We start from the raw sequence: 121,896 nt of genomic DNA on the forward strand, positions 1-121,896 counted from the left end.
TGTGTTACTGCATGAGGCAATTCCACAGCTTTCGGCAGTTGTGGTATTGGACTACTTTTGTTGGTTATTTTTGTCCACGGGTTGGGAATTTTGCACACATTGGATTAATTCTATTTATATATTAAACCTGTAATTGACAACATTATACTGTGATTTGCAGCTGCACTACAGAGAAAATTAATCAACACCTCCTGACCAATCAGAATCAAGATTTCAGCAGTGCTGTGCTATAAGATCCTGTAACCAACCAATTTATCTGTGTCTAATATAGCTAGAAAGAGAATGGGTGACTATAGTGAACATCACTGGATGGAATGCCAGTCCTGGATCCTCTCAAGGTTTCTGTCATCTCAGGGATTTTTTTCCTTGCCACTGTTGCCTCTGGCCATTTGCATTCAAAATAGTTTAGCGACAGAGCTGGTGAATCCAGCAACTGGTTTCGTAACTTGTCTCTCTCTATAGTCAGGGTGTTGTACCTGGTCCATAGCTGGTTGTTTTCTGTACTCAGGATGTTGAATTTGATCCACAGCACTGTGATGGCAGTCAGCAGGAGAACACACAGCAGCAGCACACACACTGCTGTCAGTCTGTAACATCTGCTCCATGCAGTGTTAGCTCATATGGGAGAACAGATACAAACGGTCTGTTAGATGTGTGTTCATTTTTATTAGAACATTCATCACCAGTATGAATCCAAATAATTTAATACCTAGAAAACCTCATAAAGCAATCACAAAAATACAGAGTTTTTTAGGCAAATGTGTATGAAATTGCTGTGTGTGTTGAGTTTGTGGGTTGCACACAGACAAAGCAGGTAATTGCTAAGTGCCCTGAGTTGTGAGGGAGACCCCTAATGGCTGACATTAATGTCAAACTACAGAACTTTAGAACTCCCCAAAACCTCAGAAGGGTACTGTACAACTGTATACCTCCCCTATAGTAGGACTGATTTCGCCACAATTTCTTTTTTTTTTGTGGATTTCTGATTCTTTATTAAGGTGTCTGGGTTATATAATGGCAATAAAGAAGGAAAGAAATACCAGGATCCCTTACATTTTCCTGCATGGGGCCTCCATAGTCCCTAGAATCGACTCCGTGTACACACACTACTGTACAGCTGCATGTCTGTGCTTGTCTGCTGTGTACTCACACAGTTTTGTTACTTTGCTGAAATGTGCAATCATAAAAAGACTATAAATATGACTATAAAAATGAAATAATAAATCAAAGATGACTTTAAAATATATGACTTATAGCTATATCTTTTAAAGTGGACACTTTGTTTTATTTTGCCTCTTACTTATTTAAATAAAGATTCAACTTTCAATATAAGGAGTCAAAGTTAAACGAGTAATTCTGATAGCCTCTTTCTCTCCACTGTCCTTTATGGAAAAAAAAAAAAAAGCTGAGATCACCTAAGTATAGACTCTGCCCATGTGTAATCACCATTCTTGATGGTAGAACCACCACCTAGGCTACTTCCTCACTTATTAGGGTCAATAAACTTACATTCTCCTTCTGTCTCATTTTCCTTTCTGCAGTTGATCCCTGTTATGACCCCGTGACAAGTCCAGGGAAGACTCAGGGTCAGTAACTTGTAACTAACCCTGTTGTGACCGGGCAGATGGACCAGCTAGGCTGATTAGTTCCAACAGAGGGAAAACATAAGTCTACAAACACCTTGTTAGTGTACAGAGTTTACTGTGCTTTCTTGTTCAACAGCGCTTAATATTTAAACACACATTAGCATGCCAATGCCAGACATAAGAGAAATATTTACAAAGTATTTACAAGGAGTATAAATAAGAAGGAAAAGAAAAAGGAAGTAAAATAGTCTCGTTTGGGTTAATCGTGAGCCTAAAAAAAAAAAAGAAATGGAGATAGTTGAGAGAGAGAATATCAAAATCACAAGCTCAGTTATTGTTAGTGGCCTTACTAACACAGAGTTAGATGAAGACTTATCAGACTTTCTAAATAGTCATGGTCGTCTATCCAGAGTTCTCCATATAGATGACCCACAATCTCCACACCATAAAGATGCAATTGTGGAGTATGAAAGTTGTTATGCCTTCACAACCCTTGAACCTTTGATGCCTACTTGCCTACTTGATGCCATGACTTCAAGAGCTCACACAATATCACCTACCAAATAAGGCCCTTGTCAAGCGTGTACCTGCCTATACTCGCTGAACACGCCACCTTGAGTTATTTCAGTGAACTGCAGAAGATTGCCAAGCTTAGCGGTAAATCATTTGACGACATCTTGAAGGAGCAGCTATCCAGATGCACAGAGTCAGCCACTGGTCACCTGAAAGAGACAAGTCAACTTTTTACCAGTGAGCCACACGTACATTACCCCCTCTCCCCTGATAGGAGCACTGACCTGACCCAACAATTGCAGAGCCCAGTTACAGCCAGAACAATGATGACAGAGAAGGAATCACCTACTGTCAGGGTAACTGAGATAAACCCACCAGAAGTTCAACGCATGGTGGTGGAGCACATTGTAAAGAGTGATGCAGCATCCTCACAGGCGCACACACCTTTCAGGCTCAGAGTGCTCTCTGGAAAAATCTCCCAGCCAAGTACTGAAGTTGACTACGAAACTTGGAGAAACAATGTGGAGCTCATTCTGCAAGATTCTTCCTTTTCTGACTTACATCGTTCGAGAAAGATTCTAGATAGCCTTCTGCCACCAGCAGCAGATGTAGTCAAACACTTAGGTTCACAAGCCCTTCCTTCAGCTTACTTAGACTTACTGGACTCTGCATTTGACATTGTAGAAGATGGCGATGAACTTTTTGCCAAATTCTTAAACACGCTACAAGATGCTGGTGAGAAGCCATCATTATACTTACAGCGGTTGCAGACAGTTACACTTACCAAGGCAATAAAGCGTGGGGGTGTTTCTTTTAAAGAAGCTGAAAAGCAGCTGCTTAAACAGCGAGGATGCTGGGATAATGTGTTGATAGCAAGGAAGTGCTGATGGAATGAGGAAAGCATCTTCTCACAAACCCTCTTCAAAGGGTCCACCTCCCACAGCAACTAAGAGGGCACTGGGCAGACCGAAGCCTGGCTATTGTTTCCATTGTGGTGAGGACGGTCACATTGCTTCTGCATGTAATGATGAGGCAAACCCCTCACTCGTAGCAAGCAAGAGGAGGCAGTTAAGGGAAAGACAACAATTATGGGACAGCCAGTATAGTTCTGACTCTTTAAACGAGATGTAGCTCTTGTGGAGGGACGCACAAGGGCAGGTGCATGTAGGCTTAGTCCCATTGACCCTGGTGAGATCCAGAACCACCCAAATATTTGTCATACAAAGTCCTGCTCTGTTCATATACCAAAAGGGCTGGTCGGTGCCAAGTGCACAGCACAAGTGTGTATTGAAGGCAAAGATTGCCACTGTCTTCTTGATACTGGGTCTCAAGTGACCACAATTTCTCAGTCTTTTCACAAACAGAACTTGTCAGACTTGAGCATAAATCCTCTGAACAATCTTCTGGAAGTGGAGGCTGCAAATGCCCAAAACGTTCCTTACTTGGGATATGTGGAGGTGAACATATCTTATCCCAAAGACTTTCTGGGATCAGAAGTTGAGGTGACAACTCTTGCATTAGTCATTTCAGACACATGCGCCACTACTCAGCCCAATGTATTAATAGGCACAGGTACTCTGGATTTGGCCTATGAGAAATACTTTGACACCAACTCTTCAAATTCTGAACCACTGCATTATGGGTATAGAGCAGTTTTAAAGACAATAGAGCACCGACACAAGCAGAAGGAAAATAGCAACATAGGATGTGTGAGGCTGCTGGGGGAAATGCCAGCTGTCATTCCTGAGGGAGAGAGCATTGTCATTGAAGGGGCAGTAAATGTCAAAGGCCATCTTACAGAGAAATGGGTTGTGATGGAACCTCCTGCGTCATCTATCCCTGAAAGTTTGTTGGTCACCAGTTGTGTACTTGCCTTACCTCAAATACCATCATGAAAAGTGCCAGTGGTCATGAGAAATGAGACGGCGCATGACATCATTATACCAAGGAAGAGTATTGTTGCAGAAGTTCATGCTCTTAAGCAAGTTGTGTCAAATGATCATAATCAAGCAAAAACTGTACCACCAGACCAGAGTTCAAACATGGAAGATTTGCATTTTGATTTTGGTAATTCTCCGGTACCCAAAGAATGGAAGAGGAGAATTGTTCAGAAGCTTTCTGTAATGCCTGAAGTATTCGCATTACACGACCTTGATTTTGGCCAAACAAAGTAAAGCATAGCATAAAACTCCACAATGAAACTCCTTTCAAGCAAAAAGCAAGGCGTATACACCCAAATGACTTGGAGGCTGTTTGAAGATATTTGGAGGAATTACTTGAAGCTGGGGTAATCTGTGAATCTGAATCTTCCTTTTCCTCACCCATTGTGGTAGTTAGGAAGAGGAATGGAGATGTCAGGCTCTGTATTAACTACAGAAAGCTATATTTCCAGACAATAAAAGATGCATATGCCTTACCAAATTTAGAAGAAAGTTTCTCAGTGCTCAGAGGTTCCAAGTGGTTTTCTGTTTTAGACCTCAAGTCTGGCTATTATCAAATAGAGATGGAGGAATCAGACAAACATAAAACAGCTTTTGTGTGCCCACTAAGATTTTGGGAGTTCAATCGGATGCCGCAGGGGATCACCAACGCTCCGAGTACATTCCAGAGGGTGATGGAAAAATGTATGGGCGGGATAAACCTCAAGGAGGTCCTTGTCTTCCTGGATGATCTGATTGTATTCTCAAAATCCCTGGAAGAGCATGAAGAATGTCTTCTCCATGTGTTAAATCGTTTAAAGGATTATGGGTTGAAACTCTCCCCAAAGAAGTGCAAGTTCTTTCAGACATCCGTGAAGTACTTGGGTCATGTTGTGTCCCAGCAAGGTGTTGAAACGGATCCTCAGAAAATTGAAGCCATAAAGACCTGGCCAAATCCAAAGACTCTGAAAGAATTGCGCTCATTTCTTGGATTTTCCGGTTATTACCATAGATTTATCCAGGATTATGCCAAGATTGTAAAGCCCCTAAATTCACTTACAGCTGGGTATCCACCTTTAAGGAAGAGTTTCAAAAGCAAGAATCAGGACAATCACTACTTGAATCCAAAAGAGCCTTTTTGTGGTCGATGGACTGCAAACTGTCAAAATGCCTTCGACATGCTTATCAACAAGCTGACTACTGCCCCAGTGTTGGGTTTTGCTGACCCAGGCCTACCGTATGTATTGCATACAGATGCAAGCACCACTGGATTGGGAGCGGCACTCTATCAAGAGCAGGAGGGTAACATGCGTGTGATAGCCTTTGCAAGTCATGGCTTAACAAAGAGTGAAGCTCGTTATCCTGCCCACAAGCTTGAATTTTTAGCCCTCAAGTGGGCTGTCACAGAAATATTTTGTGACTACCTCTATGGCAATACTTTCACTGTTGTCACGGACAGCAATCCTCTAACATACCTGTTAACATCAGCCAAACTTGACGCAACAGGCTATCGATGGCTTTCTGCCCTTGCAACCTTTTCCTTTAAGCTCCAGTATCGACCAGGAAAGTGTAACCTGGATGCTGATGGTCTTTCAAGGCGTCCCCATGATGGCCTGACGAATGACTATGTATCTTTGAAGGAGCAGGAACGTATTCATCAGTTTGCTTTGCATCACCTGCCTGAGGTTGAGAACTCTGATCTTGTTTGCCAAGAAGTCATTCAAGCCATTTGTGACAAACATCTGGTATGTCAAACTTTGGGTGGTGACAGTGTTCCTCTGGTTGGGTTTCTGTCCATGTTTCCAGAAGCTGTACCAGAGAGTTTTGAATATTTTGATGGGTTTCCTGTTGTTCCTAGTGTGTCTGAAGATGAGCTGAAGGAAAAACAGAGAGCAGACCCTGCAATACGAGAAGTTATACATCAGTTAGAATCTGGAGACACTTCACCACCAACAGTGAGAAAAGAGTTACCAGAGTTTCCGCTTTTGTTGCGTGAGTGGAAAAGTTAGAGCTGAAGAATGGGATTCTTTATAGGAAGAGAACAATTGGTGAAGAAATTCAGTATCAGCTGGTTCTTCCAGATGAGTTCCGAAATGTGGTTCTGAAAAGTCTACACGATGATATGGGACATTTAGGACTAGAACGAACCCTGGATCTTGCCAGAACTTGTTTCTATTGGCCCAGGATGGCAAATGATATTGGACATAAGATAAAGACTTGCAGTCGATGTGTGTGTCACAAAGCCTTACCAGAAAGAGCAGCTCCATTGGTTAACATCAAAGTTTCCAGACCTCTCGAATTAGTCTGTATGGACTTCCTTTCATTGGAGCCAGATTCCAATAACACAAAGGACATCTTGGTGATTACTGATTTCTTCACAAAATATGCGGTAGCCATCCCTACTCAAAACCAGAAAGCCAGGAATGTAGCAAACTGTCTCTGGGAAAATTTCATTGTTCACTATGGCATCCCTGAAAGATTGCACAGTGATCAAGGCCCGGATTTTGAATGCAAAACTATTAAAGAGCTGTGTGAAATTTCTGGGATTCATAAGGTTCGAACTACACCATATCACCCAAGGGGAAACCCTGTTGAACGGTTTAACCGTACACTCTTAAGCATGCTTGGCACCCTCAAGGACCATGAAAAGAGACATTGGCGTGATTTTGTCAGGCCGGTTGTACATGCCTACAATTGTACAAAGCATGAAGCAACTGGATTTACACCATATGAACTGATGTTTGGGTGTCAGCCTAGATTGCCAGTAGACCTTGCCTTCAATGTACCTGTAAGTCAGAGTCATCGAAAATCGCATTCTGAGTATGTTCAAACTCTCAAAACACATCTTCAGGAGAGTTACCAACTAGCTACAGGGAATGCTGCCAAAACTGCTTACAGAAACAAGCAGAGATATAACAAAAGAGTATTAGAATCTGTTTTGGAAATTGGTGATGGTGTACTGGTCAGGAATGTGAAGTTGAGAGGTAAACACAAACTGCCTGGTAGGTGGGAGTCTGTGGTTTATATTGTTGTAAGCCATGCAGGTGGTTTCCCTGTCTATTCTGTAAAACCTGAAAACAAGGACGGCCCCCTTCGAACTTTGCACAGAGACCTTCTGTTGCCCTGTGGGTTTTTTGTCACCTGTCGAAGAGAGTCATGCTGAGTCTAAAATGCGTAAATGGCCAGCGACACGACAAAACCCAGAGGTAAACAATCATGATCAAGAGAGTTATCTTAACAATGATGACGATGAGGAATGGGTGGCAGACATTCCTGGACAACCTCAAATCTCAGACACCACAAAACTCATACAGGAGTATGATATGGTGAGATATCCAAAAGACCCACCTCTTGAATCTACTGACCCTGCAGAATCAATTCCTATCCACCTAGGAGATAATTCTAAAGACACCTCTTGTAACATACATTCTGAGAACCTACCTGAGGTAGCAAATGTACAACCAAGAGAATACTTACCTGACCATTAATACTTACCTGAAACTGGGCAACCTGGAAATGTCAGAGAAATCAGTCACTTACCTGGACTGAGTCCAGAACAGCAACACAAATCTGAAACCTGTATGGAGATACAGTCTGAAACAGATACAACTAATGTCAATGCAAACATACCTGATCCTCTGGTTGACACCACTGCAATTTAGCCCAATGAGTCAGATGTACCTGAGGAAGAAATAACTCTGAGTGAGTGTGAACAAGATGAAAATCAGATAAATGTTCCAAGAAGATCTCAAAGAGTTAGAGAGCAAGCAAAAAGGTTCACATACCCTGAGTTGGGAAATCCTTTAGTTACAATCATTCAGTCCTTATTCCAAGGTTTGAATTTGGCCTTCACAAACTCACTCACAGAGCAGATTAGTGACCCTGAGTTCCCTCAACCTATAACTGTACAGCCAGTGGGTATCATGCAAAGGGACTTGCATGGGTTTAATGGGGGAGGGTGTAACCCAGGTTAAAATGTTAATAGTTGACAGAAATATAAATACACAACATCAAGTACCTAAAATAAAAAAAAAAAAAAAAAAAAAAAAAGAAGAAATCTTAAAATACCTTCCTGGGTTACTAAACTATTCAATTGAAATGTTTAAAACACTGTTTTAGCCATTGAGGAGAACAGAGACTGTTTGTTACATATCAGCCACCTGCAAAGGAAAGCAACTTTACCTGAGTAACCTCTATCCTGATAGGACTGTAAAGACTGTTAAATTTTTTTCCTGCAGACAAGAGTTGGACTGAGTTGATTATAGATGACTGACGGTAACCAAAATTACTGTACATAATTGTGAAACCAGCTTTGAGAATATTGCATTCATTTTCTTATTTTTTTTCCCTTGAATGTTGAGTTTTAGTGATGTATTCTTTTGTGTCAAACAAAAAATGTTACTTTGAAGCAGTCTGAGTAATACTGTGTAGTGGAAACCACCGAATATATATGAGGAAAAACCAAACTCAAATTGATTAGGCCTAAAAGCGAACATAATAAACTGGTATTAGATCTAAACTATATAGGATAAAACAACTATGTGAACAAAGCTAGTTAAATTAGTGCAAATAGAAGAAAACTTATAGGAAAAAGAAGGGGGTAATCAAACATTTTATATATTTCTTTCATTCTTTATTTTTTCCCCATTCTTTCATATTATGATTGTAATTTCTTTTCTTTTCTTTTTTCTTTTTTTGTGCAAAGTGACATCTTACAATTGCTCACTTTTTGTCAATATAAGCCGGCAGTTCAAACACATTTGGTGGTCTGTGTGAGTTTCATTACTGCTCCTCAGAACCTAAATACTGGTCCAGCATACCTCAACCTGAGAGTGACACGAGTGTTACACATGGTAGCTGAGTCGAACATGACATGTTGTTCCAGGTCTTACTAACGTCAAAACTCAAACTCTCAGCACAGTCCTCATCACCTAGATTATTTGGTTCTCCAAAACGCCAGGGCCTGAAACCCAGAGAATCACAATCAGACTCAGCTCAGTAGCATGTAGTTTAACACAGTCTATAATCTATAATCTGTTAAAAGCTGGGTTGTCAAAAACAAGACAAGTTAAATAATGACTTTGAATATTTAGTTGGGCTGGTCCTTCCTGCAAAATGAGATATTTGGAAATAAATACAGAATTAATTTCTGTTCTTACGCAGTGGTCAGTGGTGTACCATCCACCCATTTCCACACCCCCTCTGTGTCTCTGTCACTCAGACCAATCCAAGCCTCATTGTTTCCCAGCTGTTTAATGATGAACTCCTGTGATTGAGAACACAATATGAATATATAGTGATTTGCTCTCTCTCTCTCTCTCTCTCTCTCTCTCTCTCTTATCTGTTTATGATCACCAGGTCTCCTTCTCTACTTCTACAGTTTTGTCTGCTCTCACTCCAGGTTTTCTGCTCAGTAGAGATGTAGTAAAACCTGGAGCCCAAATATCTCCATCCCACTTTGCTTTCTGAATCTGATCAGGCAGTAGGACTGATCAGTTCAGTGTATTTCCATAAAACATAATTACAAATAATCAGGTGGTGGTGTCATAGGACCTCCCCACCTGTGATCTCATATTACAGCAATTTGCCAATAATTTTTTCTTTTTTTAAGAATGACATACGTTTATCCATTTATTGTTACATTTAATGTAATGGAACACCTGCTGAAAATGTACTGATTGGCACAAAGATAAATGTTAAATACACTTCTCACAGATAAGATCAACTATGAAGCATTTTTCTTTGTTAAATAAACAATTATTTTATCCATTTATTATTATTCCATAGAAACTATAACATTAGAAATTTAGGAAATGAACCAATACCTTCTGACCAATCAGAATCGAGAATTCAGCAGTGAAAATTTCAAACAAAAGTTTACCATTTACAGTTGTTTTGATTGATTTGCTCACCTATAGCAGTTAGGTTCTTCTGAAGGGCGTCTTTTTTCTTCTGTAACTTCTCACTCTTGTCTTTCGTGTCATTATAACTGGCTTGTAAATTGATCGTTTTATTTGTCAGTTCCTTCATTTTGGCTTCTTGTTGATCTTTCTCCCTATTCAGGTCATAATTAGCAGACTGCAACTGGTCTCTCTTTAGTCAGGTTGTTGTAACTTGTTTGTAGCTGGCTGTTTGCTGTATTCAGGTTGTTGTATTTGATCCACATCACTTTCACGGCAGTCAGCAGGAGAACACACAGCAGCACACACACTGCTGTCAGTGTGTAACATCTGCTCCATGCAATGTTGAGTCCTAGGTCACATTATATCTACATTATGTCTAATCATTCATGACTTGTCTTTTGTGTTGCAGTGTTTAAAATAGAATGGAAAAGGACAAGAAATAGCTAAAACTCTGAAAAAAGGGGAAAAACAACAATAGCAAAAGAATGATTCATGCCATTTACAGTATACTTATCCATATCACATAATTACGCTACATCTCGAGCCATGTTTATTTGCGCTGTAATCTAGTTTTTTACATTAATTTCCTTATTTCTGTCAAACAGAAAGAAGGCGTTATTATAAACTCTAAATTGCCATGAAAAAAAGTCATGAGAATTTTAAGGATTTTTTTCTATGAAATATTCAACATTAATTACAGCCATTTATCCCTCACACAGTCAAGTAGACATATGAAGCAAAAGAGAGTAATTCAGGACAAAATCTCACCTTGCTCTTTCAAATATGAACCTTGTTTTTTAAATGCAGTAGCCTGTGTGTGTGTTTGTGTGTGTGTGTGTGTGTGTGTACCCAAGTTTTTTATGGTGCGGTCAGTGCCCCGGTCATCTTTGTCCAATCCATTCATCTTGCCTTCATACAAATTATTGCTGAAAACTGATAGATCCTTACTGTCCTGACAATCAAATTTATTTTCAGTAATCAAATTTAGAATTGGCATATATGTCCTGTCCAGTTTCCATTCTGCCCTTTTTCAGTAACTCGTTTTGTGTTATCATTCCTTTTGGCTTTGATCCATGTATCAGGATTATCCTAACTGCGACACACTTTTAAGTCAGCATGTGTATATGCTTATCCAAGATTTTTTTCTATGAATGAGGAAGTCATGAAGTTTTTCTACTTTCAGAAATGAAGAAAGAAGCAAATTGACCTGAGGACATGAACTCTGTATGAACATCCAAACAATCTCCTTAAATAAGTCATTTAAAAGAAGCAGTGTTCAGATAAAATGACCTACTATAACTTCATGAGCATGTTGATATTGCTGATCCTCCCTTTATCCAGAAGATATTAATTATTACCCACATATGGGGTTATAGAGTCACAGTATCATGCACTTACAGTACAATAATATACAGTATGTATCTAAAATGCAGTACATTAGAACACAATATTAAATATTAATGCTGATATGTTGCAATGCTTTACATTAAGATTCCATAAGATTCCATAATAACTAACCTTATTTACTGCTTTAATTAACACTAACAAAACATGAAAAAGTCATTTAAAAGTATGAAATAGAACACTTGGGGTAGAGCTGTTACAAGAAAATAATCAATGATACGATGGTGTGGTGCAGCCTGACATGACACGTACTTACTGGTACCATCCCATGTTTGATTATTTTCCAGTTTTATTGTTTTATTTTCATGATTACATTTTAACAATTACACTTAGTGTATAACTCCTTCACATTGTTTTTATCATGGAGAGAAGCTGTGTCTAATATAATATGTAATATCAAATAGGTCTAATAATTTAAAACTAGTGTAAAAAAGGTCATCAGCAGAGATAACTGAAGTGTAAAAAGAGTTTCTCTGAATGCACACTTCATCATCCTGTGAGGCTTCGTCTAATCTGCATGGATAAGCATATGTTCTGTGGAATGGATACGTTCAGATACTTTCAAAGTAATTATTGTCCACAAACGTAGCTTGAAAATGACATCGTGGTTGACGTTTTCTAGTAACGGGAATCACTGAGTTCAGTAACCTCTAACGCAGAAGTGATTACTATTCAGTGACTTCTTAATCAGTGAAAATCTCTGTTCAGTTCTGCACTGTTCTCTCACTTCCAGTTCTCTTTTACACCAAATCATCTATAGTAAAGACAAAACACAATAAACACTCTCATTTGTGCCAAACATGATCAAATTAATTCCTAAAATGTGGTTCATATGGTCATGTGATCTTCTGTACACTTTGTGCCATTGGCTAAAAATAATAACACACAGTTACGGCAATGTAGAAGTGGCCAGTATATATATATTTAAGAAATCATTTAGTCATTTATACAACTAAAAAACACTTTTCTCACAGACTACTCTTCTTTATCAGAGCGTGGCCTGTCGCTCCAGCTCTTTGTAAGTCCAAAAACAGATTGTATTTAAGTACAGAATTAAGTTTTGTCTTCATTTTAAATCTATGAAAGCTGTAACACTGCTAGACAGAATCATTCAAGCAACTTGAGAGCTGCTATTGTGAGAATAAATGGAAAAGAAGCACAAAGTCAACAAGTCAACAAAGATTCACATAGTTATCAATTCTAACTTTTTTCAATTTCAGTGACTGACTCCCATGTGCTCAGTTAAATATTTTCATCTCACAAATCCCGACTACAGGGAAGTTACAGGGATAATCAGCCCATGATGATATGTTAAATTTAGCATTTTTATAGCTTGTTATAACACAGTCCTCATTATGTCCATAATCATTGGGTTCCCCATCCCACCAGAACCTGAAAGCACAGAGAGAGTCAGAATGTCTGTTATGAAGCATCAGACTGAGAGAAAAACTGCATCATGAGTAAATTTGAGTTCAGTGATGTCTTACGCAGTGGTCAGTGGTTTACCGTCCACCCATTTAAATTCCCCCTCTGTCTCTCTGTCAGTCAGACCAATCCAAGCTTCAGTACCGCCAGTATAATTACTGATGAACTCCTGTAATTGTAATAGCATGATATGAATATAGATACTCACTTATTCTCTCTCTCTCTCTCTCTCTCTCTCTCTCTCTCACCTGTTCCTCTGTGCTGTTTATGATCACCAGGTCTGCTCCTCTGTCTGTGCAGTACTTTCTGCTCTCACCCCAGGTCTTCTTTTCAGTAGAAATATTGTAAACGCTCGAGCTGAAGACTCTCCATCCTTGTAAATAGTGTAAATATTAATGCACTGACATAAATGCCATTTGATAACATAATGATTTATTAATAATAATTCAGAGATGATTTCATTTCCATATTAACACTTGGTTTCATGACAGCACAGTCATTAAGTCATGTTACTTAATTTATTTTAAGGAATTAATTCAAACAACAAAAATAATGTCGATTTTTAGTTTTTATTATGCTAACCTATGCATGTTTAGTTAAATGAAGCTTCATTTGTATAAAACTCCTTTTAGTGAATGAAATTTTATATTTTGTACACACACACACACACACACACACACACACACACATATATATATATATATATATATATATATATATATATATATATATATATATATATATATATATATATATATACACACACAAAATATTAACTTTCATTCATTAAGAAGAGTTTTTAGCATTTTACATAAAAACTATTATTAAGTAATATACACCTACCAAATTTTAAAAGCGCGTTCTTCAGTCCTGATGCCTCCTGCTGTAACTGATCTCTATGAAACAGTAACTGGTCTCTCTGAAAAAGTAACTGGTCTCTCTGAAATTTTAACTGGTTTCTCTCATTTCTCATATCGTTGTAACTGGTCTGTAACTGGTCTCTCTCTATATTCAGGTTGCTGTATCTGGTCTGTAGCTGGTTGTTTTCTGTATTCAGGTTGGTAAATTTGATCCATAGCACTGTGACAGCAGTCAGCAGGAGAACACACAGCAGCAGCACACACACTGCAGTCAGTGTGTGACATCTTCCCCCTGCAGTGCATCCTGCTAGAGATGAATGGGCACAGATTCACATTTATTTTAGTCTTATTTTCTCTGAACAATCAAAACAGAGGTGTCTCTTAAGTCAATTTAAAATGTACATTAACAGCATTTGGCAGATGCCATTATCCAGAGTGACTTACAGGTCAGACCTAATAGGCTATAGGTGAAACTACACACAGGTCATTTTAATAATTTGAATGAAAGTCAACTGAAGCCAATTTTAGACAGTGAGATTTCAGCAACCTTTTCACACTATACAAGTTGAATCCTAATAAAATTCTACAACAGACTGTGCTACAACATCTTCTTCTATAAGAACAGGCCTACCATTAAAGGTTCACATAAACAGAAACAAGCCCTTGGTGTAATTCCTGCCATGAGAGATCTCTGGTGAGAGGAAAAAGACATTGTTTCTGCCACAATTTAACAATCCACTCTTCTTTTAAATCCTAAATGTTTCATTTATGTTTATGCCAATACTGCACTGTGCAATTGTTGGTGGATTTTAATCAAGCATTGTAGCAGAGGCCAAACTCTAAGAATACCAGGACTTTGCCATTGACTATCTTTGGTTTCAGTGGCACTAAATCGAATTGAAGCTGTTCTGTGAGCAAAGCAAAGCAAAACAGTGTTAGTATCATGTTCCTAATACAGTGGCTGGTGAGTGTATGACGTTGCTGACTCGAAATAAAGTCGATTGTTCATATTTAACCTTAGATTGTGTGATCATGATGAAACTATGATACTAAAGTATTGTCTTTTTCTTCCTCATTCCCCTCTCCTTCCTTTTTTTTAATGGCAGATTAGAACCTTTAAGCGATTCAAAACTTCTACATAGTACTTCTTTTTCTTATTTCTTTAAATTTGTGGAATGGCAGTTCATACCATCTCATAGTACGTGTTCGTTGTGATCTGATTTATTTTCACCTATGAACCATTGTAAAGATGTACTCTTTAATCTAGATGCTATATCAATATAGCATCAATATTATTTTTATCAATTTTAAAAATAAACAAACATTATTTTCAGGTTTTTTTTAAAAAATTCTATTACATTTTGCATATTTTACTTTACAGTTTAAATAGCTTACTTTAATAGTTTAAATTTTGTTGTTTTATTTGCTCTCATAAAGATATGAGAAAATTCTCACAAACAAATAATATGATAACATTGAAAGAAAGAACACGAACCCATTTAAAAAAAAATCTGTTTACAGCTGGTTGTGGAACAAGTTAGTTCCTGTTATTGCTCAAGTTATAACAGCTATAAACAGTCATTTCCTCACGTTCTCTTGAAGGTAATAGGAAAGAAATTTACAGTTTTTCATGTTACCAAGAAACCTTAAAGTTAAAGTTACTTAAAGTTACAGCTTTACCCATGACACCGGAGACTCTAAAACATCTGACACCACAGACTTTAAAACCTACTAACCTGTGTGTTCAGTCCGTAGGCTTTTCTTTACACACGTGGCTTCTGTGTCTTCTTTACGGTCATGACTTCTACCAGCATCGGCAAGGTCACAGATTTCCACCACCTTCTCTATGCGTTCTCCTCTCCTTTCAGCGTAGTTCACATAATCAGAAACTAGCTCAGACATCTTTGATCACTGATGTACAGTGCCTCTGTTTGTATCTATTAACTTCCAATTGGTGTGTAGGCTGTAATGACATGGATCACCTATTGTGGCGGGTAAAATAGGGCAACCACTAATGTGTGATAAGGAAATGAGGAAGTCACCAAGCACCAGTGGAACTGAATGCGATTTTTGTGAATAAACTTGCATGGAACTTAGTGTAGATATTAAAAAATGTTTGCTAAACTTCAGTGTTATAATAAAATCCAGCAAAGTTTGAATGAAAATAAGATGGACATCCCTAACACTTTTAGAACATTATATTTTTCCCCACTGTATAATTAATATTCATACTCATTTGGTAATGACATCCTAAAATAAACAAATGTGTTACTGCATGAGGCAATTCCACAGCTTTCGGCAGTTGTGGTGTTGGACTACTTTTGTTGGTTATTTTTGTCCACGGGTTGGGAATTTTGCACACATTGGATTAATTCTATTTATATATTAAACCTGTAATTGACAACATTATACTGTGATTTGCAGCTGCACTACAGAGAAAATTAATCAACACCTCCTGACCAATCAGAATCAAGATTTCAGCAGTGCTGTGCTATAAGATCCTGTAACCAACCAATTTATCTGTGTCTAATATAGCTAGAAAGAGAATGGGTGACTATAGTGAACATCACTGGATGAAATGCCAGTCCTGGATCCTCTCAAGGTTTCTGTCATCTCAGGGATTTTTTTCCTTGCCACTGTTGCCTCTGGCCATTTGCATTCAAAATAGTTTAGCGACAGAGCTGGTGAATCCAGCAACTGGTTTCGTAACTGGTCTCTCTCTATAGTCAGGGTGTTGTACCTGGTCCATAGCTGGTTGTTTTCTGTACTCAGGATGTTGAATTTGATCCACAGCACTGTCATGGCAGTCAGCGAGAGAACACACAGCAGCAGCAGACACACTGCTGTCAGTCTGTAACATCTGCTCCCTGCAGTGTTAGCTCATATGGGAGAACAGATACAAACGGTCTGTTAGATGTGTGTTCATTTTTATTAGAACATTCATAACCAGTCTGAATCCAAATAATTTAATACCTAGAAAACCTCATAAAGCAATCACAAAAATACAGAGTTTTTTAGGCAAATGTGTATGAAATTGCTGTGTGTGTTGAGTATGTGGGTTGCACACACAGAGGTAAAGCTACAGGACAGACAAGGCAGGTAATTGCTAAGTGCCCTGAGTTGTGAGGGAGACCCCTAATGGCTGACACTAAGTTCATTAAAATATGTCAAACTACAGAACTACAGAACTCCCCAAAACCTCAGATGGGACTGATTTTTATGTGGATTTCTGATTCTTTATAAAGGTGTCTGGGTTATATAATGGTAATAAAGAGGGAAAGAAATACCAGGATCCCTTACATTTTCCTGCGTGGGGCCTCCACAGTCCCTAGAATCTACTCTGTGTACACACACTACTGTACAGCTGCATGTCTGTGCTAGTCTGCTGTGTACTCACACAGTTTCGTTACTTTGCTGGAATGTGCAACAATAAAAAGACTATAAAATGACTATAAAAATGAAATAAATCACAGCTGACTTTAAAATATATGATTTATAGCTATATTTTTTAAAGTGGACACTTTATTTTATTTTGCGTCTTACTTGTTTAAATAAAGATTCAACTTTGAATATAAGGAGTCAAAGTTAAATGAGTAATTCTGATATCCTCTTTCTCTCCACTGTCCTTTATGAAGAAAAAGCTGAGATCACCTAAGTATAGACTCTGCCCATGCGTAATCTCCATTCTTGATGGTAGAATCACCACCTAGGCTACTTCCTCACTTATTAGGGTCAATAAACTTACATTCTCCTTCTGTCTCATTTTCCTTTCTGCAGTTGATCCCTGTTATGACCCCGCGACAAGTCCAGGGAAGACTCAGGGTCAGTAACTTGTAACTAACCTTGCTGTGACCGGGCAGATAGACCAGCTAGGCTGATTAGTTCCAACAGAGGGAACACATAAGTCCACAAACACCTTGTTAGTGTATGGAGTTTACTGTGCTTTCTTGTTCAACAGCTCTTAATATTTTAACACACATTAGCATGCCAATGACAGACATGACAGAGAAATATTTACAAAGTATTTACAAGGAGTATAAATAAGAAGGAAAAGAAAAAGGAGCTGGACCATGGTGGTGCTAAAGGAAAGACCATAATACAACCAAAACCAAACTTCCCTATTCTCAAATTTACACTCACTCCCCTAGAAACAAACCAAACCAAACCAAAGATGTCTACCTACACTAGGCTTCTCTCACTAAATATAAATACATGAGATGGCAGTCGCCTCTTTCCTAATGTGTTTAGGCATCTTGTTACCTACGCAACTCAGTAAACCAATTACAGACAACACAAACATTCACAACTTCTTCTTCATTTGTCACACTCTCAGCTCTTTCGTCTCTCTGTATTCTCCTCTTTTGGTTCCGCTTCCAGAGCGGCTTTTATGGATTGAACTTCCTCCTCTTGGCAGCCTGGATTGGTTGAGGCAGTGAATGAAGGCAACATGCTCCAATGAGCAACCTGTAATGTCTAAGAGACTTACAACACACAATTACTGATTAAAACGATCTTCAGGCCAGTCTGAGAAAGTCCCAGGTCAGAATTTAGTATTTTTTTCAAGACTTTTCTGTCTTGACGTATAACAGTGGCCATGATATAAGAAGCCGAGCAGCTTTAAAAGTAGCCTAATTTCATATAACAGATATTAGCACACCACTACGGATCAATCCTTCAAACATGATGCTCTAAAAACTCTTGACTTGCAGGGGTTCCCAAATTTGTTATTTTATGAATATTATCCAACTATTCAAACATTAGGCACATTATTGAAATGTTTTCAGCAACATTTTGTCTGTTTCTGAAAGCCATAGAGCTTTTTATTTCTTGATTAGAACATTTTTTTGTTTACACTTTCATAAGAATGAAATTGATACATGATTCGAGGCTAACAAATGCTTCCTCTCAGACACGTGAAGCCAGCTGATGGCATCTTTTTGAAATGCTGCTCATGGGGCAGGCATCAGGGGGCAGCATAACACATTCGCAGTAAAGCACTATCCGCCCAATTCCACATACCTGAGCTCACAGATGCCCATGATTGGATAGTGTCATTGTGATTGACAGGAGCGAGAAAGAGCATATGCCATCCCAAGAGCATGGCCAATTTTGCTCTCTTGGACTCCCAGCCACAGATGGCTGTAGCATCATGGGGATTTTAATGCACAATCATGATAGCTTTTTTTTTTTTTTTTTTTTACCATTAATGAACTCTAAACATTCCCCATTTACCGTGCCAGAAAACATGGGAGCCACATCAACTCATCTTTAAAGCTGATGGTTCAAAACCCCTGCACAACTGTCAGTCATACTGTTACATATTCACATGTCGCTTGGCTCATCTGCCAGTTTTATTATGGAATAAAAAAGACTGCTCTTTTGGCACATTTTTGTGTTCTGTTGTGAAAATGTGAAGCTCCTATGCAAAATGTGCAAAGGTTGACAGCTCTTAAATGATGATTTGCATATTTATTTTTTGGTAGGCATATTTTCTATCTCACTCCACTACCTACAACCCCTGTAGCTGTACCTGTGTGTTGAATTTGTTGGTACTCTTTGTGTTGGCGTTGTCTGTCTCTGTGTCATAGTCTTCCAAATGTATAAATGTGTTTTTATAGGCAGTTTATTATTAGGGTCAGATTATTGTCAAGTATCGCAAATTACTTGCGTTTTATGTTTTTTTTTCCGGAAAGGTAAAGTTCTAGACTCAAAGTACACTGGACACACCGCAAAAAAGTCTTCTGTTCATGAGGCCTTTCTGCTGATAGTGTCATTATAGTTTGTCATGATAGTTTGTCAGGTCAACGCCCTGAGATCACACATTTTGCTTATAAAACACAAAAGCCAAATGCATAAAACAGGAAATAACAACAGCAACACCAGCTGTCAAGTAGGCAATGTTCGTTCAGATAGCCACTTTGAGTGTTGTGTAGTTTTAGACAATTTCATACTGGTACAACTGCATTCAGGATTACTGCAAAAAGAAGAATGGAGATGAGTGAGGATATTTATGCAAATGCAGAAGTTGTTGAAGAAAACAGAGCTGATTCCAGTGACTCTGACAAATCCTATGAAGATATTTGTATGAATGAGGACAATTTAGCGACTCGGAAGGCCAGAAGCCTCACGCTATCTAAGATCTCAGGTGAAATACACTCACACTCAGAAATATGTGTATATGTACTGATCTACTCAATTTAATTTGTGTGTTAAATGTAACCCCCTTTAAAAATAAGCATTTTACACGATGCAGTAGACATCATTAGAAATGATACTATATAAATTCTCTGTATTACCTTATTTCTCTATAGTACATTAAATCTCCCCTCAAGTCTTCTTTTTCGTACAGTGTGGGTATGCATGTTTCATTAAAATGCTGTCGACAAGGGCTCAAGCATAGCTATCGTGTCTGATTCCAACATTTTCTGCACTGATATAGAGGCATGTGTCTTTACAAATAATGTAACTGTTTGCTTCGGTTATTGTCTTTGACTAGCTAGACATGAGGGGTTGTGAGCTCTGGAAGAAGCTAATGCTAGTGAAAGAGCTAAACATATGAAAAGATTTTATTGTTTGTGCTGAGTAAGTATTACTGGATTTGTTAAGTAAAGGATTCATCCTATATTTGGGTGATGGAATATATTGTAGTTCTTTATTTTGATGGGGGGTACTGGTTTGAAAAAAAGAGAATTGAGTGTGAAGAGGCCACAGGGAAGAAATAGAAAAGAAGAAATAAAGACAGAGGAAAGTATTAAAGAAGAGCATCTCATAGTGTCTTTGGATTTTATTTGGGAAATGAGCCCCATAACACCCACATGTGACTATTACACTAGCATTATCTGTTGCATCTTTAGCTAACTCTCTCTCTCACACATGCACACAGGCATGTGAGAACTGTGGAGCTCTTACTGAGATTACAGCCCAGCCAACTGAATTTAACATCTTTAAAACCTTGTAGGTTTACAGTGTTGACAGCTTTGCCAGTTCTGTAGCAAAGCCATGTCTTATTCTTTGGTTAGCTGGTAGCTGTAACAGACCCTCAGTGGGTGGCTCCTTGCAGTTTTTTTGTATGTTGCTCAATTTGGTGTCTAAACAAGGTCATTTACTGATATTATAACTAGCAAATCAACATGAGTGAACAAGTGGAGTGACAGATTCAATTTTGTTGAAATGAAATTTTCAGCGTGCAGAGGGAACTTGAGCCAATTAATAATAAATGTTACAAATACATTTATTAACATTATACAGTTTAGGTTTTTTTGTTGTTGTTGTTGATTGTTTTTGCCCATTTTCATGAAGATCTATAGCTCACACCAAGGTGCTGGTATAATTTCCCTGCTGTAAGTCTCACTACTCTTCTCAGTTTGGCTTCTGAACAATTGATGTACAAATGTTAAGTTGTTACGTTGCCTAATTTCTTTCTAGATACAGGAAACAGCCATGCAGGGAATAAATGTTACAGATTGACTGCAGTGTGTCTGCTGCTGCTGTGTGTTCTCCTGCTGACTGCCATCACAGTGCTGTGGATCAAATTCACCAATGTGAATATAGAAAACAACCAGCTACAAACCAGTTACAACAACCTCACTATAGAGAGAGACCAGTTACAGATCAGTTACAGCAACCTGACTATAGAGAGAGACCAGCTGCAGTCCGCTAATTATGACCTGAATAGGGAGAAGGATCAACAAGAAGCCAAACTGAAGGAACTGACAAATAAAACGATCATTTTACAAGCCAGTTACAATGACACGAAAGACAAGAGTGAGAAGTTACAGAAGGAAAAAGACGCCCTTCAGAAGAAGCTAACTGCTATAGGTGAGCAAATCAATCAAAACAACTGTAAATGGTAAACTTTTGTTTGAAACTTTTGACTGCTGAATTCTCGATTCTGATTGGTCAGAAGGTATTGATTCATTTCCTAAATTTCTAATGTTATAGTTTCTATGTAATAATAATAAATGGATAAAATAATTGTTTATTTAACAAAGAAAAATGCTTTATAGTTGATCTTATCTGTGAGAAGTGTATTTAACATTTATCTTTGTGACAGTCAAGAAATTTTCAGCAGGTGTTCCATTACATTAGAGGTAACAATAAATGGATAAAAGTATGTCATTCTTAAAAAAAAAAAGAAAAAAATTTTTGGCAAATTGCTGTAATATGAGATCACAGGTGGGGAGGTCCTATGACACCACCACCTGATTATTTGTAATTGTGTTTTATGGAAATACACTGAACATGATGTGTCCTACTGCCTGATCAGATTCACATGCCAAAGTGGGATGGAGATATTTCAGCTCCAGCATTTACGTCATCTCTACTGAGCAGAAAACCTGGAGTGAGAGCAGACAAGACTGTAGAAGTAGAGGAGGAGACCTGGTGATCATAAACAGCAGAGAGGAACAGGTGAGAGAGAGAGAGAGAGAGAGAGAGAGAGAACAAATCACTATATATTCATATTGTGTTCTCAATCACAGGAGTTCATCATTAAACACTTGGGAAGGAATGAGGCTTGGATTGGTCTGAGTGACAGAGACACAGAGGGGGTGTGGAAATGGGTGGATGGTACACGACTTACCACTGCGTAAGGAACAGAAATTAATTCTGTATTTATTTCCAAATATCTCACTTTACAGGATGCACCAACCCAACTAACCGATGGAAGATTGTAAACTGTGTTAAACTACATGCTAATGATATAAGTCTGATTGTTATTCTGTGGGTTTCAGGTACTGGGGTTATGGGGAACCAAATAATGTAGGTGATGAGGACTGTGCTGAGATTCTGGGTTTTCCCGATAGGAAGAGCTGGAACGACGCGCCATGTTCGGCTCAGCTACCATGGATCTGTGAGAAAAGTGCTTTTCAGTAATTAGAGAACAGTACTGTAAAATGATCAAATATTCCCAATTCAAACTGCATGTATTGAGCAGTTGTAATTGTATTAGTCACTGTTCTTGTATTCTCAAGTCCTATCATGTAAAACTATCTAGTGTTCAGATCTGTGGAAAGGGAAATCCATTTCTACTTTCAAATGTCTCTTTTCAGTGTGTGATCAGTGGCTGGCCTGAATCTCAGAAGTCTTGTACAGAATTTTTAATCATTTTTAAGGAAATCATTTTTTAATCATTTTTTAGGAAATGCTTGTTTAAAAATTAAATTTTCACCTTTTCCCGCTTGGCCCAAATGTGATCGAGGATCCAAAGAATGATGATAGATGATATAACAGGTTAAACTGAACCCTGTCACTGATTATTTTTGCTATAGCAGCCACAGCGCCAAGTGTTTTATTCCTTACTTAATTCACCATCTATAATGATTTTTATTGAATATATTTCAGTGTGATTACTGTTTAATGCATTTTTTTTCTCTAATGAACTTTATGTTTTAATTTGTAAAAAAAATATGTACTGTTTGTGTGTTGGACTTTGATTAGATTACATGTATCAGATCAGAAGATTGCAGGTTCGAGTCCTGCTGGGGTTGTGACTTTAGGAGCCACAAATCATCAGGTCTGAAATGACATGCTTCTCAAAGCAGTCACGTGTTTCAATCTCTGCCTGAACTGATAGTGTGGTTACAATATACCAGGATTCTTGATGTGATAAATCTGCTGTTTGGGGAAATGAAATAATGGCTTCTGTTCTAAAATGAGGCAATAAAGTTATTTACTGCTTGAAGAACGTTTGAGTGGCTCACTAATTAGGACAGCTGTATAATCACTGTGTATGTAATATTTAACCTGCAGCTCTAATAGCCTCTGATATCTGACTCATTACTCTTTTACAATTTACAAAAAATGTTCTCTAATGATTTCACATGAGCGAAATATACAATATTTCAATCTTTACCCTTATTCTGGAGACAGAGGATCATACGCTTGAAGCCACTAAGCACACCTTAATTAAATCACAGCATATAGCATATAGTTCATTTTTATACTTATTATGGATTTAACATAATGCTTGAATTATGCTACTTTATTAGGAGACATAATATAATAAAACTACCGAGTGTTTGGAGAGGAGCACCTCTAGTGGCAAGACGATGACATGAATGTGTGAGGATGTGTGTCTGTGGATGTGACAGTAGAGCTGCTGATTGAAGGAGATTTAGCTGTGCTGAGGAGCTCTTACTGTTAAGGGTTGAGGTTTTTTAGATATAAAATACAGTGTGAACAGCGAATCATGCAAGAAATTCATACAAAATTATATCAATTAATATCAATTGAATCCCCTGTGAATTGTCTTTCTTCATTTGTCCATATTGTCACGGTTCATGGGTTCACCGGCCCCTTCTGGCCGTTTCATGTACTACGGTTGATTAGTTCATTGCTTTCAGCTGCCACCCATTACCGGCTCTATTTATACCTCAGCGTTTGTCCTGTCTTTTGTCAGTTCGTTGTTTTCATGTTTGTGCTTTTCACAGTTCCGCGGTTGCGCTGTGTGCCTTGAACTCTGGAGGATTACTGTTTCCAGCTGGCTTCCTTGGACTGTCCGCTCAGCCTGTTCTTTATCTGCAACCTCATTAAAACCTCAGTTTACTCGCTATTGAATCCGCCTACTTTTTTCGCCGTGACAGAACGAACTGACCAATATAATGGATTCAGAGAGTGCTGCCGGCGTCAACAGCTTTCTCTCGGACACGGCTGCGCGTCTCGACAGGCAAGAGGAACAGATGGTCGCGTGGTACAGACTTTGGTGGCGCAGGTGACCGAGCTCACTGCCCAAGTGCAACTACTGAGAACCGGACCGGTGACATCACCCACTGCGCCAGCTCCTCAAAGTTTAACCCCTCAATCGCCGCTTACTACTCAACCCGAGCCACGCCTACCACCTCCTGCCTCATACTCTGGTGAGCCGCGGCTTTGCCGTGCCTTCCTCACCAAATGCTCGCTTTTTTTTTTTTTCTCTCCAGCCCCAGACCTTCTCTACCAAGTGATCCAAGGTGGCGCTGGTGCTGACGTTACTGTCGGGGAAGGCGGCGTTGTGGGGGACAGCGGTATGGGAAAACCAACACCCGTGCTGTGCCTCATTCCAGACACTCGCCGAAGAGATGAGGAGGGTTTTTGATTGGGCCGTGAAGGGATGCGAGGCAGCTCAGAAGCTGGCCGACTTACGTCAGGGTGATCTTCCTGTTTCGGATTACTAATTCGAGTTCCGCACCCTGGCGACGGAGTGTAAGTGGAACGAGGAGGCGCAGTGGGATATGTTCCTGCATGGGCTGGCAGAACGCATCCAGAGGGAGATATTCATGCTGGAGCTCCCAACGTCCCTGGACAGGCTTATCGCTCTGGCCATTAAGGTGGACGCACGCCAACAGCAGCAGGAACAGCGGGGGCTATGACGCGCAGTTCCGGTTGCCATGGATCTCCCGGTTTCCCTCTCCAGCGATGCGGTCATCCCTGCGCACGATCTGGAGCCCATGCAAGTGGGCAGAGCCCGACTGTCCCGGGAGGAGAGGGATCGCCGTCGGACAAGAGGATTGTGCCTCGGGCTGTCTGGTAAAAGCACCTGAGCTGTCTGGTAAAAGCCCCCGATCAGAGGTTACTGTCGGGTGGAATAGCGGCGGGTAAAGCCTCTTCTACAACGCTCCTTCTGGTATGGCTGCAGCAGGGAAGCACATTTCCCCCCGGTCAAGCCCTTTTGGACTCTGGAGCGGAAGGTAATTTTATGGACATTCAGTTTGCTCTCCAACTTCATCTGCCTGTGTCTATGCTTAACCAGCCCATCTCCGTCAGTGCTCTCAATGGCCAAACTCTCTCCACTATCACACACACCACCGGTCCGGTAACACTCATCACGTCGGGGAATCACTCGGAGGAGATATGCTTCCTTCTTGCCGACTCCCCGCTCGCTCCTGTTGTCTTAGGTCACCCCTGGCTCTCGCTCCATAACCCTCACATTAACTGGCGTTCCAGTACGGTCTTATCATGGAGCGAATATTGTCATGCTAATTGTCTTGTGTCTGCCTGTTCGTCTGTGTCTACTTCTGTTTTCCAGAAGGAGTCAGTGGATCTGTCTAACGTGCCCAAGGAGTACATGGACCTGAAGGGAGTGTTCAGTAAGTCTCGGGCCGCTTCTCTCATGCTGCACCATCCCTATGACTGTGCCATATATTTATTGCCAGGTAAGTCTCCGCCTAAAGGCAAGTTATACCGCTGTCTGTCCCTTCTAGACCCTGGTCCCACATAGCGTTAGATTTCGTTTCCGCCCTCCTTCTGTCCCAGGGTAACATGGTGGTTTTGACCGTGGTGGACCGGTTCTCGAAGGCGGCTCATTTTATTCCCCTGCCCAAATTGCCTTCTGCCAGGGAGATGACGGTTATTGTCGTTGATCACGTCTTTCACATTCATGGCCTACCAAGATCTGGAGCGGGTGTTACGATGTTTGGTTTCACAACCCGTCCTCTTGGAGCCAACAGCTCTCTTGGGTGGAGTACGCACACAATTCATTGCCAGTGTCATCCACGGGCCTTACTCCGTTTGAGTGTAGCTTAGGGTACCAGCCACCTATTTTTCCCAGCCTGGAATCCGAAGTCGCGGTCCCCTCTGCCCACGCCTTCGTCCAGAAGTGCCGTTGCACCTCGAGAACTGTTCGTCAGACACTTCTCCGGGTGGGTGCGCGCACCAAGGCTCAGGCTGATCGCCACCGGTCGAAGCCTCCCGTCTACGTCGTCGGTCAAAAGTGGCCCCCCGGCCGCGTCTCGTAGATGGGGAACCCGCTTATTCGGTTAACCGCATTCTGGACTCGAGACGGAGGGGACGCGGATTCCAGTATCTGGTCTACTGGGAACTACTTTCATGTACTACGGTTGATTAGTTCATTGCTTTCAGCTGCCACTCATTACCGGCTCTATTTATACCTCAGCGTTTGTCCTGTCTTTTGTCAGTTCGTTGTTTTCATGTTTGTGCTTTTCACAGTTCCGCGGTTCTTGAACTCTGGCTTCCTTGGACTGTCCGCTTAGCCTGTTCTTTATCTGCAACCTCATTAAAACCTCAGTTTACTCGCTATTGAATCCGCCTCCTTTTTTCGCCGTGACACATATAGGATAAATTAATGCAGTCAAGTATTCAAGTACTGGTTCCAGTATTACCACAAATATACAACATGAAAAAAAGAGTAACCTTTTTACTTGTGCTTTATGGGGTTTTTCCTGAAAGGTAAAGTTCTAGACTCAAAGTGCACAGGACACACCCCAAAAAAGTCTCCTGTTTCATGAGGCCTTTCTGCTGATAATGTGGTTACGGCTTGTCAGGTCCACACCCTGAAATCACACATTTCGTTGCTTGCTGTAAAACACATAAGCAAAATGCATAAAACAGGAAATAGCAGCAGCAACACAAGCAGTCAAGTAGGCAGTGTTCGTTCAGACAGCCACTTTGAGTGTTGTGTAGTTTTAGACAATTTCATACTGGTACAACTGCATTCAGGATTACTGCAAAAAGAAGAATGGAGATGAGTGAGGATATTTATGCAAATACAGAAGTTGCTGAAGAAAACAGAGCTGATTCCAGTGACTCTGACAAATCCTATGAAGATGTTTATATGAATGAGGACAATTTAGCGACTCGGAAGGCCAGAAGCTTCGAGCAATCTAAGAGCTCAGGTGAAATATACTCACACTCAGAAATATGTGTATATGTACTGATCTACTCAATTTAATTTGTGTGTAAAATGTAACCCCCTTTAAAAATAAGTGTTTTACACGATGCAGTAGACGTCATTAGAAATGATACTATATTAATTCTCTGTGATACCTTATTTCTCTATAGTACATTAAATCTCCCCTCAAGTCTTCTTTTTTCGTACAGTGTGGGTACGCACGTTTCACTAAAATGCTGTCGACAAGGGCTCAAGCATAGCTGTCGTGTCTGAATCCAACATTTTCTGCACTGCTATAGAGACATGTATCTTTACAAATAATGTAACTGTTTGCTTCGGTTATTGTCTTTGCCTGGCTAGACATGAGGGATTGTGAGCTCTGGAAGAAGCTAATGCTAGTGAAAGAGCTAAACATATGAAAAGATTTTATTGTTTGTGCTGAGTAAGTATTACTGGATTTGTTAAGTAAAGGATTCATCCTATATTTGGGTGATGGAATATATTGTAGTTCTTTATTTTGATGGGAAGGTACTGGTTTGAAAAAAAGAGGCCACAGGGAAGAAATAGAAAAGAAGAAATAAAGACAGAGGAAAGTATTAAAGAAGAGCATCTCATAGTGTCTTTGGATTTTATTTGGGAAATAAGCCCCATAACACCCACATGTGACTATTACTATTACTAGCATTATCTGTTGCATCTTTAGCTGATTCTCTCTCTCACACATGCACACAGGCATGTGAGAACTGCGGAGTGTACATCGATTGAAGATATCTGGGTTTGAGATCAAAAGATGATCATGAGACGATAGATCAGAATTTCACCTTTCATTTACCGACATTTACATCTAGATGTGTTAAACAGCATAGAACATGGCACCTTTGTGAAATGGCACCAAGTAAATAATACTTAATATTTGGTTGCATATCCCTTGCTTGCAATAACTGCATCAAGCTGACAACCAACTGACATCACCAAACTGTTGCATTCTTGTTTAGTGATGCTTTTCCAGGTTTGTACTGCAGCTTCTTACAGTTGTTTGTTTTGTGGGGTTTCTCCATTCAGTCTCCTCTTCTAAAACCTTCCTCTTTTTTCCCCTGATGAAGTACTTTGTTGTGTTGGCAGTGCATTTTGGGTCATAGTCTTGTGCTTGCTGAATCTCCTCCCAATTAGACTGGATGCATTTCTTTGTAAATTTTTCTGCAGACTTTTGAATTCATTCTGCTGCTACCATCTATGAATATTAGTGAGCCTGTTTCAGAAGCAGTAATGCAAGCCCAAGCCATGACACTACCTCCAGCATGCTTGACCGATGAGCTTGTATGTTTTGGATCGTGATTAGATCCTTTCTTTCTCCACACTTTGGCCTTTACATCAGTTTGGTAGAGGTTTATCTTGGTTCCAGAACTTTCGTTGCTCATCACTGTATTGCTTTGTGAATTCCAATCTGGCCTTCCAAATCTTACTGCTGATAAGTGCTTTGCTTCTTGTGGTATGGGCTCTATATTTCTGCTCTCGAGGTCTTCTTCGAATGGTGGATTGTGATACCTTCACCCCTGCCCTGTGGAGGTTCGTAGTGATGTCATTGTCTGTTGTTTTTTGGTTTTTCTTCACATCTCTCACAATGTTTCTGTCATCAGCTGCTGTTGCTTTCCTTGGTCGACCAGTTTGATGTCTGGTTGTTAGTACACAAGTGGATTCTTTCTTTTTCGGGACATTTTTCATCGATTTTTCCTCTTTTCTCAGCTTCAAAATCCTGCTTTTCTCCCATAGACAGCTCTCTCGTGTTCATGCTGGTTTATCCTTTTTAATGACAAATGCAGTCTTCACAGGCAAAGCCCAAGGCTCAATCCAAGAGTAGACATTCAGAGCTGGGGTGTCAGGGTGTTGTAACTGGTCCGTAACTGGTCTCTCTCTCTATAGTCAGGTTGTTGTATCTGGTCTGTAGCTGGTTGTTTTCTGTACTCAGGATGTTGAATTTGATCCACAGCACTGTGATGGCAGTCAGCAGGAGAACACACAGCAGCAGCACACACTGCTGTCAGTCTGTAACATCTGCTCCATGCAGTGTTAACTCATATGGGAGAACAGATACAAACGTGTGTTCATTTTTATTAGAACATTCATAACCAGTATGAATCCAAATTATTTAATACCTAGAAAATCTCATAAAGCAATCACAAAAATACAGTTGTGGACACATAAGTCCACAAACTACAGAACTCCCCAAAACCTCAGATGGGTACTGTACAACTGTATACACGGAACTCCCCTACAGTGGGACTGATTTCGCCACAAATTTTTTTTTGTGGATTTCTGATTCTTTATAAAGGTGTCTGGGTTATATAATGGCAATAAAAAAGGAAAGAAATACCAGGATCCCTTACATTTTCCTGCGTGGGGCCTCCACAGTCCCTAGAATCGACTCTGTGTACATACACAGCTGTACAGCTGCTCGTCTGTGCTAATCTGCTCTGTACTCACACAGTTTCATGACTTTGCGGAAATGTGCAGCAATAAAAAGACTTTAAAATGACTATAAAAATGAAATAATACATCACAGATGACTTTAAAATATATGACTTATAGCTCTATCTTTTAAAGTGGACACTTTGTTTCATTTTTTGTTTTATCTTTGTTTTATTTGTCTCCACTGTCCTTTATGAAAAAAATAATAAAGCTGAGATCACCTAAGTATAGAATCTGCCCATCCGTAATCACCATTCTTGATGGTAGAACCACCACCTAGGCTACTTCCTCACTTATTAGGGTCCTTGAACTTACATTCTCCTTCTGTTATGACCCCCATTCTGCTCCCTGTTATGACCCCATGACAAGTTGAGGGAAGACTCAGGGTCAGTAACTTGTAACTAACCCTGTTGTGACTGGGCAAATGGACCAGCTAGACTGATTAGTTCCAACAGTGGGAAAACATATGTATTTCATACAACCTATAGCCAACAGGCTAGAGGGAAGTTCAACAATAAAATCTATAGCGCAGCACCCCAATAAAACTTCACATATGCACCTAATGGTACAGAGAACAGCAACCAACATCAAGAAAAAAAGGCTGTTTCAATCTAGAAAGGACACAAAAAGGGAGAAAACAAAACAAACTTCACAATTTACCGCATGCCACACATGCACCCACACACACACACACGGTAAAAAGTGCATATCGTCCAAACCAGCCTGGGCATAAAAGTACAAGCATAAAATAGTTATATATAGAGAGAAGAAATTTGCAGCTACGAAACTAATAGGCTAAATACCTCAGCATGACAGGTCCGTTCAACAGCTAGTACATAGCATAAAAAACCTACGCCACATACATTAAATAGCCCCTTAAGTAATTTAAACATACCCGCAGCGCTGGTCGTGCATGACAATGACTGGAAGTCAAGGTGCTAATCCCAGGATATTCACGCCAGTCAGGTCACTCGCAAAACACTTAATAAATTTAGCCACACACAAACACCTGTTCAAGCTCACTCGTACAGCTCCTTCCAACATTCGGCTAGAATCTCATTAGGTTGGGCAGCCTACAATGTGCTCCAGTGAGTATGAACCTTGGGCTGAACAGCCTTTCCCAACACACATCTCTGACACTGCTGGCACCACAGTTCTGCATCCCGGGCCATATTTGGCCAAAAGCAATGGCTCCGGAGCAGCTGCAGGGTTCTTTACATACCCTGATGGCCATCCTCTAAGCAGAACCTCTTCTTGCAAACACTGAGGGAGTAACATTTGAAAAAATGTCTCTGGCCCACCGCCTGTGGTGTACACCACCCGGTACAACACCCCTTCTCATTCAACCAGCCGATCCCACTGGTGAAACAGCACCCTGCTGGAACAGGACAAAGATTTGCACTCTTCAGCTCGAAGATACCTCCCCTCTCTATGGAACCTCCATATGGGGCCAATCACCGGGTCAGCATCCTGTAGCAGGCTCAGATCCTGAGGTGAGCTTGATGGAAACGCCACGACCTCTCCACACTGACCCTCTGTGGCAGCCAGCTGATCATGGCCAGTAGCCAATATCCCCAATGGCGGAACCTCTGTCCCAAAGGCGAAATGCTCCAGGTACTGCCGGGATAAATCATCAGCATTTTGATTGTTCTTCTCTGGGCGATACTTGATGGTAAAATTGAACGAGGCCAGCTGTGAAGCCCACTGTTGCTCAATGGCTCCCAACTTGGCGGTCTGTAAATGACTCAGAAGGTTGTTGTCTGTTAAGATGGTAAAATGGTTACCCAGCAAGTACTCTAAATTTTTCTGTTACAGCCCATTTAACGGCAAGAAGCTCAAGCTTCATGGAACTATAGTTGTCCATATTCCTTTCAGTGGGCCATAATCCCGTGCTGGCAAAAGCAATAGGGCGCAACCTCCCACCCTGCTCTTGTGAGAGGATGGTGCCCAACCCCCCATGGCTTGCATCTACTTCCAATACAAGGGGCTTTTTGAAGTCAGCGTAAGCCAAGACTGGGACAGAGGTGAGCCTCTCCTTCAATGTCTGAAAAGTCTGTTCACAGGCATCATCCCAGTCCGTCACTAAAGGGACCTGAGGAGTCTTCCCCTTCTTGCGAGTTCCGATGAGTTTTCCTACAAGGTGGTGCAGAGGGGCAGCAAGCTTAGAAAACCCCTCTACGTACCTTCGATAATAACTCGCAAAGCCAAGAAAGGATCGTAATTCAGCAAGATGGCATGGACGCTTCCATTCTTTGACCACTTCAATCTTTGCAGCATCAGTAGACACCCCCTCCGCAGAAACCACATGTCCAAGGTAACTCACTTGGTGCTGAAAGAATTTACACTTCGGCAACTTGACCTTCAAATCTTGCTCCTGCAACCTGGCGAACACTTTCTCCAGTTGCTCAAGATGTTGCTCCACAGAAGTTGAAAACACGATGATATCATCCAGGTACAGCAGAACTGACTGGTAGCGACAGTCCCCAAACATGCGCTCCATAAGACGCTGAAATGTACCTGGGGCATTACAGAGCCCAAAGGGCATACGATTGAACTCAAATAGACCAAGTGGCTTACAAAAAGCAGTCTTAAACTTGTCTTTCTAAGCCATCGGCACCTGATTGTAACCAATCAAGAGTCGAAAACCACTTTGCCCCAGACAATGCGTCTAACGACTCTTCTATTCTGGGTAAGGGATGGGCATCATGGCAGGTCTTCACATTCAGCTGTCAATAGTCAACACAGAGTCGAAGGCTACCATCTTTTTTAACCACCAAGACGATAGGAGATATATATGGTAGATATGAATAAGGACTACTGCTTTCTCTGATAATTTGGCTGTCAAGAAGCTGCTTAATGTGTGCCTTCACGGTCTCATACTGGGAGGGTGGAATCACCCAGTATGGTTGAAGAACTGGGGCATGATCGAGCAAGGGAATTTCATGAGTGATTAAATTGGTGCAATCCAAATCTACCTGGCTACACATAAGTCCACAAACACCTTGTTAGTGTACAGAGTTTACTGTGCTTTCTTGTTCAACAGCGCTTTATATTTTAACACACATTAGCCAATGCCAGACATAAGAGAAATATTTACAAAGTATTTAAAAGGAGTATAAATAAGAAGGAAAAGACAAAGGAGCTGGACCATGGTTGTGCTAAAGGAAAGACTATAATATAACCAAAACCAAACTTCCCTATTCTCAAATTTACACTCACTCCCCTAGAAACAAACCAAACCAAACCAAAGATGTCTACCTACACTAGGCTTCCCTCACGTTCTTAATGTGTTTAGGCATCTTGTTACCTACGTGTGGCGTTATGTATGAGCGTGCCCTTTCTTACCTGTCCAAGCTCCATTAAACAAAAGAAGAACAGACAGCGTACATAGTCTGGGTCTTGTTTGAGAAATCACAAAAATCAAACAAATCAGAACGCAACTCAGTAAGTCAATTACAGACAACACAAACATTCACAACTTCTTCTTCATTTGTCACACTCAGCTCTTTCGTCTCTCTGTACTCTCCTCTTCTGGTTCCGGTTCTAGAGCGGCTTTTATGGATTGAACTTCCTCCTCTTGGCAGCCTGGATTGGTTGAGGCAGTGAATGAAGGCAACATGCTCCAACGAACAACCTGTAACATCTATGAAACTTACAACACACAATTACTGATTAAAACGATGTGCAGTTGCACATAACAATCCCCATTTCATTTTCTGCTTCGTTCTTTCTCGGAATAACCACATTTAAACTCCCTCTAATCTTCAGGCCAGTCTGAGAGAGTCCCAGGTCAGAATTTAGTAATATTTTTCAAGACTTGACGTATAACAGTGGCCATGATATAAGAAGCCGAGCAGCTTTAAAAGTAGCCTAATTGCATATAACAGACATTAGCACACCACTACGGATCAGTCCTTCGAACATGATCCTCTGCGTTCACTCTAAAAACTCTTGACTTGCAGGAGTTCTCAAATTTGCTATTTTATGAATATTATCCAACTATTCAAACATTAGGCACATTTTTCAAATGTGTTCAGTAACATTTTGTCTGTTTATGAAAGCCATAGAGCTTTTTATTTCTTGATTAGAACATTTTTTTGTTTAAACTTTCCTAAGAATGAAATTGATACATGAACTACATGGTTTTGAGGCTAACACATGCTTCCTCTCAGACACGTGAAGCCAGCTGATGGCATCTTTGAAATGCTGCTCATGGGGCAGGCATCAGGGGGCAGCATAACACACTCGCAGTAAAGCGCTATCCGCCCAATTCCACATACCTGAGCTCACAGATGCCCATGATTGGATAGTGTCATTGTGATTGACAGGAGAGAGAAAGAGCATATGCCATCCCTCCCACTCTAAGAGCATGGCCAGTTTTGCTCTCTTGGACTCCCAGCCACAGATGGCTCTAGCATCACGGGGATTTTAATGCACAATCAGACATTAATAGCTTTTTTTTTTTTTTTTTTTTTAACATTAACTCTAAACCTTCCCCATTTACCGTGCCAGAAAACATGGGAGCTGCATCAGCTGATAGTTCAAAACCCCTGCACAACTGTCAGTCATACTGTTTCGTATTCACATGTCACTTGGCTCATCTGCTAAAAAAGACATTTTTGTGTTCTGTTGTGAAAATGTGAAGCTCCTACGCAAAATGTGCAAAGGCTGGCAGCTCTTAAATTTACATATTTATTTTTTGGTAGGCATATTTTCCATCTCACTCCCCTACCTACAACCCCTGTAGCTGTACCTGTGTGTTGAATTTGTTGGTACTCTTTGTGTTGGCGTCGTTTGTCTCTGTGTCATAGTCTTCCAAATGTATAAATGTGTTTTTATAGGCAGTTTATTTTTAGGGTCAGATTTTTGTCAAGTATCGCAAATTACTTGTGTTTTATGGGGTTTTTCCGGAAAGGTAAAATTCTAGATTCAAAGTGCACTGGACACACCCTAAAAAATTCTTCTGTTCGTGAGGCCTTTCTGCTTATAGTTTGTCATGATAGTTTGTCAGGTCAACGCCCTGAGATCACACATTTTGCTTGCTTGTTATAAAACACATAAGCCAAATGCATAAAACAGGAAATAACAGCAACACAAGCAGTCAAGTAGGCAATGTTCTTTCAGATAGCCACTTTGAGTGTTGTGTAGTTTTAGACAATTTCATACTGGTACAACTGCCTTCAGGATTACTGCAAAAAGAAGAATGGTGTGAGGATATTTATGCAAATGCAGAAGTTGCTGAAGACAACAGAGATGATTCCAGTGACTTTGACAACTCCTATGAAGATACACTCACACTCAGAAATATGTGTATACGTACTGATCTATTTGTTTTATTAATTTATTAATTTCCATCAATTGAAGATATCTGGGTTTGAGATCAAAAGATGATTATGAGACGATAGATCAGAATTTGAGCTTTCATTTACTGATATTTACATCTAGATTTGTTAAACAGCATAGAAGATGGTGCCTTTGATGGTAGACCACCCAATTTTTAGGTGAGCAAAAGTATAGGATCAGATAGTCTTAGAGTAAATTAAAGTAAATAACACTTAATATTTGGTTGCATATCCCGTGCTTGCAATACCAAAACCAAACACAGACCTGAAGCTCTTACTGAGGTTAAAGCCCAGCCAACTGAATTTAACATCTTTAAAACCTTGTAGGTTTACAGTGTCGACAGCTTTGCCAGTTCTGTAGCAAAGCCATGTCTTATTCTTTGGTTAGCTGGTAGCTGTAACAGACCCTCAGCGGGTGGCTCTTTGCAGTTTTTTTTGGTATGTTGCTCATTTTGGTGTCTAAACGAGGTCATTTACTGATATTATAACTAGCAAAACAACAAAGGTTTTTTTATTGTTTGTTTTTGCCTATTTTCAAGAAGATCTATAGCTCACACCAAGGTGCTGGTATATTTTGCCTGCTGTAAATTATATAATTTCTTTCTAAATACAGGAAACAACCATGCAGGGAATAAATGTTACAGATTGACTGCAGTGTGTCCGCTGCTGCTGTGTGTTCTCCTGCTGACTGCCATCACAGTGCTGTGGATCAAATTCAACAGCGTGAATACAGAAAACAACCAGCTACAGACCAGATACAGCAACCTGACTATAGAGAGAGACCAGTTAAAATTAGAGAGATACCAGTTACAATTAGAGAGAGACCAGTCAGAAACCAGTTACAACAACCTGACTATAGAGAGAGACCAGTTAAAATTAGAGAGATACCAGTTCCAAACTAGTTACCACAACCTGGCTAAAGAGAGAGACCAGTTACAAACCAGTTACAACAACCTGAATACACAGAGAGACCAGTTACAGACCAGTTACAAGAAACTGACCAAAGAGAGAGACCAGTTACAGACCAGTTACAACAACCTGAACACAGAAAAAGACCAGTTACAGACCAGTTACAACAACCTGAACACAGAGAAAGACCAGTTACAGACCAGTTACAAGAAACTGACCAAAGATAGAGACCAGTTACAGACCAATTACAACAACCTGAATAAAGATAGAGACCAGTTACAGACCAATTACAACAACCTGACTAAAGATAGAGACCAGTTACAGAAGCAAAAAGTTGAACTTCAGGAAAAGTTGACTAAGTTGGGTGAGTACATGCTTTAAATGTGGTGAGTGATTGTAACAGTTCCATGGACAGGAACTGCTCTGAGTCTGACAGAGAACATGGTTAACACAGATTATGTAGGCTACAGTTAAGAGTTTACAGATTTGTTGTTTTAAAAGCCTCTTGTTGCACAAAAACACTTAGAAATGTGACACATTATTAGTTATTAGTTTACATTTCTCAAAAACTGTCTGTCCGATCTCTGATATTTTCTGACATTTCTGAGATATTTTGTCACTTAATTACCATGCCTCAAGTTATTCCAGATAGATCCCAAATACCTGATGTTGTTACAACATACTCTTTAAAGTCTTGAACAATAGTTTTCTTTAAGCACTGAATGCTTTAGCAATGGAATTTAAGGTATGTGCAGGTAGAATCATTTGAAGTCATGTGGTCCAGTTTCTCTGGAATTTCCATAAGTACTAAATCAACTACATACAGTAGATGGAGTTATGAAATAAATGAAGTTTGAGAGAAAGACCATGTTTGAAAGCTTTACTAGTCAAGCCGAAGTTTCTGTAGCACATTGAACACTCCATAATACTGAACAGACTTTAAACCATTCCTGCTGGTATACTTCAGTGTGGAGCTTTTAGCCGTAAGCAACCAAGCAAGAAAAAAAGTTTTCAGACATACATCCCCTTCCAGTTCCACAACCACACCTCACACCACCTTACATTAAAGACTTCATCTGCTGCTTGCACCATTTCTACAAACCTCATGTCCTTCAGCACTGCATTCCTGGTGCTCCCATAGGGAAAGGAATTCGGATTCAAGGCTCCAAAACACTTTACTTCTGTCTCTCTGTCAGTGTTTCTTTCTCATCTTCTTTACAGCCGAACTTCTAACTTATAAATGAATTCTGGGACTTAGTGTAGGAAATGGTTCTGAAGAAAGATAAAAACAAAAAATCCAAGCAATGAAAAATACCCTGATTCTTATTTCCTCTTTAACTCATTTACAGCACTGAGATATTTTGGTTCCAGAGTGATTTAAAATTTAAACACATTTTGAAACCAAATCATTCAAATTAAAATTGGAACATTTTAATTTATTGGCTTTTAGGGTGGATATTCTTTAGCTCCAAGCCTTATTACATCTCCAGTGAGAGGAAGACCTGGACTGAGAGCAGACAGGACTGCAGAGGGAGAGGAGCAGACCTGATGATCATAAACAGCAAAGAGGAGCAGGTACATATGCATAGTTAAGCATTACCTTAGTTATAATGCAGCTTTAAAGGATATGTGTGTGCAGATTATGGAACCAACACACTGAGTACATTTAGTTTCTACGTTACATTCATTTTAGCACTGTGCTAATCAGGTTTCTGACATCTCAACAGGATTTTGTGGAAAACTTGAGCAAGAGCAAGAATTATGGATTTTATATTGGTCTGAGTGACCTTGATAATGAAGGAGTGTTTAAATGGGTGGATGGAACATCAATGACCACTGCGTAAGAGATTATACATTAATATACATTACACAGGATTAATTTACTCAGTGTGTCCAGTGCAATAGACCTTTTCTCTGTTGTTTCAGGTACTGGTCATCTGGAAATGGTTTTTCAGATAGTGATGACTGTGTTGTAAACAGGTATGAAGGAAGTGATAGATGGTTTGACAGACCATGCACAGAAACTTACTACTGGATCTGTGAATAACTCGTCTCCAGTAACAGCATAAGACCATCATTACAATTACACACACACACATACAGCAACTGTAGCCATACTATTGCATTTATGATTGTTTTATGAGTAAAAATGTATTATCGCCTTTGCAAAAAAAAAAAAAATCCAGTCATCTTCAGAATTATTGGCACCCACCATAAAGAATGTCAAAAAACTGGATTACACGAGGATTAATACTAGAAACATGAGAGAAATCTAATATTTAATTAAAAATTAATACAAATATTATATATATATATATATACACGTCTTAGGTCTTAGGCACATGCAAAGAAAGATGCCTTCTAAAATAATGAAATAAAATGTTTCTACCTTAAAAAATGCCATAAAAAGCAGTAAACAGTAATGAATGAAACAAAGTCAATATTTGGTGTGACGACTCTTTGCAGCCACAGTTCTTCTGGAGACTTTCTTCTTATTTTTGCAGCAAAACCCAGCAGCCTTCATTACGTTTTTTTGTCTGAAAAGTGTCTCTTATGTAATTTGCTGCTTTCTTTTCCAACATACAGACATTTTTCTGTAACATTTAATTTTGTGCTGGATAACTAATGTTTTTAAAATTGAAAATGCTTGATAACGTAATGTCTTGATAACATAGAAGTCATAAAATAAAAATCAATAACAAAGTTTATACTAAAAAAATACTATAAAGTACTGTATATATTAACAAAGCCCCATGTGTCACAATTATTGGCACCTCTAGAATTTTTTATGAAGAAAATGCATTTCTATTTTTATGCATTTTATATTTTTTTTAGAATTGAATTGGGCATTTGCATTTATATTTACATTTTCCAGTTCACCTGAGTGTTTAGGAACTCTTAAAGAGGTTGCCAATTACTGTTTCACTGGGATATAAATATGAGGAGACAGAGGCCAAAATCAATTATTCGTCTACATGGCGAAGATTCGAGAAATGAAATAAAATGTGTTGACCTTCATAAACCATGCAATAACTATAAAATGAAATACATGCCTGAAAATGCCCAATGCTTCTGCATCTGACTGTAAAAAAAAGCACAGTTTTCATTTTTAGAATGATTTTTGCTTTCAAATAAAGTCAAGATGAATTTTTATATTTCAAATGTGTGTACTTTCCATTTGCCTGTGTACTGTTTGCATGCAATGTTTTAAATACATCTAAAGTGATATTTATAAGATATTGCCAATGATCATGGCACATACTTCTGCATTGTGTATATATAGTGCTTGTGAATAGCTTTATTTAAATATCCTTAAATAATGTAGTGCCTTCTTTGTTTTGCACTTATTGTACTGCCATCCAATGATAAAGTAAATAAAATATTGAATTAGTGTATGATTATTATTATTATTATTATTATTATTATTGTATAGAGGTATACACAAATTTAGAGTTTTATAAAATTCACTGCAAGCCGTATTTTCCCTGTCATTGCAATCAGTATACTTTGGAATATTTGCTCAAGTTGAAGGTACTCAAGGAACCAGACAACTCAGTGTGAACTTTGATCCTGAGCTTTATTTTGCTGAGAGAGAGGTAGTTTAGTCAGAATTAAATAAATAAAGAAATAATAAAATGAGCAAATGCATCAATAAATATATAACCGAATCAATGCATTGTGAAATAATTCAAGAAATAAATCATACTGCACTTATTATTAGAAAATATTATTTCATCAAACTCTTTTTCACAAAAAACATTGTCAGATTTTGGTTCAATGTTAATTCCATAACATCTTTTTTTTTTTGAAAATGCCCTTTTTCATTTCATAATGCCCTTTTTCTTTTCCATAATAAAATGTTTATTCCCTGCTGACAATTTTTATTTTGTTGTAAAACCATCAAATTTCCACCATCTTATTAAGATCATGATAAAAGCCATGATACAGCCATCATATTAAAACCATGAAAAGTCCACATGTGAAAAGTGTGTGAAACATAACAAGATAAACATAACATAATAAAATTGTGTTATTGAGTGCAAACTCCTCTGTCCTGAAGACTTTCCTATGGCTTAAAACTCACTGACTGTTACATAGTGTTGACACTGGAGACTCCTTCCATAAATGTTAAATAAACAGAAATCTCACAATGGAAAACGTCATCATATCAACAATTACACATTCTCCTTTGTTAAATAACAACACATTTCAACCTGTTTATCTGTTTATTATTAGCCCTAGATTATGTAGATCACATGCCATACAAGTAAACTGTTACTATAGTAACTATATCATATTAGACACACATAGTATTGCATCAGAGCCATCATTGTATCATTAGAATGATCTTTATTAATTTTTGTAACCAATAAAAGTAACTATACCCCTGTACATTGTTGTTGTCCTGTTTGTGCAACCTTCTCCCGCATCTTCTTCTGCAGCAAGCTCCTGTAACGCTCTCACATACGTTGTGTAGCGCTTCACCTCCTGCTCCATATAAGCTAAAGATAAAGTACCATCCCAAAGAGGCAATGTCAGATAGTAATCTATATGTTCTGAAACCCTCTGTAACTGGTCCTTGTGGTACTCGAGCTGCTGCTCTAGAGACAGAGTGGTGGGGAATGAAGGTAGGACCTGAGGGTGATGTGTCTTGATGCTGTGTGAAGCAGAAGTGAGTGGAGGAGCAGAGTAACGGGCGGCGATGCGGTTAATGATCGCAACCCATGATGTCTGCTCTACTTCACTCTCGGCCTGGAAGTAGAAGAATCTGGAGTGTGCGGTCTTGAGGCACAGCACATGGGGCCTCTTTTTGTAATCTACAGGGTATGCCATGGCATGATGCAGTCTAATGGCATTCTTGTTGTCTGCCTCGCACAAGTCAGATGTGTCTTTTTGTAAATGCAGAACCATGCCTTTTAGAACTGCAGTAAACGGCTTCCATGCTCTCTGGCACTTTTTGGTTTTTCTCCCGTTCTCATCTGTAACTCTTTTGCAGATGAGATTTCCTGTTTTGTGGACAGTAGTGGTAGGGTTGTTGTCAGTCCCAAATGATGACTTACAGCCAGAATCCTCTGGTATCGATGTTTCCTTTCTGCCCACAGACCGACATCTAGTTTTAACTCTGAACGCTTTAAGCGGCTTCGTTTTGATCGATTTATAGATGTTCTTCAAATGTTTCAGAGGATACTGAAAGTCGCAACTCGCACTACTGAGGTTTGCTAGAAATTCTTCACAAGTCATTTTCCTCCCTTTGTGACTGCCATTAAGATCAGCATTCAGTATGATCATGGCCCAACTCAGGTTGTACACTGCAGTCTGTAAGCCGAGCGGTTGTCCAGTACACATAAGGTACCAATGAGAGAAGTGTGTTATAAGGAGATGCTGAATCTCGAGTTCATCCTCTGGCCAAAGCACTTTGAGGAATGTTCGGAGAGCCTCGTTCAGAGACATCGACCCAAACTTAAAGTACGTCACGTACGCTTTCACTGTTACCTCGGCTAATTCCAGATCCTCACTCAGCTCCCGGATAGTCTTCGGACATCTGAACTCCTCCTGGTGGTAGAGCTGCCTGGCAAGGGTCTGCCCTTTCAAACGGGTTTCTTTGTTCGTCAAAACGCAGAGTTTCACTTGCTGCATTTTACCACAGATGTTCTCATGGAAGTCTCTCTCAACTTCTTCCTGTTTTGGTAATTCGGTCGCAGCATCTCCCTGCTCCGTTGTTCCAGATCCAACTTCTTCCTGCTCCATTGCTCCAGGCGCAACTTCTTCCTGCTCCGCTGCTCCAGACACAGCATCTTCCTGCTCCGTTGCTCCAGGCGCAGCATCTTCCTGCTCCGTTGCTCCAGGCGCAGCATCTTCCTGCTCGGTTGCTCCAGGCGCAGCATCTTCCTGCTCGGTTGCTGCAGGCGCAGCATCTTCCTGCTCTGTTGCTGCAGGCGCAACTTCATCCTGCTCGGCAACTTCTTCCTCTTCTGTTGCTCCGGCTGCAACTTCTTCCTCTTCATCACTGTCTGGCGTTGTTAGCCAGTTTTTAAGCACTGATGGCAGAAAATAATACAACTTCTCCATCGTTTAGTCCGTCGTTCTGCAGTGAGACTGTAGTAAGAAATCAGCTGTAAATAAGAAAGAAAGCTCGTGCTGTCTGCAGCCTCTTTAATATAAGCGTCCCCTTTGTGACGTCACACATATGTCACAGTCCCATGGCGCCGCCCCAAATCGAACCGTTCGATGACGTCATAGCGGGGTGCGCGAGCGAGCATTTGGAACAGTCCCCGAGACTTCACCACAATCCCGCACGCTGCCCGCGGTGTTCTCGCGAGGCAGAGAGTCACGTGGTCACGGTGTCACGCCTCTCAGTGTGGACTGTTGCTATGAGCTACGAGCTGAAAACAATTAGAAACAATCGGCTGCAGTGCGATGAGCAGCGAAAACTTCAGCCTCATTTTCCCCTTTTCACAGGGGGATGAAGTTTATTATCATTTCGTCAATGCCTTCAGCAAAAAAACATCAAAATAAATTCAGATGATGTGCAATGGTGAAAGCAGCTGTGTGCATGCAGCAGCTGTGTATAAAATCTTGTGTATGTGGATTAGAGACATTAATCAGCTCATTATCTCAATCAGACAATTGATCCTACTGGGTTTAATGGCTTCTCTTTAAACTGTGACCTACACTCTCAGAAATAAAGGCACCAAACTGTACTTTTCCTTGTTGCTGAATCTGAGAGCTATTTCTGTGTAATGCTGCAAATATCATCATCATCATCATCTTCATCATCTCCATCATCATCATCATCATCATGCATTTGATTATGGCAGTTTGATTTAATTTACTAGTTTCATGGACAAACCTGTTATGGAAATAAATCCCACTAAAGACATTTTTTTGAGTAGCTGCTGTTATTACTAGACATGACACACTCTCAAGGTCTGTTTAATAAAAAATAGAAAAATGATGAAATGAAAAAGGGCATTATGAAATAAAAGTAGGCTTTTTTCGGTGGGAGGCATTTTGAAAGAAAATAAATATTTTATAATATAATATTTTGTAATAATTATTATAAAAGTATTAAATTATTTCACAAAATATGGACTTTTTATATATATATTTATTGCTGCATTCTTTATAATCATAGGTATATTTATTTATTAATTTTGACTAAACATGTTGTAAATAATGGGCGTGGTTTCTGCACAGCACAATGTAAGGAGCACCATAACCCTGTAAGGGCTCTTTACATCCAACACCTGTCTGGAGGGATGTGGAGCTCAGGGATTGTGGTCTACTCAAAGTCATACTGCCCCCTGCTGTTCATCTAAATGTAGTGCAAATGCCATTCAAGCATAAAATCCCACCATGGCACCCTGTCTTTCATGACTGAATCCCAAATGCACAGAGCTGTTACTGTATTTATGACTTGGAGGTGAGGTATGTAGCTGATTCCTTATTTGGGGGCATCAATAGTTGAAAGGTTACCACCAGTGACTGTATATGTGGTTGGAAGTCGGAACAGGGATTCAAAAGTGAAGCCAAAATGTCTCTGAGGCCCTCTAGTTTTTTGGGGATAATGTTCAGTTGACCTTCATCTCCCCCAGTATTTTTCCTTATGATAAATGCATTTAGTAGGAGTTATTTGATGACAGTTAAAAGGGCGTGGTTGATGAGGTCATTGACAGTTTTTTAGTGAGATTACATTTAACATCTTTTTCTGTAGTAAGGCCATGTCTTGTTCTTTAGTTAGCTGTTAGCTGTAACAGACCCTCAGCAGGGAGTTCTTTGTGGAATCACAGAAGTTGTGTAAGCACAAATGAAAAAAAAAAAATCCAAATTTGATTTTGTGTCTCTTCTGTTTGTTCTTTACAGCTGGCATTTGCTTTGTCATATCCTATACTACTTTAAATATAAATATAATATGATATATAATAACATCGTAACATTAGTCCACTGAGGCGAGCGTAGTGAAAAGCCCAAGTGCAGCTTTTAATTAGCAAAGTGAAATCCACAATACAAATAAAGACTTGCCTTGACTTGAACAGACTTGACTTGACTTGAACAGACTTGACTTGACTTGAACAGACTGCAGGTTACAACATCAATACACGATCCGAGACAATGGCTACATGAGGGCTTTATACACCAATCAAGGACACATGACTTAATCAACCAATCAGAACAAGACACATGAAACCAAGGAAACAATCAGAACATGACACAAAGACAAGGATAACACATGACAAGATCACAGGAGGGGCAAGGAACACATGGGAAATGGAGTCCAGAAAGCAATGGCAAGAGTCCAGGGTGGAGTGCCCTCTAGTGGAGTTCATGGGCACTCCAGCTGGCGATCGTAACAAACATATAGTATAATATAATCTAATTATCAACAGTCATGAAAACCTTTTTTCATTTGTTTTACCAGAAAAACAAATGTGTTATGCTGCACATGTTAATTATGTTGATTCATTGTATATATCACACAAAAACAGATGACAGTTTCATTGTTCAAATTCAAATAGTTCAAATATTAAACAGATTTGTCATCATTATTGTTTATAAAGGAGTTAGAGACCATATATACATTAGAATACAATGGAATTATGTAAATGTTTCATGTCTGCAGTGTTTGAAACCCCCAGTCATGTCCCAGGGTCAATTTGACCAAGAAAAGACCCCTAATGGGAGCAAAAAGTGACTTATATATATATATATATATATATATATATATATATATATATATATATATATATATGTGTGTGCGTCTGTGTGTGTGTGTGTGTGTGTGTGTATATATTCATGGGGAGGAGCTATGTCTAATATAATACGTAATATCTAATATGTTTAACAATTTAAAACACCATCTAGTCTAGGCTCTGTCTATTCTGCTAGTCTTACTGTGTTCAGTGACCACTACTGCAGAAGTGAATACAGTTCAGTGACATCTTATTCAATGAAACTCAGCTTTCAGTTCAGTGAGCTTTCACCCAGTGGTCAGTACTGCACTGTCCACTCATTTCCTGTTCAGCTCTCCTTTATACCAAATCATCCATATTAAAGGCAAAACACAATCAACACTCTCATTTGTGTCCAACATGATAAAATCAAGCTTCCTGAAATGTGGCTCATATGGTCATGTGATCTTCTGTACACTTTGTGCCACTGGCTAAAAATAATAAGAGACCAAGACACAGTTACAGCAATGTAGAAGTGGGCAGAAAATCGCTCTTCCAAAAGTAAGTCCAAAAAAAGTTATAATAATAATAATAATAATACATTTTATTTATAGAGCGCTTTGCGAGATACTCAAAGATGCTTTTACAGAACAGAATTACAGTTGGTAATTGGTAAAATACAGTTGGTAAAATTACATAAGTTTACATACCCCTTGCCGAATCTGCAAAATGTTAATAATTACAAAAAAATGAGAGATCATAAAAATTGCATTGTGCTTTTCATTTAGTACCGAATAAGCTAGTTCACATAGCAGATGTTTACATATAATCCACAAGATACAATAATAACTGAATTTTTTTGTTTTTGTGAAAGTGTGTGTTACCTGGATGATCAACGGCTGTTTTTATGTTTTGTGATAGTTGTTCATCTTTTGATAGTTGTTAAATTTTTGAACTGGTTCATTTGTGTAAATTCAGTTATTATTTTGTCTTGTGGACTATATAAAAACATCTGCTATGTGAAAAAGCTTATTCAGGGCAGTATTTAAAAAAATAATTATTAATATTTTCCAAGGTGTATGTAAACTTATGACCCCAACTGTAAGTTTTATCTTCTTTTTAAATCCACACAAGCTTTATGAATGTTACACAGAATCATTCAAGCTACCTGATAGCTGCTATTGTGAGAATAAATGGGAAAGAAGTACAGCCTCAAGCTTCACATTCACAATTTCAGCTATTGACCTTCATGTGCTCAGTTAAATATTTTCATCTCACAAATCCCGACTACAGGGTGGTTACAGGGATAATCAGCCCAGGTCGATATGTTAGATTTAGCCTTGCTATAACCTGTTATAGCACAGTCCTCATTGTTGTAATCATTGGGTTCCCCGTCCCACCAGAACCTGAAAACACAGACAGAATCAGAATGTCTGTTATTTAACATCTGAAGCATCAGACTGAGAGAAAAACTGCATCATGAGTAAATTTCAGTTCAGTGATGTCTTACGCAGTGGTCAGTGGTTTACCGTCCACCCATTTAAATTCCCGCTCTGTCTCTCTGTCAGTCAGACCAATCCAAGCTTCAGTACTGCCAGTATAATTACTGATGAACTCCTGTAATTGTAATAGCACAATATGAATATAGATACTCACTTATTCTCTCTCTCTCTCTCTCTCTCTCTCTCTCTCTTTCTCACCTGTTCCTCTCTGCTGTTTATGATCACCAGGTCTGCTCCTCTCTCTCTGCAGTACTTTCTGCTCTCATTCCAGCTCTTCTTTTCAGTAGAAATGTTGTAAATGCTCGATCTGAAAACTCTCCATCCTTTTTTAGAGTATTTATATAAATATTGATGTATTCATTTGATAACATAATTTATTCATAATGCTTCAGAGATGATTTGATTTCCATCACTGTCTTTAAATCATGTTGCCTAATTTCAAGTGTATATAACTATCATTCTTAATAACTTTACCTAGTATAAATCAAGGCAAGACAACACAATGTAGAAATGAATGTTTTTTTTATCTCATCAGTAATATTTTAAGATTTTTGGATGAATTGAATTTATAACATGTCTTCTCTTAAATGTTACTAATAAAAATATTAGAGCAGGAAATGATTAGTTTCACATTTTAAACCACACCACATTGTGTTTTTATTACCACATAAAAAAAACAAAAAAAACCCAGGTTTCTTGTTGCCAGTGAGGCGCACACAAAAGAACTAATATCATTAACCAGGGTTGCCAGGTTTTCAGCTAAATTTCCAGTGCAACTACATCTCAAAATCCACGCAAAAGTTTTTTAAACTAGCCTAACTAGCCTAACTAGCCTAATGTGGTGTAAAAAAAACCTCATCCTATGCGCTCCTCCTCCCCTGAGTATGGTGCATCATGATTCCTGCCCCAAAGAGCCGCTATTATTACTTGTTGTAGTTCCCATTTTGACCACTAGGTGCAATAAATAAAACTATGAAGGTATTTTGGGAATTAACTATGGAGGTATTTTCTTGATTAAACAATAAAGAAATGGTTTTGCAGCAAAATATTTTGTAAAAGGATTTCTCACGAGAGTGTCATCACAAAAACAATACATTTTTGGTTTTATTAAATAAACAAATTTATGCATATTTAATTAGATGCAGTCTTATTTTTCCTAAATCAATGTAATTGAAAAAGTTCCACTATCAAAAAAAGAAAAAATAAATCTGTAAGAGCAATCAACTGCCAAAGATTAACTGTGAAATCTATTATTTATTTATTTATTTATAGATTTTTTTTAATCCTATTCACCTGTAGCATCTTGCCTTAAAAATGAATGAAATAATTTCTGGTGTAGATGCGAGTATTTAACATTTCACATAAACACAGTATTCACCTACCAAGTTTTGAAATTGCACTGTGCAGTTCGGAGTTCTCCATCAGGTTGTTGTATCTGGTCTGTAGCTGGTCTTTTTCTGTACTCACGTTATTGAATTTGATCCACAGCACCGTGATGCCAGTCAGTAGGAGAACACACAGCAGCAGCACACACACTGTGGTCAGTTTGTAACATCTGCTCCATGTTTCTCCTAGAGATGAATGAACACAGATGCACACTTATTATCTTTTAAGCTTATCACTTGTCACACTGTACAAAATGAAAAACCCAAATAAAATTCTATAACAGACTGTGCGAGAACTGTGTTCTCCATGTAAAGATCCTCTAACGATAGACCTACAAGTAAAGAAAATGACTATGTTCCCTCTTACGATTTCTGCTGTAACATGAAGATGGAAAGGTCAGAGTTTAGCATCACCAGCATGAATCCATGAATCCAAACTGCCCTGTGTGAACAGTTCAGGCTGGTGGTGGCGGTGTAACGGTGTGGGGAATGTTTTCTTAGCACACATCGGGGCCTTTAATTGCCAGTTGAGCATTGTTTGAATGCCACAGCCTATTTGAGTATGATCATGAGAAAACAAGGAAATGAAAGTATTGTCTTTCTTTCTTTCTCATTTCGTTTCCTTCCTCATTTTAATGGCAGATATCTACCTTAAGCAATCCAGTACTTCTACAATGTACTTCTCCTTTTCCTTACTTCTTAAAACTATAAGAAATGGAGTGGTTATTTCATAACATCTCATAGTACATATTGGGATGCATATGATTTGTTTTGGTGATGCACTGATTTGGTGATCTGCTTTATATTCAACCATTGTAAAGATATTTTAAATAACATGTGCTGTTACATCTGAATGGCATATCAATGCAATTAAAAATGAACAAATTTCATATTCAGGTTTTTTTCTTTTAATTTATTACATTTAGCATTTTACATTTTCTTTTTTTTTTTTTTACAGTATACCTAGCTTACTTTTGTTTCATTTGCTTACATAACCACATACAAAGCAAATAATGTGATAACACAGAGAGAGAGAGAGAGAGAGAGAGAGAGAGAGAGAGAGAGAGAGAGAGAGAATATGAATGCATTTCTTAATATTTAACAAAAATTGTTAATTGTTTTTTAAAGAGAATGACATTTTTTAAAAAATCAATTTGCTTATGTTAACAGTTAACAGCTATAAACAGTCATTCCCTCACTTTCTCTTGACTTCAAAAAGAAAGAAAATTGCAGCTAGACATGTTACCAAGAAACCGTAAAGCAAAATGTAATTTATTCTTTGATACTAATGTTTGGAAAACTCAAAGTTGCAGTGTTACGTATGACTGTGACAAAGCGCAGACACTGGCGATTCCTTCCAAAAATATGTTAAATAAATGTTTACTGACAGAAAACCTTACCATATCAACAAGTAGACATTTTTATTTGTTAAATACCAACATGTTTTTAATCCATTTATTTACTCTTAGATTATGTGGAGCAGTGAATGTATTGCCTTCTGACCAATCACAAGAGCTGTACTATAATATTCATTCATTGACTCTAGTCTTAATGTTTTGCAACCCGAGTGTTTCATTTCTTACACATCACTATGCAATATACACTTTAAAACCTGCGTACCTGTGTGTTCAGTCTGTAGGCTTTTCTCTTTTCTCGTGGCTTCTGTTTCTTCTTTATGGTCATGACCTCTAACAGTGTCTGCACTGTCATAGATTTCCACTACTATTTCTCTGTGCTCTCCTCTTTTCTCAGTGTAGTTCACATACTCAGAATCTAGCTCAGACATCTCTGATCTCTAAAAGACTGAAGTACTGTGTCTCTGCCTGCATCCATCAACCTCCGCTTTGTGTGTATAGGTTGTAACAACACAGGCCACTTATTGCGCTGGTGAATAGTGAAATCATAATTGTGTAATGCTGTTAAATGAGGAAGTCATCAGGCGTCAGCAGAACTCAATTCCAACTGTATAATTCCAGAAGAATTGTTCGTGTATTATTGGGTACAGGATTGTCATTGATGTTATGTCAGCACCGGAGTAGGCCCTGAACTCCAATTCCCAGAATCCTTCACAGCCTCAGAACATATTCTGAGTCTCATTCTCGTCACCCACATCCACTATCACATATACCTTCACCTGATTACTGATCTCACACACACCTGGATTCAGTCTGCACACACACACACATACACACAGTGTGAAGTTTCTCTCTGAGTTCATGCACAGTGAAACTAAGTCTTCCATTCTGGTTTTGTCTTTGTTTGCTGATCACCTGATTCATGCCTGTTTCTCACCCTGCTTTTGATTGACTTATTGGATCAGCTTACTTCTTGGTCCCAAGTCTGCCTTCATTTGCAACCATCTCTGCTCGATTGTAATCGCTGACAAAATGGTGTGGTATAAGAGGAACAAAACATGTCAGGATGTGCTATAAATGTTAAATAATGAACTTTGATGTGATATGTGTAACTCCACTTTGAGCCAGGCCACATCACATTTCCCTCTTGTTGATTATTTTGCTATAACCACATGCCCCTAAGTATTTCATTTCTTATGTAATATTATATAACTATTTACAAAAAAGGAAACAGTTAGGATTGGTGTTATCAAGTGAGGAATAATGAGGTGATTGAGCTTATTTTACTGCTTTGTCAATATATAACCGTAGCACAAGACATGACTCTCTGATGCAATTCATTGCTTAACCTCAGTTCTGCTGGAGACTTCCTTATTTAGTAGCAACGCTAAAGGCAACAGGGGCTTAGGAAACAATAATAACCAAGCAGGGAAAAAAGGCAAAAGGGACGGCTTAAATACACAGAACGGCAACAAGACACAGGTGAAAGCAATGACACCAATTACAACAAAGATAAACTAAGGCAGGGTGACATCTAGTGGAGAAAAAAACATAACACAACAAAAAAACAGAAAAAAGGACCAAAACTCTGACACAAAGTGCTGCTTTACATAGATAGACTGAGAGTCCATCTTCATTTTTGAGTATTTTTGTTTTAAATAAAAAGATGTCTTCTGATTATGTAATAATGTTTAAGGAGAGAGGAGGATACATAGAGAGGGTGGTGCAACTCTATGGGAGTAGTGCAGATCCCAAAACAGAGACAGAGGACAGCAAAACAAAGGGAAATCTAAAAACATGACACAAAATTTTAACATTTGACCTAATGAAAGAAGGTGAGATAAATTGTGTGATGAACTAAAATGAGAACGAATAATGTATGTAATGCAACATACAGTATCTATCATAAATTGAAGATTAATCAGAAATCTATTGATGTATATCAATAATAATTGTCATGGATTATTTCCAGGCATTATTTAAGGTAACTGACATATCATTGTGAAATAATTTTATATATAGCTTTTAATCTACATGTATATACACTGATCAGCCATAAAATTAAAACCACTGACAGGTGAAGTGAATAACATTGAATGTCTCGTTACAATGGCACCTTTCAAGGGGTGGGATGTATTAGGCAGCAAGTGAACAGTAATTTCTTGAAGTAGATGTGCTGGATGCAGGAAAAATGGGCAATTGTAAGGATCTGAGCGCATTTGACAAGGGCCAAATTGTGATGGCTAGATGACTGGGTCAGAGCATCTCCAGAACAGCAGGTCTTGTCGCTATCAGTTTGTAGATTTAAACGGTGACCACTCAGCACGTTATCGAGTAGAATATGGCGTTCCGCAGGGTTCAGTCTTAGGCCCACTGCTTTTCACGTTATACATGCTCCCTTTAGGTAACATAATCCGCAAACATAATATTAGCTTCCATTGTTATGCTGATGACACACAGTTATACGTCTCAGCTAGGCCAGATGAGAATAGCCAGTTAAAGAAAGTTGAGGCATGTGCGATAGACATAAGAGACTGGATGCTAAGCAACTTTCTCCTGCTAAACCCAGAAAAAACAGAGGTTCTGGTACTGGGACCACAAGCCGCTAGAAGTAAGTTTAGAGATCACACTGTTACTTTAGATGGTCTCTCTGTTTCAAGTAGTCTAACAGTAAAAGATCTCGGTGTGATTATAGACTCTAATCTCTCATTTGAGGCGCATGTAGATAATGTAAGCAGGTTAGCATTTTTCCACCTCAGAAATATCGCTAAGATTAGAAATATACTTTCGCTAAGTGATGCTGAAAAACTAGTCATGCATTTATCACGTCCAGATTAGATTACTGTAACGCTTTACTATCTGGATGCTCGTCTAGATGCATAAATAAGCTTCAGATAGTTCAGAACGCAGCAGCGAGGGTCCTGACTAGGACTAGGAAGTAAGAGCATATCACGCCAGTCTTATCTACATCTACACTGGCTCCCAGTAAGATTCCGCATCGATTTTAAAATATTACTCCTAACCTATAAAGCATTAAACGGTCTCGCGCCGCAGTATTTAAGCGATATGTTAGTACCTTACGTTCCGCCACGCCTACTTCGCTCTAAGGATACAGGCTGTCTATCAGTACCACGCATTGCCAAAACCACGGCAGGGGGCAGAGCTTTCTCTTACCAAGCCCCAAAATTATGGAATAGTCTCCCAGTTAATGTACGTGAAGCAGACACGGTCTCAGTGTTTAAGTCGAGGTTGAAGACTTATTTATTTAACCTAGCATTTAGCGACTAGTGTTTTTATCAAAGGAGTAGATCTGGGGGACTCGTGGATGTTGAGTTTTATCTCCACACGGTGACTGTGAGTGTACCTAACCACTTTCCTTCTCCTTCTGCCGAGCTACACTCCTGAGCTGCCGGTGATCCAGACCTCCCCCCCTTCACTCTGGACCTGTCCACCGGCAATGCTTCATACTGCCACGAAAACGCTTCAGCTGTTTTCCATGGACTACACCAACACACATTGTGCTCACACACACGCACACTACAGTGTAAACCCATATGAGGATGGGTTCTCTGTTGAGCCTGGTTCCTCTCAAGGTTTCTTCCTATCACCATCTCAGGGAGCTTTTCCTTGCCACCGTCGCCCTGCTTGCTCATCAGAGACGGCACACACTCACACTTCACTTTACTTTTGTTTGTGTAAAGCTGCTTTGAGACAATGACCTTTGTAAAAAGCGCTATACAAATAAAAATGAATTGAATTGAATTGTGGGGTGTTCCCAGAAAGCAGTGGTTAGTACCTACCAAAAGTGGTCCAAGGAAGGACAACCGGTGAATCAGCAACAGGGCCATGGACACCCAACGCTCACTGATGTACATGGGGAGTGTAGGCTAGGCTGTCTGGTCCGATCCCACAGAAGAGCTACTGTAGCACAAATTGCTTAGAAAGTTCATGCTGGCTGTGATAGAAAGATGCCAGAACACAGTGCATCTCAGCTTGCTGCGTATGGGGCTGTGTAGCTGCAGACCTGTCAGAGTGCCCATGCTGACCCCTGTCCACCACTAAAAGCACCTGCTGTTGTTGTTAATTCATGCATTTGTTTTATGAACATCAGATCTGGATCACAGAGCAATGGGAGAAGGTGGCCTGGTCTGATGAATCATGTTTTCTTTTACATCATGTGGACAGCCAAGTGCGTGTGTATCACTTACCTGGGGAAGAGATGGCACCAGGATGCACAACAGAGTAATACCCATTTCAATGAGATTGAAGCTTATTATCTGCTATTTAACACTAATCCTGTAGATGGCACAGAGCCAGCAGTGATAGCAAGGCCTCTGGTTCTGGCAAGGGTCAAAAGGCAAAGCAATTGAAGAAAACGCCAGAACATTTAACACACTAATCTGTGTCCGGGTTTTCTATCACTCTGTCAGTTACCCCAGCCCAGGCAACCCTGCGTGAGGCCGGTAACAAATGCAATCTAGAACTATAAATAATGCACATACTAGAGTCACATTAATAAATGAATCAATTAGGATGCATGTACATATGTCTTAATTTAATACAAAACTGCATTTTGTTTCTAAATCTTTTGGCTTTCCATAGTCACAGCTCTAGCTCACTGTCTCAGAACATGCCATGAGGAAGACTCTGAGGTGAGTGAACAGCAGAAAGGCAGCGGGCCCAGACAATATCCCCAGAATGGTTCTAAAAACCTAGCCCTACTGCTCACCACTATTTTCAACCTGTCCCTGACAGTCTGTTGTCCCTACATGCTTTAAGAGATCCACTTTTATCCCTGTACCCAAGACATCCATTCCAGCTGAGCTGAACAATTACCGTTCAGTGGCTCTGACCTCTGTGGTGACTTATCAAAGACCTCATCCGCTCCTGTCTCTCCAGGACACTAGACCCACTCCAGTTCACTTACTGATCAAACAGAATGATGCTAGCCTTCAGGACATCTACACCAGGCGGTGCAGGTCCAGAGCAGCAAAGATCTTCAAGGATCCCACACACCCCTACAACAACAGACTATTCCGGTGACTTTGGTCTAGGAAAACTATTTTCAAGCTCAGGAGTGGTCCAGAGAATCGGTCCCCAGTCCCCATGGAAAAGGTGGTCTGGGTTATGCTTTAATCAAACTGCAGCACAGTCCATGAGGTGTGGAATCTGTCTATGCTTGGAGTCCTCATGCTGAGTAACATAATTGGTTCAATTTGTCATGTTACCACTTTTGTGATGCTGGGGAAAGAGTTGTTATGGTTAATTTATATACTGATATATAAAACCAGGCATTCATAGGACTGGGGCACTGTAATTATTCACTTTTGGCCCAAATAGAAGAGACAGAAAACCCCACAGTTAAAAGCACAGCTTAAAAGGAACAAGCAAATTTAAGAAAGGGGAAATGGGCCTTTCAGTAGAAAGACACATTTTCATTAGTTCGCTCTTGACTCACAGTGATGGTAATGCCAAGTAGCACACAAAGGAAGCACTGTTCGTCCTGTTCCTTTGGCCCAAAGGAAAATAATAGTAATAAAAAGCAAACAGACAAACATAGTGCACGCCTTTTTGCAAGCCTGAGTGCACAAAAGTGATGTATGGATTGCGCAATTCTCGATTCGATCGATAACAGAAGGAATGTGAACGCAAACCTGCAATTATGAGCATATTATATATCGTTCTTATTATGCCGTTGATGAGGCCTCATGATATAATACATTGGTCAACACTACTTTTTTTATTGGTGAGCTACTGATAGATATGGGAACAAATACTACCAACCTAGAGAGAACAACATTAATAAATGTTATCAAAGCTATTGAAGTGGCCTTTGCAGGCAGCAGCAATTAACGTAAAGCGTGTGTGTGTGCGTTTGTGTGTGTGTGGGTATGTACCTGAGGTTGTAGTTTTCGAATGGGTTCTGGTCACCCGAGTCTCCAGAACATCTTCATTCACATAGATAGCTTCGTATGTGTCCTTTAAGTCAGCTGATCTGTTGTCTGCTGAAGTTCTTGAGTTCGCATAAACATTTCCAGTCATGTCTATTTCTGTTTTCCCTGATCAGCCTTCATTCTGTGTAATGTGCAGGTCTGTTTTGTCTCCGCTGCAGCTCGCACAGAGTAACTCTGTATATGTGCTGTTGTTGAACATATATGTCTGTGCTCTGTTGTCTGGAAAGGAAGTAGAGAGCCACATAAACCACAGACAGTGCTTTCAGAAGCCCATCTCTGTACATGCTCACTTTAGTGTCTATGTGTATTTACACTGAGGTGTGCATATGGTCCCTGTTTGAGAATGAGATTTCACTTCTCTTTACAGGTTCTGATTCTTTATGCCTGGTTGTGCATGTTCTGTTAATGTTGATGTCCTGCATCTCTGGATAAAGGCCTTTATCAGAATCACCTAATCATCTCCTCTCTTTCTGCTAGACTTCTTTAACTCAGAGATGATCACGTTCAGAGTTCTAGATCAGCTAGAGTTCATTTGTTACATTTTATGTATTTCTGATGGTGAGCATTCACCCCTGTGCTGTTTGCTTAATGTCAGTGAGCCAGTTAAAACTATGGTAAAAAAAAAAAGAAAACTGAAACTCAGTGTGGTTTCCTTTGTAATATGCAACTCCCCCAACACACACACACACACACACACACACACACACACACACACATAGAGCGGAAATCCAGTGATACATTGTAAATTATGACCAGCAAAGGGCTCAGAGGGGACAGTTAACATTAATAATGAATAAAACATAACAGGGTGTGCTGCTATAGGGAAATAATCAATGAAACTTGATGAATGTCAGTTGAAAACCCATCAGTCTGTCCCCTTTGAGTAGCCAATGATGCCACATCCATTTTATGATAGACTTTTATAGTCAACTCAGCAAAAACTCAAAAAAAAAAAAATCCAATCACACAGGTTTCATTTCAGGGATGTCTATATTCTGAGATCATTGCTCCATTTTAATTTCACTTTCAGATTTTTTTTTCCACACTTCCCTGAAACATGATGAAGTGTCCTAATCGAAGAGGTGTCTGTAAAAGGCCACAATCGAGAGACATTTGAAATCAACCGAATGAGTAACATCAACACTTCTGAGACTGTTATGCATGTGTTCTTTGTGTACAAATTTGCAATTTTATTTAATGTAAAGAATTCAGTGTCTACACAATGTCTAACTCTAAAGAGAGCAGGTACAGAGGGGAGCTTCTGAAAGTTCTGTGTGGTTTGTGTGGCTCTCACCTCAACTTCCTGTACTGAGAACAGAGCATATATTTAACGCTGAGAGCAGGAAACTTCAGTTGAGATAAGAGAACTGGACATAACAGACTGCTAAGGGTTCCAGTATTACAGAAGAAAACAGAAATGGAGATGTCAAAGTCAGGAATTTCAGGAGACAACAGATCAGCCGACGTAAAGAACAATGATGCATGTGATGTATGTGTAAATGATGATTTATATGAAGATATGACCGGATACCATAAGAGAACTGTGACTTCAGGTACACACAGACATGCACATATTCACACACAGTTGGACACTTTTATTGTTTTTTTTTTCTTTTACTTAAATGAAGGAATGAATCATCAGTAACACTATGTAGATAACCCTAAGACTGTGTTACTTTCTAGCTTCCAAAACAAACACTGCATGGAACAGATGTTACAGAGTGACTGCAGTGGGTGCAGTGCTGTTGTGTGTTCTCCTGGTGACTGCCATCACAGTGCTGTGGATCAAATTCATCAACCTGACTACTGAAAACAACCAACTACAGACCAGATACAACAACCTGATTATAGAGAGAGACCAGTTACAGACCAGATACGACAACCTGACTATAGAGAGAGACCAGTTACAGACCAGATACGACAACCTGACTATAGAGAGAGACCAGTTACAGCGGGAGAGATCTGGACTGCACAGTGCACTTTCTAAACTTGGTAAGTGAATATTGTACATATGCAGAATGTTAAAAACTCACCTTTACATTCACATCTGAAGCATTATCACTAAAGCATTAGCATTAAATCATCATAGTGCCAAAATCCTTTTATGCAAGTGAATTAATATCTATGTAAATACTCTATACAAGGATGGAGATTTTTCAGATCGAGCATTTACAACATTTCTACTGAAAATAAGTACTGGGATGACAGCAGAAAGTACTGCACAGACACAGGAGCAGACCTGGTGATCATAAACAGCACAGAGGAACAGGTGAGAGAGAGAGAGAGAGAGAGAATAAGTGAGTATCTATATTCATATTGTGCTATTACAATTACAGGAGTTCATCAGTAAATATTTTGGCGGTACTGAAGCTTGGATTGGTCTGACTGACAGAGAGACAGAGGGGGAATTTAAATGGGTGGACGGTAAACCACTGACCACTGAGTAAGACATCACTGAACTGAAATTTACTCATGATGCAGTTTTTATCTCAGTCTGATGCTTTAGATGTGAAATAACAGACATTCTGATTCTGTCTGTGCTTTCAGGTTCTGGTGGGACGGGGAACCCAATGATTTTGGAAGCAGAGAGGACTGTGTTATAACAGGCTATAGCAAGGCTAAATCTAACATATCAACTTGGGCTGATTATCCCTGTGACCACTCTGTAGTCGGGATTTGTGAGATGAAAATATTTAACTGAGCACATGAAGGTCAATAGCTGAAATTGAAACAGTATATCTTAAAATGGCCCCCCATGTCTTAGCTTTTGCTTATGCCTAATGGTCAACAACTCTGACATGTGTGCCAACTTTCATGAAATTTTAAGCATGCTAAGAGCCTCAAAAAGGCTCGAAAAGAGTATTATGTTTGATGCATTACCACGGCAACACTAGTTAAGATATGAAGAATCCTTTTGCAATTTTACATCAGCTGTGTCTCGACATTACTCTGACCAAGTTTGAAGCGATTAGGTTAAATGTAAGAAGGCTATTTAAGAGCCTGTTTTAAGTCACACAGTTCCTGCTGCCAGTTGGTGGCGCTATGACCTTGACTCACAATAGTCACATCCATGTGATCAGCCCCAATGACCAAACATACAGCTCAAACTTGATCTAAATCACTCAGTGCATGCAAAAGATACAAGACACTTCCTGTTTCCCTTTGTTCACCATAAATTTATTGCCTTGCCATGGCGAAACTGCTCGAGATATCAAAAATCCCTTCATAATTTAGCATCCTCAATGTCTTGGTATAATGTTGACCAAGTTTGGTGAACTTCGCATGAATCCCCTAGGAGGAGTATTTCAAAAGTTCAGAGCCTACAATTTTCAAAAAATTCACATTAAATCCAAAATAATCTACTTCCTGTTGGGTGGAGCTAATGACATTTTGAAAGTTGTCCAGCTTGATGAGAACAAAATATGTACCGAGTTTGGTGACTGTGGGTGAAACTGACCCCACCACTTTAGTCAAAATGGGGCAATACAGAGCCCCCGTCCATGCCCATGTATTATCTTTTGCCTACGCCTAATGGCAGACAACTCTGACGTGTACCAGCTTTCATGAAATTTTAAGCATAATAAGAGCCTCAAAATCACCCAAAAAGAATATTAATGTTTGTGTTACCATGGCAACACTATTTAAGATATCAAAAATCCTTTCACAATTTTCCATCAGGTTGCACAGGTAGTCCAGCTCCTCAAGGATGGCACATCCATACATGCCGTCGCAAGTACGTTTGGTGTGTCTCCCAGCACAGTTTGAAGTGCATGAAGAAGATACCAGGAGACAGGCCGTTACACGAGGAGAGCTGGACAGGGCAGCAGGAGGACCGGTATTTGCTCCTTTGTTTGAGGAGAAACAGGAGGAGCACTTTCAGAGCCCTACAAAATGACCTCCAGCAGGCTACTGGTTTGCATGTTTCTGACCAAACTGTCAGAAACAGAGGACATCAGGTCCTCCATGAGGGTGGCATGAGGACCCAATGTCCTCTAGTGGGACCTGTGCTCACAGCCCAGCACTGTGCAGCTCGATTGGCATTTGCCAGAGAACACCAAAATTGGCAGGCCCGCCGTTGGCGCCCCTTTCTCTTCACGGATGAGAGCAGGTTCATACTGAGCATATGTGACAGACGTGAAAGAGGCTGGAGATGCCGTGGGGAATGTTATGCTGCCTGCAACATCATTCAGCATGACCGTTTTGGCGGTGGGTCAGCGATGGCCTGGGGAGGAATATCCTTGGAGGGTCGCACAGACCTCCACGTGCTAGCCGTACCGCTGTTAGGTATCAGGATGAAATCCTCAGAGCCATTGTCAGACCTTACGCTGGTGCAGTGCACCAGGGTTCCTCCTGGTGCATGACAATGCCTGGCCTCATGTGGCCAGAATGTGTAGGCAGTTTCTGGATGATAAGACATTGATGCCATTGACTGGCCCTCATGTTCCCCAGACCTGAATCCAATTGAGAACCTCTGGGACATTATGTATCAGAGCATCTAAAGTCACCAAGTAACACCACAGAGTGTACAGGAGCTCACTGATGCCCTGATCAAGGTCTGGGAGGAGATCCCCCTGGACACCATCCGCCATCTCATCAGGAGCATGCACAGACGTTATCGGGAGTGCGTCCAGGCACGTGGGGGCCATATACACTACTGACTTACATTGAGTTGCTGTGATGAAATTCATGCAAGTTGGATCAGCCTGCAATTTCAATTTTTTTACTTTGATGTTTGGTGTGATTTTGAATCCAGCCCTCAATGTGCTGATGACTTTGGTTTCCATTGACCATTGTGACATCATTTTGTTCTCAACAAATTACACAATGTATATAAATAAAGATTTTCAACTTGAATATTTCGTTCATCTAGCTATATATACACAGTCAGGTTCAGAAGTATTTGGACAATGACAGAGTTTTTGTGATATTGCCTTTATACACCACCACAATGGAGTTGAAATAAAACAATCAAGATGTGATCAAAGTGTAGACTTTCAGCTTTATTTTAAGAGGCTCCACAAAAATATGGCATTTACCATTTGGGAATTGGCAACAAAGTACCTCCATTTTCAGGGGCTCAAAAGTATTTGGACAAAGTGACATAATTGTAAATATAACCAGAATTTTAGTCCTTTGCAGTCAATGACTGCCTGAAGTCTGGAGCCCATGTTCTCAAAACACAAATTCTGAGTTCCCTCCCTGGAGATGCTTTGCCGGGCCTTCACTGCACCCACCTTCAGTTGCTGCTTGTTTGTGGTTCTTTCTGCCCTCAGTCTTGTCTTCAGTAAGTGAAAAGCAGCTCTATTGGGTTGAGATCAGGTGACTGACTTGGCCATTGAAGAATATTCCATTTCTTTGCCTTCAAAAATTCTTGAGTTGATTTCGCAGTATGTTTAAGGTCATTATCCACCTGCACTGTGAAGCGGCGTCCTATCAGTTTTGTAGCATTTGGCTGAATGTGAGCAGAGAGTATAGCCCTATACACCTCTGAATTCATCTTGCTACTTCTGTCAACAGTCACATCATCAATAAACACCAGTGTGCCCGTTCCATTGGCAGCCATACATGCCCATGCCATAACACTGCCTCCACCATGTTTGACACATGATGTGGTATACTTTGGATCATGAGCTGTTCCTTTCTTTCGCCATACTTTTCTCGTCCCATCATTCTGGTACAAGTTAATCTTGGTTTCATCAGTCCAAAGAATCTTATTCCAGAACATGGGAGGCTTTTTAGATGTTTTTTGGCAAAGTCTAATCTGGCTTTCCTGTTCTTGAATGTTACCAGTGGTTTGCACCTTGTTGTAAACCCTCTGTATTTACATTCATGAAGGCGTCTCTTGATTGTAGATTTTGACAATGATACGCCTACCTTCTCCAGAGTATTCTTGATTTCTGTTGATGTTGTGAAGGGATTTTTCTTCACCAAGGAAAGGATTCTGCGATCATCCACTTTAGCTGTCTTCTGTGGTCTTCCAGGCTTTTCAATGTTGTTGAGCTCACCAGTGCTTTCTTTCTTTTTAAGAATGTACCCAACTGTTGATTTGGCCACAGCTAAAGTTTTTGCTATCTCTCTTATAGATTTATGTTGTTTTTTCAGCCTAATGATGGCCTCCTTCACTTGCATTGAGATCTCCTTGGACTTCGTATTGGTAGCTCCAGTCGAACAGCTGCCAAATGCCAACTTAAAACCTGATATCAACTCCAGACCTTTTATCTGCTTCATTTGTCTTGATGTAACGAGGAAATGGACCGCACCTGGTCAATTAACTTCTTGTCAGTCAGTTGTCCAAATGCCTTTGAGCCCCTGAAAATGGAAGTACTTGCTTAAAATGGCAATAATTCGTAAATAGTAAATGCCATATTTTTGTGGAACCTCTTAAAATAAAGCTGAAAGTCTACACTTCGATCACATCTTGATTGTTTTATTTCAAATCCATTGTGGTGGTGTAGAAAATCACAAAAACTCTGTCATGTCCTTATAACTGACCATGCTAACTATGCTGTTAAAAGCTTACTCTGTGTGTGTGTGTGTGTGTGTGTGTGTGTGTGTGTGTGTGTGTGTGTGAGAGAGAGAGAGAGAGAGAGAGAGAGAGATTAGTGCCTTGTTTTACCATACCTTGCTGATCTTGAGAGCGGCTGCTGGTCCCTTTTATACTCTCCACCCCGCCTTGCAGCCACGTGCTCTCATGCTGTCCAAAACAATTGTGGTGCTGAACCGCCACTGTCCTTTCAGCACCTTGGCGGCAGTCATGCTGCTGGCCCGCCGTCACAGTGGACGTTCTACAGCAGTAAATGTCCTAACGCCGCTTCACATCTGGCAGCATCATACCATCTCACCACTGATTTTTGTCCTATAGCACGTGCTTGAATATCATTTATCAATATACAATATAAAGAAAAACATGTACTTTGTCAACAAAAATGAATGATATCCTTTTGTTAAGTTATACCTTATTTTGATTAAAAAAAAAAGTATTTCCAATTAAATTTTGAAGAATAATCATGTTGAAAATAGTAAAGTAATAAACATGCAGTGGCAGCACTTCCATAGGGGCAGCTAAGGCAGCACCCCACCATTTATACAGTGGATATAAAAAGTCTACACACACCTGGTAAAATGGCAGGTTTTTGTGATGCAAAAAAAAATGAAACCAAGATAAATCATGTCAACGTGAAATTGCAGTGTATAAAAATTAAGTGAAAAACAATCAGAAACCTTAAAAAATTAAAAACTTAAAATAACCTGTTTGCATAAGTGTGCACCTGTTGATTATATTACAGCACGCAGTCTTTTTGGCTAAGAGTCTATCAGCGTGGCACATCTTGACTTGTCAATATTTTCTCACTCTTTCTTGCAAAAATATTCTGGATCCATCAAACTGTGAGGGCATCTCCTGTGCACAGCCTGCTTCAGGTCACCCCACAGATTTTTAGTTGGATTCAGGTCTGGGCTCTGGCTAGGCCATTCAGAAACATTGATCTTCTTTTGGTTAGGCCATTGCTTTGTTGATTTACTAGCAGACACCTGAATGTTTCTGATCATTTTTCACTAATTTTTTTATACATTGTAATTTCACATTGAGGGTGGAAAAAGTTCTGACATGATTTATCTTGGTTTCATTTTTGTATGTCACAAAAACTTGCCATTTTAACAAGGGTGTGTAGACTTCTTATATCCACTGTAATGTAAGGAAAAAATATATATTTCAAAAATATTCAAAATGGTAAGTATATTGATTTTAATTATTGTAAGACAGTGGTTTGGTTCTGAATAATAACAGCAGTATTATAGCAAAAATAATGTAAGAAACAACAATACTGTGAATGAAAAATGGCAGAAATAACAATCTTGCAAGATTTATTTAAGTGAAAAAACAAAGTAAACTATATAGCTAAAAATATGTGGACACCTGACCATCACACCCATATGTGCCCATTCCAAAACCATGGGCATTAACATAGGGTTGATTCCTCTGTGCTGTTATACTAACCTCCACTCTTATGGGAAAGCTTTCCACTAGATTTTGGAGCATGGCTGTGGGGATTGTGTGTATAATTTTTTTTCAACCTGGACTTTTTCTAGTAATCATCATGCAAGCATCATCACCAATACAACATAGAAAAAAAAAACCCCAAAATAAAATCTAATAAACTTTCCAAATCAGTGGACTGATCATACCTTGAATATCTGAAAGAGCACTGTTAAACTATGCACTATAGTTACATGACATAAAATGTACACATATCATATGTGTCAGGGAACAAAAGACAAAAACAAGGCAAGGGCGCTAGAAAAAAAACACAGAGGATATTAACTCGAGAGAAGCAACGAAAAAGCCTACAGGGACTTAGGAAACAACAATAACCAAGCGGGGAACAAAGGCATAAGGGACGGCTTAAATACACAGAACGGCAACAAGACACAGGTGAAAGCAATGAAACCAATTACAGCAAAGAAAAACTAAGGCAGGGCGACATCTAGTGGAGAAAAAAAAACATAACACAACAAAAAACAGAAAAAAGGACCAAAACTCTGACAATATGAAATACGTAATATGAGATCTGGCAGTTTGGTGTGATCAGGTAACTGATAGTCACATAATAAATAACTTTTTATTAAAGTTATTAAAGTTACAACTCCATTTGCTCAGTATATTAAGTTAGATATGATTGCAAGCATTTTATAATGTTGCTGTAACACTTCTCAACTTACCACTAAAAAGCACTTTTCTCACAGATCCACGAGTGTTTATCAGAGCATGGACTGTCATTCCAGCCCTTCTTACTATGAAAACCCCAAATCTCAACACAGTTCTCATTATAACCTGCATTATTCGGTTCCCGCTCACTCCAGTACCTGAAAGCCAGAGAATCAGAATCAGTGTTCAGTTACCTTCAATTCCACACCTTTAACTCAACACTCTTACTCTTTGTTCACTGAGATTTATAACAATAATAAAAAACTACATTATTCCAATAAGAATATGAAAGGAGATAATGGCAGCATGGTTTAATCCATCTGCTGCAGTGTCAAATGCATGAGAAATCTTTATGGTTGTTATTTAGGTTGGCTGGAATAAATACAGAATTCATTTCCGTCTCTTACCCAATGCCATTGGTCATTTCTGTACCATCCATCCATTTCCACACTCGCTCTGTATTGCTGTAACTGTCACTCTTACTCAGCCCAATCCAAGCCCCGTCATTTTTGAGCATCTCTTTAATGATGAACTCCTGTGATTGAGAACAAATTATGAAAAGACTACACTGGTTTAGACTCTCTCTCCACACACACACGCACACACACACACACACACACACACACACACACACCTGTTCCTCTCTGCTGTTTATGATCACCAGGTCTGCTCCTCTCTCTCTGCAGTCCCGTCTGCTCTCAGTCCAGCTCTTCTTCTCAGTAGAGATGTAGTAAAAACTGGACCTGAAGAATCTCCACCCTTGTTTAGCTTCTAATTCTGATCACATAGTAGGACACATAATGTTCAGAGTATTGAGTTAAATGGTTTTTCTCCTGAAAAAAAGGCCAGAAACAGCACCGAGATGTAAACACCGAAATATACCAAATATATGTTTTCTGTTCCTAACTTGTCTTGGCTCTAACTTTAAGTTTCTGATTGAAGTTTAAATACTTTAAAGTATTTACTCACCTATAAAAGCCAACCTGTATCTGGTCTGCAACTGGTCTCTCTCTGTAATCAAGGTGTTGTATCTGGTCTGTAACTGGTCTCTGTCTATAGTCAGGTTGTTGTAACTGGTCTGTAACTGGTCTCTCTCTATAGTCAGGGTGTTGTATCTGGTCTGTAACTGGTCTCTCTCTATAGTCAGGGTGTTGTATCTGGTCTGTAACTGGTCTCTCTCTATAGTCAGGTTGTTGTAACTGGTCTGTAACTGGTCTCTCTCTATAGTCAGGGTGTTGTATCTGGTCTGTAGCTGGTTGTTTTCTGTATTCAGGGTGTTGAATTTGATCCACAGCACTGTGATGGCAGTCAACAGGAGAACACACAGCAGCAGCACACACACTGTAGACACTCTGTAACACTTGCCCCCTGCAGAACAGACACAGGGACATGTATATGTTCAATTTAATAAATAGAAAATCTCATAAAGCTATCAAACAGAGTTTCTTATCTAAATGTGTAAGAAAGGGCTACGTGTGTTTGGTTTGTTTGTTGGTGTGTGTACACACACTAATGTACAGCTTCACCTCTGTGCTCTGTACTAATGTGCTCTGTACTGACACTGTTTAGTGACTGAGCTCCTGTTACTTAAGAAAATCATGAAGCTTCAGCAGCTTTGTAGAAATGTGCAACCTAACAACTATAAAATGACTATAATAAACACAGCTGACATCATGATGCAGATGATAAAATGTTTGGTTTAATCAATGCAATATAATCAAGTTATTAAAGCTGACAGTTTTAAAATTAAATTCGAGTTATTTAAAGTTGCCGTCATTTTTTGAAAAGTTGACTTTATTTATAGTTAACCTTTTTTATTAATAGTTGCTCTTTTTATATTTTTTCATTAGTATTTTCTTTAAAGTACATACATTTTTAAAAACTTGACAGTTGATTTCTTCATTCTTTACATCTAAAAAAAACTAAAAAAGGAGACAAGACCATGTAAATGTGTAAATGTGTATAAAGGAGCTGTGTGTGTGTATGTGTGTGTGTGTGTGTGTGTGTTAGCATGTCATTCTTATTATCCCATTCATGAGGAACTGCATTGCTCTACACTAACAGCTACACATAGACATGGGTACAAATATTACAGAACTAGAGGCATCTACTTGTTGCTTTGAATTCTGATGGCAGAAATTTCTACACACATGTGATTATCTACACAAGACAATGTTGATTTGTTCCCCGAAGCTATTGAAATGGCCTTTGAGGGCAGCAGAACGTCTTCATTCACATAGATAGCTTCGTATGTGTCCTTTAAGTCAGCTATGTGTTGCTATGTGTAGGTGTTGTCTGCTGAAGTTCTTGAGTTCGCATAAACATTTCCAGTCATCTCTATTTCTGATCAGCCTTCAGTCTGTGTAACGTGCAGGTATGTTTTGTCTCCGCTGCAGCTCTCTGAGTAACTCTGTGTATGTGCTGTTGTTAAATATATACGTCTTTGCTCTCTTCTCTGGAAAGGAAGTTGAGAGCCAGATATACCACAGGCAGAAGCCCATTTCTGTACATGCTCACTTTAGTGTCTATGTGTATTTAGACTGAGGTGTGCATATGGTCCCTGTTTGAGAACGAGATTTCATTTCTCTTTACAGGTTCAGTTTCTGTATGTGTGGTAATGCATGTTCTGGTTGTGTTGATGTCCTGTGTCTCAAGATCATGGGCTTCATCGATCACCTCATCATCTCCTCTCTTTCTGCTAGACTTCTTTAACTCAGTGATGATCACATTTATGCTACAGATTATTTGTTATATTGTATTGTATATTTCTGATGGTGAGCATTCACCCCTGTGCTGCTCACTTATTGGCAATGACCCAATTAGAAATTCTGGGAAATGGAACCTGAAACTCACAGGTAGCAGATGATATGTGTCTGTAGTGGTGAGAATATATGTGAGCATATATGTGTGGTCTCCACACACAAAACTCTCTGTTCACCAAGTGACCAATTAGCAACACTGTTTTTATTCCTCAGCAGCATTGTGAATACACACACACACACAAAACTGTACTCAGAACTTTTAACTGAGATAAATTAAATTAGTACTATAGATGTGCTGCTTCAGATTAACACACTTGATCGTTTTCACTAACAAGCAGAAATCCAGTGATACCTTGTAAATTATGACCAGCAGACGGCTCAGAGGGGACAGTTAACATTAATAAGAAATAAAACATGACAGGCTGTTATAGGGAAATCATCAATGGCACTTGATGATTTTCCTATAAGAATACATCCTGAAAACCCATCAGTCTGTCCCTGTGTGTAGCCATTGAAGCCACGTCCATTTTATGATAATTTTAGGATAATTTTATTGTCTACTCAACAAAATCTCAAAAACATCTGGCAACTTGTTTGCACACCTACTGCGCACCTATTGCACTCCATACTTTGTGATGTAAAATACCACTGTGGTGGTGTTTATTCACGCTAGCACACACAACCCTTTCAGGAGTTGCTGAAAATATTGCAGTATTAGTCACACAGATTTCATTTAAAGGATGTTGACATGCTGACATCATTCCTCCATTTTAATTTCACTTTCAGGTTTTTCCACACATCTCCTAGGCTTCTGTTGTATTTCCCTCTTTGAACAAAGGAGAAAACGCACAATCGACCGACAATTCAGGGTGCATACACAGGGTGTACTAGGGTCCCTTTCCAGTGGAGAGTAAGTGATGCAGTGCCCTGTACGGTTCACTGAAACATGAGGAAGTGTCCTAATTGAAGGGGTGTCCTATGCATGGGTTCTTTATGGACAAATTTGCAATTCATTTGCAAAGTTTTCAGCGTCTGTACAAAGTCTAACTCTACAGAGACTCTAAAGACAGCAGATGCAGAGATGAGTTTCTGAAAGTTCCGTGTGGTTTGTGTGGCTCTCACCTCAACTTCCTGTACTGAGAACAGCATATATTTAACACTGAGCTGGGAACTGCAGGTGAAATGAGAGATCTGGACTTAAAACAGACTGTTCAGGGTTCCAGTATTTGTACAGATGAAAACAGAAACAGAGATGTGAAGATGAGTGAAGATGATCATAAGTCAGGAATTTAAGTAGACAACAGATCAGCTGAATTTAAAAACATTGAGGATTTGTGACTGCTGAATATTATATGTGAATATGGGTCTCAGTTTTCATTGTTCAAACAGCATTCAGGTGCCATGACTGTAGGTAAAGATTTTCTGTGTAGTAACTGTAGGTTTTTTGTTTTTTTTCTTCCCCTCATTTAAACTCATTATTAGCAGTGGTTAATGTGGGGCACCAAATGCACAAAACTGAATACTGTTTTCCCTCCGACTTTTTTTTTTTGGAACATTCGAGGCCATTCTGTTACATTTCGTGACTAGAGTCAATCTAAAGGTTAAATCTAAATATTAAATATGAATCTAAATGATATCATTTAAAAAGTCTAAATAAATATAAATGTTATATTTTACATATAAATCTAAATCTTACATGTAAATGTAGAACTTAATATTTTGCTCATCTGCTAATTGCCCCACCTTCTCAGAGTGTGCATCATGGTAGGGTTGCCAGAATTATGCTAATATTCCTTTTTAACTTCCTGTTCATATTCATCCTAAATATCATCTGCCTACAACTGCCTACAAATGACTATAAGATAAAATTTAGACACGAGAGGGCAGTAAATATACAGATTCAGTAACAATGAATTCTCAACTACAAAAATTACTGCTTTCTGTGATGGAGATATTCAGCTTCCTGGGATATATATATATATATATATATATATATATATATATATATATATATATATATATACATTAAATTTATGTACATTACTATACAAAAATAATAACAATAATAATTAACTAATTCAACATTTTAATTCCTTTATTGCCACACAACAAGGTCAGTGTATATACAAAAAATTTTGAATGACAGGACAATAAGTGCAAAATATAAAGAAGGCACAAAATTATTTAAGGCTTTTGAAATATAGCTATTCACAAGCAGTATACTGTATATGGACAGTGCATAAGTATGTGCCACAATCTTGAAATTCCCTAATATCAGTTTAGATTTATTTAAAAGAGTTCATGCAAACAGTACACAGGCAAATGGAAATGTATGTATTTTTATAGCTACGGCCTGATTTATGCATTTTATTCAATACATTTTATTTCATTTCTCTCATCTTCACCGTGTGGACCTCTTAAGAGTTCCTAAACACTCAGGTGAACTTGTAAATATATATTTATATAAAATGTAAATATAAATGCGAATATGCATCAGTTGTATTTTCTTTATAAGATTTTCCAGTGATGCCAATAATTGTTACATGTGGCTTTGTTAAAAATATAAATTTTTATTTAAATATAAATTGTATGTGTATGTGTGTAATTGTAATGATGGTCTTTTAATGTTACTGGAGACGAGTTATTCACAGATCCAGTAGTAAGTTTCTGTGCATGGTCGGTCAAACCACCCAAAACTTCCATTAAACCTGTTTACCACACAGTCCTGGTTTTCTGAAAAAACATTTCCAGATGACCAGTACCTGAAACAACACAGAAAAAGTCTATTGCATTGGACACACTGTAAATGAATAATGTACAATCCTGTGTAATGTATATTAATGTATAATCTCTTACGCAGTGGTCAGTGATGTTCCATCCACCCATTTAAACACTCCTTCATTTTCAAGGTCAGTCAGACCAATATAAATGCCAGGTTTCTTGCTCTTGCTCAAATTATCCACAAACTCCTGTTGAGGTGTTAGAAACCTGATTAGCACAGTGCTAATGTGAGTGTAATGTAGAAACTAAATGTACTCAGTGTGTTGGCTCTATAATCTGCACACACATATCCTTTAAAGCTGCATTATAATTAAGGCAATGCTTAACTATGCATATGTACCTGCTCCTCGTTGCTGTTTATGATCACCAGGTCTGCTCCTCTCCCTCTGCAGTCCTGTCTGCTCTCAGTCCAGGTCTTCCTCTCACTGGAGATGTAGTAAAGGCTGGAGTGAAATAATATCCATCCTAAGAGCAAGTAAATGAATTAATTAATACTTTGTTTCAAAATGTATTTAAAGTTTAAATTAGTAAAGTCTGGAACCAAAATAATTTAGTGAATTTGAATTTTTCCTCTCTTCAGGAATTGTTGTCCCGCACAACTCCCACTCTTTTCTCTCTGACTTTTTTGAACATTGGAGGCCATTCTGAACATTTAGATAGTGACTTACAGTCAGGTCCATAAATATTGGGACAGTGACACAGTTTTGGTAATTTTGCCTCTGTACACCACCACAGTGGATTTGAAATGAAGCAGTCAAGGGGTTTAACAAAAATATTGCATTAACTGTTTAGGAATTACAGCCATTTTTTACAGAGTTCCTCCATTTTCACAGGCTCAAAAGTAATGGGACAAACTAATATAATCATAAATATTAGGATTATTTTTATTACTTGGAGGTAAATCCTTTGCAGTCAATGACTACCTGAAGTCTGGACCCCATAGACATCACCAAATGCTGAGTTTACTCCCTTGACATGATTTGCCAGGTCTTTACTGCAGCCATCTTCAGTTGCTGCTTGTTTGTGGGTCATTCTGCCTTCAGATTTGTCTTCAGTAAGTGAAAAGCAGCTCAGTTGGGTTGAGGTCAGGTGACTGACTCGGCCATTTAAGAACATTTCCAAGCTCTTGGGCTGCTTTCACAGTATGTTTTGGGTTGTTATCCATCTGTACTGTGAAGCACTGTCCTATCAGTTTTGCAGCATTTGACTGAATCTGAGCAGAAAGTATAGCTCTGTACACTTCAGAATTCATCCTGCTACTTCTATCAACAGTCACATTATCAATAAACCCCAGTGACCCAGTTCGATTGGCAGCCAAACATGCCCATGCCATAACATTGCCTCCACATGTTTGACGGATGATGTGGTATGCTTTGGATCATGAGCCCTTCCTTTCCTTCTCCATACTTTTCTCTTCCCATCATTCTGGTACAAGTTAATCTTGCATCAGAACTGGTCAGGCTTTTTTTAGAGGTTTTTTAGCAAAGTCTAACCTGGCCTTTGTGTTCTTGAGTGTTACCAGCGGTTTGCATCTTGAGGTAAACCGTCTGTATTTACATTCATGAAGGTGGCTCTTGATTGTAGACTTTGACAATGATAGGCCTACCTCCTCCAGAGTGTTCCTGACTTGGCTAGATGTTGTGAAGGGGTTGTTCTTCAATAAGAAAAGAATTCTGCAATCATCCACTTTAGTTGTTTTCTGTGGTCTCCCAGGCCTTTTGGTGTTGCTGAGCTCGCCAGTGCATTCCTTCTTTTTAAGAATGTACCAAATTGTTGATTTGGCCCTCCTAAAGTTTCTGCTATCTCTCTGATAGGTCTGTTTTGGTTTTTCAGCCTAATGATGGCCTCCTTCACTTGCATCAACATCATGATATAAGGCGGAAACAGGCCACAGCTGGCCATGAAACTGCTTATCAGTCAATTGTCCCATTACTTTTGAGCCTGTGAAAATGGAGGAACTCTGTAAAAAATGGCTGTAATTCCTAAACGGTTAATGCAATATTTTTGTTAAACCCCTTGAATTAAAGCTGAAAGTCTACGCTTCAGTCACATCTTGACTGCTTCATTTCAAATCCACTGTGGTGGTGTACAGAGGCAAAATTACCAAAACTGTGTCACTGTCCCAATATTTATGGACCTGACTGTATATCAAATAATGGTTTCAAGGTTAAATGCTAAATGTTAAATACAAATGTACTGTAAATGCTAAATATAAAGGTAAATATCAAATATAAATCTGAATGATAAATATAAAGGTAAATTTTGTTCTTAATTATATGAAGGTATATTTTGTTCATATGCCATTTACACCAGCAGGGGTAACGAACTTCCTTTACATTTACCTACTTTTGTATTTTTGTATGTCCGTAATTTCATAGCCGAGACTAATTTCGGGATTTATTGATTGTAGTGATGACATTGTGGTCTCAAGACTAGCATCCTGAATAGTACTTTGCACTATATCTGAAAACAGAAATGGTACATTGGCTGCTGTGGATTGTTTGTAACTTGTCTCAAACTTACTGATCTGATCTGAGGTACAGGTCTCTCAAAAACTCCACTTTCGTGGGGTAGAACAAGCACCAAAAAGACATTTTCTTTTAATACTTTCTGGAGTTTGGTGTCAGCCCAGTTTAAAATCTTATGAGGGCGTGACATGGATGTAGAAACACAGGTTTTCCTGGGAAGAGGAGGATTCTGGTGTACAGTCTCTTGTCCAGGTGCTTACAAGTTTAAGGAAGAGGAGCTGTAGTGGCCACTGGTGTATAGCAAGAGCTTTGAGAAGAAACTGAACTGGCAGGAGTTGCTGGGACATGTTTCTCCCAAATATTTTGGCTTAGCAAACTATATTTATCTCAGGAATTTAAATGATTTGACCTACATATATCTTAAGTTCCATTGTTAAAACAGTGTTCAGAGCAAAACATTGTTCAAGATTTTTAAGAGTGCAATCTGAGAGAAATTTGAAGCATGATAATTAACTGACAAAATATCTGAGATAAGGCATTTGTTAAAAAAAAAACAATCATCTTATGTTTCTGTCCAACAAAAGAGGCTTTTAAACAACAGCAAAGCTGTAAACTCTTAATTGTACATAATGCACTTTAATATAATTGTAAAGCAGGCGCTCACCCACACTGGTCAACCTATTCTGAAATGTATCTCTTTGTTTCTGTAACTGGTATTTCTCTATAGTCAGGTTGTCGTAGCTGGTCTGTAGCTGGTTGTTTTCTACATTCAGGGTGTTGAATTTGATCAACAGCACTGTGATGGTAGTCAGCAGGAGAACAAACAGCAGCAGCACACACACTGAAGTCAGTGCGTAAAATTTATTCCAGTTGGTTCCTGTAACTAGAAAGAAATTTAGTAATGTAATGAACTAACATTTGTACATTAACTGCCAGTGAAGGAGTCAAACTGAGAAGAGTAATGAGAGTTACAGCAGGAAAATTACTGTAATGCTGCATGCATAAACTGAACTAACTGTTGTATAAAATAACATTTAACATGGCTATGTGATGAAACTTGCAGTTGTAGATGCTTGGTGTATTTTCAGTAGTAATGTCCTAGACATTACTTGGTCGAACACGTCTAGAAGGGCCAAATCTAGAACTGATCTTTTTATCATTTCTCATTTTATCCTCCATTATTTCAACAATGTGCATCATCAATGTGCCCCATTTACTGATCGTAAGTTTAATGTTTTCAAATTAAATCAGCATAAAAAACAATTGGAAAATGAATTTTCTATTGAATGAAACTGTAATTAAATTGGTGAAAGATTTTTTAACACCAGGTTTTCAAGAACAGACATTTTCATAAACTGTTAAAAAAATATATTTATGTGTTTCTGTTTGTTTACAATGTTTACTACCTTCATTAAGACATGCTAACCTTAAAACCTGCGTACCTGTGTGTCGAACTTGTAGGTTCCTCATTGTGTTGCCGTTCTCCATACCAGTGTTGGCATTGTAACTTCTAATAGCTTCTGCATTCGCAAAGATATTCACAGCCATCTCTGCTTGCTCTCTACTGTTCAACTCCTCAAAGTTTTTCACATCATCATAAACATTCTCACACATCGCTAATCTATTATAGATAATGATAATCTATTAAACCACTGAAGTATTGCATCTCTGTCTATCTGGATGTGACACAACTGCACTGCTGCGCCTTTATACTCACATGTGGCGCATGCAAATTGACGTTTCATTGATGTACCTCTGCCTGTAAATAAAGGGATCAAACATCAGTGATTTCTTTTGAAAATGTCTTACTGACTTTGCATGTGGAAAGTTTCATTGATGTGTATCTGCCTGTAAATAAATGGATCAAACAGCAGTGTGTTTTTTGGTGAAGATGTCTAAGTTTTAGATGTTTTTATAAACCTATTTAAGTTCTACCCACACTCCAACACTTCTAGTTTTGATTTTGCTCATGTTCTTTAGGTAGAGTTGGGCTACTGGGTGTGTACCACGCATTAATGATCCTACTGGGTTTATGGCGAATTTCTCGTTCATTTTTATTATTTTATTATTAGAAGGTCTGTCTTTCTAATTCCTGTATAATTTACACATTTGTCAATTGAGAGACATGGATGATAATTAAAACTGGACAACCCCACCCACCTACATACCTAGCAAACACCGAGAATACCACACTAACCAGCTAGGATCACCCTAGCAACCACCTGGAATACCATAGCAACACCCCATTAACCAACAGGAATTCGATAGCAGTGGGGAATGGGAGCAATGGGGAGCCATCCGAATACTGCACTCCCATGTTACTACAATAGTGTAATATATTTAAAGCTGCATAAAAGATATATAAAACTGCAATAGCTTCCTAGCTATCTGTACCCAGAAATGGAACACACCAACTTGCAAACACAATGGTTTCTTAGGACCAAGCCCACCTACTTCACCGTCTGTATGGACTTGATCAGAAGCCCACTCCTGGGCAAGAGTTTGTGTCTTGTGTAAAAGGTCTTTACCCTTTGAATGGATAACTTTAACATGAAAAACTGTCACGATTGCACTTCCGGGTCAGTGGCCATTTTGGGAGGAGAGCTTCCCGTGGTGGCCATTTTGTGTCCCAGCACTATAAAAGGACTCTAAGAACACGTGGTCATCGCCAGATGGTCTTCTCTCTTTACCTTTGTGCATCAGAGTTGCTATCGCGCCTGTTTTTCGTCTGTTCTCCTGGTTTTGACCCTGCCTGTTACCCGTTTTTGTGTAAGTCTGCTCTGCCCTGCTGTTGTTTGATTGCTGGATTTTGACCATTCAGACTGTTCTTGACCTGGATTTCAGCCTGCCCTTTGTATTAGTTTGTTTCGGACCTTTGCCTTGTGGACTTTAACAAACCTGTGAGCTGTGCACTCCTTTTGTATTTGAACTTTGTGTGGACTCTGTGCTTGCTGCTAGCGAGTGTGAACTGTTTTTGTATTTTGAGCTCATTGTCTTTCTCTTCCCGCTCTACTGCCTTTGCGCATACACCCCTACCGTTTGTTGTTTAGAGAACTGCTTAAATTCATTAAAGACTCTCAAATGAGTACTCCTGTCTGCGTCCTGCATTTGGGTCTGACTCAGCTACTCTGACAAGAAACAGTTGGGGTGGCAGTTTTCTCCAAACATCAACCAACAAAATTTCAGTTCATCCACACTAGAGTATCAACAATCTGCTCATTTTTTCCCATTGCATCCCATAGATGCTCCATAGGGTTTAAGACTTAAATTTTCTTTTTGGCAAAAAAAAAAAAAAGGTGGATTAATGGTTTCCACTGCATTACTCACCCTCTATACCCATACTCATTCATACTGTTTTGAATACTTTGTGTTCCAGTTGTATCTGGTAATTCTTATTGATGTCTGAAGCAGACATTACTGTTTCTTTAAAATAAATGCCACTTTTTTTTTTTTAAATGTTGTTTTCTATAATGAAATTCAAAATTCATATTTGTAAGTGTGGCTTAAGTGTCCAAATACTTTTTGGGGCCACTGTGTATGCATTTACCAGCATATGTCTGCCCCCTTCCTAGATGCTCTACCATCCCCTCCTTACCTCCTTAACCAACTCACATCCAATTTCAGTTGCAAGAAAAAGTGGCTGCTTTTGCTGCCTCAGGGTCTGGACAGCTTACAATCATTGAGGGAATGATGAATTCAAAATTGCATCAAGAACTTTTATAGGAGAAAGTGAGGATAGTGCTCCATCACCTTAATGAATGTTGGGAGATGCAACAAGACAAGGACCCAAAACACACAGGTAGATGAACAAGAGAATGTTTTTTCCTACTGACTTTGCATGTGGAAAGTTTCACTGATGTATATCTGCCTGCAAATAAAGGGACCAAACAGCAGTGTCTTTTCATGAAAATGTCTTCACTGGTTTTACATATGGAAAGTTTCACTGATGTATATCTGCCTGTAAATAAAGGGACCTAACAGCGGTGTCTTCTTGTGAAAATGGCTAAATAAGTTTTATAAACTGATTTAAATATTACCCACAGTCCAACACGGCTCACACAGAACATCAGACCAAGAAATTTAGACCAGTTGCACATTATATTTTGGTGTTAAATAATTGTGTAAGGGAATTGGGGTACCAGTGTCAATGATTTAGTGTGTATTTACAAAATTTCCCTTAGGCAGTGTGAATTTTAGATATTGTTTGCATTGTGAGGCTGATTATTGTTGAGTAATGATAGCTGAAAGAGAAAAGATGTGTTTGTTGGATGTCTGACTCTGTGATAACTGTATCAGAAATTTGCAGGTGGGTCTTGGATCTACTTCTGTCAGATGTGATGATGTAGGTCTCATGAAAATTCGTACGTATTGTACTAAAAGACCAGCCAGCATATTCATAACACTTACAAAGTCTACGTGTGATTCGTAGATATTTCATGATCCTATGAAGCATTGCGTATGACGTGAATCCATTTTAATCCACTGTGCTTCCACAAAGCCTGTGCTTTTTCTCCAGCGTATGTGCTTTTGTATATCTTTTAGTGTTTAATATATGGTGTGTGTATTGTAGTTGATGTATATAAAGCATTGTATGTTCTTTTATAGCTTTGATTTTGTTCACGTTCCATAATTTTAAGCTTAGGTCAGGCTACTGGATGTGTACCGTGCATCATGTTTATGATCCTGTTGGGGTTGCAATGAATTTCTGTGTTAACATCCAGTTTCATCATTACCTCACACGTAACATCTTCTAAATGATGAATATCAGCATCCTCTTTCAAACACACAATGTATATATCCAAACTTTCACTCTGTGGTTACCTAATGCTCGCCCCCTACTCAATTTGTGCCGCCCATGCCGTGTACCAAAATAATTTAACCATGCCCACATCTCCACTACTACCTTTGTTGTCTCCCAGCCCACAGATGTAAAATGTATAATATATATTTAAAATCTATGTCCCAGGTAGTCTGAAATGTAAGTATGTACAGAAGCATGTTTGAAAAGCTCCAAAGCTTCTCCTTTTGATGATTGGGAGATCTCTCAAAGGGGCGGAACATCGTAAACAACTGGTAATCACTGAAACAGTAATGAACATGACAGTTGGAATCGCTTGGAGCTAATGTTTTCCTGACTTTAGAAAGGTCTTTTGATGTTCATACGTATGAGATGAGAAGAGATTGCAAATTAAACAAGAGGGCACCCCTACGCCCAAGATCTTAATTTAATAAAGAAGTTCTAAAGTTTATAGTAATAAGTAAAACGGAATAATTTTAATAAAATAATGAAGTAAAATTAGGTTACTATATTAAAAATAATGTGTGAATGAGCATTTGTATATATATATATATATATACACATACAGTATATATATAATCATGCAGATACAAGACAAGAGCATGGTTACTGGAGCCAGATGGACTGAGGTCTGATTACACCCCACCCACCTACACTCACTGACATGCAGTATGGGCCTGCTCGATCGGAGGAGGCCTGCAGCGCTTCAGGGATCAGGATCAGTGTTCCCGCTTCCATGAGGGAACAGTGGTCATGGAAATGCCCGGCTTTCCCGCCACGCCTGCAAACCTCCACAGGCATATATCTATATCCTGGGCTGTGATTATTCTTTGGATCACCCTATTGGTTTTGACTACTTAGGTGTATTGACCCTTGCCTTTCTTTGACATTGGTTTTTGGATTGTGGATGTCTGTAATAAACCTCCAGCACATGGGTCCTAATCTTGTTCCTGAGTCTTGTAAATTAACAGGGATTTTTGTCGCGAACATCCTGCACCTTCCTTTTTAGAAGTTTGTTATTCTTTTACTATGTTATTATTAAAGAACAACATTATACATTTATAGTTACATTTCATGTTGTGCAACATCCATGAAGCAAAAAAGTTGCTTGCTGTTATCACTTACGTTATAAATATATATTTAGAAACAGCTGTTCCGTCACCAGCATCTCTTTTTTTCTTGATCTTTAAGTTAATTGACAAAAAAAGCTCAGCTTATCATGTTACATGTCTCAGTTAGATATTCATCCTCTGTTCTGAATATTTTACCATGTCTGAGAGAGTGCTGACACTGGAGACTCCTTCCATAAATGCTGAATTAACGTCTCCTAACAGAACATATCAACAATTACAATTACTTTTTTGTTAAACAGCAGTACATTTTTTAATCCATTTATTATTAGTCTTAGATTACAGGCAGCATCAGAGCATCACAGGGCAACTTAACACCCTCTGAGGAAGAGCTATCTACAATACAAACTCTTCCACAAGGACATTCAGCAAGATAATATAAAGAAACATCATTCATGTAAGGAACATCATTTAAGTAAAAATCCATCTAATTACTAATTTACACTGAGGCTTCAACAACTGGGCTACATGAAGGTGTTTCTAGCAAACCAATTCCTAAATGAAATACTTGTTTTTGTACACTAAATTACCATTATTTAAATTATAACAATGATTTAGTCAATCCACTTATTGGTCTGTTTTTGGGAGGAAACCTGAGAACCCTGAGGAAACATGTAAAACTCCACACAGACAGTAACCTGAGCTCAGGATCAAACCAAAGACCCTCGAGCTGTGAGGTAGATTCATTCCCCACTGAACCACAGAATTACTTGTTAGTGCTTAGAAGGAGTTACCTACCAAGTCGATCTCGTTAAATTCACATGTAGATTCAGAAAATAAACTATAAATTGTGTTTATTTTTTAAACACTGGTTAAAAATACAATACATAAAACACATTTTATTTGGATGCAGGCTTTTGAGCAAAAGAAATGTATTTTCAAGAGGTTCAAGAAGTTAAAATATAATTCACTGACATGCTAAGTTTAGCCAAGCTACCCTCTGTTAAAAGCTTCCATCTAAATAAAAAAATTTCTTTGCACATATCCGGCCATAATTGAAAGAGCATGGAACATCATTCCATGTATTTAGGAAATATGTTGTTCCACCTTGTGGGATGTAGCCAGTTATAGCACAGTCCTCATTTCCTTCATAATCATTGGGTTCCCTCTGGCTCCAGTACCTGAAAGCACACAGAGAATCAGCACATCTGGAGCTTCAGACTGAGAGAACTGAGAGCATCATGAGTTCAGGTCGGTGATTTCTTACCCAGTGCCGCTGGTCAGTTCTGTACCGTCCACCCATTTCCACACCCCCTCAGTGTCTCTGTCACTCAGACCAATCCAAGCTGTTGCACTGAGCAGAGTTTTATTGATGAACTCCTGTTGTTTGTAGTAAAATATAAGAATAATAACATCTCAGTAAACTTCTACTGAGGTATAATAACTGGTAGTGCACTTTAGCATTTTAATACATGTAATGTGATTGTATTTTAGGCCCATGTGTAAGCAGAATTAAAAATGCTAGTACTTTACTTCTGGTTTAGCTACATGCACAGGAAAATGTGTAGTTATATATAGTAGATCATGTCCAAATTTGATATACACACAGATATGCTTTGATACAACTACTAGCTCATTAAAGCACAGTAAGAGACTAGAAACAGAATCACAGTCCAGACTCAGCTAAAGAGCTGAGGAGCTTCGGCACTCCGTCACTAAGGAGATCACTGCGAAGCAGTGAATTGAGAAATAAAAGAGGTACAACAAAAGACATCTTCACTTATTTTTTTTTCTTCAAATATCCCTTTTCAAACAGCACATTCTCTCTCTCTCTCTCTCTCTCTCTCTCTCTCACCTGTTCCTCTCTGCTGTTTATGATCACCAGGTCTGCTCCTCTCTCTCTGCAGTCCCGTCTGCTCTCATCCCAGTTCTTCTTCTCAGCAGACCTGTAGTAAAGACTGGAGTTGAAGTAGGTCCATCCATCTTTAAAGTCTCTCACTGGCAGGAAGATATTTTCATAGACACAAGTGTTTTCATTAAAGTAGTGCATTAAGAGGGTAAATATACTCCTCCAACAATCAGTCTGTTAAACAGTAACTCCAGTGTCCTTTTTTTCTTGTTGTTATACCTTTGTGGTCACACACCATCTACGACATGTTATCATAATCACTGGGGAGTGAGTCATTTATAAAGTCACTATATGTTATATATTTGCCGGTATAAGGTTATTTTCACAGCTAGAATACACAACTGACAGAATGAATCTGAAGGAGTCTTAATTCCCTGTGTTTCATTATGACTCGATAAAGCCTGTCGTGTTTGTGTCCTCAACAAAACATACCAGCAGCAAGTCAGCAAACTCTTCTGTAAAACACAGCCTGTGTTGTCTCTCTCTCGCTTCTTCATTTTCACTCAACATGTGTTCTAACTGGCACAGCTTTAGTAAGCACTCATTTAAAACCAGACACATAGAAACTGTAAGATTCGAGTTTTTGATATTTTTTTTTCATAAGTTCCTCTAAAAACCTTCAATTAGTCAGTGACCAAGTTCAGGAAGTCTCATCTGGAGCCCATCTCTATCATGCTCTAATTTTTTCATTCTGTAATGAACCACACCACACCCTGATTTCTGATTACTTAATTCTCAGTCTCTCCTCATAAGTAAGTGTATCAAAAAAGCCTTTTTCACATTCTGCTTGACAGCATTAGTATTGTTTACTATGTTGTGCCAAAATCAGCTAAGCTAGCTAAATTTCTCTGAAGAAGGCAGTGAGGTTGCAGTGACCCCCTATGTGACCTATGTGATGCGATGTGTTCCTTTTATCACGTCCTTAAGATTTTTGTTTGTGATTTCTTGGCACCGTAGAAGGAACCAGTTTGAGCCAGTTTTATTGTGCACCTACAGTCCAGTAAACTCATGTCTTAACCCTGTGTTTACCCCTTCTTTTGTTAGATTGATGTGAATAGTTACCAGTAAGATGTAGATCCACCTTTTCCCCATAGTCAATCATGTGTTAGAATTATGAAGTTTATGAACTGATGTATCTGTGATTTTGATTCAGTCTGTCACTTTTCGCTGAACTGTTACTCTTTGTTCTTCTTCAGGGTGGAATTTTCCCCACCACACATTAAGATATACATTTTTTTCCAATGCAAAAATCACCCATGATACGCTCATTATTATCCAGTATGGGTGGTGAGATCAGTTATAGATGGGTTATAGCTGAGACCAGGTTGTTGTTTGATTATCTATCTATATATTAATAAAAACATCTCAGAAGCATGTTAGACTGTTGTTGGATTATCTATCTATATATTAATTAAATCATCTCAGAATCCTCCAGTGTTTGAATAACAGGAAGTGTGTAAAAGCTGCACTGAGTTGTTAAGGTACTCGACACTGATTCTTCTGTGACAGTTTTGCAATGAAGTATTACTCACCTAGTTTAGAAAGCCTCTGGAGGTCCTCTCTATCCTTCTGTAACTGGTCTCTCTCTATAGTCAGGTTGTTGCAACTGGTCTGTAACAGGTCTCTCTCTTTAGTCAGGTTGTTGTATCTGGTCTGTAGCTGGTTGTTTTCTGTATTCAGGGTGTTGAATTTGATCCACAGCACTGTGATGGCAGTCAGCAGGAGAACACACAGCAGCAGCACACACAGAGCAGTCACTCTGTAACATCTGCTCCATGCAGTGTCTCCTCCTAATGGGGAATGGCCACAGAGACATGTCTCTTTTCATGTTATGTACAAATTCACAACAACTTAACAGATGTCAACTGCAAAAAATGAAAATAACTATTTTGCAAATGTGTAAAATGAACATGCAACTCTCTGCTCATGTACTTTATGCTGACATTCTTTAACATTTCCACAACAGCTAATAACTTAATTAGTATGTGTACACTATTTATATATAGTGTAGTATACAGACTCACAGACCATGGCTACTTTATTAGTAATACATCTGTACACCTGGTCTTTCATGCAATTATCCAAGCAACCAATCCTGTGGCAGTAGCGCAGTGCATTCGGATACAGGTCAAGAGCTTCGGGTAATGTTCACATCAAACATCAGAATAGGGAAAATACTGTGATCACAGTGACTGTAGCATGGTTGTTGGTGAATCTGAGGCTACAGTGGACACAGACTCAGTGAAACTAGTTGAAGATTGGATAAACATGGCCTGGTGTTTGTGCTCTTTTGTGGAAAAAAGGCAATGTTTTTTCAGTCATTTCTAACCAGTTCTCCTCTACCTCTCTAAGCTTCAGGCACATTTCTTCACCCAGAACTGCTGCATGTGTTTAGTTTTTTGCAACACTTTGTGTAAAGTCTAGAGACATTAAAATCCTAGGAGTTTCTGAAATACTCAAACCAGCGCGTCTGGCACCAAAAACCATGCAACAGTCAACATCACCGAGATCACATTTCCCTCATTCTAATGTTTGATATGAACATTAACTGAACTACTCTTTGTTTATCCATTTTCTTTCTTGCCATGATATATTCCTTTACTAAGGAGGGCCTTAATCAGTTTCCCAGAAAGCCACACTTTTTTATTTAAAATGCGCAAAGGTTTGGATACCCTTCCAGTGTCTTGGCAATGCTGGAATTGAAAATGAACTCCAGTTCCCAGACTGCTTCATGGCCTACAAAAATGGCCACTTCGAACTACAACACCCAGCCTACACACTCACTGTCATGTTCCCATTCAACTCAATCACACATTCACATATATAAAGTATACACACACAAAACACTCAGCAGATGCGAAGTATCACTCAGTGTCATTTGCCGCCTGATGTGCCAAGCCTGGTTCATTGTGTATGATTATATGGTTCTTGATCTCGTTTTGTACTCTGGTTTTCGTATTTTGCCTAGTTTTATCTGTTTGCTGATTGCCTGACCCATTGCCTGTTTTTTTTTTTTTTTTTTTTTTTGACTTCGACCTTGTCTTACATTTTACCTGCAACTGCAGCTATTTCTGCCGCCTGACATCCAGTTGTCCACTTGATTAACTTGTTAGGCCTTAACTGAGTGATAGTGATTCAATAGGCAGGTCAACAATTGTCATTAGGAATGGTCAGCTGATGTAAATTCCACAGCGTAATAATTACTCTCACTCTTCAAACCTTGTGCTATTATTTAATATTTATATATAAGATAAAACTTCACCATATCAGTGATTACACATTTTTGTAGACCTACTGTCAGAGCTGCAGTTAGAAAATAAACAAGTACTGAAGAATCAGCTTTGAGAATTCAACAGCACTGGGGTATACTTTTGCAAAACGTTGAATATTCTTCTTGAGCTGAAAACTTGAATTTTCTCTCTTCCTTCTCTGTGTTACCTCTAACAGCATCTGCACTCTCATAGACATCCATCATCATCTCCAATCACTTAGAAACACACTGAAACGTCTTTAATCTATAAGCGCCTGAATTACTGCATCTCTGCATGTAGATACACGTTTAGCCTACAAACCTAAACACTTACCTGTGTGTGGATCTGTGTCTAGGTCTCTCTTTGTGTCACTGCCTTTCTTCTCTGCATCAGGGTCATGACCTCTAACAGCGCTTGCATTCTCATAGATAATTATTTGCTCAGAAGAACGCTGATGCATCTCTAGTCTATAAAAGACTCACTAAAACACTAAATTACTGCGTCTCTGTGTGAGCACGAGTGAATGGCTGCACTTCCTTACTAGTGTACACCGAATTATATATGCTGCTGTCAGTAAAGGAAGTTACAACAGAGGACGGTGCGTCAGTGGCTTCTTGTGGTCAAAGTATGAAGACATTTGAGCTGCACTTCTCAACCATACTTTAGATGTTCCTGTTCAGCAGTTATATAAATATCAAAATCACATTGTTGTGTTATATAATGATGTATAACATCATTACACAATACTATTAGACTTTTTACCTGCTGCTTTTAAGATTCATGTATATATTTATAGCAGTTTAAATTCTGTTATATGAATTAGTTGACATGTTCCAACAGTAGATCTGGAATTATTTGTGGAGACTGATGCTTTTATGCAGCTTTACTGTGAAGTTCCACTGATCTAAGATCAGCATTAACCACTGCATTAACCACAAAAAAAAAAAAAAAAAAATTTGTTCAGAAGTTTTTGATGTTTGAGACAAGGGGCTTTATCCATCCATTACTGCATAACTACATTATCAATGCATGATAATACAAATAATAGACACTCATTGGCCACATTATTGACTCATCACAAAGCTGCTATATATTGTGCAATCAGCTGTGAGTTACATGAAAAGTACATACATGCACATAGTGATTGTGTTATTGTTCGCTACTGTTAGGCCACCAACTAGGAAACCCTCACACACTAATTCCAGGCAAACTCAAATCCCACTAAATAATCGTGGCTGAGGGGTTAAAGGGGACATAGCAAGTTTTTGTGATTTAGGGTCATGCTGGATTTCTCAGTGGTCCTGGGGAGGGGATATATATTCAATTTTTAACTGTGACATAAGCACAACTCATTAAATCATCTTAAAAATGTGTACATGAGCAATCAAACCTTAGTACTCTAATCGTATATTAATGTGTGTTAAATTCTTTCTCTGTCTAATAATATAATAATCCTATGGACTCTTTTACTTTACTTGGGACTTCACTACACTACACTTGGACTAGTGGCAGCTGGTGGTTTTTAAAATAAGTCAAGCAGAGGCATTTGTTATTGAAGTATACAGTATATCTGTATATATGTTTGTATTAATCTTTCCTCTATTTAAAACGCAGTGTAATTGAATATGCCATAGAAGACCATAGAAGCTTTGTTTCACAGCGTTTCTATCAGAGCTGTGTTGGGAGCTTCAAAAGAGATTTTCCTTTGGAAGATTTTTCCATTTTTAAGAACAGTTTGTGTTAATTGATTGCGTTTGCATTAAATGATTTTTTGATACTATAGTGAGATACATTTGTTATAGAAACATGTAATTTTCGCATTTTACTGAAATTTTAGGGGAACTCAGGCTTCCCATGCAGTCCCATGTAGTTAAAGCAATCGGACAATACGGACATGACCTATGCATTTTCACATTAACTTTGTTTATAGTTAATCTATTTAACATCTCAACAGAAATGTATTTTACTACTATTGTATAGTGTATCTGAGGTGTCTGCACACACAGGAGGGCTTTGTATTGGTAGGTCTACCAACGTGGCTGTCTGGGGCAGCAGATCCTCGGGATCTTATTCTGAATCAATATTCCTCGCACAAACTCAAATGAATCTACCTCAGATGGCACCTATTCATCCTAAAGATCTGTTCTGATGTGTGTCAGTACAGCATAGGAGCATGGCTCATCTCATTTTTGAGTCACTACACCAGGGTTCCATGTCCTGTCTGCATGCAAACCATAGAACCTGGAGCAAGTTCTGGTAGAGGTGTGGTCTTTTCATTGTAGTACTGCTGCTGTTGATGAGATGTCAAGTGCTGGAGTCTGTTGCATATATGTTTGGTGTTAACAGATACAGCACAGCACTGGAACATAGCAGCATACTCCACGCAGGACTCATCCCATCAACATCTGTGAAGGCTCCAGACCAGTCACTAGGGCATTTTTCAAAGAGAGTAGAACTATGTGTGGGTCTGTGATTGTCTGCGGTGCTTTCTCTGTTCATTCGGCAAGTCCACTGGAGTGTGTATATCCCATGGTGGAATGTGTGAGTAAATTCCCATGCTGCTGCAAATTTTAACATGATTGCTTACTAGTTTTTTTGGAATTCCTTGTTTGGCAAACACAGACTTCATCTTCTGAATTACTGCATGAGCTGTCTTAATAGGTAAGGAACTCTGGATGATTTGTCAGGTAATCTATAAGCAAGAGGTAAGATTGTCCATTCAGCTCAGATTGGTCCTCTACTAATATACATGGCAACTGTAGAACTTCATGGGTTATGAGACGCTCTCTTTGGTTTTGTGGTTGGAACTACTGATATGCCACACACTTTTCCACAGATCTGCTCATGTGCCATTTTCTTGCTTTGCACTTTGAATTTCTTGCATTGGAGAACCTGGTGATCTATGTGTAGTTTTTTTTCCCAAAATGATCGATCTAAAGCTTTGGGGTATGACAATCCTGACAATGCCTTTTCTTAAACTGATTTTATGGTACATAGGCCAATACTTGTGTAGACTACTGTCAAGGACGCATCATATCTTTGGCCATCTTTCTGTTGTCTCTCAATTACAGCTTGTAACACCTTGTCTACTGCAGTTGCCTTCCTGAGCTGTCCGAGAGTGCATCTGAGTTTAAAGTATCTGTTGCCTCCACTGCATACAATGCCTTCTCTTCAAAGAGGTTCTCTGTGGTATCCTCCATTTTGTCACTCACTGGTTCTAGGGAAAGTGTATTGGCAATGTGCTCTATATCTCTAGACCATCTTTCAAGACCTCCTTCCCTTCATCACCACTCATCAATGGCTCCATAACATCTGGTCATGTGCCAACCTCATTCAAGAGAGCAAGGGTTATTCCCATCCTCAAGAAACCCACTCTGGATCCCTCTGACATCAGCAACTACTGACCGGTATCACTCCTCTCTTTTCTTTCTAAAACCCTTGAACAAACTGTCTACAATCAACTGTCTCTCTATCTCTCGCAGTTGAAAGGTCAAGGAGGATGAGGACTGAAGACAGTTTGGCTTCAAACCAGCACACTCCACAGAGACTGCCCTATTGGCCGTCACTGAGAAGCTACATGCTGCTAGATCAGCCAAACTGTCTTCAGTCCTCATCCTCCTTGACCTTTCAACAGCATTTGACACAGTGAACCACAAGGTTCTCTTGTCCACCCTCATGAGCCTAGGAATTCGTGGTGCAGCATGGCAATGGTTTGCTTCCTACCCGGAAGGTCGGTCATATCAGGTGACATGTAGAGGATACACATCTGCTCCCCGCAGACTCTCCACTGGTGTCCCTCAAGGCTCAGTACTTGGTCCTCTCCTGTTCTCTCTCTATACTCGATCTCTTGGTGCAGTCATATCCTCACGTGGATTTTCATACAACTGCTATGCGGATGACACTCAACTCATCCTCTCCTTCCCTCCCTCAGACATTCATGATTCTGCTCGGATATCAGCATGTCTGGCAGACATCTCATGGATGACAGCTCATCAGCTGAAACTTAATCCTAGCAAAACTGAATGCTGTTCATCCCAGGTGATGCAGTGGCTTGCAGTCTGCTTTTTGCTATTCACTGTTTGCAATCTCTTTTGCCAGCTTTTGCCAGGGTTAAAAACTCGGGAAGTTTCCTGAATTGACTTGAACTTGTCTCAGACTTACTAGTGTTTGTATCGCTCAATATGGTCTTGGTTTCTTGGTCTTGAACTTGGATTTTATTGAGGTGGATATGAATTTGCTGCAAATAAATCCTAATGATATAATGAATTTGCTGCAAATAAATTCTAATGATATAACTCCCCAGGGGGAGCCTGAGAGTCATATGAATATGTAGTGTCATATGTAGATCTATACAAGTTTGTAATTTCAAACATCATTGTTGCTGCACTTAATAGCTGTAATCAGGCCCCAAATTAAAAAAAAAAAAAAAAAAAAAAATCTCAAAAATGAAGGGCACACCAAAAAGGTCTTCTGGTCATGAGGCCTTACGGCTTAAAGTATCTTGACATTTTGTCAGATCTGCACCCAGGAATCACACATTATTCACATGTGTTGCTGGTTGTGAAAAACCTAAACAAAAATAGTAATACAGGAAACATGCCCACAATATAACAGCAACGCACAGACACACAGGCAGTGTTCCTTCAGACAGCCACTCTGAGTGTAGTTTTAGACAAATAAATACAGGTACAACTGTATCTGTTTGTTTGAAAGCTCAGGATTACTGCAAAGAGAAGAATGGAGATGAGTGAGGAGAATTATGCAAATGCAGGTGTTACTCCAAGCAACGGAGCCGATTCCAGGGATGCATGTGTCACAAAAATGTTGCTGACTCTTTGTCTGTGGGGCTCCAGTGTAGCTATCACATGTAGGAATCCAACATTTTCTGTGATGCTACAGTGGCGCATATCCTTGCAAATAAAGTAAATGATTGCTTTGGGTTATTGTATTTGACTCTCTAGAAGGGTGGGGTGGCTATCTCTAGAAGAAACTACTCTAGCGTTACCAGCTTCAGTTGACTCTCTCATGCACGCACATGTGCAAGAACTGGGAGTATAAATCTACTTGAATTGTTATGTAAAGCATGTACAAACCTGTCCAGGATGTGTGCGTCCAAAGACATGCATTGTAGGCTGATTGGCATCTCTAATTGTCCATAGTGTGTGAGATTATGCCCTGCGATGGGTTGGTACCCTGTCCCCTACCTTGTGCCCCGAGTCTCCTGGGATAGGCTCCACGCTTCTCGCGACCCTGTGTAGGATAAGCGATACAGAAAATGGATGGATGGACGAGGTGTAAAAGGTCTGGAGTTGATATCATGTATTGAGTTGGCATTTGGCAGCTGTTCGACCGGAGCTACCAATATGAAGTCCAAGGAGATCCCAATGCAGAAGGAGGCCATCATTAGGCTGAAAAAACAACATAAATCTATAAGAGCGATAGCAAAAACCTTAGGTGTGGCCAAATCAACAGTTGGGTACATTCTTAAAAAGAAAGAAAGCACTGGTGAGCTCAACAACATCGAAAGGCCTCGAAGACTATGGAAGACAACTAAAGTGGATGATCGCAGAATCCTTTCCTTGGTGAAGAAAAACCCCTTCACAACATCAACAGAAGTGAAGAATACTCTGGAGAAGTTAGGCGTATTATTGTCAAAATCTACAATCAAGAGACACCTTCATGAAAGTAAATACAGAGGGTTTACAACAAGGTGCAAACCACTGGTAACATTCAAGAACAGGAAAGCCTTTGCCAGAAAACATCTAAAAAAGCCTCCCATGTTCTGGAATAAGATTCTTTGGACTGATACAACCAAGATTAACTTGTACCAGAATGAAGGGACGAGAAAAGTATGGCAAAAGAAAGGAACAGCTCATGATCCAAAGTATACCACATCATGTGTCAAACATGGTGGAGGCAGTGTTATGGCATGGGAATGTATGGCTGCCAATGGAAGTAGCAAGATGAATTCAGAGGTGTATAGGGCTATACTCTCTGCTCACATTCAGCCAAATGCTAAAAAACTAATAGGATGCTGCTTCACAGTGCAGGTGGAAGAGAGAATAAACTAACCCCCTTTCATCAAACTGCATTTTGACAGTTTTTCGTCCAATCAGAGTGCGCCACGTCACGAAGTCCCTCCCCTTTTTATCCAATCAGAGCGCACCGTGGCGGGTAGTCCCGCCCTCCTTTCGACCAATGAGATTCTTTTTTTTTTCCAGATGTCCCGCCCCGATCCCCCTCCCTAATTTTTGTGGGTCCGTTCACGCGCATCTGTGTTCCATGCGGGGGTCCGTTCACGCGCTTCAACCCCCTTTCTCTCTCATCCCCCTCACCCCCCTGGTCTGGGGCCCCGTGCAAATTATCCGGCCGGCGCACGAGGTCGGATTTCAGGCGGCTAGTGTCATGCCTTTCCGGTCTTAAACTTTAGCTAATATTTAATACATCTTAGATAAATTTGGATTAAAGCTAGCTAGCAAAAATTCCCCAATTGGAAGAGTTTAGCAAAAAAAAAAAAAAAAAAAAAAACCAGTGCTTAGCATCAGTTAGGTTAATCTCGCTATTTACATTTAGCCACGTTTTACCAACAAGCATACGGGGAACATTTAATGCACAATGTACAAATTATTTATTTGTTACTGCTGTGTATAAGTGATTTATTTGAAGCTAGTCAAAGTAGATGGTCGTAGTGATGGACTTTTTTTCCCATTTTCCCCTGTATCGTGCGATTTCGGATCTTTTATTAATACTTTATTTATTTATTTTTGCAACATAAACAGTATCTTTGTTATATGCAAAAAAATAGATTTTAATTCGAGCATCACATTTTATTCTGTTTCCCAGCGCGATCCTCATATTCTGAAAATATATTTTATGAAAATATCCTCATACTCTCTTTTGTCAGCTGAAAATTATATTTTAATTCGTGTACCAGGATTCATTCATTCTGATTCTCTGCGGCCGCAGAGCACGTGTTGACTGAGGGGTCGCGACAGTCTACCCCTCCACCCTCTAAAGCGATGATATGATGCGTCAGGTGTATATGGTTGCTCGAGAACTTGTGACAGGTGTTTCGGTGGGAAAAGAACTTTAGGGTATATAAGAAACGAGACGGACTAACATTTTCCATGAAGAAATTCGGGGATCGACATGATGGCTCATGGTAAGAAAACTTGTTGAAATTATAAGGTATTTCTTTTCTCTTAAAAACATTGTTTAAATAAACACTTTATGTATTCTCAGCTTTAAAAGTTCAAGCTGAAATTCACCAGGTGCCTGAGTATCAGGGTAAACTTTTCTATTAATTTCTCTTTTATTTTAACTCTTCTGTACTTTTTTAAATATGTTTTTCTCTTTAATAAAGTTACAGCGGAAGAACTAGAGGGTATTAGCCTCACTCAGACAGACCCAGGTACCGTATCTCTCTCTGTGTTTTTTTTGTTTTTGGCCTCTGTTATTTAGTTCTGGTGAAAAAACTTTTTTTTTTTTTACTACGCGTGACAGATTTTACACGGGGAATTAATCCTAATGATTTTGCGAGAGGATCGGGAAGCGACAGTCTCGCGGACGATTTGGATTTGATTCTAACAGGGGCCTCGCCAGCGATCTCGCGAGATCGTCGCGTTCCCTCCTCTCCTCCGAGAAGCGGAAATGGCGTAATAGAAATATCAACAACTCCGAGACCGGCGAGGCCACAACTCGCGAGCGTGACACCAGTATTAAAAGCCTGTGATGCGCCTCAGCGAGCGAAGAGACGGAGATTAGTCAGTAAGACAGCGTCTCTAGTGAAGCGATTATTTACAGGTTTGTATTATTTCAAAATTTATTATTCATATATATATATATATATATATATATATATATATATATATATTTTTTTTTTAAAGGATCATTAGACATTCTTCTTCTTCTAATCCTCTACAGATTCAGTCGAATCACCCGCGTGTTCAACCAGGGAAGGGGGTCATGGATCTCAAAGCGTGATTAACGGTGTGTTTTATATATGTGTGTGCGCGTGCGCGTGAGTGTGTGTGTTAATACGTTTTTTTTGACACGCGCCTTCTTTTTTAAAACAGAGACCGAAGCGGAGACCGCATCGGATAACGGCCCAGAACCGAATCAGGAAGCAGAGCGAAGTCGGAGAGAGCGCCAGAGTCCCACTAGACCTCTGTTTAAGCGCAGGTTTCCTCAGAGAGGGGCTAACGGTATATATAATATATATATGTTGTATATATTTGTATTTCTTCTTTATATATCTATACGTATAAGATTTTGATAGGGGTTTTTATTTTTTTTCAGCCAACGTCTCTAACCAGGAAGCGAGACCTGAACGGGTCCGTCGGCTGAGAATAGCGCCACCTCTCCGTCAGCGCCGTGACAGCGGAATCTTGCGACTCGCTGAAATAACGAGCGATTTGATTCGCGACCTGATTCGTGACTACAGCGCCACGTTTTCTAACGCGTGTGAAAAAGGTTTTGTGTGAAAGGTTTGAATGCATGTCCGTGTCGAGCTATATTTTGATGTTGTGAATTCATGTTTTCGAATGTATGTTAGCATCAGGGAAATATTTCTGACATTGTGAATGCCGGGTTATAGATAGGGGGAAAATTATATAATAAAAGTGTGCAAGAAAAATAAAAAAATCATTTAACCCTGAGGTGTGACGTTTTATTTAGACCCCTCGTTAAAAGTAAAAGCATATGAGATAAACCAAAAACATAACACTATAAAACACTATAAATATAAACACTATAAATATATAAACACTATAAACATTATAAATCATATAAACACTATAAAACATATAAAATAAATACATATATTAAATATATATATATATTAAATATATATAAAATACATATCATTTAAAAAAATAAAAAAATACATATATAATTAAAAAAAAAAAAATGGATGAGACTTTAGAACGGGTCCTTGCCGAATTAAGGCTGAGCGTAGAAGGGTTAAGGCTTATCCGCCCCTCCTTTCGCATAGACATGCAGCAGGACATATACAATAATGCCTCGATGATCCAGCAAGATCCTCTACAGGCAATAGAAAATGCAATCCTCGGTCTAAATAGGCACGATGATCCATTTCTGGAAATCGAGGCCGCTATTCGTTCTATAAGCACAGAAGAGGGGGAAAGAAGGCCGCACGGTGAGGGGGTAGAAGGAGGTGTGGAGGGGGAGGGGGAGGGGGAGGGAATAGAGGAAGAAGTACCAGAAGGAGGGGTCGCGGGCGAAGCGGTAGAAGCACCAGAAGGAGGAGTCGTGGGCGAAGGGGTAGAATTGGGAGAAGGAGGGGGTGGAGGGGATGGGAGCGGTGTTGATAGTGAAGAGACACAGGTAGGAGGAGGAGGAGGTGAAAGAGAAATCGATGTCACGACGCACGAGAATTTTAATACTGTAAAAATGAGACGCGTGTTAACAATCCCTCCACCAGGGGATGAGCCTGATATCGCTACGTTTTATCAAAACGTGATCGGTCTCATTCGGGAATTGGTCGACGACGCGAGAGCCGTAGCTGGGAGGGGGGACTTGGTACAGTTAAGTGTAGAGGGTGAAAATGTAAGAGTTCACGCGTCGGTAGTCGCCGACGGCACGGGTGAAAATATTCTACCCGTTTTTGAAGATATGCTCGATCGGTTAGTACAGTCGAACACTGGGGTTGTGGCGGATGAAAGAGTGGATCTGATTGTTCAGGTGGTGCGGAACCCTAGAGGTGGGGGAAAACGTAAGTTGGAGAAAACTTTAGACTGCGAAATCATATGTAAAAAAAGACGTCACCTGTACGTTACAGAGGACCGCAGAGATCAGCTCTGCTTCGCCATCAGTCTAGCTCACGTGTGTAACGGCAGTTTCACAGATGGGCAGTGCGAGAGACAAGCTAGAGAGTGGCAGCGAGCCGTCGGTCTGGATGAGCAGACACCCGTCACCTTTAGTGACGTGCGAAAATTCGAAGACATTTTAGAACGTAAAATCATAGTGTTTTACAGAACGTCTAACACCCTCTCGCATTTCGAAACAGATTTCCCCGACCGTTCCCAAACTTTGTTTTTGTTTTTACTGGATAACCATTATTACGGGATAAAAAACCTCAAGGGTTTTATAGGTACGCGATTCGTCTGTAATTATTGCTACAAGGGTTTTAATTGCACCTATGTGCATTCCTGCCGGGGCTATTGTCATATTTGTAACAATGGGGAGTGTCCCATGCAAGAGTACAATCCTGTAGAATGCTCGGACTGTCTCAGAAAGTGTCATTCCCCAGCGTGTTTCGCCCGTCACAAAGAAGGTAAGAGGAACTTTGTAACAGGTAGGTCGGTCAGTCTCTGCGAGCTCGTTAAAAAATGTGCTAGATGCGGCCTGTGTTACAACACAGGACCGAACACCCGTGTAGGAAATGGTCATCGTTGCGCTAAACCGAAATGTAGAATCTGTGGGGAGACGTTAACGAGGGAGCTGGAAGCCGACCACAGGTGTTACATTCGCCCTCTCCCCGTGAGAGCCGACCATCCTGATTTGATTTTTTATGACTTTGAAACGTTCGCCACAGAGAACGGCGTGCACATACCTTTTCTGGTGTATGCGAAAACATTGAAAGGCGAAGAGAAGTGGTTTTACGGTCATGGGTGCGTTAAACATTTTCTTATGTATTTCAGAAATGAGCGCTACAGACGTAACGTTTTTATCGCTCACAACGCCAAAGGGTTCGACAGCTATCTGGTTTTGAAAGGTATGCTGAAAGAGGGGTTATCGCCTCGACATATTCTCATGACGGGGAGTAAAATCCTCAGTTTTGAAGATCCTCATTATGAACTAAAATTCATAGACTCTCTGTCTTTCCTACCCATGCGATTTCCCAAAAGCCTTAGGTTTCACCGATCAGACCAAGGGGTATTTTCCTCATAAATTCAGCTCGGCCGTATGTCTCGAGTACGTAGGACCCTACCCACCCGCCTCCGATTATGGGGTAGAACGCATGTCGGAGCGGGAATGTCAAGATTTTCACGAATGGTACGACGTGGCTGCGCGGGGCGTTTTTAACTTTAGGAAGGAAGCTCTGCATTATTGTAAAAACGACGTGGTTATACTTTCCCAGGGTTGCATGAAATTCAGAGATCAGTTTCTCGGAGAGACAGGGGTGGACCCGTTCGATTCGATCACCATAGCGTCAGCCTGCATGAAAGTGTTTATCACAAATTATATGACTCCTAAGACGCTGGCCATACCATGCCCCTACGGTTACACCCGGGGGTGTAAAAGATTCTCGCACGCGTCCATCCAATGGCTAGAATGGATCATGGCGAAAGAAAAAATCTTTATTCAGCACGCTCTAAATAGGGGGGAAAAGCAGATCGGTCCTTTTTTTTTAGACGGTTACGCCGAGATTGACGGAGAAAAGTACGTGTGGGAATATCACGGGTGCTTTTACCACGGGTGTCCGATGTGTTTTGACCCTGCAGAGACGTGCCCGTTGAGAGACGTCAGATTTGGCGAATTATGGTTGAACAGCGAGGAGAGAGTGAGGACATTAGAGTCCGAACATGGCGTCCACGTGACGGTGGTGAGAGAACACGAGTGGCGCGAGATGAAAAAATCTTGCGAACGTGTCAAAGAGTTTCTCCGTACGTTTAATCCTCCGGAGCCTCTGGTCCCTCGCGCTGCTCTTTACGGAGGTCGAACGAGCGCTCTTAAGCTGAGACACACAGCGGGGCCTGGGGAAAAGGTGCTCTACGTCGATGTCACCTCTCTATATCCATACGTTAACAGTGCATGCTCTTATCCCTTAGATCACCCTACTATCATATACAAAGATTTCAGAGACCCTAGAAATTACTTTGGTCTCATCAGAGCCACAGTCTACCCGCCTCGTGGGCTCTTTTTCCCTGTTTTACCGTACAAAAGCAAGAGCGGTAAATTGCTCTTTCCTCTGTGTCGCACATGTGCAGAATCATGCATGCAGAGAGACCCTTGCTCGCATGACGATGACGCCCGAGCATTGACGGGTGTGTGGGTCACTGTAGAATTTAACAAAGCCTTGGAGATGGGCTACAGAGTGGCTAAAATCACGGAGGTATGGCACTTCGATAAAAGCAGCGACTCTGTGTTCACAGGGTACGTACACTCGTTTTTAAAAGGAAAGCAGGAAGCGTCCGGTTACCCGCCCGAAGCTAAGGATCCGGTCAGCAGGGAGAGGTACGTCAGTGAGTATCTGGAACGTCAGGGGGTCCGATTAGACCCTGAAAAGATAGAGGCGAATCCGGCCAAGAGACAGGTGGCTAAACTCTGTCTCAATAGTCTTTGGGGGAAGTTTGCTCAGAGAGACGATCTGCTCCGCACCGAGATAGTATCGGATCCTGAAAAGTTTTTCAGCTATCTGTTTTCCGGTAAATACATGATCGATTACTTTGATGTTCTGGATGACCAGAGAGCGTTGATCAGGTGGAGATTCAGCGACCGTTGCATTCAACCCCCAGGCAGAAGAAGTAATGTGTTCATAGCTGCATTCACCACCGCCCATGCGCATCTCAAACTGTACAGCTACCTGGAAAGGTTGAGGGACAGAGTTTTTTACACAGACACGGATAGTTTAATTTATGTGGTGAAGGAGGGGGAGACTCCTTTAGAATTGGGTAATTACCTAGGTGACCTGACCGACGAATTGGACGGGGATAGCATACAGGAGTTTGCGGCAGCGGGGCCCAAGAGTTACGCCTATCAGACAAAGAATTAAAAAAAAGTGGTGATGCGCGTCAAAGGGATCACACAGACCGTAGAATGTAGTGAGAGAGTCAACTTTGACAGCGTCAGAGATCTGGTGGAGGATTACCTAAAGATCTCCGGGGAGGGAGTGGTGCCGGGCGCTATCGAGATCCCACAGCATGGAATAACACGTGATAAAAAGGGTTTCTCATTAAAAAACTCGACATTTCAGAAAAAGTTTCGGGTTGTATACGACAAAAGACAACTCTTTCCGGACGGTACTCTGCCGTTCGGATATTAATCTATATATTTTTTTTTTTGGAGGGGCAAATAAATAAATAAAATGTCACATCTCGAGGTTATAGAAGAAACAGATTTCGAACACAGGTTCGTCTGTCCTTTCTCTTGTATAATAGCGGGCCCTAGTGGCTGTGGGAAAACCTGTTTTGTATAGAGTGTACTGGAATGTTCTGAAAGTGTCATGAATGTCGTACCCGAAAACATTGTATGGGTCTACACTTCTTACCAGCCTATGTATGATGAATTGCAGAAAATGAATAAAAAGATAAAATTTGTCAAAGGGCTTCCTGATTCTTTCGAAGATGAAAACCTGTTTCCTCAGGACTTAAACCATTTGATCATTCTGGACAACGTTATCTTTCAAGCATCCGAACATCCTGAAGTGGTTAAAATTTTCACTCAGTACAGACACCACAGAAACATGAGCATCATGATGCTGACTCAAAACGTGTTTCAGCGAGGTAAACACAACCGTACCATCAGCCTGAACAGTAATTATCTGGTATTGTTTAAAAACCCTCGGGATAAACTACAGGTGAGCGTATTAGCCCATCAGATCTTTCCTTCACAAAAGGGTTATTTCTTGGAATGTTTCGAAGATGCCACCAGAGATCCTCACGGTTATTTAATCATCGACCTCACCCCGGGGTGCCCAGACAGATACAGGTTGAGGAGCGGGCTGCTCCCTCACCAGAGCTCGACCGTGTACGTCCCAAAAACGTCATGATGACTCGTATAAAAAGGAACGCTCCCTTGCTCGCGGCTCTTTACTACGCCGCTCCCCGGAAACGTAAAGAGATTCTCGAATACTGCTCTCCCGACTTCGTCAGAACCTTGTGTGAGATCTCTTTAAACCTTCTCAAGGGTAACATCCCCTTAACACCTTCGCAATACAAAAAAACTCAAAAAGTGAAGAAAAATTATCAGGCTGTTGGCGGATGAAAAAACCTGTTTAAAGAGCAAACATAGGGTTCTGAAGAAACAGACTGGAGGGTTTCTTTTACCTTTGCTCTCGACCGTCATACCTCTGATAGGGAATCTTATTGGAGGGCTCTCTAGTAGACAATAAAAAATAAAATGACTTTGAAGAAAGCTCGGAAAATGTTTCTCGTCTCACCCCGTCGGTTAAGCGGTCTGACCCGGTCTACGGTCAGAGAAACAGCCGAAGACGATTTGAACGATAAAATGAGGGAGGTGTTAAACGAGCCGGGGCTGAGTTCTTATGAAAAAATTAAAAAATACGACGCTTTGTTGCAGAGATATTTGACGTTGCTGAAGCAGGATCGGCGAGACGAGCGTAGAGTCACTCTGACATTACGGGAGCGACCCGAGGATGGAGAGGGTGGGGAGGTTGAGGAGGAGGAGAGGGCTCGGATCCCCGCCCGTGTGGGAGATCCGCACCCCTCCTCTTCTCCCGCTCGAACTGCGTGTGCGTCAGACGGGGGCGATTTCGACCGTACGGGCAATGAAGTTTTGAAAAGCCTACCCCCTCGGGGTCGCAAGAACGCAGCGTACATCGTCAAGAAATTAAAGGAGAGCGGCGGGGGATGGAATTCGAAGGGGGAATTTGTTTATAAGGGTGAGACGGCGAAAGGGTCTCATATGATCGATTTATTCAAACATCTTTCTCTCTCCTATAAGAAAAAAACACCCCCTCCCACCGGTTGGATGCAATTTCTGAATACTTTATCGGAACTGAACGTCCCATTATCTTCGGTAAATAACCCGCACACTCGAGAACAATACCGTTCCCTGAAGGAGGGTAGCGTTACCGGTTTAAAATCACATCCTAAAAGCACCTCAGCTTCGTTATCCCCGCGATGGATCACACCCCCTGCACCTCTCACCTCTAAGAAGTTCAGGAGCAATAAACGAATCGTTCTATCCCCTCGATGGATCGAGTATTCGCAATAATAATAATAATAATAAATGTCTGAGACAATTATTTTGTCAATAAAGAGTTTAATTAATCGAATCATTATGCGTACAGTCTTTCATTTTTCACAACTTGTATTCACATGCGGATAAAGAACAGCAACCCTGCCCCACTGCAGTAATCGCTTTTATTTTTAACCCACATTTTTTCACAAAGTCATACACCATAAGATCGTTTTTTATCAAGTCCTCCTCATTGTACAAAGACAATACTTGGTCAAAAGATAAGCCTCTGGCTCAGTGGTAAAGATAATAGAGGCAGTGATGACCGCATACGGTAGACATAGACTGTTGTAGCTGAGTGCTGTGGTACTTGATGTTTTCGGAGTGTTTTTCCAAAAACTGCAGGATGGTCGAAGGGTAATGCGCAAAGTCCGGGGGAAATCCGTAAGAGTCAAAAAATGTGGCTTCACCCTCCTTTTCCAGGGTTAATGCTAACCAATGCTCGCCGGGCATGTGGGCAGGGTGCGTGTTGACCACGAAGTAGGCGGGAGGTCTAAAGGAAGGATTCAGAGAGGGTAGGTGGTCGGAAGCCCACACGCCACGAAATACGTTCCTCGGAAGATGCTGCAAAAGACTCTCTAGCTGAAGATTATCCATGTTTAGTAATAATCCACCAGCACCTGTCTTTTAGAGTCAATCTCTAGAATAGAATCGTAACAAGCATAGACGATAAGAGTAGTGGTATTCGCTAAAGGCGCTCTGAATCTCATCTCCAGTCTCAAATTTCCGCTCGATACGACCGACAACGCATCGTTGTCGTCGGCTGGGTTGAGATTAAAAGCGAACAGGGCGTATCCTTCGTTAAATTCGCTGCGGTTAATACTCAGAGGTAAATCTTTCAGATGTCTCCCTGTAGCCATGAACATGTTGTAAAACTCCCTGACGGATTGTCTGTTGTTGAATTGGGGCTGGAAAGCCTTGGTGGGGATCTGTCTACCATCCTGACAGAGAGCCAGATATTCTACGTCGTTATGTACAAAGTTAAACGGGGATAGGTCTCTTCTCCCCGTGAACGCTTCGTGGTGCACCATACCTAAAACCACATATTTAGGAGTGGTTCCGAGAAATAGATTCTCCTGGTTACATATCCTAGAGTTTGCTGGGATGGAATAGGTTTTCACGATGACGCGTGAGAGAGGGTAGAGAGCGTTGGCTTTCATCAGGGCCGCCGCGTGCCCTAACCGCACAGCAGGGGCTACGGTCACTTTTTTCACAAAGAGAGACGCTCCCAGCACGTTCAGTCGGAATCCTGAGTCGCGTGCCCCCATAAGACAGAAAGCATCTCCGGCGTGTGTCAGTTTGACCCTCAGGTCGACCGAGTTCAGCAAAAGTCTCTCGCAGAAAAATATGTCCCCGTGGAGTGGGCCGAGCAGGTGCACTTCTCTAGAATTAGCGCTGAATTCGGCTCTCTTGTTTAATCCTCTGTTAGGACCATTGGCGATCGCTACAGAATCCATCGCTCCCGCAGTGTCTTTGTAAAAAAGACCGGCTGTGAATTGACTCCCGAGGGTATCCGGTGAAAAGTTGAGCAGAGTCTTGATCATGGCACGGTAGGGATGTGTGGCGCTCGATTGTGAGATTAGACGGTCCCCCAGAATGACGTCGCATTGACTGAATATCGTATTCAGAGGGTAATTGATGAGCCCTACCGCGGCCGCGTCGGCCAGGTCCGTGCCATCGGCATTGGTGATTTTTACGCGGAGATGCAGCATGGTGTCATTCAGATCGAGATACTTTTCCCCATCTCCGGGGATGAAAAACTCGATGGGCCCCGTGTCTGTGATGGCAGACACGGGAGAGATTTCGGTGTATATTTTATCTTCGATCGAAAGCTGTGTCATAGGTGCAGAAAATAGATCCAGCTCGCGCAGCGTGCACTTTTTTTTGTTTGAATTTCCCCTACGTCGGTTAAAATATATCGGAGCTCCGGGAGGGTTTCCTCTTCGAACGACCGCTTCTGCCGACTGTTTTCTTCTTCTTACCCGTCGAACGTTTATTAGAACTCGACGAGAGGCGCTCCCCCGGAGGGGCTCCGTAAAATCCTCCTAAATCGCCTCCGGCCTGATTTTCGTAGTAACGGACGAATCTGTGAGGGTCTTCCATCGCTAGTACCCGAGCCATTTTATTTTTTAATTAGTTCTCCGACACCCTCAAACGTAGCTTCGTCCTCTCAGGCCTATACACGAATGACGGTCGCGTTAAAGGATGGATTTTATATAGATTCATACACCGTATGTTTTCGGTCTAAAGTGAAGCGTCACGATGACCTTCCCGTAAGTGAATTCAACCTCTTGGTTCTGATCCGTTTTTATCTCGACCTTTATGTTCTCGATGTGGCGCTTGCTCGCGGGTAAATAATACGGCAGATCGAAGCGTAAGGTTACCACATCCCCGTACGCTCCGCGCACGTCGACCACCCTCATCAGCGGGGCATAAGCGTCGCCTATCAACTGAGGGCGAACCGCGTCGCAGTAACAGAACATGTGATAAAATCCAGCTCGTAGATCAGCTGGGTAATCGGCCATCTTCCTGTCGAATTCTATCCATTCTCCCGGTCTCACACCCATAATGTAAGCGAGCGGCGGGTAAAACTGCACATGAGTCTGACCACCCGCTTGGAAATCGAATTTCCTCAGATAATTGTTGTAGGACAGGTAAATATCGGAGTTGATTTTTCTAAACGAAGCCTCCATCTCCGTTTTGAACTGTCCCAAGTTAGCAACAAAACCCGTTGGGAATTTGTGACGACGCACCTTGCTCTTCGTTTCCGAGGTTTCCGGTTTAAACTTATATTCATAGTATGCTCGTTCTTCGGGTACGGTATACCACGTGTGAGGATAGGAAATCTCCGTCAAGGCGACCTTCCATTCCCCTTCCAGATCGATATGCTGAGCCAGATCCACGCGGTAACTGGAGATTTTGTTATCTTTAAAAACATCGAGACTGGCGTTGGATGGTAGGGTGATGTAAAAACCTGCGTGTTTCTGACCGTACATGACTGGGAAATGATGAACCCTCACGGACGTCGTCCGTTTTTTATATATTTTTTAAATCGCTCTCTCTGATCCAGCTGTTGAATTTCTCGGGCCAGTTTTTCAACCGTACAAAGACCTGATTTTCGCCCCTGACCGTACGCCTCTTCAGAATCTCCTCCACGTGGTAGACTTTGCCCCCGTCCGTTTTTACTTTTTGCAACTCGGCCTCATAGAAGGTGCCTTGGACCGGTTCTCCGTCATAATCTTTCAGTCTGTACACCGGAGGGTCGCGAGGGAGGCGTTCGGCCACCGAAAAAAGCTCGTCTGTAAAACTCTGTTCGTATTTTTTATCAAACACCCCTCTTAATTTCGATATCCTGACAAGATCCCCCGTCTCAAAACCCATCTTCAAGCTAGCCTTCCGGAGTGGCAGCTTACCGTACAGGTTCTGAAACACTCAATCGACGTTCTCCAAGGTCACCTGAGCCGGCGCCATTTTAATGCTGCTGTGAAAACTGTTATTGTAGCTTTTCACCAAGTCCTGCAGCACGTCGAGGTATCGCAAGGTGTTGTTAGCCGTGAAATATCTCCACATTCGACCTTTTAAAGTACGATTAAATCTTTTGACCACCGAAGCTTTGAGTTCGCTGTATGTGGAAAAATGCACGATGCCATGTTTTTTCATCAAACCTTCAAAAGCCTTGTTAAACAATTCTTTTCCGGCATCGGTCTGTAACTTTACAGGCGTCTGGCTTTCAGAGAAAATGGATTCTAGAGCCTTTACCACCTCCGCGGATGTTTTTCTTTTGAGAGTTCTAACGTAAGCTTTCTTGGAAAATACGTCTATGACCGTTAATAAATAATTGTACCCGTCGTTATAATCCGATAAAGCCTGCATATCGCACAGGTGGGCTTGAAATTGGCTCAAGGGACGCGGGGCAAAAACTCTATTTCTAGTAAAATGTATTCTGGCCGGTTTGTGTAGAGTATAAGCATCCTGCTCCGATAAAAAATCTTTTACCCTTTCCACAGACGGTGGCTTCCCCTTTTCATCTCGCACGGTCCTTCGCAGTCTTTCTACCCCTCCGAAGCTACCGGGGTCGGCCGGATCGTAATACGCTTTTTTCATCGCACGCTTCTCAGACATGGCTGAACCGAAATGAGAGAAAAAGGAGTGGATTGAGATTCAAATTCTTTTTTTATACACACAGAGAGAGGCGAGATTCTTTATTCAGACTCTTGTAGTAAAGTGGGTTTATGGTTCAGCTACCCTCTAGATGGCAGTAGTATCTAGTTGTAAGGGGATTTTCATGTTTGCAGGGAGTGAGGAGCGAGTGGGTGTATGCGTCAGAAAAAGCAATAATGTTGTTAGCTTGGGCTACTTATTTTCATGTCTTCAGGTATTGTTAATAAAGACATAAGATACAGAACTGGTGGCCCCGCGTTACTACAACTTTTTATTCAACTTTTTTTTTATACACACAGAGAAAGTCATGATTTTTTTATTCAGACTTTTTATTCAACTTTTTTTTTTGTACACACAGAGAAAGGCATGATTCTTTATTCAGACTTTTTATTCAACTTTTTTTTTTTGTACACACAGAGAAAGGCATGATTCTTTATTCAGACTTTTTATTCAACTTTTTTTTTTTGTACACACAGAGAAAGACATGATTCTTTATTCAGACTTTTTATTCAACTTTTTTTATATACACACAAACGTTATTAATGTCTTATCATAAACAAAGTTTGAACCATGATGGCCCTGAGTACCGCATAGTAGCTGCAAAAACACACTGAATAATTGAATATATAATAGTATAGAATAAAATATAAGAGGTAGCTGCAAAAACACACTGAATAATTGAATATATAATAGTATAGAATAAAATATAAGAGGTAGCAGCGAAAAAAAAACATACTGAATAATCGAATATATAATAGTATAGAATAAAATCAAACACATGCATGAAAAAACTATATACATATAGGTGTCAGCAAAAAAATCAATCTACAAGCGTATATAATAGCTAGCAGCACAGCAAAAAAAACACACTGAATAATCGAATATATAATAGTATAGAATAAAATATAAGAGGTAGCTGCAAAAAACACACTGAATAAATGCATATATGACGGTATGGAATAAAATCAAGTTAACAGGAATAGCAGCAGTCCATGACCAGCTTTATGAAACGCTCTATTCTCTCCTCGTCAGGTTTGATTTCATCGTACATTCGGTAGATGCGGTCGTAGATCGGTCCTCCTGATCTATACCCCAGCAAAAGAATCTCTGCTGCAGGCCCGATTATGTCCCCCTCGCACGTCTCGTAAAACCCGTAGCTCTCCATATATTTCTCAAGGGCTTGGACGCACTGTGAGTCCCACAGAATCCGCATCACACCGTGAAAGGAGGTCTGATATATGTCGTCGGGTGGGTCGAGCAAGCACGTGTGTTGTCTCTGGCTAGGATGGCTGATCTGACAACCGTTGCATTTGGCTTCGGCATACATTCTCAGAACCTTGTTGAGGCAATGAAGCACCGCTGATTCCAGACATTTGAAAAACTCGATCCTCTCCAGCCAGCATGTGAGCGGTGCGTCGGGGTCGTCGATGATCGTCGGCAATGGGTCATCCGATCCGCAAAGTGAGTTCTCATTCGAAGGAGTGTCCTGAACCTCCATCCCCGCGGGATCCTCGTTAGCGTGCTCCGTGACGACAGTCTCCTCGTGCCCCGAGACGACAGGTTCCTCAGAGCGAGGGGGTGAAAGCTGTTGCGAGAGCTCGGGGCTCGGGGGAGGGGTCGGCGGCAAAGGAACGGCGTAACTCTCCTCCGGAGATGAAGGACGGTCGGACATTCCGTCTAACCCCCCCCCCCCCCCCCCCCCCAATCTGCAATACGATCCGTGTTGAGGGCAAGTGTGCACATGTGTTCAACAATGGCTCATTTTTTCATCGCTCAGGGCATCGTTCCACTCACGACAGCTGCGAAAGAGCGAAGTAATTTTATAGTCAATCTCCCCCATCTTTTCCCTCCACGTTACAAACGGCATGTCCAACACGGTATGAAAAACACCACAGTCCGAGCCGAAAAGATCCAGGACAAAGTACTCTCTGGGTTTCTTACATACCCCTTCTCTCTCCATGTTCTCCACACAGCGATTGGCCCTGTAGAACCAGCGAGCTGTACCTGAGGCTCTAGTCATCCATACAGCCATAAACTTGACTTTTCGCTCTGAAACCTCCGCGGTGCTGGGAAAAGTCTCCGGGAGAGAGGCCCTCCCGTTCCCTCTCCATTTTCCTTCATCCTTGTCAAAATTCTCAAGGACAACCTTCTTTAACACACCCCAGTCGTTAGAGGATAACGAGGCTAGACACGTCGAGACCCCCGGTCTCTCTCCACACTTCGCCTGATAAAGCTGCAATTCCCCGGTTTCGTATCTAAACACATAGCCCCATCGTCCACCCTGTCCGCAGAAATCCAGAGGCCATTCCTCGCACAACGGACCCTCCGGTGGTGCTTGAGTGCGGCGAAGATACGCGCTGGTTTTCCACGGGCCATCTTTGTCAGAATCTTGAAAAATTGAAATAATAGTCTCGCTGATAATAGAACACCCGTGATGGGCCATTAATCCTCTTTTTGCATATAACAGAGATAGCGTTTATGTTGCAAAAATAAATAAATAAAGTATTAATAAAAGATCCGAAATCGCACGATACAGGGGAAAAGGGGAAAAAAGTTTAAGACCGGAACGGCATGACACTAGCCGCCTGAAATCCGACCTCGTACACCGGCCGGATAATTTGCACGGGGCCCCAGACCAGGGGGGTGAGGGGGTGAGAGAGAAAGGGGGTTGAAGCGCGTGAATGGACCCCCGCACAGAACTCAGATGCGCGTGAACGGACCCACAAAAATTAGGGAGGGGGATCGGGGCGGGACATCTGGAAAAAAGAAGAATCTCATTGGTCGAAAGGAGGGCGGGACAACCCGCCACGGTGCGCTCTGATTGGATAAAAAGGGGAGGGACTTCGTGACGTGGCGCACTCTGATTGGACGAAAAACTGTAAAAATGCAGTTTGATGAAAGGGGGTTAGTTTATTCTCTGGTGGATAATAACCCTAAACATACTGTGAAAGCAACTCAAAACTTTTTGAAGGCAAAGAAATGGAATATTCTTCAATGGCCAAGTCAGTCGCCTGATCTCAACCCAATAGAGCATGCTTTTCACTTACTGAAGACAAGACTGAGGGCAGAAAGACCCACAAACAAGCAGCAACTGAAAGTGGCTGCAGTGAAGACCTGGCAAAGCATCTCCAGGGAGGGAACTCAGAATTTGGTGATGTCCATGGGCTCCAGACTTCAGGCAGTCATTGACTGCAAAGGATTTTCATCCAAGTATTAAAATTATGGTTATATTTACAATTATGTCACTTTGTCCAAATACCTTTGAGCCCCTGAAAATGGAAGTACTTTGCTTAAGATGGCTGTAATTCCTAAATGGTAAATGCCATATTTTTGTGGAACCTCTTAAAATAAAGCTGAAAGTGTACACTTCGATCAGATCTTGATTGTTTTATTTCAAATCCATTGTGGTGGCGTATAAAGGCAAAATCACAAAAACTCTGTCATTGTCCAAATATTTCCGGACCTGACTATATAAATTTATAAATATACATATATATATATATTTGGGCTGTCATGATATTAGATTTTTCACACCACAGTTATTGTAGCCAAAAGAATTCACAATATCGACATATCGCGATATCTATAGAAACCTTCGGGGAAAAAACTCTATCAGTCAAATTGTTTTTTACTTTATTTAGTTTTCCTTTTTTACCCATGCAATGAACATAAGGATACAGATAAACAGGGCACATGCATTTTCACTTCTTACATTCTCAATCTATGGCAAATTTTTGTGAAGGAAGACAAGCATGTTAAGTTTCTCTGGTTTCAAACTGGAGCGAAACAGCATGGCACTGCGACAAACTTAAAAGAATCACCCTTTATTTAAATATAAAAACACAGAAAACCGCTGTTAACAGATTAATGTAACATTTCCATTCCATGATTAGTAAAATAATTGCATGATTCTTCTCAGAGTAGCTGCGCACGCTGCGTCTTCTTCTTGTTTGACAGGTGTCAGCTTCAAGGCACAATAATGACACCTGGGAGGTCAACCAGGTACTGGCGCTGGGGAATTTACGTACAGTACAGTACTAAAGTCTTAGGCACCCTATTTTTTTCAGGACAAACTTTGTTATAGATTTTTATTTTATGACTTCTACATTATCAAGTCAGTACAAAAACATTTTAGATTTCCAAACATTAGTTTTCCAGCACAAAATTAAATGTTACAGAAAAAGATTTGTATGTCAGTGAAGAAAGCGTACGTAAGAGACCACTTTTCAGACAAAAAAACATAATGAAGGCTGCTGGGTTTTGCTGCAAAAATAAGAAGCAAGTGCGACAATTAAAGTCTTCAGAAGAACTGTGGCTGGTTCTTGCTCAGTAAAACTTACCAGCTATTTTCCGTATAAAACTGCACAAATTATACCTGAGTCTGCTATTTTTTAAAAGCAAAGGGTCGTCACACCAAATATTGACTTTGTTTCATTTATTACTGTTTACTGCTCTTTATAGTATTTTTTTTAATGTAGAAACATTTAATTTCATTATTTTTGAAGGCATCATTGTTTTACAACATTTCTTTGCATGTGCCTAAGACTTTTGCACAGTACTGTATGTTTATATACTGTGTATATATATATATATATATATATATATATATATATATATATATATATATATATATATATACACTGATAAGCCGTTAACATTAAAACCACCTGCCTAATATTGTGCAGGTCCCCCTTGTGTGTAGGTCCCCCTTGTGTGTAGGTCCGCCTTGTGTACAGGAGATCCTTTAAATCCTTAAAATTGTTAGGTGATACCTCCATGGATCGGACTTGTTTGTCCAGCACATCGCACGGATACTCAATTGGATTGAGATTTGGGGAATTTGTAGGCCAAGTCAACACCTTGAACTCTTTGTCATGTTCCTCAAACCATTCCTAAAATATTTTTGCAGTGTGGCAGGGTACATTATCCTGCTGAAAGAGGCCACTGCCATTACGGAATACTGTTGCCATGAAGGGGTGTACTTGGTCTGCAACAATGTTTAGGTAGGTGGTACATGTCAAAGTAACATCCACATGAAGGGCAGGACCCAAGCTTTCCCAGAAGAACATCGCTCAGAGCATCACACTTCCTCCACTGGCTTGCCTTCCCCAAGTAAGTGACGCAAACGCACCCATCCGTCCACATGTTGTTCTGAGGCTCACGTGCCCATTGTAGGCACTTTTGGCGGTGGACAGGAGTCAGCATGGGCACTCTGACTGGTTTGCTGATATGCAGCCCCATACACAGCAACCTGTGATGCACTGTGTGTTCTGACACCTTTCTATCATAGGCAGCATTAACTTTTTCAGCAATTTGTGTTACAGTAGCTCTTCTGAGGGATCAGACCAGATGGCCAAGCCTTCACTCCCCATGTGCATCAATGCGTCTTGTGCGCCCATGACCCTTTCAACGCTTGTCCTTCCATGGACCACTTTTGGTAGGTACTAACCACTGCATACCAGGAACACCCCACAAGACCTGCCGTTTTAGAGATGCTCTGACCCAGTCGTCTAGCCATCACAATTTGGCCCTTGTCAAAGTCACTTAGATCTTTACGCTTGCCTAATTTTCCTGCTTCCAACACATCAACTTCGAGAACTGACTGTTCACTTGCTGCCTAAAATATCCCATCCCTTGACAGGTCCCACTGTAATGAGATAATCAATGTTATTCTCTTCACCTGTCTGTGGTTTTAATGTTATGGCTGATCAGTATATATACATTTTATATATATGGCTACAACATGGATGCAACAGGAAAGCAAGAGGGGTATTTTCCCCAGTGGACTTTCATGTATCCCCTGAATCCCTTTGATGGCTCTGACAACCTTCAGACCTTCCTGCTTCAGAGCCAGTTATATTTTGCTAGCCTATCGAACCCCAAGCCCGAGGAGAATCAATGGCTGAGATACTTATTGTCTTGTTTCACTGGCCGAGCCCGCCAGTGGGCAGAGCTTCTGGTCGCCAAGAGAACCATGGGCCTAAGAAGCATGTCAGAATTCATAGCTCTCTTGAGGGTGATTGAGGGCAAATTTAAATTTGATTTTAAAACTTTTGGGGGAGGGCTAGCCTGTCGGCTGAGCCCACTTGGCCATTCAGTAGCTACTACAAGGAAGGATGGGGATGACGAGGAAGCGCTCCAGCCCGAGGCCCATGGGGCAGCCTCCCCTGCAGAGCTCCCTCCAGAGGTCAACAAGGTGGCCTCCCCTGCCAAGTTCCAGCCTGAGGCAGATGGGATTGACTGGGCGGCCTCCACAGTAAAGCCATACTCCTGACTGAGCCAGACGGCGTGGCCTCCTATGACCTGCTCACACTAGAGGCCATTTTGCAGCCTCCCTAATCCTGCTGGAGACAGTGTGGCCACCCAAGTCCTGCTCACACTCGATGCCGATGGCACGGCCTCCCAAGTCCTGCTCCTGCTAAAGGCCAATGGCACGGCCTCCCTAGTCGTGCTCCTGCTATTGGCAAGTGGCTTGGCATCCCACGACCTACTCAGACAACAACGCGGCCTTTCAAGTCCAGCTCCTGCCTGACGCTGACGAGGCAGCCTCCCAAGACCCACTAATGCCTGAAGCCAACAAGGCAGCATCCCAAGTTCAGCTCCTGCCAGAGGCTGATGGCAATGCCTCCCAAGACCTGCTCATGGAGCTGTTAATGAATTAAACTATTACTGATAAGGAGTTTGATGTACTGTGTTTAACAGAAACTTGGATCAGAGCAAATGAGTATTTCACAGGAGGTGTTGCAGTTATGTATAACAAGGTTCTTTATACTAGCATAGCATATACAGCCACAAAAAATAAGTCTACTCAGTAGTTTCCTATAAATACTATTTACTGACTCCCAGGGCCATATTCTGAATTTCTTATAAATTTGTGGATTTCATCTCAAACCTGGTTGTTTCTGTAGACAAAGCAGTAATTTTTGGAGACTTCAATATTCATTTTGATAATCCACAAGACCATCTGAGAACAGTGTTTGTTCCAGTCTAGATTCAGTAGGGATTAATCAGAACATAATAGGACCCACTCATTATGGTGGTCACACTCTTGATTTAATACCAACAGTCAGATTAAATATAGAAAATATAGTCACATTATCCCAGTCTGAAGCTATCTCGGATCATAATTCATCTCATTTAAAAATGTGTCTTAGTCATAATATATGCACTTCGCTACACTGCCTTGTCAAACCTACGTTCACCTCAGCTAATGTTCATAGTTTCATGAATAAACTTTTTGAGTTATCAGTCTTGATTGGATCACTGTTGGACCCTTCATAAGTTGAACAGGCAACTGAATGCTTAGAACCAATGTTACACTATACTCTAGATAATGTAGGCCCTAGATAATGTAGCTTTTTGATAATGCTGTCGTTTTAAAAAATATTATTAGGAATACATTCATTTTATACTTAATTTACTTTGTTTTAAATAGCAAAATAAGCTCTAAAGGTTTATTTATTATTTTTTTATTTTTATTTTTAAAAACCCAGTCTTTTAAAATGCATTATGATTTATAAACTGATTTAAAAAAATTTCAAAAATAAAAAATGACATAATGAATATGATTACTAATGAAAAAGCAAACACAATCACACAGACTGATTACTCTTTAGGCCCTCTGCAACAAACCAAGTATACAGTAAATGCAGTTCAGTGAGCTCCATTACTGAAACACATTCTCTGGCTTACAAAGGGCTTCACTAGGAATTTTTAAGAATTTTTTTTTTAGTCTAGGACTGGATTTGTACAGGACAAGTGAAGTCAAGGGATACTATATAATAGTGTAAAGTACAGAATTGCATTTGCTGAAAAATCAAGCACAATACTTAAAAATATAATCACTTATTAGACCCTGTTTTAATGCTTACTTTTTCTCACCTACCTTCATTATGATATGCAAACTTCAAAACCTGTGTACCTGTGTGTTGAACTTGTAGGTTTCTTGTGTTGTTGTTCTCTCTTTCTGTGTCAGTATTGTAACTAAAAACATCTGCATTCACATAAGTATCCAAAGCTGTTGCCACTTGCTTTCGTCTCTTCACCTCCTCAGTGTAGATCCCATCTTCATAAACACTCTCAGACATCGCTAATTTATTATAGACTCAATAAACCACTGAATTACTGTTTCTCTGTCTAACTGGATGTGAGAACACAACTATACTGTTGTGCCTTTATACTCATGGTGCATGCAAAGTTTCATTCATGTGTATCTGCCTGTAAATAAAGGGACCAAACAGGAGTAACTTCTTGTGAGAATGTCTTACTGACTTTGCATATGAAAATTTCATTGATGTGTATCTGTCTGTAAATAAAAGGACCAAACAGCAGTGACTTCTTGTGTACAGCCTAAATAAGTATTAACCACACTCAAACACACCTCACACAGGACATCAGACCCAAGTCAAGTGAAGTCAAGTCAAGTGGAGTTTATTGTCATTTCAACCATATACAGCCAGATAGTACATAGTGAAATGAAACAACATTTCTCCAGGACCAAGGTGCTACATAAGACAAACACAGAACAACACAGAACTACAAGGGACTACATAAATTTATACATAAAGTGCACAAGTGCAAACGTGCAGACAGCACAAGACAGTACAATGACTACTGGGATAGACAATGGGCACAGTAAGTCCCAGTGCAGCGCCAACCAGTACACAGCTCTATTAGAAAGTGAATCCAGTGACAATGGTGCAAAGAGTACAATATAAGTTGCTGAAATAGGTGTAAACATAAGAAGTAGCAGCCTATGTACAGTATAGGCTGCTACTTCTTATTTGTAGAAGCGTAATGTAATGCGGGGATGTGCAAAAAATTGCAAAGAGGATGGAGGATGTGCAGTTGTGTGTGTGAATGTATGTGTGTTCTTTCAGTCTTGTTTCTGAGTATTGAGGAGTCTGATGGCTTGGGGGAAGAAACTGTTGCACAGTCTGGTCATGAGGGCCCGAATGCTTCGGTACCGTTTACCAGAGGGCAGAAGGGTGAAGAGTGTGTGAGAGGGGTGTGTGGGGTCATCCACAATGCTGGTGGCTTTGCGGATGCAGCGTGAGGTGTAAGTGTCTGCGATGGAGGGAAGAGAGATCCCGATGATCTTCTCAGTTGTCCTCACTATCCGCTGAAGGGTCTTGCGATCCGAGACGGTGCAGTTCCCAAACCAGGCAGTGATGCAGATGCACAGGATGCCCTCGATAGTCCCTCTGTAGAACATGGTGAGGATTGGGGTGGGAGATGTGCTTTCCTCAGTCTTCTCAGAAAGTACAGGCGCTGCTGGGCTTTCTTTGTTATGGAGCTGGTGTTGAGCAACCAGGTGAGGTTCTCCGCCAGGTGAACACCAAGAAATTTAGTGCTCTTGACGATCTCCACAGAGGAGCCGCCGATGTTCAGCGGAGAGTGGTCATTCTGTGCTCTTCTGAAGTCAACAACCATCTCTTAATTTAGAGACAGGTTGTTGGCTCTGCACCAGTCCATTAGCCGCTGCACCTCCTCTATGTATGCTGACTTGTCATTCTTGCTGATGAGACCCACCACGATCGTGTCATCTGCGAACTTGATGATGTGATTTGAGCTGTGCATTGCTACACAGTTGTGAGTCAGCAGAGGGAACAGCAATGGACTGAGCATACAGCCCTGTGGGGCCCCAGTGCTCAGTGTGGTGGTGTTGGAGATGCTGTTCCCAATCCAGACTGACTGAGGTCTCCCAGTCAGGAAGTCCAGGATCCAGTTGCAGAGGGAGGTGTTCAGGCCCAGCAGGTTCAGCTTACCAATCAGGTGCTGAGGAATGATTGTGTTGAATGCTGAACTGAAGTCTATGAACAGCATTCGAACATATGTGTCTTTATTGTCCAGGTGGGTGAGGGCCAGATGGAGGGTGGTGGTGATGGCGTCATCTGTTGAGCGGTTGGGACGGTAAGCGAATTGCAGGGGGTCCAGTGAGGGGGGCAACAGCGTCTTGATGTGTCTCATGACAAGACTCTCAAAGCACTTCATGATGATGGATGTAAGTGCAACAGGGTGGTATGCATTGAGGCAGGACACTGAAGACTTCTTTGGCACAGGGATGATGGTGGTGGCCTTGAAGCACATCGGAACGACAGCGCTGCTGTCCGTGAAAACATCCGCCAGCTGGTCTGCACATCCTCTGAGCACTCTGCCGGGAATGTTGTCTGGTCCAGCAGCCTTCCGTGGGTTGACTCTGTGTAGAGTCTTCCTCACATCAGCCGTGGTTAGGCACAACACCTGGTCATTGGGAGGTGGGGTGGTCTTCCTCGCTGTCACATAATTCTGCGCCTCAAACCGAGCGTAGAAGTTGTTCAGCGCATCTGGGAGGGAGGCATCACTGTCACAGGCAGGTGATGTTGTCCTGTAGTTGGTGATGGCCTGGATGCCCTGCCACATGCGCCACATTTCTCTGCTGGCCTTGAAGCGGTTGTAGATACTCTGTGCGTGCATGCGCTTTGCCTCTCTAATGGCCCGGGACAGTTCATTTGCTCTGAAGGCGGAATCTCAGGTCCTCAGTAGCGCACGCACCTCTGCAGTCATTCACGGCTTCTGGCTGGAGAGTGTGGTGATGATCTTGGAGACATTGACGTCATCAATGCACTTGCTGATATAGCAGGTCACTGATGTTGCGTATTCCTCCAAGTTGGTGAAGTCGCCGTCAGTTCCCGCTTCCCTGAACATGTGCCAGTCAGTGTGTTCAAAACAGTCCTGAAGAGCAGAGATGGCTCCTGCTGGCCAGGTTTTTACCTGCTTCAGAACCGGTTTGGAGCGTCTGACTAGCAGTTTGTATGCTGGGATTAGCATAACAGAGATGTGGTCTGAGTAGCCGTGGTGAGGGCGGGGCTCCGCCCGGTATGTGCCAGGGATATTTGTGTAAACCAGATCCAGCGCATGCTTCCCTCTCGTTGCAAAGTCCACATACTGATGGAATTTTGGGAGCACTGATTTGAGATTTACATGGTTGAAGTCTCCGGCAACAATAAACAGTCCGTCAGGGTGTGTATTCTGCAAATCGCTAATAGCCCCATACAGTTCACAGAGCGCTTCTTTAGCATTAGCGCTGGGGGGAATGTACACACCGATTATGAGGACAGTGGTGAATTCCCATGGTAAATAAAATAAAACCCCATACAGACTGTAAAGTTTGGACCAGTTGCACATTATATTTTGATATTAAATATGTACTACTTTCAGGCATGATGATGTAGGATGTATTTGAGCTGGGGTATGGCGTGTGTCTGACACAGCTCTGACTGTGTATTACTATTGTTATTTAATATTAGAGAATTGTCAGGGCACAAAAAATAGTACATATAGTACTAAGTAACCAGCCAGCATATTCATAACACTTGTACAAACTGTAGTTGTGATTCTTATATATTTTACAATCCCATAGAGCATTGCATATGACATGAATCCATTTGAATCCATTGTGCTTTCACAAAATCCATACTTTTTTTCCTTCAGTGTAAGTGCTTTTGTATATTTTTTAGTGTTTATATATTGTTTATTTACTATATACTATATAGTATATTGTGTATTGTAGTTGATGCATATGAAATGTTTTATATTCTATTCTTCTAGTTTTGATTTTATTCATATTACATTGTTTTAACCTTAATTAACATCAGACTACCAGATAAGTACCATGCATGCATGTTTACAGCCCTGTTGGGGTCGTGGTGAATTTCTGTATTAACAACCAGTCTCACAGAAAAAATGTTAACATTTACTTTGAGTAAATACACCTTCTATATGATGTATATCAGCATCTTGTCTCAATCACACGATGTATATCCACGTACACTGGGGTCCAAAAGTTTGGGGTTTTTTTCATTTAAAATTGGAAGAAGGTTTTAGAATATTTAACTATTTAAAACAAAGAAAGTGCATGTTCATTATATTTAATATTCAAGATTCTGCACTATTTCTAGGTCCCTATTTAAATGTAAGAAATTTGTGAGGATAACATTTTCCTTATGCCTAATCTCTTCTATTGAAACTTCTATGCGCTCAGATGACACTCTGCTAGATTTGATTTAAAAGGGATCACAATGTTTTACATTTCTGTTTACGGCATTTGGCAGATGCTCTGACCTAGAGTTGAGGGTTAAGGGCCTCACTCAATGGCCCAACACTGGCAGCACTGGGATATGAACTCATGACTTTCTGATCAGTAGGCTAACAGCTTAACCACTGAGCTACCACTTCCCAAGTTATGGTATTGCTTTTGCAAACACTTGTGGAGTCCAGGCCAGCTCTAGCAAAAAGGGGGAATTGTATTACATTAGAAAAGGATGCAAAATAGAAGCATTTTTTCCACTAGTGGTCTCAGACTTTTGGACCCCACTGTATATCCAAACTTTGACTCTGTAGTTACCCAAACCATATCTCCTGTTCGATTTGCCCCATGCATGCTGTGTACCAAAATAGTTTAACCATTAACACATCTCCACATACTTTTCGAATAACATTAATATATGATAAATAATTTACCATATTTATCACCATATTCAGCATGGGATACTTTCTGTGTAATTTAGTGATATTCACAACATATATTTAGACAGAATGTTAATGAAATAATCAAATTTATCCTCTGCTATAGTCACATAGTATGGAAGTTTTTTAAGTACCTTTTAGCCACTCATTCATCTTTACGCTTTCACATTTTTCAATGCATTGTAACAAGTGTATAATTGTATCAAATGGATGTTTTACACAGTGGGGCAAAATTAGACAGATAGTAAAATAATGCCAAAGATCATGCTAATCTGTCACAGGATCCCAGTGAACTCATGCTGAAGAAAGTAATGCTAAAGATCAAGGTTACTTTAGAGATTGTGCATTAATGCGCAACACTATTGGTATCTAATTTTTATTACTTTCTAATTCCTGTACGATTTAAACATGTAGATAAATGTCAATTGAGATACATTGAAGATACTTTATAATGCACTGCCCTGCCCACCTACACCCTAGCAACCACTTGGAATACCATAACAACCAGCTAGCATCACTCTAGCCACCACCTATCAACCCCCTAGAAACCACCTGGAATAGCATAGCAACCACCTATCAACACCTTAGCAACTGCCTAGTAGCAGCCTAACAATTGGAATTCCATAGCATTGTGGATTGTAGATTACTACTATGTAACACCAATGGATCACTTATATAGCGTTAGTAGTTCCAAATAAGTTCATATGTCAACACAATTGCAATGATACAGGGTCTTAATACACTAATCTAATCACATGCTCTTTTTATTCCTTGAATAAAAGGAATGACTATTATGTAGCAAGATGAATATGATGCAAATGCGTTCTATCTATGAATCAAAATGCAATACGATGGTGTGTGTCAACATATATGCAGTACACTGTCTCCAGCACTAAAGGGCTTATAAATGATATGTGCATTTACCAGCATATGACTGCCCCTTCCCAGCTGTTACATATCCTTAATACACCATGCATTACCTACCCCCTCCTGTATGTTGTCTGATCTTCATCCAAGTTATAATAATATACAGACTCGTTCAATCTAAACTGATAACATACAAACACTTGTACACTGTTTAAACATGCATGTAAACTTCTGAGCTACAACTTGTCCAGAGGCTAAATGGAGTTAGGCACTATCCTATAAAACATACACAAAGTCTAGTTACCTACAGAGTCTGCTCTTCTTAAGAACAATATGTTCATATGAACCTTGCGCTATGAGCCATGCCCAGATCTAACAGATTTAGATGGTTTGGGGCTGCTTTGCTGCCTCAGGGCCTGGATAGCTTGAAGTCAAGGAGAAACTGAGGGTATTGCTCTATCATCGTAATGAATGTTGACGATGCAACAAGACAATGACCCAAAACACACAAGTAAATGAACAAGGGAATTGTTTAAAAAGAAGAAATGCATATAATTTTATAATGACCAAGTCAGAGTCCGGTCTTAACCTATGTTAGATTCTGACATGAAACAGGACTGTTCATGCAACTGACCCTCACCCTAGTGCTGTAGGAACTAATGGTTTAAAATTCCTTCTTACTGTGCAAGTCCTATCAGCAGCTGCAGGAAATGTTTGGTGAAGGTTGTAACTGCTTAAAAAAGGTTCTACGAGTTTCACTACTAAAAGGGGTTCAAATCATTTTCTCAGCCAGGGTTATGAATTATTAAAGAAAGACTTCAATTACGAGCTCTTTGTGTTATTAGTTTAGACAGAATAAGTGTATTATTATGACTTGATCTTGAATGAAGATCCAGTCACATTTTATGAGTAATTAATGCAGAAATCCAGGTGATACCAAAGGTAATTCAAAAGGTCAAAACAATTTGAAGTGTATGCCCCCTGAGGCTAGTGGAAAGTACCTCAAATGTATTTTAAGAAGCAAAATTGAGGACCACCATACTCAATATTATTCATAATAACTTTTTAACATCATGTATTTTATGTTATGATAAAAGTTTCTAATGCATGCACAGTGCAAATCGAGCAGGGGTGCAGATCACAGAAAAGTTAGGAGACACTGAACATAAGCAAAAGTTTGGATATGCATTGTGTGCTTGTGAGAGGAAGTCGATATTCATTGTACAGAAGTTGCTACAAGTAAGGTAAATGTATAATAACTTTTTTCCCCTATGACTTGCATGAACATAAGAATTATACAACACAGATTTTTATTTCCATCTAAATAAAAAAAATTCTTTTCACATACCCAGCCATAAAGGTCAGAGCACTTGCCATCATTCTATGTATTTAGGAAATCTGTTTTCCCATTACTTGGCATGTAGCCAGTTATAGTGCAGGCCTCTTTTCCTCCATTATTATTGGGTTCCCCCAGTATTATTGGGTACCTGAAAGCACACAGAGAATCAGCACATCTGGAGCTTCAGACTGAGAGCGCTGAGAGCATCATGAGTTCAGTTAAGTGATTTCTTACCCAGTGCCTCTGGTTAGTTCTGTACCGTCCACCCATTTCCACACCCGCTTGGTGTCTCTGTCAATCAGACCAATCCATGCTTGTGCATGGAGCAAAGTTTTATTGATGAACTCCTGTTGTTTTAGTAAAATATAAGAATAATAATGTCTCCTACTGAGGTATAGTAACTGATATTGAACTTTACCATTTTTAATACATGTAATATGATTGTATTTTAGGCCCATGTGTAAGCAGAATTAAAAATACGAGTACATTACTTCTGGTTGAGTTACATGCAAACGACAAACATATTTTAGTTCAGGAAAAAGTGTAGTTATATATAGTAGATCATGTCCAAATTTGACCATGTAGAGCGTTTTTGCAGATATACACACATATATGCTTTGATACAACTACAAGAAATCCAGCTCATTAAAGCACAGTAAGAGACTAGAAACAGAATCACAGTCCAGACTCAGCTAAAGAGCTGAGGAGCTTCGGCACTCTGTCACTAAGGAGATCACTGAGAAGCAGTGAATTGAGAAACAAAACAAGGAACTAATGTAAAGGCATCTTCATTTCTTTATTTTTCTTCAAATATCCCTCTTCAAACAGCACATTCTCTCACTCTCTCCCTCTCTCTCTCTCTCTCTCTCCCTCTCTCTCACCTGTTCCTCTTTGCTGTTTATGATCACCAGGTCTGCTCCTCTCTCTGCAGTCCTGCCTGCTCTCAATACAGTTCTTCTTCTCAGTAGAGTTGTATTAAAGACTGGAGTTGAAGTAGGTCCATACACCTTTAATGTCTCTCGCTGACAGGAAGATATTTTCATAAACACAAGCGTTTTCATTAAAGTAGTGCATTAAAGGGTAAATATACTCATCCAACAATCAGTCTGTTAAACAGTAACTCCAGTGTCCTTTTTTTCTTGTTGTTATACCTTTGTGGTCACACACCATCTACGACATGTTATCATAATCACTGGGGAGTGAGTCATTTATAAAGTCACTATATGTTATATATTTGCCAGTAGAAGGTTATTTTCACAGCTAGAACATACAACTGACAGAATGAATCTGAAGGAGTCTTTTAATTCCGTGTTTCATTATGACTCGATAAAGCCTGTCGTGTTTGTGCCCTCAACAAAACATAACAGCAGCAAGTCAGCAAACTCTTCTGTAAAACACAGTCTGTGTTGTCTGTCTCTCGCTTCTTCATTTTCACTCAACATGTGCTCTAACTGGCACAGCTTTAGTAAGCACTCATTTAAAACCGGACACATAGAAACTGTAAGATTCGAGTTTTTGATTTTTTTTTTCATAAGTTCCTCTAAAAACCTTCAATTAGTCAGTGACCAAGTTCAGGAAGTCTCATCTGGAGCCCATCTCTATCATGCTCTAATTTTTTCATTCTGTAATGAACCACACCACACCCTGATTTCTGATTACTTAATTCTCAGTCTCTCCTCATAAGTAAGTGTATCAAAAAAGCCTTTTTCACATTCTGCTTGACAGCATTAGTATTGTTTACTATGTTGTGCCAAAATCAGCTAAGCTAGCTAAATTTCTCTGAAGAAGGCAGTGAGGCTGCAGTGACCCCCTATGTGACCAATTATGTGATGCGATGTTTTCCTTTTATCACGTTCTTAAGGTTTTCGTTTGTGATTTCTTGGCACCGTAGAAGGAACCAGTTTGAGTCAGTTTTATTGTGCACCTACAGTCCAGTAAACTCATGTCTTAACTATGTCTTCGCTGAACTGTTACTCTTTGTTCTTCTTCAGGGAGGAATTTTCCCCACCACACATTGAGATATTTTTTTTTCCAATGCATAAATCACCCGCTCAGTGACTCCCAGTGAAGCTAAGTGTCTGGATAGGACACAAAATGACATTTTAAAAGTGTGCTGTCCAATGAATGTTAATCTTTCCATTAAAATTAAGTTTACTTGAATCTGTCACAGGATCCCGTTGATCGCATGCGTCACTGGAGCTCAATCAGTCGTGTATCTACTGCCTTCTATGGACATTTGTCTCAGTCTCGAACACAACCCCTGGGACCTCATTTGTAAAACCTTTCCTGGATTACAGAGTGTGCAGAGTGCATGCACACACAAAAAATGCAAATTACCTCATATGCATCTGAACTGTGGTGAACAGAAAAGCATCTCAGAATGCACAATACATTGCCAGAAAAACTGAACAGTTGACATTGTATGCAGGAATACATAGCAACAGGAAGAGCAAATGTGATAAACTGTTAATTTCTCAGTTTTGAGGGACTTCTGATAAGAGCATATAGTAAATAACGGACTGGAAACCACGGGATGAATAAATATTATTATTGTATCAATATTTTATTATGGGCACAAAGAGATTTAGAATATTTAGACCATCAGGACAAAGTTTTCAGCCTTTGTGTTTTGAAACCATCATCATTTTCCTTTTAAGTGGTAAGTATAGTGACAATAGGTCAATGCTAAGCCTGTCAAGTGCCTGCTGAAATGTAATTGGTTGATGGCGGCCATGTTTTTTGAATTTTTTATTAACATTTTTGATTTTGATTGGACTTCCATCTCACTATAAAAACTTTATTATCCAGTCTCTTTATTATCCGGTGGTGAGATCAGTTATAGATGGGTTAAAGGTGAGGCCAGACTAATTTACATATTAATAAAAACATCTCAGAATCCTCCAGGGTTTGAATAACAGGAAGTGTATAAAAGCTACACAGCTCAGCTTTTAGATACATTTGGAGGGAAATTATTACATAACTGAGTTGTTAAGGTACTCGACACTGATTCTTCTGAGAATATGTGACAGTTTTGCAGTGAAGTATTACTCACCTACTTTAGAAAGCCTCTGGAGTTCCTCTCTATCCTTCTGTAACCGGTCTCTCTCTTTAGTCAGGTTGTTGTATCTGGTCTGTAGCTGGCTGTTTTCTGTATTCAGGTTGATGAATTTGATCCACAGCACTGTGATGGCAGTCAGCAGGAGAACACACAGCAGCAGCACACACACAGCAGTCACTCTGTAACATCTGCTCCATGCAGTGTCTCCTCCTAATGGGGAATGGCCACAGAGACATGTCTCTTTTCATGTTATGTACAAATTGACAACAACTTAACAGATGTCAGTTGCAAAAAATGAAAATAACTATTTTGCAAATGTGTAAAATGAACATGCAACTCTCTGCTCATGTACTTTATGCTGACATTCTTTACCGATCGTGCTGTTGTCATTGGAAAATTTTTAAATATCCAGGAGCTTTGATGTGTATTGGATGTTGAGACATTTCCTCAACAGCTAATAACTTAATGAGTATGTGTACACTATTTATATATAGCGTAGTATACTCACTCACAGACTCACAGACCATGGCTACTTTATTAGTAATACATCTGTACACCTGGTCGTTCATGCAATTATCCAAGCAGCCAATCCTGTGGCAGTAGTGCAATGCATTCAGATACAGGTCAAGAGCTTCAGGTAATGTTCACATCAAACATCAGAATAGGGAAAAAACTGTGATCTCAGTGACCTGGACTGTAGCATGGTTGTTGGTGAATCTGAGGCTACAGTGGACACGGACTGAGTGAAACTGGTTGGAGATTGGATAAACATGGCCTGGTCTTTGTGCTCTTTTGTGGAAATGTTTTTCCATTGATTTCTAACCAGTCGGGCCATTCTCCTCTACCTCTCTAAGCTTCAGGCACATTTCTTCACCCAGAACTGCTGGACACACTGAAACATCTTTAATCTATAAGCGCCTGAATTACTGCATCTCTGCATGTAGATACACGTTTAGCCTTGCAAACCTAAACACTTACCTGTGTGTGGATCTGTGTCTAGGTCTCTCTTTGTGTCACTGCCTTTCTTCTCTGCATCAGGGTCATGACCTCTAACAGCGTCTGCACTCTCATAGATATCTACTACAACTTCTATTCGCTCAGAAGAATGCTAATGCATCTGTAATCTATAAAAGACTCACTAAAACACTAAATTACTGTGTCTCTGCATGAGCACGAGTGAATGGCTGCACTTCCTTACTAGTGTGCACTGAATTACATATGCTGCTGTCAGTAAAGGAAGTCACAACAGAGGACGGTGCGTCAGTGGCTCTTTGTGAAGACATTTGTGCTGCAATTCTCATGCATACTGTAGATATTCATGTTTAAGTAAAGCAGTTATATAAATATCAAAATCACATTATTCTGTTATAATGATGTAGATATTGTACTTGCATCATATTTCTTGCTCATAACATCATTACACAAAGATAGATGAGGATAGATGGAAATGCAGTAAAAGCATTTTATTAGAGATACATCAGGCGATAAAAAACGGCTATGGGAAGGAATATATAAAAACATGCAAAGTAGGGAACAGAGCAAGGTCAAAAAACAGGAAGTGAAAAAAACAGAACAAAGCTCAGTATGATTAATCAAGGGCAAACTGAACACAGGTGAGAATGATCATGACACATAGGGGAGACAACCAATGACAAGACACGAGTGGAAATAGAACATAGACCAAAACAAAACACAAGTGGAAAAATAAACACATAGCACAGAGACAGCACTGGTAAAAGTTGTAAATGACTTACTGCTGGCCTCTGATCAGGGTTGTGTCTCCTTACTTGTGCTGCTTGACCTTAGTGCAGCTTTTGATACCACTGATCATGCTGTTCTCCTCGATAGACTGGAAAATGTAGTAGGCATTAAGGGAACAGCCCTTTCCTGGCTCAGGTCTTATTTGACTGATCGTTATCAGTTTGTAAACATAAATGGTGACTTCTCATACTAAGGTAAAGTTTGGTGTCCCGCAAGGCTCTGTTTTAGGCCCACTGCTCTTTTCTCTATATATGCTACCTCTGGGCAAAATTATCCATAAACATGGTATTAGCTTCCACTGTTACGCTGATGACACACAGTTGTATGTTTCAGCAAAGCCAGATGATAGACACTAGCTTAATAAAGTTGAGGAATGTGTAAAAGACATTAGAAACTGGATGCTTATTAACTTTCTCTTACTTAATGCTGACAAGACAGAAGTACTTGTACTAGGACCACATGCAGCTAGAAGTAAGCTTTCTGATTACATAATAACTCTGGATGGCCTTTCTGTTTCATCATCTGCAGCAGTAAAAGACCTTGGTGTGATTATCGACTCTAGTCTTTCTTTTGAAGCTCATGTAGATAATATCACTAGGATCGCTTTCTTTCATCTCAGAAATATTGCTAAAATAAGAAATATATTGTCACTACATGATGCAGAAAAATTAGTTCATGCTTTTGTTACCTCTAGGTTGGATTATTGTAATGCCTTACTG

The 121,896-nt window shown here is 40.1% G+C and overlaps 8 protein-coding genes and 1 long non-coding RNA gene across 11 annotated transcripts in view; 3 read left to right on the forward strand and 6 right to left on the reverse strand.

Annotated features, from left to right (window-relative positions):
- The window catches only part of LOC113544330 (C-type lectin domain family 17, member A-like), a 6,246-nt gene extending 3,557 nt beyond the window's left edge, over window positions 1-2,689 (reverse strand). The window contains exon 1 of the mRNA XM_053230858.1: window positions 1-2,689. This exon is cut by the window's left edge and continues 518 nt beyond it. The gene's annotated coding sequence lies outside the window, so the exon portion shown is untranslated.
- An 8,926-nt stretch (window positions 2,690-11,615) lies between these two features.
- Window positions 11,616-15,560, reverse strand: LOC128317642 (asialoglycoprotein receptor 1-like). Its single transcript, XM_053230856.1, has 5 exons — window positions 15,347-15,560; window positions 13,594-13,917; window positions 12,999-13,123; window positions 12,813-12,919; window positions 11,616-12,717 (listed from the first exon to the last, which is right to left on the reverse strand). The coding sequence occupies exons 1-5, from the start codon at window positions 15,510-15,512 to the stop codon at window positions 12,564-12,566; spliced, it is 876 nt and encodes a 291-aa protein (XP_053086831.1). The 5' UTR covers window positions 15,513-15,560; the 3' UTR covers window positions 11,616-12,563.
- A 3,906-nt stretch (window positions 15,561-19,466) lies between these two features.
- On the forward strand, window positions 19,467-23,299 carry LOC117596324 (CD209 antigen). Its single transcript, XM_034301045.2, has 5 exons — window positions 19,467-19,755; window positions 21,036-21,428; window positions 21,877-22,019; window positions 22,091-22,197; window positions 22,343-23,299. The coding sequence occupies exons 1-5, from the start codon at window positions 19,599-19,601 to the stop codon at window positions 22,482-22,484; spliced, it is 942 nt and encodes a 313-aa protein (XP_034156936.2). The 5' UTR covers window positions 19,467-19,598; the 3' UTR covers window positions 22,485-23,299.
- A 3,658-nt stretch (window positions 23,300-26,957) lies between these two features.
- On the forward strand, window positions 26,958-39,283 carry LOC113544325 (C-type lectin domain family 4 member M-like). The gene is made up of 5 exons (XM_034300991.2): window positions 26,958-27,220; window positions 35,638-36,297; window positions 37,384-37,508; window positions 37,661-37,773; window positions 37,860-39,283. Exons 1-5 carry the CDS (start codon window positions 27,064-27,066, stop codon window positions 37,978-37,980), a joined length of 1,176 nt encoding a protein of 391 aa, XP_034156882.2. The 5' UTR covers window positions 26,958-27,063; the 3' UTR covers window positions 37,981-39,283.
- A 1,003-nt stretch (window positions 39,284-40,286) lies between these two features.
- Window positions 40,287-42,002, reverse strand: LOC117596325 (PH and SEC7 domain-containing protein 1-like). Its single transcript, XM_034301046.2, has one exon. The coding sequence runs from the start codon at window positions 42,000-42,002 to the stop codon at window positions 40,287-40,289; it is 1,716 nt and encodes a 571-aa protein (XP_034156937.2).
- A 3,183-nt stretch (window positions 42,003-45,185) lies between these two features.
- On the reverse strand, window positions 45,186-54,987 carry LOC128317644 (C-type lectin domain family 4 member C-like). Of its 2 annotated transcripts, none has more exons than XM_053230863.1 (5): window positions 54,742-54,987; window positions 47,487-47,675; window positions 46,303-46,427; window positions 46,113-46,219; window positions 45,186-46,008 (listed from the first exon to the last, which is right to left on the reverse strand). In XM_053230863.1, the coding sequence occupies exons 1-5, from the start codon at window positions 54,884-54,886 to the stop codon at window positions 45,858-45,860; spliced, it is 717 nt and encodes a 238-aa protein (XP_053086838.1). In that variant the 5' UTR covers window positions 54,887-54,987; the 3' UTR covers window positions 45,186-45,857. The 2 variants fall into 2 exon arrangements, with proteins under 2 accessions (XP_053086838.1, XP_053086837.1); XM_053230862.1 differs by lacking the exon at window positions 54,742-54,987 and adding an exon at window positions 49,110-49,419.
- A 13,803-nt stretch (window positions 54,988-68,790) lies between these two features.
- LOC117596817 (CD209 antigen-like protein E) lies at window positions 68,791-73,178 on the reverse strand. 2 transcript variants are annotated; one of them, XM_034302533.2, is made up of 5 exons: window positions 72,956-73,178; window positions 72,178-72,390; window positions 69,386-69,510; window positions 69,121-69,233; window positions 68,791-69,026 (listed from the first exon to the last, which is right to left on the reverse strand). In XM_034302533.2, exons 1-5 carry the CDS (start codon window positions 73,125-73,127, stop codon window positions 68,906-68,908), a joined length of 744 nt encoding a protein of 247 aa, XP_034158424.1. In that variant the 5' UTR covers window positions 73,128-73,178; the 3' UTR covers window positions 68,791-68,905. The 2 variants fall into 2 exon arrangements, with proteins under 2 accessions (XP_034158424.1, XP_034158423.1); XM_034302532.2 differs by having other exon boundaries at window positions 72,178-72,396.
- Window positions 73,179-77,731: 4,553 nt separating this feature from the next.
- On the reverse strand, window positions 77,732-120,813 carry LOC128317626 (CD209 antigen-like protein C). Its single transcript, XM_053230730.1, has 6 exons — window positions 120,805-120,813; window positions 120,395-120,524; window positions 119,411-119,626; window positions 79,237-79,379; window positions 78,649-78,761; window positions 77,732-78,562 (listed from the first exon to the last, which is right to left on the reverse strand). Exons 1-6 carry the CDS (start codon window positions 120,811-120,813, stop codon window positions 78,385-78,387), a joined length of 789 nt encoding a protein of 262 aa, XP_053086705.1. The 3' UTR covers window positions 77,732-78,384.
- Window positions 89,478-90,744, forward strand: LOC128317645 (uncharacterized). The gene is made up of 5 exons (XR_008301176.1): window positions 89,478-89,828; window positions 89,905-89,952; window positions 90,045-90,344; window positions 90,465-90,530; window positions 90,617-90,744. It is a non-coding gene; the product is annotated as an uncharacterized LOC128317645 (long non-coding RNA).
- Window positions 120,814-121,896: the final 1,083 nt, after the last annotated feature.

This window comes from Pangasianodon hypophthalmus, chromosome 28 (assembly GCF_027358585.1).
Source record: "Pangasianodon hypophthalmus isolate fPanHyp1 chromosome 28, fPanHyp1.pri, whole genome shotgun sequence".
NCBI classification, from domain to species: Eukaryota; Metazoa; Chordata; class Actinopteri; order Siluriformes; family Pangasiidae; genus Pangasianodon; species Pangasianodon hypophthalmus.

Excerpts from the sequence above, each read along its gene's own strand:
- LOC128317642 (XM_053230856.1), bottom strand. The coding sequence starts at position 15,512 with ATGTCTGAGCTAGTTTCTGATTATGTGAACTACGCTGAAAGGAGAGGA. Across the intron at positions 12,920-12,998 it reads TAAACAGCACAGAGGAACAG|GAGTTCATCAGTAATTATAC; the intron begins GTGAGAGAGAGA and ends TTACAATTACAG. Across the intron at positions 12,718-12,812 it reads GGTAAACCACTGACCACTGC|GTTCTGGTGGGATGGGGAAC; the intron begins GTAAGACATCAC and ends CTGTGCTTTCAG.
- LOC117596324 (XM_034301045.2), top strand. The coding sequence starts at position 19,599 with ATGGAGATGAGTGAGGATATTTATGCAAATGCAGAAGTTGTTGAAGAA. Across the intron at positions 19,756-21,035 it reads CACGCTATCTAAGATCTCAG|ATACAGGAAACAGCCATGCA; the intron begins GTGAAATACACT and ends ATTTCTTTCTAG. Across the intron at positions 22,198-22,342 it reads GGTACACGACTTACCACTGC|GTACTGGGGTTATGGGGAAC; the intron begins GTAAGGAACAGA and ends TGTGGGTTTCAG.
- LOC113544325 (XM_034300991.2), top strand. The coding sequence starts at position 27,064 with ATGGAGATGAGTGAGGATATTTATGCAAATACAGAAGTTGCTGAAGAA. Across the intron at positions 37,509-37,660 it reads TAAACAGCAAAGAGGAGCAG|GATTTTGTGGAAAACTTGAG; the intron begins GTACATATGCAT and ends ACATCTCAACAG. Across the intron at positions 37,774-37,859 it reads GGAACATCAATGACCACTGC|GTACTGGTCATCTGGAAATG; the intron begins GTAAGAGATTAT and ends CTGTTGTTTCAG.
- LOC117596325 (XM_034301046.2), bottom strand. The coding sequence starts at position 42,002 with ATGGAGAAGTTGTATTATTTTCTGCCATCAGTGCTTAAAAACTGGCTA.
- LOC128317644 (XM_053230862.1), bottom strand. The coding sequence starts at position 49,275 with ATGTCTGAGCTAGATTCTGAGTATGTGAACTACACTGAGAAAAGAGGA. Across the intron at positions 47,676-49,109 it reads CCTACAGACTGAACACACAG|GAGAAACATGGAGCAGATGT; the intron begins GTACGCAGGTTT and ends ATTCATCTCTAG. Across the intron at positions 46,009-46,112 it reads GGTAAACCACTGACCACTGC|GTTCTGGTGGGACGGGGAAC; the intron begins GTAAGACATCAC and ends CTGTGTTTTCAG.
- LOC117596817 (XM_034302532.2), bottom strand. The coding sequence starts at position 73,127 with ATGTGTGAGAATGTTTATGATGATGTGAAAAACTTTGAGGAGTTGAAC. Across the intron at positions 72,397-72,955 it reads CCTACAAGTTCGACACACAG|TTACAGGAACCAACTGGAAT; the intron begins GTACGCAGGTTT and ends ATTTCTTTCTAG. Across the intron at positions 69,027-69,120 it reads GGAACATCACTGACCACTGC|GTACTGGTCATCTGGAAATG; the intron begins GTAAGAGATTAT and ends GTGTTGTTTCAG.
- LOC128317626 (XM_053230730.1), bottom strand. Across the intron at positions 79,380-119,410 it reads CCAGAGGCTTTCTAAAGTAG|TGAGAGACTTTAAAGATGGA; the intron begins GTGAGTAATACT and ends TCTTCCTGCCAG. Across the intron at positions 78,563-78,648 it reads GAACTGACCAGCGGCACTGG|GTACTGGAGCCAGAGGGAAC; the intron begins GTAAGAAATCAC and ends GTGTGCTTTCAG.